The 141,084-nt window shown below is 53.9% G+C and overlaps 1 protein-coding gene and 1 long non-coding RNA gene across 6 annotated transcripts; one reads left to right on the forward strand and one right to left on the reverse strand.

Moving 5' to 3' along the window:
* Window positions 1-822: 822 nt before the first annotated feature.
* On the reverse strand, window positions 823-103,105 carry KIRREL1 (kirre like nephrin family adhesion molecule 1). 5 transcript variants are annotated; one of them, XM_070076876.1, is made up of 15 exons: window positions 102,961-103,105; window positions 21,671-21,820; window positions 19,827-19,976; window positions 14,946-15,103; window positions 12,822-12,972; window positions 11,133-11,238; window positions 10,883-11,031; window positions 10,572-10,699; window positions 9,766-9,940; window positions 9,584-9,684; window positions 7,967-8,165; window positions 6,726-6,833; window positions 6,427-6,566; window positions 5,625-5,702; window positions 823-5,418 (listed from the first exon to the last, which is right to left on the reverse strand). In XM_070076876.1, the coding sequence occupies exons 2-15, from the start codon at window positions 21,687-21,689 to the stop codon at window positions 4,942-4,944; spliced, it is 2,139 nt and encodes a 712-aa protein (XP_069932977.1). In that variant the 5' UTR covers window positions 21,690-21,820; window positions 102,961-103,105; the 3' UTR covers window positions 823-4,941. The 5 variants fall into 5 exon arrangements, with proteins under 5 accessions (XP_069932977.1, XP_008262478.2, XP_008262479.2 ...); XM_008264256.4 differs by lacking the exon at window positions 102,961-103,105 and adding an exon at window positions 101,848-102,140; XM_008264257.4 differs by lacking the exon at window positions 102,961-103,105 and adding an exon at window positions 101,848-102,035 and having other exon boundaries at window positions 9,766-9,892.
* On the forward strand, window positions 102,292-103,632 carry LOC138850394 (uncharacterized). Its single transcript, XR_011390109.1, has 2 exons — window positions 102,292-102,428; window positions 103,295-103,632. It is a non-coding gene; the product is annotated as an uncharacterized lncRNA (long non-coding RNA).
* Window positions 103,633-141,084: the final 37,452 nt, after the last annotated feature.

Raw genomic sequence — 141,084 nt, forward strand, 5'->3', positions numbered from 1 at the left:
AAAAACAATAAACCCTTGTATTTCTCCTAATGATTGACAGCCTTCCAAAACATTATCTGAAAACAATTTCAGGTGTCCTCAAACACTGCTGGGAAATGAGCTCAGCGGAATCCTTGCCAGTGCCACCCGACGGAGAGCATTTGGGATTCTCGGCAGGATGGTCTCTGTGTGGGCAGGGCTGCAACACCTGCTCTTCCCTGCTGCTTTACAACAGGTTCAAAAGCGTGCAGGTCTGACAACTTCGTTTTTAACCCAAACCAAATGAAACAAACCGGACTGTGTACCCACTCCCAATTCCTTTGGGATCCCAATCCCAAACTCAAGAGTCTCCCCTCTTTTCCTCCCCATAATCAGATTTGGCACACATGCCGATGCTATATTCCAAAAACAGGGAGCTTCTAGCTGTTTGTCCCTGGACTGCTACAACTGGCCTCAGGGTTCTGCAAGGCACAAACTGGTGAATAAAATGGTGTTTATCACACAGCCTGGAGGTGACACAGATTCCAGTTTCTGCAACCTTAACCCAAAATCTTTCCCCCAAACGTGGCCTGGTTTACTCAGAACCAGGCAGGCTTTTTTTAAAGCTGCTTATGCACCAAATAACACAAAACAGAGTAATTTTTAAAACATTTATATTTATATATATATAAAAATTAAATATATATAATATATAGTGTGTTTGAGACTAAAAATATAGTACATAATATTTAAAAAAAAGAAAAAAAAAGGCAGAATAGGAAAAGGTGTGAGGGACACACAGATACACATTGCTAAAAATCTACGATGGTTTGTCCTAACAAAAATAATATTTTTCTTCTCTCCTCTTATCGTCATGGATTCATTTATTATTGGGGTTTGGGTGCAGAAAAATTCAACTGGAGCCAGAAATAGAGGTTGTAATTCCAAAAGTGGCTGGGACAGAGAAGGCGACCACAGGGAGCTCTGGGCCTGCCTGGCGGAGCTGGAGGCAACAGCTAGCTGGCTCACAGCTGCTGACAGGCCTGTGCCGACACAGATTCGATCAGCGACTAGGGAATTCTGGGGGTAGCATCTGAAGAGTTCCAGAAGCTAACAGAAGAGCCTGGGGACCACCAACACTCGCAGAGGCCAGTGGCTGGGGACAGCAGAGAGGAAAAGGAGGGCAGGAAACAGCTGGTAGAAATGAGTGATCGTTCAATGCAGATGAAGTTATTATTATCATGACTCTGGTTTTTCAGGGCAGGCGAGTGCCAGAACTGCCCAGTATGGCCTGTGACTTCTGTGCAGCAATGATTTCTCCAGGGACAGGGCCTGGAGCTCCCTCACAGTGATGCAATAAAATGGGATTCTCCACACCCTCCCCCTCCAATCTCCCAAGTCCTCTCCACCAGCCGGGGTGGTGTCAGGACCAAGCCAATGCCTTTCACAGTCTGGCCTGCAGGAGACAGGGAGAAATACGGAAGTGGGGATTAAGGGAGGCAGAAGGGAATGGGATATTTAAATGCTAATTTTAAAGCCTCTTCACAAAAATAAATGCTTTGCCAGTGACATCCCTTGGTCTGTGCACTTGTGTTCCCATTTTCCTCCTTGCCAGGGCTTGGCAGGGCTCAGGGCTTCCCTGTTCCTTCCAGCGACTATCTCATACGGGGAACACAGAGCAGTGATGCGGCTTGGGTCACCTGCACCAGGACCAGAGAAGCCAGGGTGGCCCTGGAGCCCAGCCATGGGGACAGGAGAATGAGGCAGTGTGTCAGTCAGTTCACTCCACTGGGCTTTAACGTGGGTCTTTGAAACCCAGAGGGCTCAACATTGCCACATATGTGGGTGAAATCTACAGATTCTGAGACTGGGAGCCCAGCCCCCAGCTCCACTTCTAACCTGTCCCTTCATGGAAGGATCGGCTGTGTTCTCTCCCGGTCCTCTGGTTCAGTCACCCTGGACTGCAGGCTTCATGGTGCAATAATGAGGATGGTGGCCCTGGAGACCCGGGTAAGGGACAGCTGCTTCTATTTCCCACACACAGAAGCGGCTGCCTAAAACCTCAGCACTCGGTGAGACTCACCCAGCCCTGCCTGGGCCTGCGCCATGGATCGCTTTGCAAACCTGCCTGACCTGAGCAGGAGCAGCACAGATAACCCGATTGCCAAAGGATGACCCCGCATCAGTTCCATTCTGAGGTCTTGGGTGTGCATTTGTTGCTGTCTGGGATAAAAGGGTTCCTGATGGAAATTCACTCACAACACTTCTGACAGAATAGTGAAGCCCAGATTATTTCAACAGTTACCCAGCTCCCCACCCCAGCCTCAGCAAAATAACACAGCCAAAGCAGGAGAGCTCTGGGTCTGTGAAACCCTTCCCAGGCCACAGATCCGGGGGGCAGTGAGCGTATGGTTAAGTCAAGCCACTCAGCAAATGGCAGCTTCAGAACTGGGTTCCGGGTCTCCTGACCTCCAGGCCCTTGCTCTTCCTACTGAAACAAGAAAAGTCAAGATGACCAGGATCATCAAGGACAGACTGGGGCTCCAGCCTTAAACACAGCTCTGCAGCCAAACCACCTTCTGTGCCCTGGGAAAGAAAGCTGTTCCGTATGGCCTGGCCTCGGGTCCCGATCCAGATTCCAAACATACCAGAGTGCAAGCTGCAGACAGCACAGACTGTCTGGGCTGCAGATGCCTCCCTGTCCCCTGCCTGGCGCTTGTGACACCCAAGAGGTCCCAGCTAATCAGCTAAGGAGCTTCCTTTCTCTGCAAGTCTCCGCATTAGCTGAGTTACCTTGTGACCCTGGGTCCGTCCCCTCCATCCGCTCAACAGAAAGGACCTGATACTTAACCAGAAAGAGAGAAGTAAGAGAATCTGGCCAAACCCAAAATACAAACGAGTGTGTTTTGGAATATTCCTGTTTAAAAAGTTACCACCTTTAGGCTGTACCGGGATTACCCATGGCTTCCGGTTTTTGCGCAAACAATCAAAATTTGTATGAATTTGTCTGCACAGGGACCTGCTCTCTTAGCAGACCTTCCCAGGGCAAGCTCATGAAGGACTCTGCAGGAAGTCTGGGCTTCCAGGGGTGGAAGGCAGCTGGGAACAGCCTGAAATGCCCCCAGTAGGGCCGCTTCCACAGGGCTGCCCCAGAGGCTGGAGGCGGAGCTGCTTGCTCCCTGGGCATTATCCGCGGATCACCCGCAAGAGGATGGCTGAGAATGTCACCCCACAGGCCCATCCGTAAGGATGGTGATGGCCCGTGGCTGATGAGCATGTAACTCATTAAAGTGAACATGACTAATGAATGGTGACCACCGAGAAAGGGCAAGGAGCATTCTGGGAATTGCACCGCAGGCGCCCCCCTCCTCCCACTGGGCTGGCGGGCTGCACAGCCGGGGAGACGAAGAGACTCCAGGCGCTGCTTCCTCGGAAGCGAGGCAGGGGCAGCAGGCCAGGTTCTTTCAGAAGCCCGCGTTCTCTTTGGTCGGGTGGAATGTGTGCGGGCGCGCATGTGCAGAGGGCACGGACTGTGGGGCGCCTGCTTGCCCTTCCGCAGTGCCTTCTCCCCGTCAGCACGAGGTCCCCCCGCAGCAGGGCCATTTCCCGGCCCACTTCCTCTCCAGGCCCCCGCGCCGTGAGTCTCTCCCCTAACCCTATTAACGTCCCTGCTCCCCGCACACCTGCCCACACAGGGCCGGTCAGCCAAAGCTGGACACTCAAGGCACTGACAGTGGAAGAAGGAATCTGATTGGTCCAAGAAGACAACATAAAACACAAAGACATTAAACCAAAACCTGTCTCAAGAGAACATCTCCCATGTCCCCTGGAGGGTGGTCTCTGACCAGCTGGTGGGGTCTCAGGGAGGGCGGCAGAGCCGGAGACCCAGGGCCCCTCCCTCACCCGAGCCTCCACCTGAATGTATAAAAATGCAATCAAAGTGCTTGGAGACGGAAAGAGCAATGGAGGGAATTAGGAGCCTGGTGGAGAACAGGTGCCCCCCTTTCCTTTCCACTGGGACTTGTATTTTGGGTGGGGAAATCCCTACAGGTTTTTTTTTTTTTTTTTTTTTTTTTTTTCCCAAATGAGGTTTTCATCGTTCAGTTTTCCAAATGAGGTTGTCTTTGCAAAATACCCTATAGCACAGCACGCCACCCCACACAAGCTCAAGAGTTAAAGCCAGGAAGTGGGGCAGAGAAGAGGGCTCCCCTAGGGTTGGTGCCACAAACCGCCGTGCAAGCCACAGCCGTCCCTGGCTGGCCAATCAGGTCCTGATCCTGACCTTTCTCTCTTCATGAAGATGCAGATGGGTCTGGTTGTCCCCAGCACAGCGCGGGAAGAAAAGGGGGCAGTGTGACTGGGGGCTCCTGGATCCACAGTGGGCAGCCAGGTTATTCTGCACTTTGGCCTCAGCTGCATGAGGGCTAGACTTGAACTCAGTACCAGGGCTGTTCTGCAGACAAGAGCTAAGTAAATCCAAGGTCCCTTCTGCAGTCTCCTAAAGAGGGCAAGATGCACTCTGGGCATGAATGCAAACAGGACTGGCCGGGGCATCGTACGTTCCACCTGTCTGTGCCCAAGCCACCCACTCCCCATACTTCATGTCTTCCCCGCCGAAGCCTGACCCCCCTTTCCCACTCACAGACGACCAGAGGGGTGGGACGGAAAAGGAATGCTAAAAAGTGCCCCCTCTGCTCTCCCCAACCTTCTCCTTCCCTGTCCCCATGCTGGCGTCAGGCAAGAGCACAGTTCAGAAGAGATACGTCCTCCCGAGGAAAAGGGAAGGGCAGGCCCAGGAGGCTGGGGCATGCACGGAGCACCATCCTCGGGACGTGGTGTTTCTGGGAGACCTGCTCCCCACCTGCCACGCGGGAGGAGGAAGGCTGGTCCGAGCAGGGAGCAACGAGCAATGCCCCTGAATATCAGGGAACAGCTGTGAAGCCTCCTCTGCCCCGCAGAGACGCCCCAGCCGGGCTCGGGCCCCTACACGTGAGTCTGCATGCGCTGCTGGAATCGCTGCCCGTAGTCCGAGTGCTGGGAGGTGTAGGAGAACCGAGTGGCCGTGGCGTACTTGCCAATGGGGTCGTACGCCTCATACGGGGTCCGCTCCAAGCCGGAGGTGGGGGCCTGGGGATAGCCCAGCCGGTAGGTGGGGTACCCGGCTGCCCCAGGGAAGGGGTGGGAGTTGAACTTCTCATAGTTCTCAAAGGACAGCTGGCTGGCTGTGTCGGTGCCCGCTGGGGCAGCAGGGCCAGCGGCGGTGGGCTCAGGGCCGTAGTCAGAGGCAGGGGCCCGGCTGTAGGTGTTGAGCTGGGCATAGCCGCTGGAGTGGGAGAGACGGGACGAGGGGCGGCCATCGAAGCGGGCAGGGCCAGGGGCACGGTAGTCAGCATAGAGCACCGCCCTGGAAGATGGGCGGTCCTCGTGGGCACGCACGTTGTAGTAGCCGTTGGTGGGGTCCTGGGGGCACAAGGAGAGAGGAGGATGGAGACAGAAGTTCCCTCTCAGGGGATCAGGTCTCCCTGTGGCTGTCCAGCTGCCTCCTCTTGTTCTCCCCATGTTTCCTTCTGGTACCCACCCATGCCCCTGTTCCTTCAGTCACCCTCTGGACCCCTCCTCCCTGCCCTGTCCTCCCCTCCACCCCCAGGCCACGCACACGGCCCCACCTTCATCTCATACTCCTCCCGGGTGTCGATGGTGTCGCAGCGCAGGTCCTGCTTCAGGTCCACATCATCCTTAAAGGACTGCACAGCAGCAGGGGTGAGGGGTCAGAAGACAGGGCCTGTTGTTATCCCCCTCGCCAACCTCCTCCCCGTGCCCAGAGGCCTCCTGCTAACAGCAAGGGTCTGGGGTCAAGGGCACACTTGAGTTCTGCATCCCCCCGGCAGAGGCTCCGGGATGTGATGGAAGGGGCCAGGGACTGGGTTCTAGCGCTAAATCTGTTGCTAAAGGGCAGTGTGGCCTTGGGTCTGTCTCTGCCCTCTGTGGGTTGGTTTGTTCATCTCAGCGAAGAGGCGTTTACGTCAGGAACACAAGTCCTATCTCCGACTCTGCGATGGAAAGGATGGATGTAGGGGCTGGCTCTGGGGCAGGGTGGGCTAAGCCTCCACCTGCAGTGCCAGCATCCTGTATGGACACCAGTTTGAGTCCTGGCTGTTCTACTTCCGATCCAGCTCCCTGTTAATGCACCTGGGAAAGCAGCTGAAGACAGCCCAAGTGTTTGGGCTCCTGCACCCATGTGGGAGACCTAGAAGAAGCTCCTGGCTTTGGATCAGCCCAGCTCTGACTGTTGCAGCCATTTGGGGAGTGAACTAGCCGATGGAAGACTTTGTCTCTCCCTGGGGTGCGGTGTGCATGTGTGCATGTGTGCGTGTGTGTGTGGCAGGACCAGGGAGAAGAGAATAACAGCAGTGGTTAAGAGAGCTGGGGTGCAGCTGGTCCTAACAGCCTGAGGGAGGAGACCCTCACCGAGTAGATGGCCTTCATGACCCGGGTGGCTGTGGAGACGCTGGCCGTGTCGTCCTCCCGATCAGAATGCATCGTGAGTGGCTCTCGGTTCACCGTCTCTACCTTGATATCCAGCTTCCTCAAGGTCACGTCCTTGCGACCTGGAACAGGTGGGGGCAGCCTGGACTAGTCGCTTTCTGCTGGCCTCGGGGCTGGGGAGCTCAGCTACATTCCTACCCAACCCCACCCTGGGAGGCGCTGCCTGCTGTGTGCCCTGGGACGGGAGGGGAGGGCCGCGGCCGCGTGGGGCCCACACTCACTGCCTTTGCGGCGCCGGTAGAGGAAGAACACCAAGGCGATGAAGAAGAAGATGAGCAGGATGCCCGCGCCGATGGTGGCCCCAGCGATGATGCCTACAGGCAGCACCTCTTCCGGTGGGGGAATGAAAGGAGGAGGGGTCATGCAGAGGCTCATGGGGACACGAGCTTCGGGCTCTGCACGGCGGACGGGGCTAAGGTTTCCTGATTTTGTGAGCCGTGTTAGGTTTAAATCAAGGCTGGATTTGAGAAGAAGGGGACGGATGTGTTTGCATTTGGGTCTGTGCTTCAGCTTGATGAGAGCTGAGCTCACTGTCTCATCCCTGCAGGGGAGGCATCCACGTGACCCTGGCCTCAGACCATTCCTCTTCTTCAGCCCACCTGCCGCGAGGGGCGGTCCCTCCTTCCCGGACGGGGCCTGTGTTTCAGCTGCAAACCATCTGTGCTCCGACCCCCTTGCCCACTTCCCCATCTGCACCTGTTCAGCCAAGGCCCAGCCTTCCTTAATTCCCCGGGCTTCCCAGAGCTGAGCGGGAGCTCAGGAGTCCTGACTTCAGCCTCTGTGGGCCGGGCTCCACAGCCTGTCTTCCTCGCAGTCCTCATGGGGCCCAGAGCCTGCCTACAGTTCTTCCCCTCTGGGACCCCTCCCTGAGGAGCCCCCCATTGCTCTTCCACTCTGTCCTCCTGGTTCACCCTGCAGATCTCCAGCCATTTCCCACAAGGCTCCCCAGCTCCTATGTCAGGTGGCTAGCTCTCAAGACATAAATGAACAAACCAAAGCTATCCCTCCCTCATCAGACCCGGGAGCTTCCAAAGGTTAAAGTAATAACACCTCCGTTGGGCTTCAAGTGCCCGGGGAGAGGGGGTCACGTCTCTCCCATCAGACTAAGAATTCCTGGAGCTGCAAGGGAATGAAAATGAGCACCTATCCTGCCCTGGGCACTGGGGCACCCTCAGCAACCCGGTGAGACGGGCAGTGGTACTCCCTTGGTCCGTCTGGGTTCATTTGTTGCAAGTTCCTCCTCCACACTGGACGCTTCTTGAGTGCAGGGGCTCGGTCTTGCTCTCAGCTGCCCCCTGCAGCCCCTGGTGTGGAGCCCGGCCCACAGAGACGCTCAAGAAACGTCCATGGAGTGAGCAACCCTGCAGACCACTAAGAGTTCTTGCCCTTGGAGAACCGCCCTGTCCCCACCCCGACCACCAGGCTGCCCTGCACCCTGGCGGACACCGGCACAGCCAGTCACCTCGCTCCTCTAGCTGGATGATGGCCGTGCCAGGCCCGAAGCTGTTCCAGGCCGTGCAGTTGTAGTGTGTCTGGAAGTCGGCCTCCATGACGTTGTTGATGGTGAGTGTGGACAGCACGCCGCTGCCTGAGTTGGTCCTCTCCACCGTGTAGCGCTCCAGGGTCCCCACCTCCAGGAAGTTCTCCTTCCATGCCCAGGCCTGCGGTGGGGAGCACACAGAGGAGTTAAGGGGGCAGGTGGCAGAAGCACATGTCTAAGGCGTCACCCTCAAGGCACCCTCACTCTCCAGTGCCGTGTGGGTCTTCAGCTCGACCCAACACTCACCCTGGAAGGAGTCTGTCATATCTACCGCCTCAAACCCTCGGCACCCAGCCTCACTTGGGGGAGCAGTGGCTCCCACACGTGGCTGACGTCACACCTCCTAGGGAGATTCAAACGGGAACCGCCGGGGAAAGGCCGAGGACCGCTGTCTTTCTAATGACCCCATGTGATGTGGGTGCAGCTGGTCCAACGATCCGACGTCTGGGACCCCCTGGGTCTCCCTCCAAGTCCCTGTGGGGCCTCCCTCTCCTCTCCCTCTCTAGGCCGCCATTCCTTTATCTGTGATATGAGAGAACCAGGCGAGTACTGGACACTGCTCAAGGTTTCTTCTAGTTCATCCGCTCTGTGATTGTAACTAAACACAACCCAACTCTTAGCCGCGCCTTAACCAATGCACAGGAACCTGCTAGCTGGCTCTGAAGACTCATCCAAGGCTCTCAGGATGGCAGGGCCCAGAGAAGAGCCCCCTGGACCCACCCCTCCTCCCTGACTTCCCACTGCAGGACCCCCCACAGGGGCCCCCCTCCGAGTGTAGCCTAAGGGAGGGGAGCAGCTGAGAGCTGGCTCCTTTCCAGAGATCAATCTTCCCGCTCTGCGAGGAGAGCCCCCGGGGAGCCCAGCCGCCCGCTGCCCGGGCGGCCGTGGTAATGGAGTGTCCCTGGGCAGCCCTGGAGTTAGCCAAATGGTCATTAAATGTGATGAGGGGTTTGACGGTTAATGGTCACGGAAGGAATTAATGGCTCATGGTGTGGGGGAGAGGAGGGAGGAGGGAGGTGGTGGCGAGCGGGCTGGTAGGAAGGAGGAAGGCAGGAGGAAGGAGGGAAGAGCAGGGCAGGGTGGGGAGCGGGAACGGATGGGGGGAGCAGGCCGAGGTGGGGGGGGAGAGGAGGGATCAGGGGAAGGGTCAGGGGTAACCGAGTCAGGGAGGCGGGAGCAGAAGGAGCATTTCCAAGGGCGGCAGGGAGGAGCAGTGACAAGGAACCGAGTGCCAGGTGCCACACCTGTTGCTACAGGGACTTCTCAGCAACCCCGTCAGGCAGGGGTTACGGCCTCGGTTTTGCAAAAGAGGAAAATGAGGCTCATCACGCTAAGTCAAGTGCTCAAGGTCACACAAGGTGTGAGAGAGGAGGCGGGATCCGAGCAGGTAAAGGGACACAGGGGACGAAGGTGGAGGATTAGAAGTACAGACAAGGGATGTGGAAATCGGAGGTGTGAAGCCAGAGGAAGGGAGAGGCGGCTGGGCAGGAGTGGAGAGTCGATGGTGGGGGGGTGGGGTGGGGGGTTGCCAGCACTCACGATGCGGTCCGGGGGTGGGGTGCTCCCGATGAAACACTCCACCTTGCCGCCGTCACCCCTAACAGCGTACTGCACCGCCTCGCTGGAGATGATGGGGGGCCCTGCGAGCGAGAAGACCCAGCAGGCCAGTCAGAGCCTGCAGCGCCACCCACCCAGGCCTCAGGGCCGCTCGGGCTACTCACCATTCACGTAAAGTGGCACCTCTCGCTCAGCCACGCCGATCCGAGGCACGATGGCCCGGCAGGTGTAGGTGCCAGCGTCCGCCTGGGTCACGGACTTCAGCAGCAGCTGGTTGCTGTTACTCAGGACCTGGGCAGAGAGAGCAGCCTCGGGTGGGGAGCCAGGAGGCCTGGGCCCCTAGGTCGGTGAGGGCCCCCGCATTGGAGGCATTGGAAAGAAAGCAGGAAGGACCACACGTGAATTTCCAGAAGGGAAATGGGGTTCCCGAGTCTGTTCAGTCCCCGCCCTGCCCCTCAACAGTTTGCAAGAATGGACAGGGGTGGCGTGGAGGCCGCAGTGGGCAGGGGAAGGCTGCAGTGTTTGTACAAGGACACGGCCTCCTCCAACCTGCTCTCCCGTTTCCACTGTCTAACGAGGCAGGGCACTTTCCCCTGAAATTTCTTCGTGTAACCCCGGACCACACTGACTCCGAGGGTCTCTCTCGAGCTACAGAATCCAAGCTCCTCGAGGGGATCGCCCCAGCTGCCTGCCTGTCCTGTGCAGCGTTCATGTGCGTTTCACCCTGCAGCAGCCTCCCTGCAGCCTGCCCCTCCCACGGCCTCTGAACTGGCCTGCAGTCCTGTGACAAGGGGCGGAGCTGCCTGCAAGCACTGTCCTTGCCCTCAAAATCCCAAGATGCGAAAAAGATCCCAGGTTCTACCTGAAGAGGACGGACCGACCCCCGCCCAGCCCCTTAGCCGCCCCCACCCCGTCCCCGACACCCACTCCGCTTCCGCCCAGCACTCGGGAAGAGCAGGACGAGTCTCACCATGTTGGAGTCCTTCTTGGTCCAGGTGAGGGTGAGCGGGGGATTCCCAACCCACACACAGGTGAGGGTCACGTCGGAGCCGATGTCTGTGGTTGTAGGCTTGGGGTCCACTACGATCCGGGGAGCAACTGAGGTGGACAGAGGCAACTTGTCAGGGCCTCAAGCTCACCGGGGGTCTCTGGCAGTCAGGGTCCTCCTCCTGCTCTGTGAGCCCCTCAAGTCCACTCCTGTCTCCTCTTGCTACACAGGCCCCCCGCCACGTCCCCCCCAAGGCCCTGCTCCCTGCTCAGCCCTGCCGTCCAGCCACTCACAGTGGACGTTCACCAAGGTGCTGACGTTGGTGCTTCCCACTTTGTTGTGGACCTCACAAGACACGGGCTCCGTGAAGAAGGAATAATCGACATTCGTCTCGTAGCGACTCTCGTGGGCGTCCTCGATCAGGAAGCCCCCCTTGGCCCACCTGGGGAGGACAATGCCCAGAGGTGGGATCAGGGCTCCAAGCCACCCCCACCACCACCATCCTGGCCTCCCTGAAGCACTCCCACCCAGCCCCTTCTTCACCTGTAGCCCAGGATCTCAGGGTTGGCAGTGGCCTGGCACGTGAAGATGACACGCTCACCCTCCTGCACTGTCTGGGGCTCGATGGACAAGGTCACTGTAGGAGGATCTGCAAAGCAGGCCACAGGAAGTCAGAGTCCTCCGTCCCTCCCTTGCACACTCAGACCTCATCACTTGGGGTGATCTAGGAATCTGAGTTTGCAGATCAGCTCCAACAACTAAGCTGTCTTCCCTGCCTTTCCATGTGGAGCCTCTAGGGAGCCTCAAGGTAGGGGTGACCACCAAGGATGGTTCTGAAGTCATCAACTGATCAACCGATGTAATGACCTGCTGTGGCCACTAGGCGTCAGTGTGGGCTCGCTGCGCTCAAGGAAAGCATCTTCAATTGCCCCCCACCCCTACATTTGTTTCCCTGTGTTTTCGGAGAGTGTTGTTGAGCCCCTACACAGTAAGCACACTCCATGCTGAGTGCTCTTAGGCTGTTTAATGCTCACAGCCTCAGGAAGCAGGGACAGGTCCACAATCCCTTACTTTCTTTTTTGATTTTTAAAATTTTTAAAATTTATTTTTTATTTATTTGACAGGCAGAGTTATAGACAATGGAGAGACAGAGAGAAAAGTCTTCCTTCCATTGGTTCACCCCCAAAATGGCTGCTACGGCCGGCGCTGCACCAATCCGAAGCCAGGAGCCAGGTGCTTCCTCCTGGTCTCCCATGAGGGTGCAGGGCCCAAGCACTCGGGCCATCCTCCACTGTCTTCCTGGGCCACAGCAGAGAGCTGGACTGGAAGAGGAGCAACCGGGACTAGAACCGGCACCCAAATGGGATGCCAGCGCTGCAGGCGGAAGATTAACCTAGTGCGCCATGGCACCGGCCCCCTCATAATCCCTTACTTTCAACCCTTGGAATTGGACATGTTTCAGAATTTGGAATTTTTCAAATTTTACAAAGAAAATGCTATGCATAAGGCCACAGACACCCCCCCCGAGGTGTCTGGGGACACCCCACAGTCACACACATTAATGCATCTGCAGTGACACATACGGCCACTATGCCAAGACTATGAAGAGCCCCAGCTCAGGTCTGCCCAGCACATCACTTTAACTATTATTATTTTTAAGAGATTTATTTATTAATTTGAAAAGCAGAGTGACAGATCTTCCATCCACCGGTTCACTCCCCAAATGCCCTTAACAGCCAGGGCTGGGCCAGGCCAAAGCCAGGAGTCAGCAACTCCATCCCTGCCTCCCACCTGGGTGACAGGAACCCATGTACTTGGGCCATCACCTGCTGCCTCTGAGACACATCAGCAGGAGCTAGACTCGATCCCAAGCACTCTGAGATGGAGATGGGGATGTCGGGGTCCCTGAGGGGGCCCAATCCTCTGTGCCACAACGCCCAATTCCCAAATCGCTTTTTCTTTGGAACCATGGATCAGAGATTACAGGTCCATATTATACTTTCTCCAGGTAAGCTGAGTTGGAAACCGAGGCTGAGAGAGATTAAACCATTGCCCCAAATGACACAGTGGCTCAGAACCGGGGACCACCAGACTCCACGGCCGATGCCCCTTCTACCAGCCCTCAGCGTCCAGGGGGACGGCAGCCTTTGTCTTGGGGTCTCTGGCTTCTCACGAGGCCGCCGCGTTCCCTCCTCACCACCCCGCGCCCGCCTGCTCCTGGACCCCACTCACGGTGCACGTCGAGCTCCACAGACGTCTCCCTGCCACTTGGGATGGCCTCATTCACGCTGCGGCAGGTGAAGACGCGCCCGATGTCCAGGTCTGTGGGGTTAATGAGCAGCTGGCTGATGGTGGTCTCCCTCTTCCCATCCTTCAGCAGCTCCTGGGGCGGGACGAGGCGGACAGACAAGGTCAAGCTAAAAGCCCCCTCCCCTGCTGCCCAGGTGAGCTGACTCGGAGTGGGGCTCTGGCTACAGGAATACTGTAACCTCAAGTTCAGCTGCCTCTGCTCCCCAACCTCTGCCCTGTGTGCACCTATTTTTTTTAAAAGATTTTATTTATTTATTTATTTGACAGGTAGAGTTACAGACAGTGAGAGGGAGTGACAGAGAGAAAGGTCTTCTTTTCTCTGGTTCACTCCCCAAATGGCCGCAATGGCCAGAGCTGTGCCAATCCAAAGCTAGGAGCCAGGTGCTTCTTTCCAGTCTCCCACACGGGTGCAGGGGCCCAAGGACTTGGGCCATCTTCTACTGCTTTCCCAGGCCATAGCAGAGAGCTGGATTGGAAGATGAGCAACTGGGACTAGAACCGGTACCCATATGGGATACCTGCACCACAGGCAGAGGATTAACCTAGCGCATCTTGGCGCCGGCCCCATGCCTGACTATTTTTTAGAGCAGTTTAAAAAGTATACAGAAAAACTGAACAGAAAGTATGGAGAGTTTCCATATTTTCTCCTCTCAGGCTCACCACTCCCAGCAGTACTGGTATCTTGCATTAGATAACTTTGTTACAACTGGCAGACCAAGGCTGGTATACTGTTACTAGCTAAAGCCCAGAATTGGCCTTAGAGTTCCCTGTTTGTGTTACAGTTTTCCCTCTGGATCTGAGTCTCATTCTTGGAATTCTCTGAGTCCAGTACAAGCCCCTCCTCTTCTGCAAAGACTTTCAGGGCTGAACCAGGCCTCATCACGACTCTCCCAGCCTGAACCTGAACTGGTACCCTTTGCAACCTGTTCTGGGCACAGCTCTCAGCACATCCAGCTGTGTTTGCTGTCCTGTGTGAAGGATTCAGTGTTTATATATAGAGAAAAGATTTACTTGATTATTTGAAAGTCACAGTTACAGAGAGGGAGAGAAAGAGAGAGGTCTTCCATCCACTGGTTCACTTTCCAGATGGTTGCAACAGCCAGGGCTGAGGCAAGCCAAAGCCAGAAGCCAGGAACTTCACCCGGGTCTCCCGGTGGGTGCAGGGGCCTGAACACTTGGGCCATCGTCCACTGCTTTCCCAGGCTATTAGCAGGGAGCTGGATTGGAAGTGGAGCAGCCAGGACTCGAACCAGCACTGTGATGCTGGCATCACAGGCAGTGGCCTCACCAGCTATGCCACAAAGCCAGCTCCAGGGGGTTTCAATGTTGAATCACAATCTCCTTGAGGGCGGGGAAGGGGCTCAGAGGCTCCAACTCTCTCACTCGATGCCGTCCAACCCAAGGTCCCTGAATACAGTCCCAGGAACCTTCCGGTTGTTTCACATATTGCAAACCGCCCAGGAGAACTATGCTGTGAACCAAAGTCAGGTCTGTGGCCTCATCACAGAGACGGGTGCATCTCTTCTGGGCCTGGAACAGGACCTGGCCATGCAGTAGCCCTGTCTCCCCCGTGCCACCCTGAACCTTTACTGTCTCAAATGGGCATGAAAAGGGGGGGGGCATGCCTGCAGCAGAATCACGGGGCCTCTGTCCATCCGAGTGTCTGGCAGGACTGTGGGGGACAGCGGGCCCAAGTTTCCTCCTCTCCGTGAGCTGGAAGTAACACCTACTCTATGGGACTCTGGTGAGGATTAAGGGAGTCCCTCCCTAAGGTGCTCGTGCACAGCTAAGTAGGTTACTGTTATTACTTATTATTACTGTTATTCCTTAGTCTCTGCGTAGGGACAGAATGGTGGCGAGCCCAGGAACCAGTTCCCTGCTCTATGCCTCACGATGCCCAATGGTCTATTGGGAGGGTCGCCCCAGGCACCCTCTAAGACCCCTCCTCACGTCTGTGTCCCCCGAGCCGTGGTGGAACCCCTGTGGGAAAGAAAGGCAACTACAGGCTGGGCGGAGAGGAGCAGGGGGAGCGGGCAGAGTCCTCACCGTGCTGGCCACGGCGCCCTCCTGCTGCGTCCCGTCCCGGAACCAGATGATGGTTGCGGCAGGCTTGGCGTTGAAGGCGCGGCACGTGAGGTTGTGGGGGGTGCCTGCCTGCAGCAGAATCACAGGGCCTCCGTCAATCCGGGTGTCCTCCGGCGGGACTGCGGGGGACAGAGTGGCCAAGTCAGCCCAGGGTGTGGGCGGGGCGGTGCCACCCAGGCCTGCCTGCAGCCACTCTACTACTGCTCCCATGGTGGATTCACCCAAGGTCCTGGGCTCACACAGCTCCCCAGGCCCTCAGGTTTTCCTGTCTTAGCTTGCTCTGTTTCCTGGTACTACACTCCCAACCACTGCTCAAGCCTCCTACTGACAGATGGGGTTCTGCGCTATCTCAGTATTTGGGCTCTAGGTGGCTGCCTCCACAGGTCTCTTAACGCCCATCCCTTCCTGTCTGCCTCTCTGCTCGCGGGCAGCCAGACGGGCGGGCCTGTTACAGCAGCTCCACTGTGCCACTGCCAGCACGTCATTTGCCTACAGCTCTGCTACGACTGGGCCACTCCTTCGCTCAGACACCTTCAGTGGCTACAGCTGCCTCAGGCATGAGTTCTGAGTGTTTGTACAAGGGTCCTGGAGCTCAGTCCTGCAGTTCCTGGCCTCCTCATCCTTGCGGATGCTGGCGTTTGCACATGACGTGCCCTTCCCCATAGCTCCTGCTGAAGAGCCACCCACCTGCCCAAGACCCAGTGATGCACTAAGGCTTTCCGGGCCGTGTCCCCCCTCCCCATCATGCTGGTCCCAGCCAGTCACTCAGCACTCTTTACACTATCCCCTGGGGATCTGATGACTATCTGTCCCTGCCCCAACCAGAACTGTTCCCACTGGACCTGTCTCACTACTGATGGTCTCCAGTGCCTGCAGTGTGGCCAATGTGAGCCCTTGCTAAATGCTGACGCTACAAGCAGGTGGTGGGGGGTGTTTCACCTGCCCCACAGGTGAATCAGATGGGAAGTTTCCGGAGGGCAGGGGCTGCCTACTCTCAACCCCAGTGTTGCCTTGACAGCAAGGGTATCTGCTGAATGAATGAATGGTGATGGGTGGGATAAAGGCAGAAGGATTTTGATCACAATCTTTCTTACCCACTCAGTGTTCATCAGCCAGAAAGGAGAAAGGATTTTGTTTGCTCCTTTCTGGGAAAGACAAAAAAAAAACTCGGAGGGAGTTTTCCAGGAGGAACCCTTGAGAGTGGGTAGTGAGAGGCCCTGGGAGCCCTGGGGGCGGGCAGGGCTGTCCTGCAGTTATTGGATTAAGGGGTTGCATGCTTGGGTTTCCAGTTAAAACAAACCCCCTGCAGCCTGGCCCCGGGATCTGTTCAACCCCCGTGTGCTAAGCCATCTCCTGGATGAGGTGCACAGAGTTTACAGCCCTGGTTTCAAATCCTATTAACTTCCCGTTGGCCTGCCCAGGGATCTTGGGTGAGTCACTAAAGTCACTGAATTGCAGGGGTTGTTAGTTTTGTCTTTGTTTAGACCAGAGAACAGTGCCTCCTCACTGCACCCCCGTGAAGGTCAGGGTGAGGCACTGCCCCTGGGCTGGGAGGTGCAGGCCCTGTGCAGTGGGTGGGGTGTGTTAGCTTCCTTGCCTGGACGCGGCCAGCACCACAGCCGACCCCTGGCAGGTTAATCATCCTCTGAATCCCTTGTGCCTCCTCCTTACTCCCTGCTGTATCTGGTTCCAATGCCAGATGGGTGCAGGTTTAGGGGTGGGGGAGGGAAGTAGCGAAGGAGACAAGGAGCTGCCACCCCAGGTCCCTGGGTCAGTGGGGGGTGGGACGGACCTCTGTAAGGCCATACCTTGCTGCCACGCCCAGGAGCCAGGGCCCGGAGGAGCGGAGTGCTGAGTGTCCTTGCCCAGAGACTCCGCCCACACCCAGGTGCCCAGGTGTGTGGAGTCCCCCGGGAGGGAAGGGAAGGCGTCTCCTGCCTGCCCCTGTCATGTTCCCTTTGCTCTGTTCAGGCAGAACACGTCCATCTGTCTCCTCTGCCACCAGCCCACCTTTCTCTAGAATTTCCCCACCATCATCGCCATCTGCACCTGGGGCGAAGGACGGCAAGGCTGCTGGGGCGTCTGCTCAGCCCGCAGGGAGAACGCCCGGGCAGGCCCACAACAAGTCCACGTGCTGATGGGCAAGCTTTTACCACCTGTGCCTTAATCGTGGATGTCCACATGCCCGTGTCTGTGGCCTCAGTTTCCACGTGTATAAAGTTTCAGCGTTGACACCGGCTCCCCGAGAGGTGTTACTGCGGTGGGGAACAGGATCGCATGGACGAGAAGTCAGCTGCAAACTGTAACGTGAGAGGCAGCCATTTCCACGTCCGCCCAGCTCAGCTGAAGCGCTCGTGTCTATGATTTCATTTAATCCTCACCACCAAGTGCATCTCATTAACCCCTTCACGGTAAATATCATTAACCTCAATTTACAGATAAGGAGCCCAGGCTCGGGGAGGTGACGCCCATCGCTCGGGGACAGCAGAGTGAGTGAAAAGGCAGAGCCGGGCCAGGAACCAGGCCGGCCTGACCCTAAAGCCCAGCTCCTCTATGCTGCACCCCAGGTGTTACTGCAGTGAGTAGTGAGGGCGCTGTGCACTCCACGTCTGCGGGGACCGGAAGTCGTGGTGGGCTGCACTCACAGTTCAGCTGTATTGGAAGCTGTTCAGGCAAGAGCCAACCTGAGGAGCTGGGGGACCAGGACGGCTGGGGGTGAGGGTCGTTTGTGAGGCTGGTGGTGGGCAGGGAGGCTGATCCCAGATCCCAGGACAGCCCACTCCTCTTTCCTGCCCTGCCGGGTCTCCGGGTCCCCAGGCTGTGACCAGCCACAGCTGCAGTAGGCGGGCAGACAGGTAGGCAGGGGAGGGTGTGAGGCTGTCATGCCTTCTCCTGCCTGTGTTTGGTGCAGGCAACAGGGTGTCCCAGGGCTTAATAGAGGGAGAAGAGTGAATGCAGAGACCAGGCAGGCTAACCATCCCTGTCTCCCTTCTTACTTTTGGGGGCCTCTCCCTTTACCTCTCATGCTTTCAGAGCGCCCCGACAGGCTCTATGAAGGCCCACATCCTCAACACCGACCAGGCCCTCCCAACAGCCAGTCGGTATCCAGCCCCCCCCCATTTGTGGAGCTCTGCCTCATTGACCTGCAAACCTTTAAACAAGGCATTCCGCCATCAAGGGTTCCCAGGACATTCTCTCCTCCCCCAAGAAGCCTTTCTTGATTGAGACAGGCCACTGGCCGCCACTCTGAGGCCTCCTCCTGCAGCATCTAGGAGCCTGTTGGATTTTGTTTCTGGGTGTGTCTGTGTGCTGAGGTAGAAGGGAGAAAGGAGAGACATCTATCTGGGCCCCTTGTTAGGATGCGCGCTCTCCTGGGCACACATAAGGAAGAAAAGGGGGGGGGGGTCTCCTGGGCTCCAGTGTGTGGACTCCACACTCCAATGAGGGTGTTGACTAATTCTTGCACTCTAATCCCAATCCTGCTCCTTGCTGATTCCTGCAATTTTAGTCCTACAGAGGAGAAACAAGGCATCCACCAGCCTTGAGTCCTAGTGCTTCAGGGCCTTCACATGCATAGAAATGGGCAGCCCGGTCCCCCAGCCTCCCCTGTCCTGACACTAGACACCAGCCCACACCTCTGCACCTGGCAGTGCCGTCTACAGGGAGCAGCAGGTGGTGCCGTGCCTCCAAGAAAACCTGTGTCCAGGGGCAGGGCCCTCTCAGGGCGGTGGTGCCCACATGGCTGGGGTGCAACAGGTGCCCAGGTCCCCGGGGTCCCTGCAGCTGAAGACTCTTCCTGCTGCACTCAACCTGTCACATGCTCACAGCCTCCTCTCGGACTGCACACTTGCCGGCGTCCATGCTCGCTCAGCTCACCTCCTCCCTCCCTTCTCCCATCCACCCTGAAGGCTTCCCCCACGGCAGTGATTTCGGCCAGAAGGAGGGAAAACAGGGGCAGCAAAACAGATCAAAGGGAGGCGGGAAGACAGGGATGGAGTCGATGACAAAAGAGCAGGCAGAGGATCACGGGTAGAAGAGTTCAGCTGGAGACTTGGAAAGCACAGGAGAGGCAGAGGCACAGCGAGTGACACCGCAGAGCTGGAGGCAGCAGAAAGACCGAGGGAGCCAGGGGGCCGCCGAGCACCAGGCCTGGAGACAGGCAGAGGGGCGAGGGGCAAGGGGCGAGCTGGAGCTGGCCTCATTCCGGTGCTGCATGCTGGAGCTGTCCTCTCATTATGCAAATGGCCCCGGGGGTTACCATAGAGGGACATCTGCTCTGTCCGCCCGCCCGTGGGCTGCTGCCAGGCTCGTGACTTCCAAGAGACAGGCCCTCCCACGGCTGACCAGTCACACAGGACCCCTGCTCCATGCCCGCCCCCCCGCCGCCTGGTCTCAGCCCTCCAGGCCTGCTCCCCCTGTTTTCTGAGGGGGCCCCCAGGTGGAATCTGAGCACTGAGGGAGGCAACCCAGGGAGGAAGGGCTGGAGGCAGTGTGAGCGAGAGACAAGTAGGGAGCTGGTTCTGGAGACTGAGAAAGGGGAGCTCCCTCCCCCGCCCCAGCAAGCCTGCCGGCCAGGGAGCTAAGGAAAGGAGAGGCCGGGTCTCCATCACAGCTGTGTGCCTCCCAGTGTGAATGCCCACATCCCCTGCCCACTCTCCTCTACATGCACTTGACTTTGGAAGAAGTTAAAGGAGGAGTTGGGGAGGGGAAACCAGGGAGGTCACGGGGACAGTGGGGGCAGGATGGCGGCCAGAAACAGAGGGAGAAGCTGGGAAGTTAAAGAGGGGATCGGAGAGCCAGAGAGTCAGGGGCTTAGGGCACTGAAGGGCGTTGCGTCATTACTGAGCACGGTGAGTTTGGCCCGCCGGGAGCGCAGGGCGGCCTCCGTGGCCTGGCACTCGTAAGCAGCGTCGTCAGACAGCTCGGCGTCTGTGATCTCCAGGTTGTACTGCCCGGAGTCGGCAGAGCCCACGACCCGGTACCGCGGCCAGGCTGCGGAAACAGAAAGGGCAAAGCCCAGGGTGAGGCCCAGCCTGGGGGCCTCGGCTTGGGGACCACCCTGTGCCCTACCTCTCACCCCCAGGTATAGGCCCACACCCAGCCCGGCCAGCACTCCTCCCTCCGCCCTCTCTGGGGACAGCACGGGCAGGTGAGACCAGGGGGTCCCAGACACAGGCTCTGTGATGTCACAGCCCCCCAACTCTCCCCGCCCCGTGGCGAGCTGGGAGTGATGGAGCAGGAGGGGCGGACCGCGGGGCGAGCAGAAGCAGGGAGATGAGCAGGAGCGGACAAGATCTCCGAAGCTGTTTGCAGACAAATGTCTTTCATAATGATAGGAGAGAAAGGGGAAAAAAAAAGGCAGACAGCAGGGAGGAAGGGAGAGGGGGAGAGAGTGTGGGCGCGTGGAAATTAGGGCATCGCAGCGCAGACATGAGCTCACTGGGGGCAGCTCTGTGGGCAGAGGCAGAGAGAAGCGAGGCAGCCTGAGGTCTCGCCCCCACCCACACGGGAGGGACAAGCGAGGCAGGGTCCTGCCAGCTCCCTGCTGCAGCCCCCTTCTGGGCCCCGTGCCTCTGGCCCTCTCCCATTTGGCCTCCCTTGTCCCCCTCCCTCCTCCTCCCCCGTCCCCGCCATCAGCTCCCTCCCATTGTCTCCCTGTGTCCAGAGACTATCGATTCTTCTCACTCCATATCCATCGATCTCTCCCTCTCCTAGTTCCTCTCTCTATCATCAATACCTCCACCAGGCCCGTCTCCTTCCTTCATACAGAGGGCTCTCTGTTACCTGTGCAAACCTACGGAGCCCGTAGCAAATAGCCTGCATCCCCTCAATAGCAGGAATAAAAATATACAGCCCCCTTCCCGCCACACCTGCACCACTGCAGTGCTTCGCAGCCACGTGCTTCCCAGTTCATCATGTCTCACTGGGCCCAAGATCCACCAATGGACTCCTATACAGCCAGGCCTGGTTCCCAGGTCAGTAATCCCAGGCTCAGAGAGGCCAAGTGGCTTTCCTCAGGCCGCCCAGCTGGCAGGCGGCGGAGGCGGGGCTAGAACCCAGGTGTCCTGACTTCCTGCCCACTCTGCCGGAGGCTTTCCAAGTACTTGCTTTAGGAGGTCGGTTTGTTTTCTGTTTCTGACTGAATCGCTGGGTTTTCTTCAGTGCCAGCTCCACAGTTGATGCTCAGTAAATGCTTATTAAATGAGTGAATAAGCAAATAAGCGCTCAGGCCGATATCAGACTGAGCTTTTGGCCTCTGAGCAGGTGTCGCCCCGGCAGGGGGAGGACAGAGGCCGGAGCAGAGCCCGCGGGGCACGAGCTCTTGCAGAACATAGAAGGTGCCTGTGCCCTGTGCCCTCCCCAACGCCTGCAGGGGGCTGCCGGCTCCCAGGCCCTCCTCCTTGACCCCCGCCTGCCTGTAGGAACCCTCACAGTGTCTGTCTATCTCTCGTCTGAAGCTTTCTTCGTAAAGGTCTCTTGGTTTCCCTTCATCTCCTGGGCTCTGAGTTCTCAAGTCAGTCCACGGGGCAGGAAAGCGGTAGAGACAGCTCAGGACAGGGAGGGAAGAAGGAAGGCGGTGGGGAAACCAAGGGATGCTGAGTCCAGGAGTCCGTGCCGGGAGTGGGAGGAAGGGGACGAGCGTCCAACAGCCTGGGTGCTGGGGTGGCCGGGCAGCCCCGACTCACCTTTGAGGCCCTGGCCCATGCCCAGAGCCAGTCCGTCCTTGGTCCATTGCACGATCCCAGAGTAGTTGAGCAGCACGCAGGGCAGCACAGCCCGCTGTCCGGCCACCACGGTCTGGTCGGCTGGCTCCTGGCTGAAGCGGGTCTGGGTCCCTGGCAAAGCCAAAGCCGGCACTGGGTCAGGAGATGAGTGAGAAGAGGGGCTCCACGGAGAGGCCACCCCTCCCAGGCTCTCACCCCCAGCCTGCAAGGGGTGGGAGGGGAGACGGCCCCTGCCCCACTTCAGCCCCAACCCCTGCCCTCTAAACCTTTAGCTCGTTCCTCCCTCCACCACCCAGGGGAATGGGTTCCAGCAGCTGAAGTGCTTAGCAGTCAGGGAAAGTGGTGCAGTGTTACGTAAAGGCTTAGAGATGGGGCCAGTGCAAGCCTCTCATTTCACAAAGGAGGACACGGGGATCCACGGAGAAGACGAGGAACTTCCCAAGGGCAGGGCTCCGCTTAGGGCCTGAGCCATCCTGCCGTCTCACCCCCACACCCAGGCGTTCCTAACAGTGGCTGCTGGTGATGCTGCTCAGGACTGAAACGCACACACATGAAAGTGCCATGGCCCCTAGCTGGACACGCATCATGTGAGCCAACGAGAGGTAGCACCAGTTTGCATCTACACCAGGACGCTCCCCCATGGAGCATCCGGAAGGTGCGCAAGGGCAAAGTCCGTGGGACAGGCATGTCCAACGTCCACATGGCTAACAAGCTTCCAAGGTGGGGACAGTATCCCTAACAGAAGTGCTCTTAGTCCACGCACGTCCTGGCACGCTGGCCCTGCTCCAAGTGTTACCCCTTGTTCCCAAGTGCATGGGTGTGCATGCACCGACACACCTGCACACACGCGGCCTGCTGCACGGCGGGAGCTGAGGCCGTGTGACTTTGTTCCACTCTCCCCCATGGCTGTGAGCTACACATGGCTGCCCGGCTGGCAGCTCAGCCCGGGAGCATTTGATTAGAGAACTGCAGAGTAATTGCCTTTAATTGTGGAGCCTAAATGGAGCAGGGAATTGGATTGCGGCTTCCTCTCCCCCACCGCTCCCACCCACCCACACCAACCATCACTGGTCGGCTCCAGTGGTGGGGCAGCCTGGGCACTGTGCAGAGCTGGGGAGCTGCAGGTCTCCAGCCTGGGGAAAGGCGAGGAAGGGAGATAGGACGGGGGAGATGGTGGAGACGGGGGGCTTCCTTGCTATGCCTCCAGTGAATCACACCAAGGTAACCAGAGTCAGTTCCCCCCCAGGACTCAGGGGCTGTTCCCCCTTCTTCCCCTCCCAGCTCCTAAGCAGAGGCCACAGTCCCCAAATCTAATCATTTCCAAACCCAGCTTCCCCAAACGTCTCTGACCTGCCATCACCCGTGTGTAGGCCAACATAATTCAACCCTTCCCATCCCAAGACTTCCCTCTAACCACAGCAGAGGCTGGGTCCTGGTCGCATGCCCTCCCTTCTTTTTTTTTTTTTTTTTTTTTTTTTTTCCTTCAGCCCCACTTTTTCCTTGCTTCCCAAACCTGTCTCCTGCTCCCCTCTTCCAGAAAGTCCTCCTAGACTAATTCCTGGGCCCCTTGGGCCCCATCACTAAGCCGTGCTTTCACAGCTCTATTCACACGGTCTCCAGTCTCGAATCATCAGGGCTTACACCCATAGTTTTCTTTGCTAGGAGAGGGCAGCAGGTGGGGCAGAGGGGGCAGGGCCGCTGCTCTGTCGCTTCCCCTGGAATGAGACCCTCTCCTCCGGCTGGATCTCTCTGGACCCTGACATCCATCCACGCTGGCTGCTGCACACAAAGGGGACTGAGAAAGAGGCAGCAGGGGCCAGGAGTGGACTGATGGCCAGACAGGATACACTGGGAGGCAGGCAGCTTCTCCACCCTGGCCCAGAGTGCCGACTCAGCGCTTTGGGTCTGCAGGGGGTCAGGATTTTAGAAACCAGGACCCACTGTCATCCTCTGTGAGTGGTTCCCCAATTCTGCTGACCTGACTTCCCAAGAAGGAAAGGGTAAGGCTCACCCACATTCTGAGGGATTAGGGTGGCAGGTGCTGAGATCCTGGGGGAGGAGAGGGTCAGGTGAGCAGCCGGCATTATTAATTCAGGCATTGCCCTCATTATTATTCAAATTTATTCATATCCTTGGCGCATTTCTCTAGTGCAGCTACATGCTGCAAACCCTCCACACTCACATTTCTCCTTCCCCCGGCCCCCCGAGCCCAAGTCAAGGGCTTGAGAGTAGGGTGGCCTGCGAGCCCTGGCTCAGAGATGGAATTCCTATCCACAGCGTCCCTGCATGGAGCCTCTTGGTGAAGTCTCGAGAGTACAGTGAGCAGCTGGTTCCCCGTCCACTCGGAGTGCAAGGCCACTGACCCTGCGGCAGGATGGGGGTGGGCAGCATGGGGCGTCACAGTCTGCAGAGTGAAGAGCGCTGTGACCTTGGACTCGCTACTTCCTCCTCAGGGCCTCTGCGCGCACCTGCACCGTGACAAGTCTGGACTAGGGCCTGCAAAGATCCCTGTATGCTTAAATGTTTTTTAAAAAAAGATTTATTTATTTGAAGGACAAAGAGAGCAAGAAGAGGAGGAGAGAGAGAGAGAGAGGAGAGACCGAGATTTCCCATCTCCTGGCTCACACCCCAAAATGCCCACAATGGCCAGGGCTGGGCCAGGCCAAAGCCAGGAGCCAGGAACTCCATCGTGTTCTCCCACCTGGGTGGCAGGAACCCCAGGTGCCTCCCAGGTGCATTAGCAGGGAGCTGGATCAGAGACCCAGAGCAGCCAGGACTCCAACCAGGCACTCTGACAGGGGATATGGGTGTCCCAGGCAGTGGCTTATCCCACTGCTCCACCATGCTTGCCCCTACACTCAAGTACTAGGGGCATCAGTTTCAGAGACAAAGGTTCACACTGTGCCTCTGCAGCTTCCGGAGTGACCTTGGCCAAGTGACAGGCCCTCTAAGCTTCATTTTTCTTCTTCATACGTGGAAGGATGGGACGGGGGGAGCTGCATGCCTGAGATAGCCCCGTGTACATTCCCACTAAATGGAAGCTGGGGTCGTTATTTATACTCAGGGGTGTCTGTCTGGGGACTTTGGGGTAAAACTTTATCTAGGTGTAGGCCTGGTTGAAGTAGCTTAGTTCAGAGACAGGAGGATGGAGGCGATGTCCCTGCCGAGGGGTCTGGAGTAGCGGGGCGATGGAGGGGTCCTGGGGAAGGCAGTCTAGATCCTGGGCCTGCAAAAGCCACAGGCATTGTGTCCTGCTTCCAAATCAGCCCCCTGAAGCCAGGACAGCATCCGAGATGGAGTCCGGATGCCCGGGGCTGTGCCAACATGGCTCCCGATTAGGGAAAAGCCCCAAGTCTGCCCTCACCAATGCCCATTCTCTTTCTTTACTCTCTAAGAGCACCTGTCTCTCCTCAGGCCCTTGTGCAGGCCTTTCGCTGGGGCTAGGGGAACCATACTGCTCCCTTACCTCCTTTGGGATTCAAACAGTCACCTCCTCTGGGAAGTCTTCCATGGTTGACCTGCACTTCCTCAAAGCCCTTTGGGACTCATTTCTCACTTCTGATGTGGTAGCAATGACACCACACCAGCCTCACGGCTCCCATGCCCGGCACCAGCAGTGACTCCTTGAGGCTGGACCATGCACTCACAGCCCACAACCCACCACCTGGCACAGGTGTTCCGAATGAGTGTTGAATGACAGACCAGGAGTGAGCAAATGCTGGGGTCAACAGTCCTGCCTTGTGAAAGCCCCCCCGAGAAAGGGAGGTAGAGTTCCACCCCCCACAGACCTCAGCAGTGGGAGAGGCAGGGCAGGAGGCTGAAGGGCTTGGGAGTTCTCGGTCCCAGCAGAGGGAGCTGTGCTGGGGCAGAACTGGGTGCACTTCTGGGCTCAGGCAGGCGCTGACGCGGTGCTGGGGGGCAGAGGAGAGCTGCAAGGTGAGCAGAGAGGTGCAGGAGCGCAAGAGCTTCGGCAGAAGCAGTGCCCTGACTGCGTGACAAAGGAAAGGAGTGGGGGAGACTCTGGTGTGTCCTTGACAATCAGGAAGCCTAGCAAGTGGCACACACGTGACTGAGCAGGCACGAGCCTCCAGGGCCGGGGAACCTGGCCCCCCCAACCACTCAGCCGCATGGCAGACCTGTCCTGAGCTGGGAGTGAGACTTCAGTCCCATACCTGTGCCTGCACCCACTTCCAGGAAATAAAACCTGCACCAGACAGAAATGCAGAGGACTCGCTCCCTGCAGAGTGAGCAGCTAGGTGGGAGGGGAACCAGGAAGTGGACACAGAGCAGTGTCCCACCGCTGTATCCGCCGAGAGCTTGCCTCTGGGACCAGTCCATTCTGCATGTGTTCCTAAGTGAATTCCCACCTGCTTTGATCTAACCCCTCCTGGGCTTCAGACCCCAACAGAGATGTAGTGAACTCTTAAGCAGCTGATGAGAAGCGGACAGGAAAGAACGGGCTGTCTACACACCTGCAAGGGCGTGCACGCACGTACACACACACAGAGGGCGCTGAGAAATACAAACAAGACCGACGCTCCCAGAGAGGCAGCGGCAGAGTGAAGGAGACCAGCCAGGGGAGCAGGAAGCCAAGGGGAGATCTGGGTTAGGAAGAGCCCAGGATTGAAGAGACACAGACTGGGGCCAGCAGGGGTCCAGGAAGAGAAGCACCAGGGCAGACCAAGAGAGACAGTGCCCATGCACTAACAGAGACCCAGGCCGAGAGACTGAGAGAGACTGAGAGGGGGGGTCGCTCCAGGGTTGGCGCCCCATCCCACCAGAACAGGTTCCTAGGAGGCTGAGGCTGGTGGATGGCTGATAAGGTGAACAAAGCATGGGTGCGGGGAGCAGAGAGGCCCTGGTGGGGAGCAAGGGTGCAGCCGGGCACAGCACGGGCTCGGGCTGTGCTTCCCGCCGAAGTGCTTCGAGATGGCAGCTGGGGGAAACCCAGCACCCCGCCAGGAATCCCGCCCTCCAGTCTCCCACCGCAGTGTGTGGGCTGCAGGCTACAGCGCTCCTCACACCTCTGCTGGATTAAAAGTTACTCCCTTGTGTGTCTGTCTCCCCCACTCTCCAGGGAGCCCTTGAGAACAGAGAGATGCTTCGGTTTACTTTTCTTGTCCCTGCAACCCCAGCGACGTTCATTAGTAATAAATACCTCCAGTCACAAGATGCGACCTGGAGCCAGGAGCGAGGCCGACCCTTGGCGGGCTCTGTTTGCAACATTCTGGTCCCTCCGCGGTGGCACTCCACAGGGGAAAGAAGGCTCTGGGTGCTTAAGGCCTGGCCACCGAATGGTAGAGACACGGCCTGGACTAGGGTGGCTCAGGCACCACCACCCTGCTCCCGCCGGCACAGGTGCAGGAGTGTCCAGGGAGAGCCACTCTCTGCCCTGCGGGGAATTCTTGGTCTCTAAGTCCTGCCCTTGTGATCTCCAGTGGACAGCACAGATACACATCTTCATCCTGTTTACCCCTTGGGAGGGCAGTGCTCCCAACACCTGGGACTGGCCCTGCACGAGGGGCAGAGTGGCACTCAAAGCCTCCAGAGATGTTTCACTGACTCCCAAAACGCCAGCCGTTAAGTCACCAATGGCCACCAGTAGGGGTGGCAGAACTGTAGACGGCCCCTGGTAACAAAGTGCCAGTGACTCTGCTGAACATCCCGCTGACGGGACATCACTGTGGGCACACTGCCCGCAGTGAGGCAGGCAGGATTAGCATCCTCAGTGGGGAAGCTACAGCTCAGAGACACCAAGCATCGGCCCTTGGGTCACACAGCTGCTAAGTTAATCTGACCCAGTAAGTGCAGCCAGGGTCCAGAACACCTGGCACCCCCTAGAATACCATCTTATCAGCCTGGCTATGCTGCCTTCTCGTGGGCTCTTGCAGCTCAAACTCTGGCCATCGCTCAGGCCTGTCTTCTTGATACTATCCTTCACCTGCGGCGTGCTCTCCTCTGTCCTAGCATCCCACCTGACTTTCTCATCACCGATGTTCCTGGGGCTGCCAGCCTCTAGTTCCTCTGTGCTTTACGCACTGGGGTCAGGACGCATCTCCCACTCCCGCTGGGTCTGGGGAGCCACCACAAAGTAACCTCTGCCCCCACCGCAGGGGCCCTTGCATATGCTCACACACCCCCAGCACTCACGCACTGCACTGTCACACACAAGCACGCGCATTCTCAGAGACGCGCGCACACACACTCCTGGCACCTCTGCATTCTATCTGCATTTGCACCCGTGGGTGCCTGTCTGCTCCTGTGTCCCGGTGCAGGGACCCTGGAGGTCCTATTCCCACAGATGGCCTGGCAGGCCTGCCCGGAGCCAGAGAGGGAGTGGGGCCAAGCACAGGAGAAGCCAGGGAGCGGGTGCAGGGGAGGGGATGTGGAGGCTGGGCCCTGTCTCCCCGGATTCATCAAACGAGCAGTAATGAACCCCCTGGGCCGGAGCAGTCCCCGCGCTCTGCACTCCAGATCTCGGCTGGTTCAAAGGGAAGCCTTTGATTCGCACCGACAGCTTTCAGATGGAACTGAATCTCTCCACACTCCACGCTCCCTCCCTCTCTGCTCTCAGGACTTGGCTCTCCCACCCCCACTGGACTCTCTCCCCCCACCTCAGCCATTCCCTTCCTGATGTATGAAAAATACAACAGCCAGACAGGCGTCCTCACGTTGGATTTCAATTCTCTGGGCTGGGCCAGCAAAGAGGGAAAGAGAGAAGAGAGGGAGAGATTGGTACTTTTGATAGTGGAAGAGAGAAAGCAGAGGAGGGGGAGGAGGGCAAAGAGAGGCAGAGACTGGCAAGGGGGGAGAGAAAGAGAGAGAGAGAAAGAGAGAGAGTGCTGGGCTGGGGCTGTGCGGTGAGGCATGGAAGATGGAATTCCTAGCCTGGCCAAGGCCAGAGCAGACAGGGGCTGACCCCCACTCCAGATGTGCCTGGGAGACAAGCTTTGTGCTCACCCATCTGCTTGGGTCCAAGGAAACTACTGACTTTGCCTTTTTAAAAGCTTATTAAAATATTCTTACAATTTTGTTTATCTTTGTTTATTTGAAACGTAGACAGTCAGAAACAGAGAGAGGGATATCTTCCATCTGCTATTTCACCCCCGAAATGACCACAATGGCAGGGCCCTAGCCAGAAACTCAGTTCAGGTGGCCCATGCAGGTGGCAGGGCCCCATGTACCTCAGCCACCACCTGCTGCCTCCCAGGGTGTGCATCTGCAGGAAGCTAGGATGGGGAGAGCAGTCTGGACTTGAACCCAGGCACTCTGACATGGGATGACGGTGTCCAAAGCAGGGTCTCAAGCTCTGTGGCAAACGCCCCCGCTCCCGTTGATTGTGCCTTGTACAGAGTCCAGCCCAGACTGCTAAAATGTCACCGTGACTGTGTGCTAACTGACTTGGGCAACTGCAGACCCCTCCTCTGACCGATGAGTCCTCAGGGGGTCAGAAGCCTCCTCTGACTTAGGGGAGTGACCGTGGGTGGATGTCCAGTGATAGGAAATGACAAGCTGCACCCCCCAAAATACCATCCCTCCCCCTGCCCCCTGAAGCCCACCAAAGCCTCTGTCTCCATTTCACAGGCGATGTGAAGGAGACACACTGAATGGCTGGAGCCTCAGCGCCTCATTCAACCACCTTCTCCTCCTGCCCACTTTCCGTCCTTTGCCATCCCAGGAAGCCAGGCCACAGGCAGAGCAACCAGTCTCTCCTCCTCCACCCCTTCCTGCCTGGCCACAACCACCCCAACGCCCATCTCAAAGGCTGGGGTATGGCAGCGACAGCCAAAGGGAACTCTTTCCAAGGACCAGATGGCATTTTACAAGTGGCCACAGCCTGGCCTGCTTTCCTTACATGTGAGCAGGCCCCAGGGCCTGGCTGATGCTCACAGCAACAGGGCAAGTGGGCTCACTGGTGTGGGCTGGCGATACGAAATGACCCAAAGAGGCAGGAGCAGAGCCCTGAGAGAGGCCAGGGACGGGCCCAGCATGGCCGTGCCAAGAAGAGGCTGAAGCCCTCTGGGCCGTAAACCTGGAGCTGTGCGTGCGCCTGTTCCTGGCTCTGCCCCCAACCAGCTGTGTGACTTTGGGGAAATCATGTCCCTTCTCTGGGTTTCAGGAGGCAGTTCCGATGTTCTAAGACTCTTCCCATGCCTCCTGCTATCCCGGGGCCTCAGCCAAACCTTGACGACTCAGTCCCGTGCCAGTACCTCCTAAACTGGCAAGGGAAGCTGTGCATGTGGGGCCCGACGTGGCATTTCCTCTCCAGCAGGGGTGTAGATGGAGGGCTGTGGGTTGAGGCAGTGGCAGAGAGGACCCAGACAGGCATCCAGCACAGAAGAGAGGCTGTCCTTTCTTCTCCCCCATACAGAATTTCCTAACAGCGTTCTGTCCACTCTTTCCAGTGGGCTCAGAGTGGGCGGTCAGAGCAGAAAAGGGCTGGCCAGCCAGGGACCAGGACCAGGAAGGGACCTGCCAGCCCAGGCTGATTCACAAGGACTCTGAGCTCCAACTGAAAGAGCCTGGCAGGTGTGGCTGGAAACTCTCCCATCTGCCCCATTTGGGCCTCTAGCCCTGAGGCACCTGGGCCAGACCAGCTCTGACAACTTTATGCAAATGTGCGCTGGCAGGGGGCTCTGGAAGGTCTTCCTGGGAAGGACAATGACGTGGGGAGCCCAAGTGGGGTTGGCTGTGGCAGGTATGACAGGCGGGAGCAGGGCTAGCGGATGGTTCTGCGCAACAATCGAATTCCATCTGGCTTTGGTGGGAAGGGCAGGGGGGTGGGGGAGAAAGAAGGCAGGTGGCAGGCAAGGACTTAGCTCAGATGGGAGACAGACGCGAAGAGGAAAGAGCAAAAGACAGATACAGAGGCAAGGAGGAGAGCGACCAGAAACTAGGGCAGAGCCAGAGGAGGCTGCAAGAGATGAGGGGAGGCACCGGGAGCTGGCAAGGGAAGGCAGGGGACGGAAGGCGGAGCCTCTGCCCTCCACCCGACCCAGGCTCCACCTCCACCTTCCTCCGAGCCCCAGCAGCAAATGCCAGGGTCCCAAACACCAGGGTCCCCCGCAGCCCTAGAGTCCACAGGCAGGGGTGGTGCGGGGGGAGGGGATAAATGGGGACAGGACACTGAGAGAGCAGCAGCATTATGCAAAGATGAAACACAAACACAGAGAAGGATGGGAAGGAAGAGTGGCAGACAGAGAATAGCAAAGCAGATAAAGAGAGGTGGGTGGCCGAAGTGGGAGAGGAAAGCTCCAACCTGGTTTCGTGGCCAGGTAAGGAAGGAGCTGAGGTGACACTGTGCAATGAAAGAGACAGGAACGGGAGGAGAGGAAACTGAATTGGGAAGAGAATCTGCGGCTCACCCTTTACTTTGGAGAATCAGAGGGCCTGCAGGGGAGGGAGTGTGGGGTGTGCATGCCTCCAAATTCCTGGTGGCTTCTGGGCCTGCTCTTCCTGCGTGGACAGTGGGGACAAGCTGGGGTGAGGCGCCTCCCCCCAGACACCCTCCTTCAATAAAAGAAGGAGCAGTGAGAGGAGTTTTGGAGGAGGAGGGGAAGGTGGATAAAAAATGAGATGTGAGGGCTGGAGTTGTGGCCCAGAGGGTAAGCCTCTGCTGGTAACACCAGGCACCCACATTCAAGCACTGGTTCAAGTCCCAGCTGCTCCGCTTCTGATCCAGCTTCCTACTAATGCCCCTGGGATGGCAGAAGATGGTCCAAGTGCTTGCACTCCTGTCACCCACATGGGTGGAGCTCCTGGCTCCTGTCTTCAGCCTGGCCCAGCCCCAGCTATTGCAGGGGAGTGAACCAGCAGACAGAAGATGGATTCTCTCTCTCTCTTGTTCTGTTTTTTTTTTTTTTTGACAGGCAGAGTGGACAGTGAGAGAGAGAAACAGAGAGAAAGGTCTTCCTTTGCCATTGGTCACCCTCCAATGGCTGCCGCGGCCAGTGCGCTGCGGCCGGCGTACCGCGCTGATCCGATGGCAGGAGCCAGGTGCTTTTCCTGGTCTCCCATGGGGTGCAGGGCCCAAGCACTTGGGCCATCCTCCACTGCACTCCCGGGCCACAGCAGAGAGCTGGCCTGGAAGAGGCGCAACCGGGACAGAATCCGGCGCCCCGACCGGGACTAGAACCTGGTGTGCCGGCGGCGCAAGGCGGAGGATTAGCCTAGTGAGCCATTGTTCTGGTTTTCAAATAAATAAATAAACCTTTAAACGAGAGACAGAGGGAAAAGTAAGGAGACCATCTGGGAGGGGAACATGGGAAGGAACTCAAGGACAGAGGGGCAAGAGGGAAGACACTGGATAAGGCCAAGGGGGTGGGGCAGGGAGGATTACCAGACGAAGGTCCTGAGCTTTTAGGTCAAAGCAGAGGAGTGCAATTCTTGAGAAATGGAACGGATTTTTGAAAGGATTAGCCAAAGAAAGGGTGGAGGAGAGGAAGGAGTGGGCTGTTCCTGAGGCAGTGCAGAAGGTCCTCATCCCTTCCATGGACTAAGCTCCAGCTCCCCTCCCTGTCACAGGCATCCCTGGGGGCTCTGAGCCTCACCCTCTGAGGAGGGGCTCCACCAGTTCCCCTTATCCTATCTCCCCCCAGGGTCTAACCCCGTACCCTCTTCTCACATGAGAGCCACCCCTCTGGCCGGCCCGTGAGCTGGGACAGACCCCGCCTTCCGGGCTCCAGCACTGGGAAGTGCATGTTCCGCTCTGATGCCTCCTTCTGCCCGCTTCAGCAGTCTTAGTTACTGCTGTGAGGGAGTCAGGATGGTGCCTGGGGTGGGCGGCCAGGCTCGAGGCCCGGAGAGAGACGCAGGCGGGTCCCCAGACCCTGCCTACAAAGGCCCCCTGGCGAAACAGTCTCGATTCTGAGAAACCCAGAAGGAGCAACAGTGAGGAGGAGAGCATTCTCTCCTTTACCCTGAAGCCAGAGCCATCAGACAGAAATTCAGGTCTTCTGATACCAGAGAGAGGCTCTTGAGTTTATGTATAAATTTAATAAATTTATTCTATTTGCATATCCCTGCCCCCACCTCCTTTGAAAAGAGAGGACCAGCAGGTCCAGGTGTGGGACAATCTTCTCTTCCCAGCACCGGGGAAGCCACATCACGAGTGATGCAGGCTTTTCCAGCACTTCCGGATGGACCGGAGTCCAGCAGTCAGGTGAGCAGCGTGCACAAGGTGTTCTCTCCATCAGCACCTGGCTCTCCAGGAACGCCCTGAAGAGGGCTGACTCGGCAGACTCACAGTGACCCCCATTACAACAGGGGTGTCCACGGACCCCACTGCAGCACTTTCCGTACAAATTCCAGGCCAGACATTAATGACAGTGGATCCCAGGGGGCACAGCTTTTGCATTCATGTAAGAACTTTCCGATCGCACACAGGGATTCAAGATGAGGCTGGAAGACCCCTGGCAGCAAAGCCTCAGAGGGCTCTGGGTAGCATTTGGGATCCCTTCTGATTCCAGCGCTTTATGATTCTATCTACACACCTATGTATTTCTTGTGTTTAAGAAATGCATATTCTTTTTTGTATTTTCATCTATTTGAAAGGCACTGAGATCTTCCACCCACTGGGTTACTCCTAAGTGCCTACAATAGCCAGTGCTAGGCCAGGTCAAATCCAGGAGCTCAGAACCCTATCCTGGTGTCCCTCGTGGGTAGCCGTCACCTGCTGCCTCCCAGGATACATTAGTGGGAAGCTGGAGGAGAGCAGAGCTCCCAATCGGTGGCTTAACCCACTGTGCCTCAGAGCCCCTGTTTTCCTTTTCCTTTGTACATACACCTATCAATCCATTCTAACAAATGGATCACAGCGGACTAGAAACGTGACGGAAGGAATTCTAAACAGAGCCACCTAAAGGGGAAAGAACGGGTCAAAAACCAATCTGGGAGGGCAGTCACAGGAGAAGTCGTAAGTCAACCTTCATCCCACACAGTCACCCAGTGATGGGACTCGAACGTAGTCACACTGACCCAGACCTGCAGTTGGGTCTGTAGCTGAGCTGTGTTTTATCCTGGCTCCCTTTTCAGATGACTGGATAGTAAACTCCTGGAGGCACTATAAGGATGCTTCCCAAAGTTCAGGGAGCATGCACATGACACTTGCATGTGATTTTCCCGCAAACTTTGTCAAGTACCATCGTAGACATGCTTTTGGTTGCATCTTCCAAAATGAGTAGCTCAGCATTACCACAGCTGCTTAACAAATGCTCGCTGTCCAGGTATGTGAATGAATGATTATTGATTAAAACACCCTCTGGCCCCTTCCTGAAAAAGCCCAGGAGGAGCAACATACATTCATCCATATTTACTGAGAAGCTGGCGTGGAGGTGTAGCAGGTTAAGCTGGTTTGCCTTTTGGTTGCTCCACTTCCAATCCAGCTCCCTGCTAATGCACCTGGGAAGGCAGTGGATGATGGCCCAAGTGCTTGGGCCCCTGCCACTCATGTGGGTGATGTGGACAGAGCTCCAGGCTTCAGCCTGGCCTAGCCTTGGTTGTTGGAGCCATTTGGGGAGTGGAACATCACTCTTTCTCCCACTCTGTCACTTTTGTCTTTCAAATAAATAAATAAATCTTTAAAAAAATATTTACTGAGTGCCTACAACCCACCAAGCCCTGTCTGGACTCTGGGATGACAGCCCTGGCCCTGCCACCACTGAGCCTAAAGCCTGGTAAGATACATCCATGCATCCAGGAAAGGCTGGGTGGTGAGTGCCGTGTTGGAGTGATAAGGCCAAAGCTACCTGCAACAAAAAGAAGCACTTCTAGAGGAAGTGATGTCCACGCTGGGCTCTGGGGGGTGAGTCGGAGTTGTCCCCAGGAAGCAGAGAGAAAAGGGAGAACAGGAAAACAGAAGACCTGGACACTGGTGTACAGCTAGGAAAGTGTGGTCTTTCAGGATTCTAGAAACAGTTCAGCCCAGCTGTGTGTCTCCTGGAAGCAAGATTCTGAGCAAATCTGAGCAGTTGTCTCTCACATTCTACCAGGGAAGACAAATTAATTAACAACCAAGTAAGTACTGAATCATTCTCTCAGTGCTATGCTATGGAGGAGTGACCACACTGGTGAGATCGGGGTCTCCCGTGTGGGTGGCAGGGACATAGGTACTTGGGCTATCCTCCGCTGCTTTCTCAGCTGCATTAGCAGGAAGCTGGATAATAAGTAGAGCAGCTGGGACTGATAGAGGGGTGGAACTGACACTCCAGTATGGGATGTTGGTGTTGCAAGTGGCAGCCTAAATCACAGTGACACAACGCTGGCCTCTGTGGGCCCTTGCTGTAAGCCACACAGGTTGGATATCGGTGGCCTTGCTTGCCTACGGTAAAAAGTCAATAAATACGCATTCACGGAAGAGAATTACACTGAGCCTTGAAGACGAGAAGGATTTCAACAGCTAGAGCTGGGGGAAGGGTATTTCAGACAAAGGGAACAGCAGGAACAAGACATGGGGACATAAAAGTCCAGTGAGCAGTTGGAAGTGGCTGGGATTCAGGCACATAAAGAAGCTGGAACCAAGATCAGACATCTTTAAACACTGAACATATCCTCCCCTTTGGGGCATTCCTCAGTCTCTGCCCTCCAGAAACTTCTGGGCAGTTAAGGGAAAATGTACATAAGCCAAAAAAGAAAGAGGTACGGAGTCAGAAGCAGAGAATCTGATCCACTGCCAGGCCCGACCCAAGTTGCACGGAGCCAGGTGCTGTCAGCAGGGTAAGGCTTGGGGACAGGCTTGAGCAGAATCAGAAAGAACGTGGCCGCATGGGAGTGTATGCTCTGCAGGTGTCGGGGGGCGCACGTGTGTCCCTGTTTGTGTCCACCTGTCTGGCCAGACTTGTGTGTTACTGCACATCCACAGATAAGCATGGCCGCCAAAAGGGAGAACCGGTCAGGCTTTTCCAATTAATCTCCATTAAAAAGATTTCCCGCAAAGGCGCTTCCAGGAGCCCCAAGTTGGGGTCATCTGGATCAATCCTGCGTAAAGTAAAAGCAGCTCCGACCGGCTGCAGAATCGATCCATCTAACTTGGTTCATTCTACACGTGCAAGGGGCATGGAATGTTAATTTGCTGCAGGGAGCTGAGGGGGCCTGGAAGTAGAGGCTTCGTCATCAACAGCTGTAGGCGCAGGGGCTGAATATGGCGGCACCAGAGAGGCAGCCAGAGGGAGAACGCTGCGGCTGGGGGCCAGGGCTGGGAATTCTGGTCTTATTGGGTCTGATGCTGATCTTGCCTGTTGGCTCTGACTCTGCTTCCTTATGAGAAACAGGAATGTCCCAGGAGCAGAGGAGGCCCACAATCATCCTACTGCGCTCAGAAGCTTCCAGGAGTCGGGCAGGGGCCTTGATGATGGTGGCCACTTGGGAATCCACGTCACGGGTGCCTGGGGAGGCTTTCCCTTCAAGGCTATGCATCCTGATGACGTTTCCTGGAACCCCGAAGCCTGGGAAAGCCGGGGATGCTGCCATGTCCGGGAGGGAGGGAGAGCAACCTGCTGTTCCCTTGCCGGCCACCTTGCCATCTCCCAGAAAACCTACCGCCGTCCTGTCAGGTCCTCCGCTTCTGGGCAGCCTTGCAGGAGGAGCTGTCAAGGAGATGCTGATTTTCCTTTACCAGTCCATCCAAACCGCACACTCTATCAGGGGCCCTCAGCAGCCCCACTCCCGGACCGTTCACCAAAAGCTCTGCACCAAAAGCTGCGTGGAGAAGGGGCTGGTGGGAGCCCTGGCAAGGAGGAGGCAGACACCCAGGCAGCAGAAACCTTGAGAAAGCAGCAGCCTCTTCCTTCATACTCCTCACTGCATGTTGGGTTCGGGTTCCTCCCTTCCCTTTTGATCTCCCCATGCTGCCCGCCCCACCCCACTCCCCGCAGCAGAGGGGAATGGGGAGGAGGGTCTCTCCTTCCTCTCCCTCTGTTGTCCCTGGTCTTTGCAATAACCTAATGATTTCTCATTTAGCTGCCCATCCCTCCACGCGGACGGGCTCCCTCTGATTGCTTGTGACACCAATCTCACAACAAATTTAGCACCTCGTTTCCTGGACGAGCCGATATTCCCCCTCGATTATCTCCCGGCAAGGGGGACGGGGCGCCGTGCATTCCAACGAGCAGCCTATGCCTTCCCTGATATCAGAGTCAATCAAGCTCACAGTCCTCCCACTGATGGGTGGGGTGGTGGAGGGTGCGTCCATGGGAGCACAAGAGGGCTCCAAGAGCAAGGAAAAGGTGGAAGAGGGAGCAGGACACAGAGGAGCCTCCGGAAACCCAGCCCTCGGAATTCTCTGAAATGGGAGATGAGGATGGGAGCAGCTTGACCTTCGCTCGGACAGCTCTGGAACTTCCTTCCCAAAGCACTCCTGGAATCCTGGTATCTCATCCAGCCATCCCCTACAGTCCAGGCCTGGGGACAACCCTGGAGCCATGCCCCTTCACCTGGAATGAGATGAGGGGGGACACATGCTCCATGCCCTCCTCCCCCATTTTCCTGGACACCCTGGATCCCACTAGCTCCCAGTCTGCCCGGCTGCCAACAAGCTCAGGGATTCACGAGGGGTCTGACGAGGGAAGATGAAAAGAAACCCGCAGCCTAAGAGGCAGCGGAGGAGGCCATGGAGAGATGCGGGGGGCGGGGGAACATTCTCAGTGGAGGAGGAAGGGGCAGGCGGGAAGGAGACACAGGGGACTTCTGCGACCCGGGAAAGCGATCAAAGGAAAGAGAGCCAGGGAGGGATAAGAAGGTGTTGCTTAAAGGCAAGGGGGAATGCAGGGGGGAAGCCAGCTCCCTAGAGACTGTGAAGACAGAGGTGTGAGAGGCAGGGCCAGGTGGGGTGGAGGGGGGTGGAGGTTGGGAATGGTGCCTGTGGTCCGTCCTAGGGACCAGAGGCCTGAGAAGGAGGAGGAGGAGGGGCCGCTGGGATCAGAGGCTCCCACACCGGAGCCAAGAGAGGTGTGAGGTGAGAGAAGACCTCCCCCCACCAGGAACGCAGGCTGCAGGCTCCCCGCTGGGAGAGGAGAGGGGAAGGGGCCATCGCTAGCAGGGGTGGCAGATGGTCGCTGTCATTAAACGGATTCCAGTAAGTCCAGGAAGCCTTAGACAGCACTGACAAGCCTCGGTGAGTGGTGGGAGGGGGGAATTAAGGAGCAGAGGCTGGGAGGAAGGAACTTAACACAGAAGCCTCACCGGTTCTGGATGGCCACACGGCCCTACTTCAACCCTAGTCCGAGAGGCAACCCCTAGACCCGCCTCAACCCCAGCGCTAGTTCCAACCAAGCCTATGCTCGTAACCACTCCAACCCCAAATCCGAGGCAGAGTGGGAGCTTCTCGAGGGCAAGGCCTCTTTCCCAGAGCCTGGGTTAGCACAGGTGAGCAGCAGAGGGTCCGTGACCGAGTGAGAAGCTGAGCCAAGCCTGAAGCGCTCTCCGACAGCAAGCCCCGGTTCCAGCCGGGCCCCTCCTGCCCACCCCGACCCCTGTGCGCAGCAGCCCTCAGAGGTCCAAACCCCAGCTCAGGCTAAAGGCCACTGTCCCAGGCTTCAATTTCATCCCCCTGCCTCCAATTCCAGTTCTTCTGCCCCCACACCTCTGCCTAGACAGGGTCCTCAGAATCATCTGGGCAACAAAGGCAGGAACAAAGGACGTCAATCAACCTGAAGGCCGAGTCAAGTTGCACACGCAGGCCCCCGGATTCTCGGGCTGCCCGAGTGTCTCCAGGGCAGCCACCCAGAGCTCACCGCCCCCTGTGTCCCGCCTCCTGTCCCAGCAGCTGGATCCCAGGACCTCGGACTGAACAAGGCTTTGGGGACTGGAAGGTCAGGACAAAGGAACAAGATGCTTGGGGCAGCCATCAGGGTGAGTGAGACCTGAAGTTACACCCTGAGCAGAGAGAATTCGGACAGTGAGCAGGTGCACGACCCCGGTTCAGGAGACAGAGCCCAGACGCCATCCCACCCACAGCACAGACAGCGCAGGGTGCCGCAGGATGGGGGTGCTGTGAGGGGTGCACACCGCTCTGGAGACTTCCCCAGGTTGCTCCCTGACTGCTGCCTCTGGTCCCTGCCCCTCCCTCTTTGCATCTCCAAGGAGCAAGGCTCTCCCCTCTGTGTCTCAGGACCCTCGCTGCAGCGGCGCCTGGAGAGGAGCTGAGTATTATGTTCTTCTCTAGCTGCAGCCAAATCTGATTATCGGGACGCGTGATGGATGAGCCGGGCTTGGACCCCCAGCTCGGGGAGTGGGATGATGGAGTTCGCCTGTCACTCTTTCCCCAGGGGACGAAGCGTCGGGTCCCAGATGTCCTGCGGAATGTGCAGACCTGAGAGATGTCACCCTAACCAAGGTCCCTGGGAGACTGAAAATCCCCCCGCCGCCGGCCTCTAACCATTTTTTTCTTAGAAAGACCTTGGCGCCCAGGAGCACCTGTACTTGGTCCCCGAGGCCTGCAGAAAGCAGCCCACGAACCCAGGTGTCAGAGTTCCCAGCGCTGGGTGGGACCCACGGCCTCCGGGCAGCCGCCAGCATCTGTGGGGGCCGCTTGGCTGCCGGGGGTGGGAAACCTGCCTCTGCTCCTGGCTAGAGGCCTCCAGGCGCTTCTCAGTGACAGCCATGGGCCTTGGAAGCCTGGGGCAGGGCAGGGAGGGAGGAGGGGGAGAGACAGTACAGAATAATAATGAAGGATTTTTAATAACTCGTCAGCTACGGTGTCAGCTGAACAGCAGCAGCAGCGCAACCCGTGGGGAAAACTTGGTGAGGAATTGTCTTCCTAGGAAGTGAGGGGAATCAGAGGGGCTGAGGGCAGGCAGGAAGCGGCCGCCTCCTTCTCAGCACCAGAAAGCCCCAGGTAGCAGCCTGCGAGCAGCACCGGACAAAGGGCACACAGAGTGACACAGCCCCCGGCCTGCCCCTCCGCAAGCTTCCACTCTGGGCCAGACCCCCAGGCCACAGCGGCACTGAGGCCCAGGACGGAACGCGGCCAAGAGACCCCCCTCCAGAAAGACGCATCCCCCAGCTTGCCCCGTGAAATCAGTCAACGGCAAGGCAATTACACGCTTATCAAAGGGCTTCTTCTCTTTACCTAATAATTCACCAAGGAATTGTGCGAGGCAGCAGCGTCATCAAAGAAGGTTGGAGAAAGCCCCCTATCAACTGCTTCCACTGCCTCATTTTTCACCCAAGGACACGGAGGTCCAAAGACACTGCAGAGAACAGGTGGCGGGTTTCTAGAAACTAGAAATCCAGGGACTCACAGACCAGAACTTCCATGTGCCTTTCAGGGGTTGACCATTGTAAACAGGGTGGCCACCAGATAGTCCAGCAGCTGTCTTCTGGGGGTGGGGAGCTCACAGGAAACCCAGGGCAGGCCATCCCAGTCACTACCCAGCTTCTTTTTTCCTCAGATCATCCCAGGAGGGCTTCCTAGAAGCAGTGGCAGTGGATGTGGGAAATGGAGAGATTTCCCAAGCCTCTGAAGCGATAGTGGGAAAGGGCTCCGTGGTATGGAGAGAGAACACTAGAGGCCTGTGAAAAGCCCTGGAGAGTAATGCAAGGATGGGGTGCTTATCCTCCACATGAGAAACCACAGGGGCTATCGTGGGAGTGCTAAGAAGGAGCCCAGGTCTTAGGAGGCTCAGGGCCCTGAAGACTTAGAGCACTGCGTCCAGAGTCCTCAGCTGCATGGGTTCCCCCGGAAGCCCAGGCAGGCCGCAGAGAGCATCCCACCCCCACACACACCCCCACCCCAGTAAAGCAGAGTGGAGGTGCCAGCCCTCCGCTGCCTTTGCATTAGGCCACACAGCTGGGTGCAGGACTCACACCTCTATCTCCTCCTCTCCCAGGAGCCCCAGAGGCAGAGGCATCGCTGCATCCCAGGCCCTGGCACTTAATTAGGGTTTGATGAATGAATGAAGGCAAGCTGGGGGCTCTCTAGGAGAAGATAAAGGAAGGAGAATGCCGCTCGCTCGGAAGACGGGGATGGGGGCGGCCTGGGGAAGACCAAATGACCCCATCCCTGCTCCACAGACACTGAGGTGCCCAGGAGGAGGTGCACGTTCCAGATGACAAGTCCAGGAACGAAGCCCAGGAGTCGGCCCCACGGCCCCCAGCCCGGCTGCCGCCCCCACCCCGTGCCCAGCCAGCTGCTCGGGAAGATGTAAAGTGCTATCTAAACGTGATGCATTATTAACACTTTAGAAATCATATTTCACAGCTGCCTGGTTGGAGCTGGAAAATGAATTCTTCCTCCTGCTCTCCGGCAGGGGAATTATTGTTGGAGCCGAATGTGACAGCAGTGACGTGTGACTCAGGGGAAGAGATGGTGTTGGGGGTGGAGGCCATGGACATCCACTGTGGCCACGTCCTGGGTGCTCCTCTTCTGCCTGTGGCCTTGAATTACATGCCTGGGCCCTAACCAGGCAAGGCAGCCATCCCGACCCCTGCCTCGCCCTTTTGTGGTGATCAACACGCAGGGGCCCCTGACAATGGGCAGACAGAGCCCCCAGGCCATGGCTGAGCACCTCCCTCAGGTGCAGGACCTTGTCCTGCCCTGTGAGGAGCAACTGCAGAGGGTGGAGGACGCCCCAGTCTGATGGGAGAGGCATGGAAGATCTGTCATCACCATCACCGTGCAAGGGCTTCTTGGAAGAGGAGGGGGCAGAACCGGATGAGGAAGGAGCCCCCTGCATGGGGGCAAGGGGCCTCCAGGCAGGCCCAGAGCAGGGAAAGGGAAGAGTGTTGACAGACAGGGACTGGTTTTGCCCATGTGGGCTGGAAGGAAAGGAGTGGGCAGGATGGGGTGGGAGGAGTATGTCCCCAGCAGGACAGAGGGAGGAAGCAGGCGGTAAGCTGCATCCTGTCCCCACTGGAGAAGCACCAGCCATGGAGGGGGAGGCAGGGGGAGGGGAGGCGAGGGGAGTCCTGCCTGCGAACACCAGTGCCTGCTCGGCGGCGAGGAACCAGAAGGCCTCAGGTGGTGGATGCAGAAGAGGGAAAGCTGCCAAAGTCACGGCCGTGCCCACCCGGGACCCCAACCTCAGGTCTTCCTTGAGGGCGTCAGGCTCCTGTCCCTGTGCTCCACTGGCGGTGCAGGCGGCTTGTAATTAGGCATGGGGAACAGACGAACCAATTTTCAATTAAAACCTTATCTACAGGGTGCATAGATATAAAGGCGGGTAGGTCTGACTCTTTTCTAAGCCAGCCTTCAATATTTGCAGTGCCTATAAGGAGACACGGGGTGGGGAGGAGGGGCGAGGCGCCCAGGCAGCCCAGGCGACATATAAATTCTGCTCATAATTACACGACTTTCAACACCACAAGATGCCAATAAAGCGTTTGCAAGGCACACAAATTAACGGCACGCTGGCGTTCCCGAGACGGTGCTTGGACGGCCAGGGCACAGGGAGGGAGAGTGCTGCCCTGGCCTCAGAGGTTGAGTGAGCTGGGACTGCTGCGGCAGGGCTCTGCTCGGTTTTTCAGCAGAGATGCCCCGTGTTCAAGTCCCCCAGACCTGCCAGCACGGCTCTCTTGGATCCCCAGTTCTGCGAGAGCTGCAAAAGCAAAGGCCTTAAGCTGCACGTCTTCCAGAAGAGAGCATAGGGGGCCTGAGGGACCAAGGAGAGTGGAGCGGCTGAGCTGCGAACAGCTGTTGGTGATGACAGTGAATGTCGGGCTCTTGGGGCTCGGGAGAGCCCTCCCCCTGCTTGGATGGTCTCTTCCCGGGCTCCCATCTTCTTTAGGTGGGCCAATGATAGCCTAGGCCATCCCAGGCTTCTTTGTTCTCATCACTGAGAGGGGAAGGCAGGTGGCAGAGTGGCAAGTGCTCAGGGCTGCAGCTCAATCAGATGCCAGCGCAGGCTCTCGGGGCCCCATGGTCATCAACAGTCAAACAGCGCAAGCCGATGGCCCGAGAAAGGGGCAGCAAGAAAGTCAGAGAACCGGGTCTGAAGACGCTCAGCGAAGTGCCCCCTGCCCCAGACACCCCCACCCCCGCTGCCTACACCCACGGTTTAGGCAGGAAACTTGTGAAGATCAGGAACTTCCGCTTCCTCATCACTCTGCTGTTTCAAAATCCCCCAGCACGGGTCTCCGCAGGAGCAGATACTTATAAAATAAATACTTGTTGAATTGAGCAGAATTGAGGAAGATAGAATGGGAGGAATTCTAACAGCACCCTGGTAGGGGCCGGTTTTAGTAGACAGAGTAGCAAAAAACACATCAGCTGGAAACGGGGAGAACCAGGTTTGAACTCCAGCTCTGCCACTTACTACTAGGGAGACGGCAGGTGAGCCAGCAGCCTTCTCTGGGCCGAATGGGCTGGACAGAAGTTCTGGATGATGCCTGCCAAGGCCCAAGATGGTGTGAGTCCTTGGAGGACCGGGAGAGTCTCTAAGAAAATGTCATGTTGAGTTCCTGGCATGGGCTTGAGCTGGCCATCGGCACATTACTCAGAGCTCAGCATGCCGTTTGAGATAATGAAAAATTAAATAATAGTAATAATGATGCTTCCAGAAATATCCACAGGCAACTTGTTGGCAAGAAGTCTTGTTTATAACTTCAATGAAAGAGTTTCTGTCTTAAGCAGTTTTCCCCCAGCCCCACTCCCCGCCATGCTCTGTTCCAACGCATTCCCACCACCGTCTGCATTCCCTCTGGTCTGCGGCTCCAGCAAAAACTGGAAGAACTCTGAAACCTAAACAAGTGATTCACTTGAATATTTTTCTCTTCTAATCAGCAGACACGTACTAGGGACCTACTATGTGCCAGAGTCTATGCTGAGCACCACAGAGATAAGGGGATTAATAGGGCATAGCCTTGCCCTTGAGGTATTTATAATAAGCATCTTGAGTTCAATAGAAGGCTCGTGTCAATCATCAGCTTTGGTATTTAGGAGAAAAATGATTAATTCCAATGGTGGGGAAAGGGTGATTCTGAGCAAGGTCTGTTGTGCAAGGGGAAAACTTGAGCCTTGCGCCAGCAGATGAGAGAGTGAAGGGATTCTGGGCCCCAGGAAGGGGAAGGACAATGGCAGGAGTGTGTGTGGTGTTTCTGGGGGATAGTCTGGCATGGCTGGGATACGGCATGTGTGGAAGGGCAGGGTTGCGGGATTAAAAGTGATAATCCCCTTAAATACACTTGCAAGCTACTAGTGCACTGCAATTATAAAGAGCTGCATTTTTATTGTTCATGGGAGATAAGAAAAGACAGGGAGACTGGGATGAGATTGTGGCAGGTCTTGAATGTGATTCACTCGATATTTAATCACAGTTACCCTGCTATGTGTCAGGCATTGTCAGAGGGGAGGTTGACAGGCAGTAGAATCCCACGTGTCCTGCTCTCAAGGAGTTTACAAGTGAGTACAGACTTCTAAGCCTAACTGCAACATGGGTGTGACGACAAACGAATGGAAGGGTGGTGAAAAGGCTTCAGGGGTCGGTGTTGTGGTGCATCAGGTTAAGCCAACGCCTAACTCTGTATCGGAATGCAAGTTTGATTCCCGGCTGTTCTGCTTCCGATCCAGTTCCCTACTAATGGGGCTGGGAAGGTAGTGGGTGATGGCCCTGTAGGAGACCCAGATGGAGTTCCAGGCTCCTGACTTTGGCCTGAATCAGCCCTGGCTGTTGCAGCCATCTGGGGAGAGAACCAGTGGATGGAAGACCTCTTTCTGTCTCTTCCTCTCTCTGCTGCTATTCTGCCTTTCAAATAAATCTTTTTTTAAAGTCTTCTAAGAGGGGTATCACTTAGACTAAGCTATGACAGATGGGAGGAGTTCACCATGCAGATAAGGGGGGTGCTGGGGTGGGGTTCACCCAGGTAGAAGATAAATGTGAGCTCAGTTTCAGAGGCAAGGATGTCTGATGGACTGTGGCATCAGCAAAGGGTTCTGATTAGCTAGTTCAAGAGCAAGGGACAAGAGAGGGGGCGAGGGAGGTAGGGGGCCAGATTATGCCAGAGCGCTACACACACTGGACCAGGAGTTTGAATTTTATCCCAGTGGTTAAGAGAAGTGATGAGATGGAACGCTCTGCCAGCAGTGGGAGGGAGGGCACTGCAGGGAGCTGCTGCATTGCTCCTGGAGAGAAATTATAAGGATGTAAAACTAAGACGGAGGATAAAGAGAAATTGAATGGATATGAACTATATGAAGGGGGTAGAATCAATAGGATTAGACCGTTGAGAGGATGTGGAAGCTGAGGAGAAGAGGGATCGTTTTCAGTCTGGGAACCTGAAGGAGGAGGCCGTGGTGGTGGGGAGGCCGGGATCACTAATGGGTGCTCTGGGGGCCATCCACGGTCACCATTAGGAGTAGGGAGTTTCGCCTGAGGATGAAGGGCAGCCTTCAGGACATCACACTTGCATTCGTCCCAGGAATATGGGAGATGGGATAGAGAAGAGAGTCCCATTCACTGTGCCCCTCCAAAGCGGGGATCACCAGGACACGAGGGTGGTGATGGTTACCCTGGTACTGGTTAGTTGCGGCTGAGAGTTGGCTGTTGGTAGCACTGACTGTGAGGATTCAATAAGATATACACATAGTAAATACTTTATAATATTTTATTGATGGTATTCCTTCATTGATGCCAACTCTGTCATCTATAGGTATTTATGTATGACCATGGGCCATTAAAAATGATAGCCCATCATCTATTATTGCAGATGGTTAGGAGTTGAAAGTAGGAGCTGGGAAGTCGTCTTCCTCTTGCAGCAACAAGGACCAAGAAAGGAGAGGAAGCCCCTCTAGGCAGAGGGGACCACAGGAGTACAGGCAGAAGCAGGGCAGTGAAGGCACCAACTATGTGTGGAATGGGAGCAAACCTTGCAGCTATGTGCTGGGCTGTGCGGGTGCTCCTGGCCCTCCGATCAGAACAGCGGATTCAGTAGAGCAAAGAGGGGGCCTCCATCTGAGCAGCGGTGAGAGATGTCCTTACTCCCCAGTGAGCTCCATGCTGAAGCAGGAGAAAGGGTGGGAAGACATGAAGGAGGACTTCCTGCTTTCAAGTTTCCAAGAACCCAGGAGAGGTAAGATTTTGCAAAAGTGTAGATAGTGGGACTAAGGGAGGATCAGACGCGAGAGCAGATACCTGACTGCATTCTTCAGAATCGTGACACTGGAGAGCTGGAAAACCTCACATGAGATGATCTAATCCACTTCTCCCGTTTCAAGATGAAAACCCCAAGGCCCAGAGAGGTGATGTGAAGCTCCTGAAGCCACAGAGTCGGGACACAGCAAAGTCAGACAAAACTCTGGTCTACCTGCTTCCCTCATCAGGTGCCGTCTCCACTCCCTGTCCCCACAGAGGTCCCTTGCACACCGGGCACAGTGCAGTGCAGTGCCCAGTGGCCTCTCTCGCAGGCGACTTTTCACTTGAATGGGCAATATCCTGCTGCATTCCTGTTAGCCTCTAAGGCCCCTATCTGATTTCCCTGACCCCTTGCAGAACTCTGGGATGGACAGAATTGGATCGATCCTCCAGGTTCACCAGGAGGCTGCCGGTTGGGGGCAGCACTGCTGCCTGGGACTTCAAAGGGAAAGGAGTCCCTGCAGCCCAGCACGCAGCTCCTGGTCCAGTGCAGATCCTTCCCCGCTTGCCACATCTCACACGTGTGTGTGCACATGCACAACACGCATCACACACGCACCCATCTCCTGCAAGCCCCACCCCCAAACATCAGTTTTTGGCTTCAAACATGAAAAACTGCCGAGGTCTTGATCCTCACGTGGGCTTTTCCAGGAACTGCTCGCCATCGCTGGGGAGCAGCTCAGCCGGTGAACACCGTGGAGGCTGGCTCTTGTCGACCTCCCCAGTTCACTGGGGACCGTGGCTGCTGTGACACGGCTATTTTCAGTGTCATTTCCTTGTCTTTTCTGCCCATGGACCCTGCAAGACCCTCACTGAGACAGGAGACTCACCCGGCTCTACCTCGTAGCAGGTACCACTGAACGTCCCTCCTACACAGCCCTCTTCTCCTCCCCTGCTACCTCGGTCTTCTTTATCACTCCCTTGGACTGTTGCAATAACCCCCTAATTGGTTCCCCTGCCTCCAGCTTGCTCCCCTTAAATCCATTCTCCACGCATTTGCCAGAAGGAGCTTTCTAAAACACAAATCTAATGATACCACTGCCTTGCGTAAAACCCTTCGATGGCTCCCCATTGACTTCAGATGAAGCACAAATTAGGTTAGGTCCTGCCCAATCTAGCTGCCGTGTACTTCTTTGGCAACCTCCTCTGCTCTCTCCCAGGTGCACCTGGCCTCCTAGAAATCCCAGCCTGTCTGAGGTTCCCGCCCACACCAAGCCACATCCTACCCCAGCGCTCTGCTTCAAGTTGCTCCCCTCGGCCAGTCCTTGGCCCACCCTCATTATCCTCCAAGACATAATTCAGATTTGTCCTCTAGGAGCCCCCCAATAAAAGCTCCCTGCTGGGTCAAGGGCTCCACCTGAGCTCCCGCGATCCTTGTGTATCCTGTAGCACTGAACAATAAACTCTCTTGTGGACAGGCACCATGTATTTAACTCATCTTGTCTGGCTCAAGTAGGCCCTCAACTATCATTTACAGAATTGAACTGAACCCCAAAGTGAGTTTCCTCCTCCTTTCCCCTCTTCTCCTGCAACTACCTTACTCATTCTGCCTCCTCGCTTGTTAATCCAAGTTTTTCTTCTTCCTAAATATGACCCACATGCCCCTTCTTCCAGGAAGCCTTTCCTGATAAGCCCCTCTTCCCAATACTCTGGGTTGTTTGTGCTACATCCCTTATCATCTCCACCTCACTCTTCTCTCAGGAGTCAGCTCAAAACTCCTTCTAAATTGGGCTGCTCATCATTACTCAAACGTGTTCAGCGCTTCACACTCTGGTCAACGCCACACCACTTCCCACCTTTTCCCCTCCAGCTGTACAGGTCCCTCCTGTCCTCTGGCGGCAGCACCCTGCACGCCAGCATGTTATTTACTTTAACTGGTGCCCGACCGCAGCTGTTCAGGGCCCGCCTTGTCGGCCGCCTTGTATGTTTTATGCTATTTTTGTATGTGTGCAAAGGTGCGTGCGTCCCCTTTTCCTTCGTGGTGTTTCACTTCGCCTCCCCGTGTGTCCCAATTTGGACGCCACCTCCGAGGTCTCGTCCCACTTTGATGTTCTGTGATTCTATAGCTGTGAGTGCACGGAGGGCAGGGACCAGATCTATTTCTTCTCCCACAGCTTCAGCACACGGAAGGCTCAAAAAATCATGGGAATAAAAGCCCTTCCTGGTCTTGTTTCTCCCTGCTGTTCCCTCTTAAGGACGGCGGCCGAGCACAGTGGCTGCACACGTCCACTCAGGGGCAGCCTGGCTGACTTGCTGTGCCCGGGTTTCCTTGCTTGTAAAATGGAGGTAATATCAGTGTTGCCTCATAGCTAGTAAGCCCCAGGTAAGTTTTACTTCTATTATCATTTTTTCTCCTTCTCCCTTCCATCCTTCTTCTTCACAGTTTTATTTTATTTTATTTCCTTGAAAGGCAGAGAGGCAGACAGACAGGTAGAGCTCATCCATCTAGCGGTTCACTCCCCAAACACCTGCCACAGCTGGGGCTCGGCCAGGCAGAAGCCAGGAGCCAGGAACTCCGTCTATGTCTGCCCTCTAGGTGGTAGAGACCCGAGTAATTCAGACACCATCTGCTGCCTCCCAGGGCAGAAAGCTGGAATCAGGAGCGGACCCTGGACTCAAGCCGGGCACTCTGATATGAGCTCCGGCCACGTGGAGCTTTCCTTAATCTTTTGCTCTCAGTAGGTCTCACCAGGACCCCAGGACCCCAGGGACTGTCAGCCCAGGAAGTGCAGGGAGTACGCAGACTTGACTTCTAGAGATCTTCCTGAAGTAACAAAAAAAAAAAAAAAAAAAGATGGGAGGGTCCGGGCCGGGGGTAAGGTCCCAGGCAAAGAATAAGAAGCTGTCCGGCTCAACCACAGCGGGGCTTTTGCTGGGAACTAGTTTGCAGACGGCTCCAAGACCTCCGGGGAAGGGGCACACGGTAGGTAATCCTCACCTGGGACCCAAACCCCGGCTGCAGGGCACGAGTTCAGGGCATGAGTCAGAGCAGGGAGAGGGCAAATCCCAGCGAGGATGTCGCAGCTCTGGCAAGGGGGTGGCCCCTGGACCGGGCGCTCGTGAGCCTGGTTTAGGTGCTGGCTTTGTCACAGTCACGTGAGCACGGGTAAGGCTCACCACTCTGAGGCTCAGCTAACCAACTACAAAACAGTGACAACAGGACGACTCTGGCAGGGCCGTTGTGAGGATTAAAAGTGCCCTGTAAATGATGAAGCACCATCCATCTATCAGACATCATTTTTATGAAGGCTGTATCTACAGGGCCTAGTCATCCAGAAAATGTACCTGATAACTGAGGTTCAAGTGCCTTTTAAGCCTCATTTATTTAGGCCAAATAGGCTCTCCGTTATCAGCAGGTGGAATGTCCTCAGTCAATAATCATGCCCCCACCCCAGCCTGACCTTTTCCTGAACCCCATTCCCCACCCAAGTCTGACGTAGGGGCGACCGTCAGTGCTTTCCACAGCGCACTGCAAGCTGCTGTGTGTTGCTGCCTCCCACCACCACAAAGGGTCCCTGGCGCCTAGGCCGCTGCCACTCACACAGTAGGCATTTAACGCTGGTTTCCTGAGTGCGTAAATCCGTGCATAATAAGATGCATAATTCTTACTTAGGTTGCGCTACGATCCTCCTCTTTATAGCTTCTAACCGTTGGTCCTAGTTCTTCTCTCTGGAGTCACATAAAATGAATCTAATTCTCTTCCGAACGACAGTTCTTTAAGCGTGTAAGGAGAGTTACGGCATACCCCCAGCGCCTCCTCTTCTCAGCACCAAACATCCTTAGTTTCCCTAACCACTGTTTCCACAGGCGTCAGCACACCGATGGACTGCACTTCCTCCCCTCCTAGAAACCCCATGGCCCTCATATCCAGCCGTGCCCTCTCCCCCTCCCACTTCACAGCTGAAGGACTGAGACACAGTCCTTTTTTTCTTTTTTATTATTTTTTGACAGGCAGAGTGGACAGTGAGAGAGAGAGACAGAGAGAAAGGTCTTCCTTTGCCGTTGGTTCACCCTCCAATGGCCGCCGCAGCCGGCGCACTGTGCTGATCCGATGGCAGGAGCCAGGTGCTTCTCCTGGTCTCCCATGGGGTGTAGGGCCCAAGCACTTGGGCCATCCTCCACTGCACTCCCTGGCCACAGCAGAGAGCTGGCCTGGAAGAGGGGCAACCGGGACAGAATCCGGCGCCCCGACCGGGACTAGAACCCGGTGTGCCGGCGCCGCAAGGCAGAGGATTAGCCTAGTGAGCTGCGGTGCCGGCCTGAGACACAGTCCTACACACCCTCCTCCTCCCATTCTCTCACGAACTCACCCCAGAACCTTCTTTGCCAAGGTCTCCAGTGACCTCCAAGGCACTAAACCCACCACAGGTCCCGTGTTGCTTGCTGGGTCAGCAGTACTTGTTGCGGGAGGTCGCTGCCTCTGGAAAGACTTTACTGGCCAGTCCTGCAGGGCCCCACGCTCTCGTGCCACTCTTCCACTCCTCTGCCCGGTCCAGAGGCTCCACGGACTGTTCCCCCTCACCTTCCTGTTCCGGGGGAGGCAGCGGGGGTTTTGGGGGGAATCCCATGCTCCCAGGGCCCTGCCTTAGCCGTGTGCCCCTCCCCCACTCACTCCTCTGGTGGACTCCACCCAGGTGACTCCACACCTGCTCTCCTGCCCCAGCTGCATCCGTCAAGCTGCTTACTTAGCATCGCCACATGGGTACCTAATTGGCATCTCACACTTAACACGTCCCAAACCGAGCTGTTGACCCTCCACCCCCAAACTGGGTCTTCTTGGGGAACCAAAGCTTCATTCCTCCAGGTCTGCGAGACAGACCCTCAGCGCCATCATCGTCTCTGCTTCCCCTCTCTCCCTAGCATATCCGGCTAGCTCTAATTCCAGAGAGGGGTCACAGTGCCTGGGCTCTCTGGGTGCCACTGGTGCCCGTCTACCAGCCTGTGCTTTGGTCTACAGTATTCATGGCCTACTGGGTCTCCCTGTTCCCACCCTCTCCTCACACAGTCTTGTTCTCAACACAGCAGCCAGGGTGATTTTGTACAAATAGAAATTATACCACGTCACTCTGTTCAAAACCTACCAATGCCTCCCTAGTTCATCCAAAGCAAAAACCCAGGCCCTCAGGATTCCTCCAAGGCCCTGGGCCTGCAAGGAAAGATTTGCCTGCTCTTGGTCCCGGTTCCTGGGACAGATTCTAATCCCTGGGAATGTGTCAAGTGATAGGAATGCCTTTGTTATTCATCATAGACCCTTGAACCACACCTGGGGACGCACTACTGGGGCCACTCTGGAAGGGGCTGGCTGCTCTAATGTGATTAGAGGCCTGGGGTTTTGTGCTACCAGCCTGACCTGCTGACCTCCAGAAAGGCAGGGAGGCCAGAGACTGAATACAATCTCATGGCCCATGATTCAGGAAAAACTCTGGACACCGAGGGTCATGGGAAGCCCCGAGTGTGTAGCCAGGTGGTCAGAAGGGTGAGTGGCATCCTACACAGGGACAGTTCTTAAGGGACCGTGACCTTCACCTGTGCAGCCTGCATTAACTCTGGGTGGCTGGCAGCAGAACTGTATTGCACTATTGTAGCCCTGCATGGATTGTGCACACCTGGGGCAGCACGCATACACACACACACACACACACACACACCCTCCCTCTAACACCAGTTCCCTTGCTCACTTCCTTACATCCAACTGGCTTTTCCTCAAACACCCAGCCCATTCTCACCTCTGCATCTGCTGTCCCCTCTGCCCAGGGTGCTTTCTCCCCTTACTATGCCCACTTTCTTATCTCCTTTAGATCTTGTCTTAATTATCACCTTCTGAGCTAGCTCCTCCCTAAGCTCACCACCTGCCCCACACCCCAGAGCTGCCTCCCCCTGCTTTACCCTTCTCCCAGCACTAATGCTTACCCCATTCACCAAACGTTTCCCTACTACTGTGTGTATGGGCTCCTTCCCTTTCATGAACCTTGTAAGGTCCAGGAGATTGGGCTTGTCTTTTCCCATTCTGTCCACTGCTATACCCTCTGCACTAAGAGTGCCTGGTATTTTTAAAACATTGATTGGATAAGTGACTCTGTTATAATTTCTCGTAGTTTTACCACTGGGGGCCAGCGCTGTGGCATAGCGGGTAAAACTGCCGTCTGCAGTGCCGGCATCCCATATGGGCGCTGGTTCAAGTCCTGGCTGCTCTACTTCTGATCCAGCTCTCTGCTATGGCCTGGGAAAGCAGTGGTGGATGGCCTAAGTCCTTGGGCCCCTGCACCTGCGTGGGAGACCTGGAAGAAGCTCCAGGCTCCTGGCTTTGGATCGGCCCAGCTCCACCCGTTGTGGCCAATTGGGGAGTGAACCATCGGATGGAAGACCTCTCTCTCTCTCTCTCTCTCTATGCCTCTCCTTCTCCCTCTCTCTGTGTAACTCTGACTTCCAAATAAATAAATAAATCTTTAAAAAATAAAAAAGAAGTTTTACCACTGTCCTCTTCAGGACACTGTGTCCACTTTCCATTAAAGTGGGGGTCCAGGAAGGACAGCCGCTGTCTCTGGGCACAGCCCTCCCAGAGAGATGCACAGGACCCTCCCCTCCCCCATGGAGGGCTTCACATTAAGCCCAGCCAGGCCGTGGAGGCAGCAGGGGCTCACAGCCTGCTCCTCCATGTCTGCACTGTATGCTCCCTAGGTATTGCACTCTACAAAGATGGCTGCTCTTCTCCAAGGCAGAGGTCATACCCACCTTGCTCACTTTAAAAAAAAGTTTACTCATTTATTTGAAAGGTAGAATAACAGAGAGAGTGGGAGAGACAGAGACAGAGAGAGACAAAGAGAGATCATCCATCCACTGGTTCACTCCACAAATGCCTGCAACAGCCAGGAGCTAGGAATTCCACCCGGGTCTCCCCGTAGGTGGCATGAACCCAAGCACTTGGGCCACCATTTGCAGCTTCCAAGTGCATTAGCAGAAAGCTGGATTGGAAGCCCTGAGTAGCAGGACTTAAACCAGACACTCTGATAAGGGATCCAGGTGTCCCAAGCAGTTGCTTAACCCTCGGTACAATGCCCACCCACCTTGTTCACTTAAAAGTATTATTATAAAAAAAAATCTTGTGTGTTGGGGGACAGCATCTCAGCTTCACAAGTTTATTTATTTATTTCTTATTCACTTGAGAGATAAGAGAGTTTATCCATCTACGGGTTACTCTCCAAATGCCTGTATAGGATGGAAGGTTAAACCCACAAATTGAAAACTCAAACCAAACTCACGTTTATGGTGGAAATTCAATTATTTGAGCCATCACCACTGCCTCTAAGGGTCTGCATTAGCAGGAATACTGCCGGAGCTGGGAATCGAACCCAGGTACTCTGATCTGTACACCGATGTCTTAACCAGCAACTCCATCACTAAGCGAGAGGTCTGCCCCTGCTCTGTGTATCTAGCAAGCAGCACAGTCCCTGCATAAAGCTGGCATCCAGTTCACACCTGCTGAATGAATGAATGAAAGCTCAAGACACCAAGCCCGTCACTCTACCTGAGTAGACATTCTACTGAGTCCTCCATATTCACCATTAAGATGCATGTTATTAATCCCATTTTACAGATGGAAATGTGGAGGCTCAGAGAGATTAAGTGGCTTGCCTGGTAATGTACGGAGCCAGGCTACACCAACAGGCTTAAACACAAGGTCTTTCGGCATCGAAGACCATGCTCACAACCTCACTGATGCATGGCCTCAAAGGCGGTAGCGTCACCATGGGAAGGCACTCCTCAGAGCCTGGGTTTCTTCCCCTGTAAAACATGACTGCAGAGATTAGATGGACTAGAGCACTTATTCGTGGTAAGTGTTTTATTTACATGCTACGTACATGGTAGCTATTAGTAATAATTATGATTATACAGCAACCTAAAACTGCATTGGCCACCCTGGCATCCACATCACGGTTCTCAGCTCACCGGAAGCTGGTTAACAGTGCCCTCCCTGCCCATAGCGTCCTCACAGGGAAAGCACTGCCCAGCGTGGCACGGGCTGCCAGGAGCCCCGGCCGTAGCTGGTCCCAGTGAGAACCTGCAGGGAGGGCCCCAGGGCTGCGCTCCCAGCTCCCTGCCGTGACCTGGAGCCCCACAGAAGGCACATTTTCTGCTCTGTTTCTCCCTTTCCTTCTACTCAGGGACCCAGGCAGGCCTTGGCCTCGTCCACAATCCCTGGAGGGCACCGTATTGGGTGCCCAGGCTAGGAGAAGGTGGCGGGGAGAAGTGGTCACCGACCAGATGGCTTTAAGAAGGCGTTTCTCTGGGGAGCCCCATCTGACTCCCAAAGCTGCCCCCTGCCCTGGGCTCCCCTGAACATCAGAGCTTCCAGACACAGAGGGCTTTATCCCCTGAAAGGGAGCAGCCAGGCAGAAAGACAAAGCCCATAGCTGATCCCGGCTGGGGTAGAGGCCATAGGTTGGGGGAAGGGAGACCTGCAGAGGGGCCAAGTAGGGGCTGAGGTGAATCCGAGCAGGAATGAGGCCTGCAGTCCACACTCTCATTGCCTTCCCTTTGCTCGAATAGCAGTGAGGAGACGCAGATGCCGGGCGGGTGGGGACAGTGTCTCACGCTTGTGTCATCTTTTTTGTTTTTATTTATTTTTATTCTATTTGAAAGGCAGAGAGACACAGAGAGAGAAAGACATAAGAGATCTTTCATCTGCTGGTACACTCCCTAAGTGTTCACAGCAGCCAGGGCCAAGCCAGGCCAAAGCCAGGAAACTCCATCTGGGTCTCCCACATGGGTGGCAGGGATCCAAGTACTTGAGTCATGATCTGCTGCGTCCTAGGATGCGCACCAGCAGGAAGCTGGATCAGAAGCAGAGGAGCTGGGACTCGAACCAGGTTCCCCCACACGGGATGCAGGTCTCCTTTGCAGCATCTTAACTGCTGCACCAGACATATTTTTAAGGAGGTTTCAGCCCTCTCTTTCCCCATCTTCAGCCTCTTCCAGCGTGGTCATCGTGGTCCACTCTCTCTGCTGTCTGCCTCTGGACAGTACGTGCTGGGGGCCACACAGGATACCTAACGAGGCTTTGTGTGGCCTCGGAGAATCCACCACGGGAAGAGTACAGCCGCTGGATGGCCTGGCAACTTGCACAACCTGTCCGTGCATCCGAGTCCTCACCTACAGAGCTGGGGGGTGACTGAGCTACCCCCAGTGGTTGTGAAGATTTATGACAACGTGTGTGTGTGTGTGTGTGTGTGTGTGTGCAGAGCACGCGGGCGAGCGCCTGGCACGCAGTAACTTCAGCAATGGTCACATCCGCTGTCCTCACAGCAGACGGGATTTGCAGATTATCGAGTGCTTTCATTCCCATCTTCCCAGCTCCTCTCTCAACAGGCCCCTCACACCCGCAGAAACGGAGGCTCAGGTGAGAGAGACTGGGGTTATAGGGTACAGCCACAGATACAAACGCTGTGGGCCCACGCTGAAGACTCCTTCCAAATAGCCCAGCTGCCTCCCCACGAACAGGAAGCAGCAGGAGGGGAGAGGTCACCCTCCCTGCACCCCGAACCTGCACTCCAGGCAGGGCCTCCCCTTACCCGCATGTTAACCGGAAGCCTTGTTCAGTTATCAACTCACACACACACACACTCATCCCCCAGGGAGGGTCAGCACCACAGCTCGCAGCCGGGGCCTGGCGCTGCTCTCAGGTTTCTGAGGGGCTCTCTTCCTCTCCCTGGCCCTCCCTGACCTGAGCCCGGGGAGCACTGGTCAGAGCAGCAAGTTCTCTGAGCCCCTGCGAAGGCCCTCTGAGCTTCTGAGTTCCACTTTGTTCTTCCCCTATCCTTGCTCAGAAAGAACTTCTGAAACTGACCCACTACCCAACCTCCTCCTCTTCCCTGGCTCACAAACCCATTCCCCTCCAATCATCCAAGCCAGCCCACTGCCCACAGCTACGACCCAACACCAGCCTAGTGTTCCGCACCTCCCTCATCACCCCCTGCATAAGCCAGGGGAAGCTCACTCAGCAGCACACGCACACCAGCAGGGACGGGAGCTGAGATTCCAGCCTGTTCCAGGAGAAGACAGCCATAAGGGATCCGAGGAGAGGGGCGGGCGGAACCAAGTGATCCGTCCGGGTCAAGTTCCCAGGTAAGGAGGAGTGCGGCTCATCCAGCCTTCAAATCACTGCCACCAGTGGCTCTGCCAGCCTCCCTTCCCCTCCCCTTACAGACCCGAACTCAGGATCTTCAGAGGGACTGCTTCCTCCCTTCCTGGGCCCCTTCCTCCCTCCCTCCTGCCCCAGGGGATTGTCTCTGGGTTAAATGCTTTCTTTCCTACCACAAATACCTTCCGTAGTTGTCTGTGTGATGGACAACCCGGCAACCGTGTGATGGACGCGCGCCTGTGCAGATGAATGAGTGGCCTCGTCCACGGCCTCTTTCACTAGCTGACCCTCCCTCAGGCCTCTGGTGTAGCTCTTACCGCAGATCACTGTGTTTTCTATTCAGGCGTCTCCCCCAGGGATCCTATTGAATTCATCCTCATATCCACAATACCTGGCGCATAATAGCTGTTCAATAAACGCCTGTTGCCTGCAGTCTCTCCCCGATGCACACCCACCCTGCTGTCTCTCCCTTGTTCTACTCTTACTTCCCCATGGCCCCCCAGAGTTTTTATCCTAAAACAGAAAATCGATGCATTCACTTATGGCTTAAAAACCTCCATTACGCCCCTGCTGTGGACAACAACGTTGCGAATCCTTCGCTGGTCACCCACGGCCCTTCACAAGCAGGTTCCACCTGATCATCTCCCACTCATCCCCAGCACACACGCCAGCCCTCCTTCTCTGAATAGGCAGGGGCTTTTCCTTTCTAGGGTTGGTGTTAAGGTTTTGCCTGTTCCTACTTCCTGGAAAATTTTCCCCTAGAAAATTACTCTTTGTGTTGGCGATCAAGGCCAAAACCTCCTCCACTGTGAAGCCCCCCCTAAGTTGCCTGGGCAAAGCAAGTCATTTGCTTTATACTATCCCAGACAAATGAGAAGACCCATACTTGGAGTGCTGGCACCTAGGATCAGATTTAATTCTCCCTCACAACAATCACAGCAGACAATCGACTGTTCCACTACACCTTGGCTCAAGGAGGTCACAGAACTGGTGAAAGCTGGCGCCAGGATTTCAGCCATCGTCTGCAAGACTCTACACTTCCGGCTCTTCTCCGTGTCACTGTCTCTCACCTCTGCTTTGGGATTTGCTTGTGCTGCTTTATGGCATTTTTTTAGTCCACCTCTGTTTCTCCCACCAGATGTACAATTTGAGGTTGGTTCTTACCAAGCCCGGGAACAGGCTTATTAGAGGGGCCTTTAAAAATGTGGTTCATCAGGGCCGGCACTGTGATGCAGTGGGTTAATCCCCTGCCTGTGGCGCCAGCATCTCAAATGGGCACCGGTTTGAGTCCCAGCTGCTCCTCTTCCGATCCAACTCTCTGCTGCGGCCTGGGAAAGCAGAAGAAAATGGCCCAAGTGCTTGGGCCCCTGCACCTGCGTGGAAGACCTGGAAGAAGCTCCTGGCTCCTGGCTTCGGATCAGCCCAGCTCTGGTCATTGCAGCCATTTGGGGAGTGAACCAGTGGATGGAAGACCTTTCTCTCTGTCTCTCCCTCTCACTGTCTGTAACTCTCAAATAAATAAAGTCTTTTTAAAAAATGTGGTTCATCACACACACGAGTGAATAAACGAAGAAATGAATGAGTGTGCTGAGGGTTACATCACTCCCCAAAGACATGAGCAGTAATGAAAGCATTGTCCAGAGGGAGAACACACAAGGGAGATGCAGCCTCCCGCTCTCATTGAAAGAACCCCTTGTGCATCAACTGTCTCCTCTCTTTGGAGCTCTGCTTTATAAGCAGATCAACAGCCTGCAAGGAGATGGCCTGGTTGCCAAAAAACAGAAGGCCAAACACATCCAAACAAACCAAAAACATAACAACAACACCCAGAGGTGACAAGTGCAGCTCCCTGTAAAGAGCAAGACAGACAGGTTCTCGGCCTTCTGGGATCTCCCTCTGGGACCAACACACCAACACAGGTAGCAACACACAGGCCATGTGGAGCCAAGACCAAGAAGGAGACCATCAGCGTGGTGCACGACCAGATGCTTGCTACACCCCTGGCCCAACAGGTGATGGGAAGGCAACAACCGGGCTCAGGCAGTGAGGTCCCCTCACGACAGCAGGTGCAGGGACACCTGCAGCGACAGAGGAAGAGCCGGCTCTGCCAACTGGCGGAGGTGCAACTGAGAGGTTCTAGGCATATGCGGACGTGAGAGCACGCCAGTCCTGGCCCTGCTCAGACTCCCACAGCCCCGCTCAGCCCTCCTGCGCTCGTGTCCTCCAGCCCCTGTCTCGAGCCAATGCCGCTAATTGTTTTCTCCACCGGCCAACTGGTGGGAACGAGGGGCCGTAAAGGAAGCAAACAGCACAGGCTGTGCATCCAGCAATTTTACTGTTGGCAATTGATACAGAAAAAATAAAATGAGGACAGAGCTGCAGGGTCAGGAAGGGGAAGGATATTTCCAAATGATTTTCCCTGTTAATGCTGAGCAGTCAGGGCTCCTCTTTGTGGACGATTCCATGGCAAGCAAGACACAGGCACTGTTTGCAAAGTGCAGGCATTTATGATGCCAGACCAGGTGGGCCGGGCCTGGGCGGGGGTGGAGACAGAATGGCAGAGCTTCAGTGTGGAAGGGACAGTGGAGGTCGCCTTGTCCAACCTCCCTCTCGATCACAAGTCCCTGTCCAGCGTGCCCAGCAGGTGGCTGCGCAGGCTCTTCCTGAGCCCTCCGGGGCTGCTGGGCTGGCTGCCTCTCGAAGCAGCCCCTTCTATTTGCCGACAGCCCTGGCCGTTAGAAATCGGTTCTTTACAGTCTGTGCAATCTGCCTCTCTGTAATGTCCACAGCCATCCGCCCCACCTCAGTCCTCCGGAGCCCATCAGTGCTTGCTGACGACCTACTAGGAACCACTGGATTGTGAATTTACACAGGAGAACAGAACTAGGTCCCTTGTGGTCCTTACAGCTGGTGGGCAAGTCTACTATTTCTTTCTTGCACATGATAAAGAACTTTTCCCTGCCTCCCCAGACCCTTTGGGACCTTATTTGTGTTCAGTCTTTAGCTGTTGAGATCTCTGAGGGCCAACAACAGTTTCTCCTATTATACAACAAAAGCACCCCTTTAAAGGGAGAGAAAGTTTTAAAGCGACTAGAAGATCCCAGTCTTGTTCATGTTCCCCTCGTTTCTTAAAATGTTTGCTTACTTATTTATCTATTTTTCATCTACTTGAAAGAGAAGAGAGAGATATCTTCCACCTGCTTAGTTCACTCTCCAAATGGCCATAACAGCAAGCACTGAGCCAGGTCAAGGCCAGGGGACTGGAACTCAATTCAGATCTCCCACATGGGCGACAGGAACCCAAGCACTCAAACCATCATCTGCTGTCTCCAAGGATGCACTAGCAGGAAGCTGGATGGGAAGTGGAGCAGCGGAGACTCCAACTAGCACTCCAATCTGGGATAGGGCGTTGGAAGTCGTGGCTTAGCCTGCTGCACCACGACACCTGTGCCCACCCAGTTTTATCTGTAACGTTACAACACTTATTCCCAGCTGGTGTGTTCTTGTTTACTAACTGACCTCTACCCACTCCCACCCACTCCCACTGCCACTAATTGAGCCCCTCCGCTCCGCGACGGCAGAGTCTCCTCAGGCCCAGCACGCTGCTGGAGACGAGAACAGTGCAAGGACATTGTATGCATTTCTCAGCACATTTTTCAAGACCTTTGATGCACGGATTTCATTTTTCTTTCTTTGCCCCAAATTAAACTCATTATTTAATTCCATATTCCAAGAACTTACTGAAGCTGCTCATAGCAGGACACTCGGTCAGCATCTGTTGAGTTGAGGACTAAATGGATGGATGCACAGGACTCTGACCACACACACAAGGAGAACTCCATTCCTCGGACAGGAAGAAAGAGCTGGCTTCCCCACCCTCATCAGCCAGGCAGATGGGGGGCAGGCCCGAGGAGAGCCTCCTTAGAAGGTTTGTGGACACACAGCCAGGCCCCTACTCAACTAGAGCCACCGGCAGCTGGCACGCTGGTCCTGCCCCTTGTCCAGCTGACAGAGCCGGGGACTGTTCCCCGGTGAGGAAATAGGTGTGAGTCTCTGGGAGTTGCTCAGCCAGGCACTTCGAGCTCAGCCCAGCCTCCTGCAGAAAAGAATCTGCTCTGTGCCTTGAGATCTGGGGAGATGAGGAGACAGGACCATTCCTAGGACACTCGGGACCACAAGACCCCAGCTACCCAAGAGCCCAGGTTAACTATGTGGGTGCCTGAGGATGCTTCCTGGAGGAGGGTGGTTGCAAAATGGCCCTGGGAAGAGACAGGACTTGGTAGCTAATGATAACTAAAACAGAGGGCATTTATTGAATACATTTGTAGGCCAGGCACTCTGCTAACCACTTGTCAGACATTGATTCATTAAATGCTCACAAGCCCCTGCAAAGTCAGTACAATTAACCCCTTTCACAGACGGAGAAACAGAAGTCTAGTGGGATGAAGCCATTTGGTCCAAGTCCAATATTAGTTAGTGGCCGGAAGAAGATCTGAACCCAGGTAGCCAGGAGTCCATATCCCAGTGTGTCACTGCACAGCACTGGGGCCCCAGGGCATCCCCTAAGCTCTACCATAGGAGAGCCACAGGAGACACATGGGGTGGGGCAGAGGGGTCTCAAAGGCATAGCCAGGACTGACCCTAGCAGAAGCCCCACTGAGGATCAAGGCAGACCCGCCAGGCTCCTTGGACAGATCAAAGACACACAGCCCACCTGCACGCCTGCTTGCCTGCCCTCATCGGTCTGCTCTCCCACGGGGTCTTTATTCTCCAGAGAGCCCGTTCTCCATCCCATGTCCCCTTCTTTTGCCCCCTTCAAGCCAGAGAACAGGAAAGCTGACGGCTGTCAGGCAGCTTCAGGCCTCATCCAGGCTGACCCCTCCCACTGCAGGGTATAAGACACCAACCGCCCCAGTGGGCTGACCGAGGTTGCTATGGGCTCCAGGTTCAGCGGGGGTCTATCCCCTCCACCAAACCACCTCCCTCTCGAGGGCCCTGCCTGCTCCGACAGAACTCATGCCCCCTCCGGGAACTAGTCTCTTCTTCTTGCACATCCTGCCTACATCGGGATGGGTCCAGAAGCCCTCTCCATGTGCCTTCACCATTTCTAACAGGTGCCCCATGGACAGCCTTCCACTGCCTGAGCCTGAAACATGTCCCATCATAGCCCCATCTGTAAAAAGAGTCTGTGCATTCTCTACCCCACCACGAAAATGTCCACCAGTGCTCCTGACCGGTATACTTAGTGCTACAAGTCCAGAGCAGCATTCGCTGAATGAGTTCCCATCAGAAAATCAGTCTGGAACAATAATAAACAGGTGAGTGAATATACGGGAAAAAAATTGAAATTCCGGACTCTGATTATGTGCTCCAGGGGGCGCTGTCTGCACGAGGCTTTGCGACTCAAGCCCCTTGACTTGCAAAGTCAAGGCCCATGGTCCCTTCTTCATCAAAAAAACAAACAAGCCACAATACTTCTGGATTTTCTCCAGTATCTGTTGGTGGTGTCTGTTGGTTTAGGAGAGTCTCTTTGTGTACCCTGGATCTCTGCATTTGTTTAGAATCGAGGGCTGGCAGTAAACTCTGTGAACACCCACCCCAGGAAACCCCACTTCTCCTTGGTTCTGCATAGTTCTGCAGGGTTCTGTAGGATGCTAAAATGTCTTCTTTAGGGGACAAAGGTACTTTTCTCTCAAACTATTAGCACTACTTTAATTAAAACACAGTTTGTGGCTAAAAACACCCAGCTATACAATTATTGTTATTAGCCACAGTCTCCATGCATCTAACAGGGACACTGCCCCTCTGTTTTCAAAGACTGCTTCTTTAAAGCCCTCACAGATCATGGACTGATAAAAAGAGAGCTACAACTTCAGATCAGACGTACCTGTATTTGAATTCCAGTTCTACCTTCATTTTTTCTGGGCTTTAACAAGTCATCCCCAGAAAGTAGGGTTAGTAATTCTTATTTAACGGGGCTCCAGGAGAATTAAATTAAATGGGTCAACAGTAAGTAGAATATCTAGCAGTGTCTAGTGCACAGTAAGTACTCATTATATCTTAATTCGCTCCCCCTTGGTTTCTCTCCCTTCTCTGTATCTACCCTCCTGGTGTGTGGGACAGGATCTTGTCTCCCTGTCGATACCCCAGCCCCTCCACGGGTGGCAGAAGGAGGCCAGAAATGAGGGCAGAACTCTGCAGTTCTTGCTGTTGGGCTCCGTGAGTGCAGCTGCAACTGTACATCAGCACACGACATCTGGACCTCCCCTTTCTGTGATACTCACTGCCCGGGGCCCTGGTCCCCAGGGGACTATTCTGAACAGGTTTCTTTCTAAAAGGAAAAAGAAACTGACTGATGGTAAGTAACTGATCCCTTACAGAGGTGGCGGGGCGGGGGGGGGGGGGGGGGGGCACCTGAATAGCCACCTAGCCAGGAGGTAGTGGGGGATGGCCCCTACCAGTTCTTGCTTCCATTTGCAGACTACACAATACGGTATAGACCCAGAGTGGTAGAAGGAGGAAGAAAAACACAACAATGGCAAAAAAAAAAACCACAGAAGCAAACCAATACATGCATGCATGCACACACACACACACACACACACAATCAGTTTGAGATAGATGCTTTGTTAGATGGAAAATACAGAATACAGAGAATTTAAATGTTGGCTTTCTGTAGTGTAGCACGCCTCAACTTTTTTAATAAAACAATACTCATTTCTATCTGGTGAGATGAGAAACAAATGTGCAATTTTCAGTAGTAACTGGATAGCCCCACATTACCCAAAAATATTTCTACCCTGGCTCCCCAAAGCGTGGACCATCTACCAGGGATGAACGTAGCATCAGCAACAAAGAATCATCACTTACAGCTGATCAGCAGCTTACAACGCACAAACCACCTTCAAGTTCATTTTAGTTCTGAGCCATTAAAACTCAGCCCTCGGAAGTTGAACCTCAGAGGAGTTCAGTAACTCGCCTACCATCTCACAGCAGTGAGAGGAGATTAAGAATTTGAACCCACATCTGAGTCCTACTACGCATTCTCTTCTCGCTCAATCAGGCCAAAAGTAAAAGGCCCAGGTCACTGGCTACCGGTGGGCAGCAGCTGCCCTCAGTCTGAGGCCCTGCTGAGGGCTTGAGCATCAACCTGGATATAACACAGAATGGAAACTGGGAAAGGGGAGTGGGGGAAACTGAGGCACCTAAAGGCAAAGAGAAGGAGGGGGAAAAACCTCATCTTCTGTCTCTGAAGTGTTCGCGCCACGCTGTGTGGTCACAGGCTGAAGAAGAGCAAGGGTTCTTTGTGCAGAAGGTTCCGGGACAAGGATCAAGCACCTTCCCGATGGGGGTGGGGGACGACGAGCTACAGTGGGCTGCAAAGCGAGGCAGAGAAGGCGCTGCGGAAGGGCACCAAAAGGCCCACCATCGGGCCCAGCACTGAGAAGCGTTCCTTCAAAGCACGGCCACCACTCGTGGAAAGCCGCAGATTCCAATGGGGGGAGGCACAGTAGTGGGCAGTGGGGGTACTCACTAAAGGGAGAGGGATCCCTCATCCCAGTGCAGCGGTGAGTTATAAATAAAGTGGGGGTGGGAAGGGTGGGGCGGGTGTCGTGGTGCAGTGGGTTAAGTGCTGCTTGAGATACCCGCATCCCTCACGGAGTGCCCGGGCGGCAGCAGGCGATGGCTCAAGCACTCGGGTTCCTGCTGCCCCTGTGGATGAAGTTCTGGGCCCCTGGCTTCAGCCTGGCCCAGCCCTGGCTGTTGCAGGCATTTGGGGAATGAACCAGCTGATGGAAGATCTCTCGTTCAATCTTTCTCCCTTTGGAAGTCTGCCTCTCAAATAAATAAGTCTTTAAAACGTAAACAAGAAAGTGGGGACAACCCGTGACAGGTGTCTGGTCTTGGGTGGATTCTTACTCCTGAGAACTCCTGATCTGCAGTTACAGGAAGGGACACCCAGAGCTCACCTCTTCTCAGGGCTGCTGGAGGGTCTTCAATGGACTTCCTTTTCCACCTTGCACCCTCTGTGTCCTGTTGCTCAGGGAAATAATTCCTCAATTCTGCCTTCAGTTCCTTTCTGACTGCTACTAGACCCAGAGACAAAGGTCCAGGGCACCAGCTCCCACTTCATGCATTCCTCAGGGCACCTGCTCCATGCCATGCACGAGATGCTAAGGGATGGCGTGCCCCCCTCCCCTGCCCCGAAGTCATCTCCCTGCCCCCAGGCCTGCACATCCTGCTTTGGGCAGACAAATCACCCTTCTCCTTTCCAGTCTCCCAGACTCCCAGCCCCCATGGAGGCCACTTCCTACCCTGCTCCAGGTCTCCCTAGCAGCCCCCAGTTCCCAGCTCCTGTCAGACACCAAATGCTTAACACCTCATTTAGCTCTCTCACCCTTGTTTGCCCATTTTCAAAAGTCTTTTCAATCTTCTGTAATCTCTCCCCCAATCAACTGGAAGCCCTACAAAAGAGGAGCTCCACAGTTTTCCCTGGGTTCTTCCCTGCTCTGCCCACAGAGGATGCCTTGCAAGTACTGCCAGGCAGGGCAGGCCAGGGGCAGTCACAAGAATGGAGTCCTAGCTCTCCAGGCCTCCGCCTGGGCGTGTGTGTGTGTGTGTGTGTGTGTGTGTGTGAGTGTGCATGAGCATGCTGAAGAGAAAGAAAGGAATCAGAGGAGGCAGGAGGACAAAGGTATCTGGCATCGATGAAGCAGTGCTAGAACGGAAAGAACCTTCCCCCTTATTACTCTATATTAGAGAAGACATCCTACCATTTGTTTCCCATTACAGCCTTCAATTCCCTCCTCGTTCAGGGGACCTGAAGCACAGAGCTGGCTTGTTGATTGGTTTGAGTTTAATTCATTTGTGTAATATCCCTGTTCAGAACGATGTCTAATTAACACTTTTGTTGGGGGGAATAAAACCTCCCATAATCATTAATGAGAGGGGGAGGGGAAGGGAGGCTGTCTCAGGCAGCAGCCTGGATTCCAACGGGTTGTGTGCTGGCTGCATCTTAGAGATGTCTTAATGAGATATATCTGAATAATGGGATTGTCGCTCTCTGCACCGGGTCAAACAGATGGGGCTTAGATGTGATGATGGGGTAATCAGTGCCACATGAGTCCACACTCACACCTAATGCTGGGGTTCCTTGATTCTGGTGCCAGGTCTAGAGATGGGGTGCACGGCAGAACAAACTCACCAAACAGAACGAGCACTCTCTCACCTCCTTCAGTCAGGACTTACAAGGAAAAATAACATCATAGATGTGTTAATAATCCCCCATTGCAAAATGAATTCACAAACATCAGCTCAGGCCGGCGCCGTGGCTCACTAGGCTAATCCTCTGCCTGCGGCGCTGGCACACCGGGTTCTAGTCCCGGTTGGGGCACTGGATTCTGTCCCGGTTGCTCCTCTTCCAGTCCAGCTCTCTGCTGTGGCCCAGGAGGGCAGTGGAGGATAGCCCAAGTGCCTGGGGTCCCTGCACCTGCATGGGAGACCAGGAGGAAGCACCTGGCTCCTGGCTTCAGATCAGCGCAGTGCGCCGGCCGTGGCGGCCACTTTGGGGGTGAACCAACGGCAAAAGGAAGGCCTTTCTCTCTGTCTCTCTCTCTCACTGTCTAACTCTGCCTGTCAAAAAAAAAAAAATCAGCTCGCCACTATTCATGGGGAGAGAGCACCAACTCCACTTAACAGACAGAGGGAAGTTTGGAGGAATTGAGAGACTCATCTAAGGTCACAACACTAAGCCACACCAGGGCCAAGAACAGAACCTGGATCTTCAGACTCCAGAATTCTTCGCTTCTTGGGGAGCAGGTGCTACTGTTGAGGAGACACGGAAGGCAGGGGGGTGCTTTGGGTTTGGGGGCTTCTAGTGGGAGAGGAGTCACGTAAAATTACACCAACAGTCTGATCTGAATGGCACGTGCACATTGACCAGGTAAGGAAGCAGAAATCCCTCACTTTCCCAAGATTCTCAGAGGCGCCCACGGCCCCTTGGGTCCATCTCTGACCATGCCTTCCAGTATGAAATTAGTAGGGTTGCTAGGAGGAGGACCGGGCTCTGGTGCTATTGTTCCCATCTAGGTGACTTTCATAGCTTGTTTAACCTCACAGGGCTTCAATTTCTATCCCTGAAGAAGCAGGATCATAAACCTCGCCCTGCCTAGTACACAGGGATTCTGTGACAACCGAAATACACACAGGGAAGGAAAACAGTGGCTAGAAGACAAAGACGGGAGAGAAACTCATTTCACTGCTTGCTCTCTCTCAGTTTCTGAATTTTGTATCACGTGCATTATCACCTAAAATACGAAATTAAACATTTAACAGAAATATGTCGAGCCATCAGGTTACGGAGTGCTGGCTCTCTGCACAGCCCCTCCAGGGAGACGTAACTTTCCCAGAGGCCTATGAGGCTCAGCAGGCTCAGGTCAGCCACCCTATGGTCATGAATGAGCCTATTAGCAGGTCTAGGATGAACACTGGTGTCTGACTTCACAGCTGCTATTTGCTCCTCTCTCTCCCTCCCTCCTGCATTACAGGTACTCATGCTATCTCCTAAAAGCTCAACGTTCGGAGATAAACTTGATGCACACTAGAGAATAAATGTCACTTTCTTGTTACAGGAGGACTCAATGTTGCCCTATCATTATCTAAATATAGGACTCTCATAACTACACGCCTTATAACCAACCCAATTGTGCACTAGCAGCCCGTAGGAAAGTTATTTTTAAAAAAGTATATATATGCACACACACACACACACACACGCACACGCACACACACCCCACAGGCTTCTGGTACAAGAGGGAGAGAAAATGAGAATGGCAACTGCAAAGGCACTTCCGCGGTCTGCCACTGTGGAGACCCGCCCAGGCAGCCTGGCAAGTGCTCATTCTGCCCTTCCCCGAAAACGCACGTACCCTCGCCTTGCACAGTCTTGTAAACACTTCGCTGTCGATTCACGTTAGCTTATTGTTTTCCTTCTGCTGCCAACATGCTCTGTACAGGTTTCTCCATGTCAATGCCTCTGGCTCAGACAACAGCCCACAGAGGGCAGGGACCGGGCCACAAGAATCTCTTTATACCACATCCACACTGAGCCAGACACAATTAAGTGCTTAATCAAGGTCTGAGCAGATGACCACGAAGATAAAGGTCATTTATTCCAACTTAAAGAGAATGAGGCCTCTGGGTAGGGTAATTCTCACCAGAAGTGCTGTGCAGTGGAACAAACACTACTACCTGGAGAAAGGTCAGGATCTGCATCCTGGCTCTAGCGGGTTCTACCCAGATCCAGAGCGAAAGAATCAGCCTCTCTCAGTTATCAGTTCATCCACCTATAAAATGGAGATAACGATGCTTATCTGATGGGTCACAGTGAAAATTAAACGAAGAGACTATGAAATCCTTAAAGAGGAAAGTGCCATGTATCACCTAATGATTCAAACAGGAGAAAAGCAAACAAAAACAAACCAGCAACCGAGCAAACGCCTAAGATGCCATTGCACTGGAGGCGTATCACCAGGAAAATGCCTCCCGGGTTTTCCATCCCCAGTGGCGGGAGCCACCTTGCACCAGTCCTGGCACAACATCAACAAATGGGGTGACCAGCCGGCAGATCCTTGCCAGAGCTGGCTGCTACAACAAAAACTCCAATTTTGCACCCAGCTTTGGGAACAACTTAAGAGGAAGCAAATAGCTCAGATTCTGCCTAAATTTCATTTAAGTTGAATTAATCCATCTCTGGCCATTGGGGATGGGACACATCACACCATGACACGCTCCCCAACATGACAGCAGGTTTGTTCAAGTTAACTGAGCAACGAAGGCAAATGACCTTGAGTCAGTACCCCCAACCCCCGCCAGGCACGGGGAGGGGACTGCAGCAGGCAGACAAGAGTGCTGGGGCTGCTTCTGCAGACAGCAAAGGTCCCAGGTTGGTGGTGGGGCCAGACACGGCGTTCCCAGTGGAGACAGCGGCGTGTCCAAAGCCTGGAGGCAACAGTGAGGAGGCCCTGTATTAGGAATCTGGCAGCAGGTGAGTGAGAGGGGGTGTGGCAAAGGGGTGTGTAGAGGAGCAAGGAGAAACAGCATCCATAAAACCTGCAAGGGGTGTACTGGGAGGCAGGAGCGCTGGTCCTTCTTGAAGCGGTCTCTAAATTATCATTCCTTCCCAGGGGCTGCCCCTGCCCTATCCCTAAGCTGAAATCCTATTAATTCTCCCTGAAGGTCAAATCTTCTCCAGGCACCCTAATAAGAAGTGATTTGTCCTTGCTCTAAGCTTCCTGGCTACGCTACTCACATGGCAATTCAGCATCTACTGCTTTGCTTTGAGGTGACACAAACATACTGTGGACCTACTGTGCGCCATGTGCTTTCTCTTCACACCCTGTGTTCAGTTACATCATCGCCATCTCCAGACAGGCTCTGGAGAGTGGGGACTCCCTAAGGATGCTGTCCCCCATTTCTCACCAGCTCCTATTAGGCTAAAAAACCCTCACAAGGGGCCGGCATGGTGGTGTAGTGGGTAAAGCCGCAGCCTGCAGCGCCGGCATCACAAACGGGCACCGGTTCAAGTCCCAGCTGCTCCACTTCTGAAACAGCTCTCTGCTATGGCCTGGGAAAAAGGCAAAAGATGGCCCAAGTCCTTGGGCCCCTGCACCCACATGGGAGACCTGGAGGAGGCTCTTGGCTCCTGGCTTCAGATCAGCACAGCTCCGGCCGTTGTGACCAACTTGGGAATGAACCAGTGGATGGAAGACCTCTCTCTCTCTCTGCCTCTTCTACTCTCTCTGTGTAACTCTTGACTTTCAAGTAAATAAATAAATCTTTAAAAAAAAACCCTCACAGGACCCCGGTTGTCTTCTGCTCCCCTCTGTGCCTTTCTGGAGCCCTGACAAGCAAGTCCAAAGTGAAGGTGCATTAAGCCCAGCTCCTCCTGATGACCTAGCACGATACAAGCAAAGAGGCAGCTGGACCCAGCCAGGGGCTGGAGCTTCCCCTGCCCCTCCCTTGCCTCTGAGATTTGTGGTCAGACATCAGGAAGGGCAGAAATGATGGGCACAGGGAAAGGCCCCAAGGAAGTGCCAATGAGGAGACTGAAGTCCAGTACAGCTCCTTCCCTGTCTTCTGGCTTCCTTCTGACTTACCCAGGAGGACAGCAGTGCCACTGTGCCAAGCAAAATGGGTGTGCCCCCTCCACCCCTCCTCCCAGCTGGCAGTGTACCTCCACACCCCCACCCCAGCCGGAGTGAGGCTGGCCTCCCAGGGCAGGGGCTCGTGCGCCTCCCTGCCAGCTCAGCGCTCCAGCCTGCCCCTGCTCTGCCCCTGCCCCGCCCTCACTCCCAGCTCACTCCCCCTGCCGTTCTGCTTGGCCAGGGCATTTCTGCAGCCCTCCCGACCTCCTCCGACCCAGGAGGATGGAGGCCTAATTAGCGGAGGCTCCTCCTGGGGAGTGGGAGAGGAGAGTGGCTCATTAAAGCGGCCACGCGAGCCCCTCCTGCTCGTTGCTGGCCCTCTCTGTCTCCTCTGCTCCATTTCTCCCTCTCCATTGCTAACGCTCCGCGCCTTCCTTTTGCTTTTGGCTGGCACCCTCTCCTACCCATCTCTCCTGCCTCCCCAAGTCCCTCTGTTTGCTTCTGCAGCCCCTTTCTCTCTGGGTCCTCCCCGCTGCTGCATCCTCCTCCTCCGTCCCTGGCCTCGTAATCCCCGCTCCTTCGCCTCCGGTCTTATGCTCCATTTGCTTCCACCCCCTTTCTCCCTGCCCTCCCTCTGCTCCTACCCTCCTGCTGTCCTTGCCTCTCTCCACCACAGTGGGTCCATGGCTTCCCTTTCCTGGTGGGAGGAGAGGATGAGGGGACCCTCGGGAGAATGCTCCTGGCCTCGCTTGGCCTAAGTAAGCCGACGACGCCACTGGGAATGGTGGCAGCTGTGGACACATGCAGGGGTCTGTCTCCCACCCAGGAGGCAGGGACCAGGGCTTCCTGTAGGAGGGTGTGGCTCACACCTAAGTCACCCCAGCTGCCCTGCAGGAAGTCCCAAGGGAGGCGCCTGTGTTCTGGGTCTGGTTTCCGCACAGTTCCAGTCTTGGAGCTGCCACACCGTCCCTGTTCTAAAAATGCCGCTGGTGATGAGCGGCCTTCGATTGTGAGGTCAGGGTGGACCCTGGGGTGAGAGGGACACTGGCCACAGGGAGAACACCCACCTCCGCTTCAGGCTCTCCTCTAGCAGCTGGGTCCAGAGGCCTCCCTCCTCACCTTCCTAATCCTACCCGCCCCCAGTGCCTGCTCAAAACCCTTGTTTCCATTCCCTGCCTCCCTACAATCTTCATTTTTCAGAGATGATATGAGACACCAGAGAGGCCTTTCCCTGAACGGTCACTTAATGTTTCCTTCTCATTTTCCCCAAACTTCCTAAAATCGCATTTCTTCCAGGAAGCCTTCCTGGACTGACTCTACTTCACAGCTAGGAGAGATATAAGAGATTATTTAACTGCATCTCGAGTTAGAGTTGAGACACTGAGCGCCAGAGCAGTTGGATGATTTGCCTAGTGCACACAGAGTATTAACAGGACATCTGGGAGAAAACACCCAATTCTCTCAATTCCTTACGCTTTCCATCCCAACATCATCAGAGTGGAGGAGCTGACGGTCCTGTCTGGTGGTTGGGGATTTTTCCAGAATTATGCCTCACGTTCTCCACCCCCTAGTACCTTTCACTGTAGCCAGTGTCTTTGCTGTACTTGAGATAGGTGTTGCGGGTCGGAACTGAAAACATACTTAACTGTGAGCTCGAGGAAGGCGGAATCCGCAGCGCATCACCTCTGTTCCCTCAGCACCTAACAGTGCTTGGCTCTGAAGAAACCCTTGCGGAAGTGAAAGCCCCACCGACTGAAGGGGGCGGCCCCACCACCCACAGGAAGGCGGGGCAGGTTTTTGTGGACACAGGACAAGAGGCCAGGACGGTGCCATGAGCTCCCAGGGGCAGCACGTGCACTTTTTGCCCTTTTCCAAGGCTGAAAGGGAAAGCAAAAAACCTGCCAGGTCGGAAGCTGCATCAGTGTGGCCCAGCGTGGCTGCCATCCCACCCGTGAGTGCAGATAGCAGGAGCCACACAGGATTCCCGAAAGGACTTCCGAAGACACTTGTGGGCCTCACAGCATCCAGGGGTGGTTGCTCCTGGAGCCTCCCTGCTCCTCCTGGTAACTTAACCCAAGGTCTCTCCCTACCTGCACCCACACTCAGCATATGCACACCAGAGACTGCAGGAGGAAAATGCAGGCTGCGCACGGGCTGGGCCCACGGCCCATGAGCAGAAAGCCTACAAATGATGCTCGTCATGGGCCAAAGGAACAGCGATGCACCTGGGTGACACACGAGCCGAGCAGGGCAGGACTTGTCTGAACACTTGGACCCTCTCTATCCCTCTTCCGCTTAAGCGATTGTGCAGGCTACTCCAGAGGCTGTGGGGAGTTTAAACCTCAAGGCCTGGGATGTTGGCAAAGGACCTGGGGCAAGTTCTGGCTTCTCCGGCACTAAATGCAGTAGGGAAACTGAGGTCAAGGAATACAGGTGGTACCTAGCTGCAGCAGGAACAGCACCAGAATGGGAGTCGGGACTCAGGGCTTCTGGCCCCGGCTCAGTCAGAATCAGCTGTGGGGCACTGGGCAGGTCAACTCCCTTCAATCTCCCAGAACACAGCAGGTTTTTAACACAAGGTCCATGCCTGAATGGATGCGATTCTGAGATTCCCTTCTTCTGGGTGTTCCGAGTGCTCCCTGCAGCCTTCGGGTCCCACTGGTCTCATCTGGATAACAAAGGCTCTGTCTTCCTCCTCCTTGCTTCTTGCCTTCTCTGACAGATGTGCCTAGAAACCAGCAGGCAGCCGCTCTGACTTCACTGAGGTGACCCACTTCTGAGAGTCCACGAGCACAAGGTTTTCATAACGACCACTCAGGCCCACCCTACCCCCAACACCTGGACAGGATTCCCCCTGTGCCCTGCAATCCAGACCACACCCTGTGTGCGGCTCCAGACACAGCTCTTGCAGGAAGCCTGGCCAGACTTGCCTTGTCCACTCCACACCCGGGATTATTTCCTATCCCTGCACTGTATTTATCCACACTTGCCTAAACAGACCCTGGTAAGAATAGGCATAGTTCACCATTGAAACCTTGCCAATGAACAGCGGGAGCTAAGGGGCTACAGGCCACCACAGCTGCCATACCCACAGGAACTCCGGGGGCCTCCCAGGCCTCCCCAGGTAAGGCAGGAAGGCTGAAAACATAACTGTATACACACAGGTGTGTGCAGGCAGGAGAGGTCTTTGAAAAGGTCAGGGAAAATGTGTATGAAAAAATTCTGCAGGGATTTCAAAACTTTTTGGATCAAAAGAAGCATATCTTTTAATTCTACTTTTCCATGAACTTTTTGAAGTGTCCTCATATGTATCTTTTAAAAAGATTTATGGATTTGAAAGGCAGAGAGAGACAGAGAGATTCTCCATCATCTCGTTCATTGCCCAAATGGCCACAACGGCCAGGCACAGGCCAGGCTGAAGCCAGGAGCCTGACACTCCAACCAGGTCTCCCACTTGGGTGCAGGGGCCCAAGCTGCTGCTCTCCCGGGCACACTGGCAGGAAGCTGGATGGGAAACAGAGCAGCCAAGACTCATACCAGTGTTCACGTGGGCTGTTGGCATCCCAGGCAGTGGCTTAGCCTGTTGTCCAACAACGCAGATCCCTACAAGTATCTTTTTAAATTGTTATAGAACACAAATAATATTGAGTCAAAAATCATGTGTATGCGTGTTTCGTTTTAACCTCTATTACAGACTTACATAAAACATGACAGCTAAAGGGAGTCTCTGCTTCTCTCTAGCCCCAGTTCTCCAGGGTAGGGGTTACTGGATCCCAGAGAGGCTCAACAACCTGCCCGAAGTCACACAGCTCAGAAGCAGCAGTGTGAGGAAAGGAACTAAGAGGAGGCACAGTCTGGAACCAGAGTCTTCCCCTGACCCCAGGATACCTTCCCAGATGACCGAATGGGGCAAACCAAGCAGTCACTTTGGCCTCCTGTGGCCAGCCAGACTCTGCTCTTTCAGTGGAGAATTTGCTTTGGAGTGTGGTTCCAGACCTGTCCTTGTCACAAAAAAAGAAAGAGAGAAAAGAGAGAAAAAGGGAGAAAGGGAGAAAAGGAGAAAGGGAGAAAGGGGAGAGAGAGAGAGAGAGAAAGAGAGAGAGAAAGAGAGACAGAGAGAGAGAGAGAGAAAGAAAGAAAGAAAGAAAGAAAGAAAGAAAGAAAGAAAGAAAGAAAGAAAGAAAAGAGTCCTGATACCAAAATGGAACACACAGATCTGAAGAAGAATGGAAAGAATTTCATAATCCCATCCCCAAAAAAGAAGTTAACAACCCCAGGACACAGCATTTTTGACGGTGGATATTTGAGGTTGTGGTTGAGATACTTTCTTGAGGGCAGCCTGCTCTGGCCATTTCTCGGTTGCTGGTGAGGACACAGCCACCAGCTCCAAGTGCTCCGTGCAAATCCCAGGGGCCGAGCAACCAAGAAGATGAATTACAGAGGACGTGGCCCACTGCTTCTCCCTCCCTAGACCCAATAAATCTAACTGCCCTTTAAACCGGCCCCATCATCCATTCTGATGAAAACCCTCACATCTCAGTTACCCACACCACTGAGGAAGAGCACTGGTGTGGATAATGCAAAAGTCGTTTCTTCTGGGCGTTGGAAAGCACGATAATGAACTTTTAGCAGTACCTAATTACATTCTACCAAAGATATTATTTAAAAAGTGTTTGCATTCTCTGAGTTCATATTAAGTGATAGTGCGAGGAGCTGAGCTGGAAGAGGAACCAGACTTCAAATTAAACCTTCATCGTGGAGCCCTACCAAGTGGGTAGTCCGCATTCACGGAACTGGGATGGTCACTCAACAAGCTTTGTGTGTGTGTGTGTGTGTGTGTGTGAACACGTGCATGAACTCACTGTGTGGCAGTCACTGCTGTGTGCAGGGAGCAGAGGAGTCACAAACATGAACAAGCCCTGTTCCCCGTTCTCCAGGAGCACCTGTCTAGCACAGGAGGGACAGGTAAACAACTCAAAATGAGTAAGACAGAAGAGAATCGACGGACACACAGCCAGTTTGCTTTGGAAGCCCAAGATAAAGAACAGTTAGTTCTAGGGGGTGCAGAGGAGACGGCCTTCCCAGAGCGGCACACAAGGTGCATCTTGAAGGCAGGTCCAAATTTCAGAGGGGTGGTTGAGGGAGCAGGGAGTGGAACAGCCTGCCAACCCAGAGCTCTGGGAGGAAGGTGGGGGGTGGGCGGGGACTGGAAGCCCCTCCTCACAGCAAAAGGAAATGCGGACAACCCCAAGCCCCTTTGCAAGCCGCTCCCTGCTCGGCCATCATTTACGTCACCAAGGCAGTTTTTGCTTAGTTCTCCTCAGGCAAGTTCTTTTCCTCTGGCTATTTCTGAGAGCTGAAAAAAATTCACCCTGGGAAAAACTCCCCTCTGCATCCACAGCCATCTGTTTTTGATCTCAAACCTACTCAAACCAGGGTCGGTTTCCCTGGGATTCCCAGACCGGGGACTTTCTTGACAGGGGCGTCGTTACATTCGGGGCCTCTCTCTCAGCCAGCAGCCCCTCTAACCCCTTCGAATTTGCTTCTGTTTCAAAATTGCAAGGGAGGGGGGAAAACCGATGGAGAGGAGGCAGCTCCCTCTGCCTCCCTGCCTCTTTCCCTCGCTCTGCGGTTAGGCTCTGCAATGATCCTACAGGCCTGGAATTTGAGGAATTTCCTGCCCCGTGCTCCCTGGAAGAGCTGAGAGAGACCCAGCAATTAGGCCTGGCCTTTCCACTCCTGCCTCCCTCCACCCCAGTTAAGAGCCCTGGGTGGAAGAGCTGGGTCTGAGGGGGCCCGCCCCGGGCTCCTTGGCCAGCCGGGATGCGCCTGTGGCCGTCACGTTCAGCACAGATGCCACCCCAAACAAAGTCACCCGCACTGCCACCCCTCCCGATCACCCAGAGCCTCTGCCAAAAGGCTGCACATCCTTCCCTCTGCCTGTCCTGGAGTGTGGAAATAACAATAACACAGGACACGCACGCACGGAGCCCGTTCCTTCCTGAGTCTGTCCCTCTCAGGACAACGCCATGTGTCTGCCTTCCCTTTCTCCAACACCTAGCTGGGCCTCAGCTCCATTCCCTCCCGCTCCAGGATGGCCCTCTCTCTCTTGCTCCCTTTCTCTCTGCCCCCCACCCCCCACCCCACGTGTTGACTTTGATTTGAGCCCAGGCGGAGCCTCTGCTGCAGGCCCAGGGTTGTAGTCCTGCTCCCTGGCAGCCTGTCTGCCCCTAGGACTTCTAGAAGGCAGGGGGGAGGCTCTGGCCTTCACTTCTTTGGTTCCAGCCAGAGGCACTGGGACAGGCACGGGGAAGATGCTCCCAAGTCATCCGAAGGAACCTTGTGGAAGTTCTTAGCCGTAGCAGCTGCAACCGCAGAAGTGAATTAAGCCTGCTAATGATGTTCTGTTTGGGCTAATATTAAAAGTGGTTAGTTTTCTCTCCCAGGACATCAGTGGATGGCTGGTGCCAGGGCACAAGCAGCCTGGGCTTTGCACAGCAGCCACAGACAGTTCCGAGGCTGACCTGTCCTCCCGCGGCCAGCACAGCCCACTGGGTGCCCGTGTTCCCTCTACCCAGGTGTCCAGCTTCATGGCTGCTAGCTGTCCTACTCCTGACACCCTTCAGGGATGGCCCAGGTGACCCTTTGCTTTCCCTCTCCCTCCGGCCCAGGGTATGTCTGGATCGTGTCTGGAGAAGTTCACAGGTTGGACTTGGCTCCAGGAACCTCCAATGCGCGCCCACCTCACGCTCCAGCCTCCCTGGCCAGCACCCACCTCACTCCATCCGGCCCATGGCCCTGCTGCCAGGTGACCTCCGCCTGTCCACAGGCCTCACTGGGCTCAGCTCCCACAGGCCACCCACCCCACCTGGGGTCTCGCTCTCTCCTGGGACAGAAGGGGCCCAGGCCCAAGCCACCTTCTTTGCCGCCCGCAGTGACCCAGGGTGGGATTCAAAGAGCAGCCCCTAACCCATCCTCCCAGCACAGTCCCCCAGCCTCAGAAGCAGATCAAAGCCGTGCCACTGCCTCAGTGGGCAGGCTCACTATCTCCAGACCTCCCTAGGCTCTCCTTCTGAGGCTGAGAGTTGCCAGTCGCCAGGCCCCTCCTCCTCCCTCTTCACATTCCCTTCAAACAAAGCGTTTCTGTCAGGTTTCTGACCCTGATGAAGATTTCTGACTGGAATCTTTTTTTTTTTTTTTTTTTCTCTTCCCCCCCTCCCCCAATTCTGAAGGATCTTTTGTCTTCTAAGCGAAAGAACTGAGAGATCGCATGGGCTGCTCCCCCTCTTTTTTTTCCTTGTAAGTAACTGAGGAAGAGTTTTTTTTAAAGAGTAGAAAGAAAAAAAAAACAATATGGAGCTATGTTCTCGCTCAAACATTTCTTTTAATAGCAAAAAGGAGACAGGCCTTGAAAATGTGAAAGGCATGAAGGGCTTTGGGAGGGAAAGGGGGTAAGAGAGAAAATGAGGAAGGGCTGGGAGGACCCCAGGGACGCCAGAGAAGAGCAAGAGGAGAGACCTTGAGCAGGGGAGGCCAGTGGGGGGGTGGGGGGGGGAGAGGGAGAGGGAGGAGGGACGGAGACGCCCTTTCCTGGGCGGGGTATCCACCCAGCAGCTAGAGGTAAGAAAAGAAAAAGAGCAGGAACCCTGCCCCAGGCAGTGCAGAGAGCTGCAGGGACTTGGCACAGCCACAGGGCCTAACAGTGCCTAGCACATAGTAAATGCTCAAGAAAGCACCACCGAAGAAAACAGTGCTGTCCATGGTTTCCCGTCTTTTGCTGTTCCCTCCCCCAAGGCAATCAGGTGAACGGTTGGTCAGAAATGGACAGATGAGAAGGAAAGAAAGAGCTCGGGGCCAACCTCACCTGAGCCAGAGCAGGCGGTGTGCAGCTGAGCCGCAGAGGCCCCAGCTGCAGAGGCTGCCCTCTGGGGGGAGGGGCGGGGAGGGGGCAGCACTGTCCGCTCTCCATTACTCACACATAGGTTCTCCCTTTGGAGATTATCCGTGGAAAAATCTTAATCCCGGGCAGGCTGATTCCCTTTGCCACCCAGAACGTTTTGGTTGTCAGTCTTGGTGTGAGCAGGGAATTAGAAACTCATTTAAATAGCAGACCAAGTCAACTCTAATAAGCAAGGCAAATCTGATTATTATCATCATTATTATCATCATCATGCATTCCAAGGTTTTTTTAAAAAAAAGATTAAAAAGCTCAGGGGCTGGGTGCTATCCACAGCGAGGCTCCCGTTCTGCTGGGTCAGCTGGGTGTTAAATATGTCTTACAGACGCCTTTCATCTGGGCAGCTCTCAGAAGCCTCTGGTCCATCCGTACAGCACCTCTCCAAGGAAGATTAGAGGCAATTTGTATTATTCATTTATTTAAATAACAGCTTATGCTTTATGGCTTCCTCACCACTTGCCAGGCACTGTGCTATACGTTTTATAAATCTTAACTTCTTTAATTAGTTTACTTGCTCCACAAAAGATCTGAGGCGACATATATGGTACATTTGGTTACTGACACAAAGAATAAATTAAGAAAAGAAACCAGACACTAGGGTAGATGGTGCTGATCAGGGAAAGCAGGGAAAGAACAAGGAGAGGAGAAATCAGCCAAGGTCGGGGTAAAGCTAGAATGCTGAATGTATGCTCTAGGATCCAGAACACACCTCATCAGAGATGAACAGCAAGACACAGCTCTGAGCTTCCCAGCAGCCAGTGCAAAGAGAAAAAAAAATATTAATTTGGGACACAATGTACAGTACCCAGAGAATGAAAACTCGCTGGCGGCTCAGGAAAAGTACTGCTGGAGAATTTTCTCCCGGGGATCCTCCTAAAAGGACACTGATGCACTGAACCATGTCCTGGACAACCTCCCCACCAGGAAGACAATAAGGAGTTTCATAGGGCTGTTCCTTAGGACATTCCTCAGCGCAGGCTGCTGCTGGCACAGCGCCCGATGCCCGGCTCAGTAAAAGCAATTCTTCAAGGGGCCAAAACCATTCGGTCTCGGTTCACAACTCTCTGATGGCCTGGCTTAGTCCGAGGGCAAAACTGAGAGTATCCGCAAAAGCACCACCGGAGGTGGCGATAACAGCAGGAGGGAGAGCTGCAGATATCACATCACAGCCCTCTCTGATAGTCCCATTTCCTGGGATGCAACTGGAGGTGGGGAGGGGAAGGGAACTGTAAAGATCACTTCCCTGAGGAGCTGCGGGGTGAGGGGCCAGCCAGCTGTTGTGTCTGGGGTGGGAGGGAGGTGCCTGAGTGAGATGCATTTTGGAAAAAAAAAAAAAAAACAACACAACGACTTTGGCACTCACAAAAAATTTCTGTGGAGTATACCTAACCCTCAAAATCTCGGCTTAAGCGTTTGGCTACCTTGAGGCCTGGGAAGATTAAGTCTGCTGGAAGAGTCCTAAGGAGTATTCAAAGGAGAATTAGAGGCTGCATTAAACACAGTGAAGCAGCCCCAGCAAAGCTCCCGGACCAGAATACACCCCTCTCCCAGGAGCCCAGAGTACCCCTCGCAATGCAGACACACAGAGGCGGGCCTGGCCGGGGGCGTCCACACCCCGTCCCAGGAAGCAGATCCGCAGCCTCATTTCCCATCCTGTGGCTCAGTGACCAGAACGCTTTCTATTTATCTGACCAAAGCCCTGTTTGTCTCCCCCCACAAAGACTGTCTTCTTCTTCACAGTGAGGGGAGAGAAAACTTGTCCAGCCCTGTTCTGGGGAGCTGGGCCCAGAGCGCACAGGGCAGTCCCCCACTCCGGGAGGGCTGGGGTCCCCAGGAGCCAGGGGCTGGGAGTGGGGGAGAGGCAGAAGCAGGCTGGAATCTCAGGCCGCGTCCCCTGACAATGGGCAGGAGTGTGGAACCTGCAGCCTGTTACTTAATTATCTCTGAATGGTTTTTGTTCCTGGCTTTAAACATTTACCCCTATTGGGTTTTCACGGCTTCACAAGCTCTCTATCTCCTTTTCTTTGCCGTTGCCATGGCAACAACTCCAGGCGTACAACTGCTCTCTGATTTTAAATAAAAGTTGAGGTTTCTCTCTCCCTCCCTCCCCTGCTCCTCCTCCCTCCTTTTCCTCCCTTACTGGGGAAGAGGTTTCTCTCTCATCTCCCCTTCTCTTTTCCTTCCTCCCTGCCCTCCGCCTTACCCCACCCCCACCCCCACCCCCCCGCCTGCTCTGTTCTTTATCTTGCCTCTTTCTCTCCTTTCCACCTTCCACCTGCCTCCTCTCCAAACCCTCTCCCGTATCTTTGGGCTTCCAAGCTGGTCCTAATCCCTCGGTTGCCATGACAGCAAGAGCAGGCCCCCTAGGAAGGATGGGGCAGAGGTCGAGATAAGGGAGTTATGTGGAGAAGGTGGGGAGCTGCTCACAGTCCCCCGGGGCAGGGTCACCCTGTATTCTTCGGGGGTCGCCCCTTTCCTCTCTGGGCCTCCATGCCTCCAGCGATCATAGGGTTCCTGAGGTCATCACCTCCGACCCCCAGAAAAAGCTTCCTGATCTGTGTCATGGAAACAGGCGGAGGGGGCAGGGCAGGGAGGCCTTGGAGAGGCCCCAGACTGAAGTTTTCCAAACAGGCGGGAGGTGAGGGTGTTAGCTGGCTGGGGCGTGGGGGAAGCTAACGGGGAACCTCCAGTTGCAGTCACTGCTCTGGGGCAGTGTCTTCCTTTTTGTTTGTGACATTCAGGAACTGGACCAAAGCTGCAATTCCCAAACTGTGCTCTAGGGGGCCCTGCCCTCGAGATGTCTCAGCAGCTGCCGGGGACACCTGGGACCCAAGCCTGTGAGGGCACAGATGTGGGGGGGCCTCCCAGCAACCCTCATCCCAAACTTCAGACATTCCCTGAGGAAGTCGGCCTCCGCGCCCACCCCGCCCCCACCCGGCAGCTCCGCTGTCTGCCTCCTTCCCCATCCCCAACCTTGGGGAGACAGGTAAGTCGCGGCTCATGGGAACCCTGAATCAGTTCTGAAATGGGCTAGTGGAGGAAATACTCTCTCTTCAGCAACACAAACCTCTCTCAATTTCATGCAGCATGAGTCAAAATTAAGTATCTGGAGAAGGGGAGACATGGACAGCAATGTGGTGTTTGGGGAGAAGACCTGATTTCTGTTCTCACGTCTCCTCTGACTGGCTCAGTGGTTCTCAGCTGGGGCAGCTTTACTTTCTGGGATACACTGGGGAGGTCTGAAGACTGTTTTAGGGTCACACCTGGACAGCGGTGCCACTGGCTTCCAATGGGTGGGCACAGGGCAACCCCACAGCAAGCGGTCGGCTGTACTCACACAAGTCTCCTGCCGCTCTCAGTCTCAAGTTCTTGGTTCACAGATGAGCATCTTACACTCCATCGTTTGTCCAGCATTATCTCCTGAGCGCCTGTGTCAGGCACCGGGGTGCAGAGAAAGGCCGCACAACAAAGACTTGACAGCCACTTACATTCACATCTCCAAGCACAACGAGGGAGTGAGGGGAGAGCAGGATTTAGGAATTCCATGTTTAGTTAGGACAGCCAACTTGACCAAGGTCACATAAACTTAGGGAGATGGAACTGAACCCAGGTCTTCTGACTGCAAGTCCAAGGCTCTTCTCTTACTCCACACCATAAAATGTCAGGATTCAACGTAACGCCAAGAATTCACATACACCACATGCCTAAAGCTTCCCAGATGCCGATGCCATGCATTCTACACAGGTGATGTAACGCACCTCACCACCGGTCCGCATGGCAGATGCACCATTCTTACAAGGAGGCAAAGTGACTTGCCCAGGTCACACAGGCAGGAGGTGGCAGACCCTAGATTTGAACCTGTGCAGCTGGAACTCCAGAACTTACTCTTGCTTTGTTTGTTTTTAAAGCTTTATTTATTTATTTGAAAGGCAGAGTGACAAAGAGGGAGGGAGACACAGAGAGAAACAGACAGAAAAAGAGGTCTTCCATCTGCTGGTTCACTCCCCAGATGGCCACAACGGCCAGTGCTGGGGCCAGGCTGAAACCAGAAGCCAGGAGCTTCACTCTGGTCTACCATGTGGGTGGCAGGGGCCCAAACACTTGGGTCATCTTCTGCTGCTTTTCCTGGCCCATTTGCAAGGAGCTGGATAGGAAGTGGAGCAGCTAGGACTCGAACCCGGGCCCATACAGGATGCCAGTGTCGCAGCAGCTGCTTTACTAGCTGTGCCATAGTGCCAGCCCCCATGTCTTACTCTTTTACCAAAAGCTGAAGAGCACTTTCAGGGCCTTGGGTATCATCTAGTGATGGTGCAAGCTTCTCATTTTACAGCTGAACAAACTGAGGCCACTGGACAGCACAGGACTTGCACAAGAAGAGACAATCTAAGAGTCAAGGTCGAGATCCAGGTCCCCTTGGGGCCGGCACTGTGTCAGCGGGTAAAGCCGCAGCCTGCAATGCCGGCATCCCATATGGACGCTGGTTCGAGTCCCAGCTGCTCCACTTCTGATCCAGCTCTCTGCTATGGCCTGGGAAAGCAGTAGAAGATGGCCCAAGTGCTTGGGCCCCTGCATCCACGTGGGAGACCTGGAAGAAGCTCCTGGCTCTCGGCTTCAGATTGGCGCAGCTTGGGCCATTGTGGCCAATTGGGGAGTGAACCAGCGGTTGGAAGACCTCTCTCTCTCTCTCTCTCTCTCTCTCTCTCTCTCTCTCTCTGCAATTCTTTCAAATAAATAAATAAATCTAAAAAAAAAAAAAAAAAAGATTCAGGTCCGGGACTCCCACTCTACCCTAGAGGCTGAGGGAGGAAGGGAACAGGAGGTGGGAGATAACACTGTAAGGCCAGACCAAAGCGTGAATCAAATCTAGAGGGAAGGAGGGGGGGGGAAAGCGGGTGACCAGCTGGTGGTCAGGAGAAGGAAGAGCTGCCTCCAATTGGAGACAGGGACACAGGGGACTCCGGGGTGAGGGGGAAGGGCTCGCGAAGCAGCTCAGACAGAAGATCACTGGTGAAGTTGACGCTGGGACGCCTGCATCCCAGTATTAGAGTGGAGGCTTGAAACCTGGCTACTCTGCTTCCAATCCAGCTCCCTGCTACTGCACACGGGAGGCAGCAGATAAGTGCTTGGGGTCCTGCCGCCGGTGCAGGAGACCCGGATGGAGTTCTGGGCTCCTGGTTTCAACCCGCCCCAGCTCTGGCTGTTGCAGGCATTTGAGGAGTGAATCAGTGAATAGAAGATCACATGCATTCTCTCCCACTTCCAAGTTGATGAAAATAAATAAATGCACATTTTGAAAAAGAAGAAGGAAGAGGCTGAGCACAAGAGAGGGGACCCAGACTCAGAACCAGAGAGGCTTCTGCACATGGCTATCAGGGACCGCACATCTGGCCTGCCTGGCTGCCTCCTGCTCCTGGGCCAGGCTTTCTCAGGCTCTGCCTCCCCGTTTATCTCCTCACCCTGGCAGACAAGACTTCCTAATTTATTCCCTTACCTGAAAAATCCGCCCTTCCCGGGAAAGGGGAGAGGCTGCAATCCCCAATCCCATCTCCCCGCCTGGAGCCACCCCAGCATCCACAGGCTTTGCCCACTGCCAACCAGCCCCACCCTTGAGGAAGGGGGCAAAAGACCCCTGCCCACATCCCCCAGGCTCTCCCCCAGGGCAGTCCTGGAGGGAACCCGAAGTGCCCCCATAGAGCCCAGCACAGAGCGGCAGCCCAGGCTCAGCCCCGCTCTCGGACCCTTTAAAGGCCCCCCATCCTGCGGACCAGCAAAAGCGGCCCAGGAGGTTCTCCAAAGGCCCCAGGCCACAAGGACACAGGGAAGAGGCTGGAGTTTGTTTTTTGCTGGTTTTGTTTTGTTTTCAACAAAACATAATCCAGGGCCTTGGAGGACTTGCAGCATGGCTGGAAAAGGCCAGTGTTTTAAAGCTCTGGTAAACTGAGCTGCACATGGAGATAAAGGGGAGGGTCCGTCAGGAATGCTCCCCAGGGTCGGGGTCGGGGGTGAGAAGGGTGGGCTGTGTGGCCAAGGTGTTAGGCTGCACAGACAGTCTGAAATTCCTGGGAGCTCGGAGGACAGGGCCCTGGTTTCCATTTGTCCCTTCCCCCACAGCTCGGCTCTGGTCTGCCTCTGAGATGATTAAAACCAAAAGAATTTTAAATGTCTGGAATTCACCACTGATGCCATTTGCTTATTTTTTCTCCCTCTCCTCGCTCCCTTCTTATAATTTCTCCTCTTGGGAGAGCTGTCTGTTTGCTTCCCTCCTTTCTTCTGGCCCAGTTCGCTCAGAGATGATTCCCAGTACACACCAGTTAACTTTGCTTTCATTTTGGAAAGGAGTAGAGATGGGGGGAGTGGGGGGTTGGGTGTCTCAGGCAAAGGGGAGGGAGGAGGGAAGGGTGGAGGGGCCTTGATCTTGCTGGCTAAAGTTCCCAGAAAAAGAAAAAAGAAATAGCTTTCAGGGAGAGAAGTCTGCCAAATGTTTATGTTCCCACAAGACTCTGCGATCCCTGTTCATAGACCAAAGCTCAAGTTCAGGGCAAAGCCAGAGCATGTTTCTTCAGGGAGAAACTCTTATCAACGTGCAGACACAAGCACCCAACACCCCTGGTCGAGGCTGGACCCTTCCCAGGACGTGTGTGTGTGTGTGTGTGTGTGTGTGTGTGTGTGTAAATGGGGACAGACTCCCGCTCTCTTTCCCCAAGTCCACACCACATCTGAAAGTGCACAAACCTTTTGCGTTTACCCTAGCTCCTGAGCAAACACTGCTTCTCCTGGGGTACCCCTGCCCTGGCCCTCTGAAATCCCTACCTCCACCGTGGCCCACAGACCGAGTCAGAGAGAGCCAGGGCCTCATTTCCGAAGGGCCGAGTGCGGGGAAGCTGTGCAGGCAAAAACAATCTGGGAGATTCACTCTCTCGGTTCATGATAAGAAAAGAGGCTCACGTCCTTGAGTTAAGGCCCCTCCGTGAGAGGCACAGCAAGCCAGGGGTCTTTCCGAGCTGCTCCTGAACATAGATTTTCCTACCGCAATGCCCAGGAAGCCAGAGGCTGAGTCAGAAGCCGCAAGTCTCAGGAGACTTAAATGTTTAACCCTTGGGCATGCAGGCTGGCAGGGGCGGGGGTGGGGTGGGGGATCCCAGGCCTTCCTTCAGCAAAGGGAAGATCCACCCGGCTTGCAGCTCTGACCTGGAGGCAACCTGGGGCCGACGGCCAACTTATTTGTGGAAAGAAAACTTGCACTGGGACAGAGTGGCCGAGGCCACATGGCTTTGCTCAACAGCACACGGGGAAGCTGCACAGCGTAGGATTTCCGATCCTCCCACACTGGGCAAACAGAACAAAAGAGCCCTCCAGAGGCCAGCGTTATGGTGTAAAGGGTTAAGCCTGTGACTCCAGCATCCCATTTTGGAGCAGTGGTTCAAGTCCCAGCTGCTCTGCTTTTGATCCAGCTCCCTGATAATATGTCTGGGGAAGCAGCAGAAGATGGCCCAATTGATTGGGCCCCTGCCACCCTCATGGGGGACCTGGATGGAGTTCCTGGTTCTTGGCTTCCATCTGGCTCAGCCCTGCCTGTTAGGGTAATTTGGGGAGTAAACCAGCAGATGGAAGACCTCTTTCTCTCTCCATGTCTCCCGCTCTTTCTCTCTCACTCCACCTTTCAGATAAATAAATTTTTTTAGATGCCCTTCCCCCAGCTCCAGCACTGTAGGACTAGCTTGTTTTATGTGTTTTCTACCAGGCATAGGAGTAGCCTTCACGTACACTAGTAGTATCGGTAGTAGTCACAACAGGTATCATTTGTTAAGACCGTATCTTAACAAACAGGGTCTCTGTGCCAGGGGCTCGGCTTTACACACTTTGTCAATCTTGTCTAGATTCCCACTGACCAATGAAAGAAAACACTGAGACTCAGAGAAGCTACATGCCACGGCCTCAAGCTAGTTAGTGGCATAGAAAGTAGTAGAAAACAGGCTGGCGCTGTGGCGCAGCAGGTTAAAGCCCTGGCCTGAAGCACCAGCATCCCATATGGGCGCCGTGTTCATGACGCAGCTGCTCCACTTCCAATCCAACTCTCTGCTATGGCCTGGGAAAGCAGTGGAAGATGGTGCAAGTCCTTGGGCCCCTGCACCGGCCTGGGAGACCTGGAAAAAGCTCCTGGCTCCTGGCTTCAGATCGGTGCAGCTCCAGCCATTGCGGCCAACTGGGGAGTGAACCAGTGGATGGAAGACCTCTCTCTCTCTCTCTCTCTCTCTCTGACTCTCCTCTTTCTTTCTAACTTTGACTTTCAAATAAATAAATAAATCTTTTTAAAAAAAGTAGTAGGAAACCAATTTACTTCATCTTGAAGGCCAAGCACGTTGGACTAGGTTATGAAAGAAAATGCAACACGCACAGGGAGAAATGACTCTCTGATCCCCCAACCCCACCCACGCCCTCCTTGGGGGCCGTAGGAGCCCAGACACGAAGACCTGCTGAGGAACAGACACTGGAGCACACGCTAGAGATGTCAGTGCCAGTCCAGCTCTGTGTCTAACTCATCAGGGAAATGCTTCTATCTCTGGAGCCTCTCAAACTCATCATTTGGACAAACGTTCTTTCTGCTTCTCTCTGGGCTGGGAGGCCAAGGAAAGCCTCGAGACCCATGGTGATGGCAGAGCCCACTGGCCATCGGACCCAGCATGAACGGTCTTTATGAATGGTCTTTGGCCTTCCCTCTGCTCTTTCTTCCTGTCCTGTGCTCCGACCCCATGCAGACAGTCCATTCATGGCTAAGAACTCGGCCTTGGCAACCAACCAGATTGACAGACTGAATCTGGTACAGCGTGGGCCAATTATTGGCTCTGCCCAAGCCACAGTTGTTCTCACCTCTAAAATGGGCTTGTGGTGGGCCACCTGGCACAGCGCCCACATGGTGCAGTGCTCAGTAAATGTTAGGCCTCGCCTTGCCATTACTGAGTGATCATTCTCTGGACACCTCCACACATTCACAGTCGACAGCGTTTGTCTTGCTCTCCTGAAAACGGAACTGGCTGGTGGTTCTCCCTCACAGATGCTCGGCTCTGGCTTGCTCCACTTCCAAGCACACGGTGATCAACTGAACTTGAGGCATCTCCTGGTCCTCAGCCTTCTGGCCACTGACCTATGAACACCTCCTGCTGTATCCCAGGTAGGCCAAGGGAGCCAGAGATACACAGCTCAGGGGATAAAAGACTTGGTGCAACCAGGTAGAGCCTTCCCCAGGAATCCCTGCGCAGCCTCCTGCCCACTGGTCCTGGGTCCCATGCTCCGCTCACCTCTGCGCAAGTTCCCCACTGCTGCCGCCCCCACATCCCTGCCTGCTGCCCTGGGGTCTCACTCACGGGCTCCTCGGGCTCCTCGATGCTCCCCTACCTTCCTCCAGCATGGTTCTGCCACTCCCCCCTTCTCTCCCTCTTCCGCCCCACCCCCCTCGCTGCCGGCTGGCTTGGAGCAGGAGGTTATGAAAATGAGCTGCGTGCCCAGGAGACTGTAATTATCTGCTAAGTGTGAAAGCCAGAGTGATTAATTAAGAGATAATAAAAAGAAAAGGAGGGCGAGAGGGGGGCCTCACGGCTTTGCTTTGATGATAGAACCTGAGGTGAGCCAAGCAATTAGGGGAATCTGTATCGAGAGTTAGCTATAATCCACAAATTATCAAGCACCAAGTGCTTCAGGAGCAGGATGCGTTTGCTCCTGCCGAGCGACAGACAGACCGACAGACAGGGAAAGATGGCTGGGGGAAGAGGAGCCAGGAGCCCTGGGCTGCGGCTCTGCTGGCGGCTGACAGCCACAGAGCGGCTGTGCACGCTGTCCCGTGCCAGGCCACGGGCAGTGCTTCCAGGGCTCGGGGCCATGGCTGTCCTCTTCTCCTCCCCTTCACAAAGGGCACATTATCCGCAAACAAATGCAGGCTGCCCCACAGGCAGGCAGGCACAACACCGTCCGTCTGTCTGTCCATCCGTCCGTCTGCTCCAGGACAGGCAGTCCCCATCCCCTGCACCCCAGTCCTCCCAGGGAGCAGGAGCGGCTGCTTTCACACCAGCCCTCTCCGGAGGTGCGTGGCTGCCTGTGACTGTGAGGACTGTGTCATGCGGCCGGTGTGGATGCTGCCGGAGCCACACTTGACAAGGCGACACCACACTCTTAGCTCCCAGAGCCTCCAGCCCACACAGCCCGAGCTGTGCAGAGCTCCTGCCAGCCCCCGCCCTTCTCCTATAGGGTGGCCTCTTCCACCGTTCTCACTGGATGCCACAAGCTCACCCCTTCCCACCCGGTCCCATGGTTCCTTCTTGCCTCTTCCCCTCACCCCTTCCAGGGAGCCTTCCCTAACTGATCCTGCAGCTCCTCTCCCATGCAGCGCCCAGCAGGGTTCTGCAGATGATCCCTGTACGAGTTTATGCACTGGGGAGGCGGGCAACGCAACTCCTCTACTGTAATCTCCCACCTGATAGCAGAAACTCGGCTTCCTTCCTGAACTCAAGTTCAGAGCTAAGAGTGTGTACTAATCTAATTGGCCCAGCATCCCAGAGAAATGCCCCCACTCCTCCAGCAGATTAGGAGAGCCCCAAGACAGGCACCCCATCCTCTCCTTTCTCCACCCACACAGATATCACCTGAGACCCATCCACACAGAGCTGGGCTGAGCACATCCCTGGGTGATTCAAAGAAGAAAATATTTAAAGTGAAAACAGGTCCTGACCGTGGGGTAGACCCTCCCCTGCCACAACTCCTCCATGCCCACTTTCCTGCATATCTGGCTTCTGCAGCAGACCCCTGTGCCCTGCTCAGCCAGCCCCCTCTGGAGGGAGGAGGAGGGGCCTCAGAGATGATCTGAAGGGCACCACAGTCCCCCAGTCCTCACCCGAGCTGCTGAGAAGGGCGAACTGGACAGGTAAGGGCATAGTGACGCAGCCAGGTTTCGGTCATTTCCGTCCTCCTGGCCCTGGTTGGGGACACTGTGGGGGACAGTCTCGGTGGCTTGCTGGGAAGCAGATCTGACCCTTAAGGAAACAGCATTTTCTTTTCTTTTTTTTTTTTTTTTTTTTTTTTTTTTTTGACAGGCAGAGTGTACAGTGAGAGAGAGAGACAGAGAGAAAGGTCTTCCTTTGCCGTTGGTTCACCCTCCAATGGCCGCCGCAGCCGGCGCACCTCGCTGATCCAATGGCAGGAGCCAGGTACTTATCCTGGTCTCCCATGGGGTGCAGGGCCCAAGGACTTGGGCCATCCTCCACTGCACTCCCTGGCCACAGCAGAGAGCTGGCCTGGAAGAGGGGCAACCGGGACAGAATCCAGCGCCCTGACCGGGACTAGAACCCGGTGTGCTGGTGCCGCAAGGTGGAGGATTAGCCTAGTGAGCCGCGGCACCGGCCAAGGAAACAGCATTCTTTGGCTCACGTGGGGTCTACAAGACAGTCTCACCCATGACATCACTGAGCTTGCTTCTTACTATGAGGAGCTTTGCTTCAGAGTGCACGAAAACCTATTGGGGGAAACGTTATTTATCCAGACACAGGGAGTACCAGAGACAACCTCAGTTACGGTCCCTGATTACACAGTTCCCATGTCGCAGCTGGAAGGGTTCAGGTTAGACACAAGGAAGAGCTTCCAGCTTGCCAGGGAGTATTAGATATAAAAGTGAGTGAGCAGAGAGCTCACAAAATTCCTCTCTGCCTAGAAAAAAGGACAAACACTGATGTTTCTCAGTTAGCCCAGCCTCAAACAGGAGTCTTAGGAGCCTAAAGATGCTGGGGTTCACGGGGTCAGCGCTGTGGCGCAGTGGGTTAACGCCCTGGCCTGAAGCGCTGGCATCCCATATGGGCACCGGTTTGAGACCCGGTTACTCCACTTCTGATCCAGCTCTCTGCTGTGGCCTAGGAAAGCAGCAGAAGATGGCCCAAGTCCTTGGACCCCTGCTCCCACATGGCAGACCGGGAAGAAACTCCTGGCTCCTGGCTTCGGATCAGCACAGATCTGGCCATTGCGGCCATCTGGGGAGTGAACCACTGGATGGAAGACCTCTCTCTCTCTCTCTCTCTCTTTCTCTCTCTCTCTGCCTCTCTCCTCTCTGTGTAACTCTTTCAAATAAATATTTAAAAAAGATGCTGGGGTTCTTAAAGAATCATCAACCTGTTTTCACTTCTGACTCCAAGTTCCACCTTCCAGGAAGCCCCTTCTAACTGATCCCAGCCCTTTCCCTACTGACTCTGAAGCCCCTTGGGACTGGAGCTTCTGGTTCACCCATGTTCCCATTTGCACTTGCAGATGGTTGTGTGCATATCAGTTTTCTGGGGGATGGAGGAGACCTCCTGGGATTCCCCACATAGGAGGACCAGGCTTCCCTTCCCAGAACCAGGACAGCCTGAAGGCCAGGCCCTCTCTTCTCAGGCGTGCTGGTCTTCCTCTACAGCCTGCAGCTCTTCACACAGCAGAGAAAGGAGAAGGGAGGCAGCAGGTGTTCAGCCACCTCATGCTGGCTAAATAGCCACTAGGTCTATGCGAGTGAGTGCAGAAAGCTGACCTGCCCATGGACGTCCCCCCTGACAACAATGACCTTCCCAAATCACACAATTTGCTCAGAACCCAATTTTCAAGTTGAAGCGAAGAGACTCAAGACCCTGGCTAGAAGCTTGGTCAAAATGTTGTTCCCCGAATCTCCCACTGAGATGGATTACGGTGACACTTTTCATAAAAACCTAGGAGGAGAGGACTGACTCAGGCAACACACTGGTGGGTCACTTCTCAGCTCTGCAGCTGGTAGCATGAGTGAAGCCTTGGCTGGGAGCTTCTGGGGTGGCAGGGGCTGGGGAGGCTGGATAGGTCGGGCTTGGACCTGAAGCTGGGCACAGTGGCAAGCTCTGCACCCTCTTCCCCACAGCCTGCTTCCCTAGAACAAACATATCGGTGCTCTGGAATCAGTGATCCATCAGGGCTGTTATACAACTAAGCTGGCTGAAAAGCGAATTCAGTTAAGTGAATTCTATTCTGTCTTGATTCCCAATAGAACGTTCAAGATCGACTTCCCTGGAGGAAAGAGAGTATCCTCTAACAACGCCTCGAAGTACGGTCCTGGGACAGGCAGCACCATCATCACTGGGGAGCCTGGTACAAGCGCAGGACCCCCACCTGACCCTGGATGTTCTCACACAGAATCTGCATTTCAACAAGACCCTCAGCTGTTCTGCAGGCACGTGAGTGGAAACTTGCTGCAGAGAAGGGGTTAAAATAATGGTCTGGTGTAGAGACCTGAGAGTGCCAAGGCTCCCATTTAAATTAGGGGACCAAGGTTCAGAAAAGATAAAAGGTCACTCAATCCCCAGATCCAGGACACAAACTTAACTTTAAAATTTTTTTAAAATATTTATTTATTTTATTTGAAAGGCAGACTTAGAGAGAGAGAGAGAGAGAGAGATTGTCCATTCACTGATTCACTCCCAGGATGGCTGCAACGGTTAGAGCTGGGCCATTCGAAAGCAAGGAGCCAAGAGCTTCTTCCAGATCTTCCGCTTGGGAGGGGCCCAAGCACTTGGGTCATCCTCCACTGCTTTCCCAGGCTCCTTAGCAGGGAGCTGGATCAGAAGTGGAGTTGGGACTCAAACCCAGGCCTATACAGGATGTCAGCATCCCAGTTGGAGGCTTTACCGCCTCTGCCACAATGCTGAACCACTCCCCCTCTCATAAACCTGATTTTAAATCAAGATGCTTTCCATTGTACTGTGCTGCCTCTCCAAAGCTCCAGCTGCACAGAAGTCTGGAGAACAGAATTTAGGGATTACCCACATCACTGGCCACCTCTCGGTGCAATGAACAGAGACCGATCTCTATGCGACCCCTTAGTTTGCTTCTCTCTCCTCCTATCATCTGCCTTCCTCTGATCTGCCTTCAACCGACCATGAAGTGTGGAATGCAAGCACTGTGCAAGATTAACAATAACTATGATTTACTGAGTACCTATTGTGTTCCAGATACTGTTCCTTAATAGAGATTCTTTCATCCAATCCTTCCCACCTTAGGAGGTAGGTGTAGTCATCTGCATTTCATAGATGAGAAAACTGAGACTACAAAAGAGTGACTTGCTCACAACCACACAGGGGAAGGAGCCAACTCTCCCAGGGTCCCCCTCGTGAGAATCCCAGGGCACACCTGAGGGTCTGCAGTTGCAGAAGGCTGCACTCAGAGCGGCCACTCTCTGACATGACCTTGGTAGGAAACGCAGGGCAATGCGCACAAACTAAAGCCCTTGGACAGAGGCGTCACAGACCCCTCTCTCAATTTTCTGCATAAATGGAAAGCAGCAGTGGTGCAGATAATCCGGAAGTCATTTCAACTTGGCTTTGCAATGCATTAGGTTTTTTTTTTTTTTTTTTTTTTTTTTGCAAAGTCAGATTTTCCTTTCTAATTATATTTGGCTCAAACTGACATTGAAATGAGTTTGTATTCTCACTTCACCCGCTGCTTGGTGAGGGGAGACTTCCCAGATGTGTGCTAGGATGTCAGCCTAGCATCCAGCAACACTCACAGAGCAGCAGACCTGGGGGTGAGTGCTGGAGGTTACAGCACTAGCAACACAGCCAGCTCCAGTGTGTGTGTGTGTGTGTGTGTGTAAGGGATGGGCAAAGGGGGAAGTATGAGGCCTCTGGGAGCCCCCCCACCCCAGCCCTCAGTGACATCAGCTGGTGAATTTCCAGGGAGAGGAAGTGGGAGGAGGCTGAGACATAGAGCTGCCAGGCAACTGCTCAGGGTTTGGAATTAAAACAGAGGAGTCAGGGTGGGCACGGGGGTATAGCGGGTTAAGGCACTGCTTGCTACGCCCACATCCCATATTGAAGTCCCAGCCGCTCTGCTTACAATCCAGCTTCCTACTGATGCATCCTGGGAGACAGCAGATGATGGTTCAAGTGTTTGGGCTCTTGCCACCCACGTGGGAGACCCAAATGGAGTTGCCAGCTCCTAGATTTGGTCTGGTCCAGCCCTGGTTGTTGTGGGCATTTGGAGAGTGAACCACTTGGTGAAGATTTGTCTGTGTGTGTGTGTGTGTCACTCTGTGTTTCAAATACATAAATAAATCTTAAAATATACCCACACACTCCCCAGGAGTCCTCTGGATAATTAGGGAATAAAGATAACCAAAACTGCTCCCAGAAGCCTCCCCCTAGCAAGCCAGCCTAGCGCTGAGTTTCTGCTCCTTTGAACATGCCCTCTTCCTCTCCCGTCTCCTCTCCTCTCTCTCTGCCCCCTCCTGCCTATCTCTGCTCCTTTCCTTTTAATAACCTCCCAGTTAAGCGCATCGAATGGGAAGGAGCAGTTTAAAAGCACCTCATGCCTTGACAATGCTGGGTAATGGAGCGAGCAGGGCCCCAGGTCATTCCTGGGAGAATTCAGGAAGGAAGGGGAAAATAATAATAATGATTTAAAAAAGAAAAAAACCCTCAGCTAAGCTGATTATAAGGATAAAGTTAATTTAGAAATCAGCTCTGCTGGGTGAGAATGGGGTACGAGAGGTTGAGGATTGGGGGAAAGTGCACTTTATATAAACTGCCTTTGTTCCTGGAAATCATAATCCTTGGGAGGGAGCAGGGCTGACTCCTTTGGATTCCTCGGCTCCTTCCATCCGGAGCAGGGGGTACAATCAGGGATTGTCCAGAGCCTGGGTATCTTAAGCAGTGCTGCATTCCAGAGGCAGTGCAGGCAGCCTGAGCCTCACATCTGTGGACGTCCCCTTCCCCCCAACCCCCACCTCCCCGTCCCCTCCCGCAGCTCCCTCCTCCCTCCCTTCCCCCTCCCCCCCAGCCTGGGGACGGTTAGACTTCAGCATTTTTCACATACCTCTCTTACAACCTTCACCATATAGGACCCTGGATATGTGTTTATAGATCCTTCTCCTACTCCAGACTGGGCACCTCAAGGACAGGGCATAACGCTGCACGCTTATCTCTTTAACCGCAGGGCCATTGAAACAAAACCAAGCCCACCCCCACCCCCACTGCCTTGCTTAGGGGAACAGGGGCTCTCACCCCCCTGGTGGGACCCTCCTCAAAGGCTTCCATTTGAAAATCCAGAGCTCACTTCCTCCCAGAAGATCTAAGAATTTCTAGGCCCAGCCCCTAAACGCACTCCTGTCTGAGCCACTGAGTGGTGGAAGCCGACCAGGATTGATCCTGAAGGACCAAACCTGGGCCTGGTCCTCCGATGCAGCCAGATGTTTGCCCTGACTCTGGCAGGGTCGACACAGGTCAGGCTTTCGGGGACAGACAGCAAGGCCTGGACGCAGGCTCAGGTATCAGCCAGCTGCAGGGTGCCCTCTTCCTCATCTCCAGTGAACGCTGGCTGCCTGCAGGCACCCTCCTCTGATACCCAAGGATTCTCAGAGAAAAACTTGTCCTCATCATCCCAGTCTCCCCGACTCAAGGCACAGATCTGCGAATCCCCAAGGTGGAACTCGTATTTCTTTAAGGTTTTCTGCTCACTACTGCCTAGCCAAACCCTGATTCTCTATTTCTTTCTCTTTTTTTTAATGAAGAGGTTGCTAATTTCTACAGTGGCTCCAGCAGAGGAGGATTTTAAGAGAAGGGGAAGGTTTGGTGAAGAATGAGATGGGCACACACCTGTTGTGAACACACCTTCTGTCTGTGCCTGGCTCCCCACTTCATACAGGCAGCCGCTGGCTTGGCCTTCGGGGCCTTTGTGTGTCTGCTCCCAGTCCACAGTCCTCACCACCTCATCTCCTCCTCCCTATTCCAGATCCTCACTCCCAGCCAGCCTGCCCAAGCTGGGAAGCGTGGTGATGCTCTCCCTCTTCTTCTTTTTTTTAAGATTTATTTTATTTATTTGAAAGACAGAGTTACAGGAAGAGGTAGAGATAGAGAGATATAGGTCTTCCATCTGCTGGTTCACTCCCCAGATGGCCACAATGGCTGGAGCTGCGCCGATCCTAAGCCAGGAGCCTCTTCCGCATCTCCCACGTGGGTGCAGGGGCCCAAGGACTTGGGCCATCTTCTACTGCTTTCCCAGGCCACAGCAGAGAGCTGGATCAGAAGAGGAGCAGCTGGGACTAGAGCCGGCGCCCATACAGGATGCTGGCACTTCAGGCCAGGGCTTTAACCCGCTATGCCACAGCGCCAACCCCTCTCCCTCTTCTAGCCACATCCACATCCTGTCCATCCCTAGGCCACTTCCTCCATGGGGCCTTCCCTGGCCACTACAGCCCTGAAGCAAACGGCCCTCTCCTGAACTCTCCGGCACACTGCCAATAGGCACCAATGATCCCTACGCTGCATTACCAAGAATCTCCGCGCACGTACATCTTAGTGTCTAAAAGGGGAGGAACCACAGGCGGTCACTTCTTTTACGGCACAAACTGTCCACCAGAATGTTTTACATATCGTAATGTATATTTGCTGGCTTGAAAAAAGTATTCCTCCTCTCCATGTTTGTAGAAGAAGAAACTGAGGCTGGTCAAGATTCAATAATGTGCACCTAAACCACAAAGTGAGATCCTTAAGGACCCACACTGGCACCTGGGCACTGTGCCTGCCGGGCACAGTACAAGCATACATACAAAACATTGCTGCTGAGTCGGGGCACCAGATTCTGTCCCGGTTGCCCCTCTTCCAGTCCAGCTCTCTGCTGTGGCCCGGGAGTGCAGTGGAGGATGGTCCAAGTGCTTGGGCCCTGCACCCCATGGGAGACCAGGATAAGCACCTGGCTCCTGCCATCAGATCAGCGCGGTACACCGGCCGCGGCGGCCATTGGAGGGTGAACCAACGGCAAAGGAAGACATTTCTCTGTCTCTCTCTCTCACTGTCCACTCTGCCTGTTCAAAAAAAAAAAAAAAATTGCTGCTGAATGAAGGAACACACTCCTCACTCTTCCCACAACCTTCCAGTGAGGATCCCCTCCTCATGTCACCTCCGAAGCAAATAAGAGGCAGAGAGGAACCGCAAACGGCCCGGTCCAGGAGAATCTGACTCTTAACCCAACCAGAGGTATGAGGGCTTCCCGGGATGGTCCTGCCGGGCACTGAGACCCGCCTCCAAAGACTCAGGTTCCTGCGTCCGTTCCCTGCATCCAAGCCAGGCCTCACAGCCTTCTGGGGTCCTCTTGCATCACCATCCCAGAACCAGGCTCCCAGGGGAATGAAGCAGCAGCTTTACCTCCTGGGGAAGCAGATGGAATTTGCTAGAAAGTGCTAGAGATTTCCTCTGGATTTCAGACCCCCTGTCCTGAGGAGGTTGGCTGCTACAAGGCCCATTTGTTTCCATTCGATCCCGATTTTGTTCAATGGGCTAAAGGAGGGCAGAGAAGGATGACACCGCAGTCCCTGGAGATAACAAAGGTTAATCAAAGTTGCTGAAGAAATTAAATGTGAGGGAGGGGAAATCAGGAGCTCCCTCCATGCAGGAGAAGACTGATGGAGGGAGACAGACTGGGATGAAGAAAAGAACAATGTGCTCTTCAGTGGTGCCTGGGAGCTGGAGATGTTTTGGTTCTGGGTGCTCCAAGAACTCAGCCAATCGGGGTGGCATCATTGGAGAACTGGGGGCAGGAAGGTCTGAGAGCTGAGACTGCGGGTTGGAGAGGGGCTGGAGTCTCAGAATGAGGACCAGAGGGTTCTGACTTTCTCCACCTTGTCATGTGTGTGTGTGTGTGTATCGCATGGGAGGCAGAACATGAAAGGCACGGCGGCAAGAAGCAGCACTTTCAAAGACTGGGGAGCATGATACTCAGAAACACTGCCCTGGCCACGCCAGCTCCCTGGGGAATGGAGGCACTGTGGGGAAGGCAGGTAGCTGCCCACCAGCGTCCATGGGGTGAGCAATGCACGCGTGTACAAGAGGAAGGGCATGCGTGAACGTAAGGACAGGCTCACATTGAGGGTGCACCCCCAGGTCTGCACCCAGCAGTATGTGGCAGAGGTGGATGTGGTGGCTTTAGAAGCTTCCTTCTGGGAATGATCCCCCCGACCCCCTACCCCACCTTCTCTGTATCATCTCCACTGCTCTGTGTCCCTGTTTGTCCATCTGTGAAATGGGGATAATATCACCAATCTTCAATGGATCACTTGTTGGTATTAAATTAGTCACTAATAAACACAAAACACCGAGCACCGAGTAGGCCCCTCCCCAAAGGTAGTGGCCTTCTCCCTCACTCTGGGACAGCCTGTTCTTCCTCCGACTCCTGGGACCATCTCCCCATGCCTACGCATTTCAGGATCAAGGACGTGGCAGGCTCCTCCTCCTCCATGGCTGACCACCCACTCACACATCCCAGCCTCTTCCAGGTCGGAGCCCCCTCCAGGAGACTGCCAAATAATCAGGCCCAGAGGCCCTGGGAAGAAACCAGACAGGAACTAGCAGGTTGGGAAGGGGCACGGCTTTCGGCTTTCTCATCTCTGGACACACGGAGAGGAATTTCCCTACCCTCTGTCTGAAGCAGCTTCCAGAAATTGGGGCGATTAAGGAATGTGCCCCTCTCCCCTTCCTCCAGTCCAACTCCCACCCCTTAGCAAGATGCTCAGCGTCTCCAAGTCTGTTCCCTTATGTGTTAAACTGAGAAGTATGGACTCCCCTGCCTGGTCACAGGAAGATCTTATCTCTCTATCTGCATGTGACAGAGCAGCTGCTCTGCACCAGCTCGGGAAAGATACAAAGTTAAAAGACCCTAAAGGTAGAGAAAAGGGACTACCACCTGCTTCTTCTGGCAATATTCAGAATTGCCAGCCCAGGGGACCAAAGTGTGTATCCCACACCTAAGTTTCGCCTCACGGATGAAAGATCATCAAAGGCAGGGCGGGGAGATGGCTGTGGCCTTGGCATTCCTGGGTGGACATGCGGCTGAGCAGGGCACCAGGGGCGGAAGAGGGCCCTGGCTCCCTTCCCATCTGTTCCCAGCTGCCTCGTCTCCAAGGGAGGCGGGAGAGTCTCTGTTGCGAAGGTGCTGGCATGTGCCAGCTCTGGAGTGAGATACAAAAGGGTCTGAATCTGCAATCTAACACTCCAGGGACGGCCCTCAGCAGGTTCCTTAAACTCTCAACTTTGGTTTTCTATTTACCAAATTGACAGTAACATTAGCTTGAAAACCACAGAGCAGGAACTCAATAAATGGTCATTTTGATACTTTGGTTTGGAGCTGACCTATCATTACTTTTCATCACCCTAGGTCAGGCAACACCCCAGCACCCAAGCTAAGAAGGAGGATCTAGGGCTTAGCCCCTGGCAGGTTCAAGCAAGCTGTCCAAGACCCCCACCTCTGAGCCTGCCAGGGCCCCGGGCTGGTTTGGGAGCTGACTTGTGAGAGCCCTGTCTTAGCATTTTCCCAGACCCCCAGCCAGTCCTTCACCCCTTCCTCTGTACGACTCTGTGTCTCCCAGGAGTCAGCGCTGCATGGTACAGGGGTTGTAGCTTTCAAATCTGCAGTCCACACACCTGTAAGGCTGTGTTTAATGTCACAAACAAACACAGGTTTTGCCAAGTCCCTTTTTAAAAAGTCACTTACTAGCACCATATCATCAAAGAAAAATGACTTAACACCAAAGAATGTAGGACAGGATCTCAGAATAAAGGATTGTTTTTAAAACATGAATGACTTTAGCCTTTTGCTCCCAGCTCTCATTCTGCTATAAACCAGGAAAAATCATACACTACCTGGCCCTGCTGGCAGGTGGGATCTCTGGCCAAGAGGAAACAGGCAGGCTCTGGGATCAGCCAGTGCCTACAACTATCAAGATACCTCACGTGTCTAAACCTCACTTTCTCATCCGTGAAATGGGGATAATGATAGAGGTGATCCCAGGGCGTTGTTGCATAGATTAAATTAGCTGCTGCATATAAAGCAGTTAGCATAAGGGCTCAATAAATGATCCGTATTATCTCTAAGCTCTGAAATGCTGCCACCTCAGGCTGGTGTCTCTGCTCATTTCACACAGAGCTCTGGCTCCTTCTCATCTGAGGGCCAACCTTTTCGGCTCTGCCTTCTGAAGTCCTTTCTTCAGACTTTTGCTGGAGTCTCTGACCAGGGGAGAAACCCCGTTCTCCTCCAGGGCCTGCCCCAACAGTCTCTCCATGAGCAACGCAAACAGGATGCCTCCTAAAGCTCAGGACCAAGAATCTGAGCAGTTGGGGCTAGAAAACACAAGAGAATCTCGAAGAGGAGAGGAAAAGGCACAGACACCCGGGCTGCCTGCCCTCTAACGTCCACCATGAGTGCTCACAGCAGGTATCTGATCTGACACTTTTGTCGGTGACAGATGCTGCTCCCTGCATTTCACATGGCTATTTAATGGCCAGCCTAACCCTCTGGGTCCTTATTACTACCCCCGACTTTACCCATGAGCCAACGGAGGCACCAAGAGGGCACATCACTCGTTCAAGTTTGCACAGCTACCAAGTGGCAGAGGTGGGAGCCGCACATAAGACTGTTCCACACTGCATCCTTCCAACAGTGCACCACCCTATCAAATCAATCAATTGATCAGAGATTTAAGGGGCGCTTACCATATGCACAGCACGGTGCCAGAAACTGTAGGTTAAGAGAAATTCACATTTGGCGGCCAAGGATATAAAGAGGTCCCGGGGGACTTTCATCAGAGCATGCAGTTCTCAAGTCAACAGGGTGAAGGGGAAGGGAGAGACCGCAGGCAGGCCCTCCTCACCCCTACCCCACTGCAGAACCAGGACAACCAACACCCAGTTATGCTTGGAGCAGCAGCACAGCCCTATGTGCCCCCCCGACCAGGTACACTGGGCTCTAAGGCTGTGGCATTGAGCACTTGGTTGTGCCCCCCTTCGGGTCTAAGTGAGCAGAGGTAGAAGGTGGAGTTCCATCAAGGTCAAGACGAGGGACCCAGGAGGCTGATTTCTGCCCTGTCTCCCTGTTCGGGACAGATGTGGTTCATCTGGGGTACTGGTGAGTGAGTGTGTGTGCCCTGTGCACACTGCAACAGGAGGGGGCGCCATTCCCATCTACTCACTCAGGCAGGGCTCTCAGTGCACAGGAGGACCCTGGGCCTCTCTCCTTTACCTCTCACTCCCCTCCAAAGTGGTGGCAGGAATGTCAGGCGGAGTTCTGGGGGCGACAGGACAGCCCCTTTCCCTGCCTCCGGAGCCACCCCTCTGCAGGCAGCTCCCACCCCGAGCCGGCCTGTCATCCCACATTGCTCTGATTAGCTATAATCTTTCTTTTTCAATTTCTCCTCCCCGAGACTAGGGAGCGAGAAAATCTCCCAGAAAATGAATAAATATTTCAATTTTCGGCGCAATCAGTCTGAGGAGCCGGCGCATGATGGAAACGGGGGGAAGGATAATGGTTTTCATTTAGATAAGATACAGAAAATTATTTAGTGAAAAATGAAGATTGATGAAGCCCATTGAAATTCTTTAAAACGCGATTTTTATTTCTCCGCCTGAGCTGCAATCTCCCCTCTCCCCTCTGCTCTCTGCTCCCCTCCATTCTCTGGCCTTCCTTCACCTTCCCCCTTCTGCACCACCAGCCCTCAATCCCCTGGCAACACCTTCCCGCTCTGTTTCCTCTCTCCCTGCCCCAGTTCCTGGCCCTGAGGGGGGAAGGCTAAGGAGAAGGGGTCCCGCCAGGCACCCCTAGTGCATGCCCCAGGCTCCCCGACCCCCACGCCCTCCCTCCCTTCTCCTCCCCAGCCCCTGGCCAGCTTCCCCTGAATACCCAGTAGTAATTTCCTTTCCCTCCTGACTTCCCTCCCTTTCTGCCCTTTAGTATCCTCTCCCCCACCACAAACACTTTTGCATAGCGTCCTCAGGTCTTGCTCTCAGCCCACTGGGGAGGACAGGGAGGGGGAGGTTCAGGATTCCCTGTCCTCTTCCTCCTTCCCAAGGGGTGAGAGAGACACACACAATATACACATTTCTTTCTGACCATTCCTGTCTCCGATTCAATGCACATGTCTCTCCTGTTTGCTAACTGCAGCTTTTGTTCCTTAAAGCTCCTTCCTATCCATGTTGCTGACATGCCAGGGCTCCAGGAAAGGGGCAGACAGGAGCTGCCCCCCCTCCACATACCAATATTGACCCAGGGTCCCTCCCCCTCCCACCCGCCCCTTCCCCCACCACAGCAGCCTGACTGAACAGAGTCAAAACTTAAGTCATCTTCCCAACTTTCTGCCAAGTGCCCGGCCTGGCCTGCCAACCCCAGGGCCAGGCCTCCTTCCCCAGCACCCCCTCCCACTCTCAGCTCACACCAGACATGTGTGCCCTTCCCGTGTGTTCAGCGTGTGCAGGAGGGAAAGGCGGAAGAAGACAGGGCCCCAACAACTCAGCCCCGGGGAGGGTTCTGGCTGGGAAACGGGGTGTCCGGCACAGCAGCCCACACCACACACACACACACACACCCACAAACCTAAGAAGGAAAGTGAGCATTGAGCCATGCCTGAGGCTGCCCTCCCCAAGCCCACTGCCCTCTTCCCAGATCCACACCCCCACTCCCCAAAAAGAGACCACCTCCTCCATTTTGTAGTCTATACAGCTCCATAGGTGTCTGGCTGTACCAATGTCTGTTCAAGTTTCTTTGTTTGCTCCAGGGCTGGTATCTGTAGAAGGGCTCCTGCACGCCTCTGTGTGTGTGTGTGTGTGTGTGTGTGTGTGTGTGTGCCTGCGCGCGTGTCCTTGTAAAGGCTGCCTGCACACATGTTCCCTGTCTGAGTTTTGGCGCTCTGGGGCAGGATGTGTGTGCCAATCTGGGGAGGAATCCGTGACCCTCGGAGATGTCAGCGCCTTTGTGTCCATGTGTCTGTCTCAGTGTGGGGGATGTCTGCTGGTATGTCTGCGTCTCAGTAGGTGAGCAGTCTGTCTCCCTGTCTGTGACTGTTTTATGGTGTTTCTGTGTCAATTTCTCTGTGTCAGCTTCATGGAGGGAGGGGGTTGAAGGGGGGGGGAGTGAACCCGACAGGATTAAATCTTGCTTAGAGGCAGACCCCAGAGGTAAGAACACACTCCCACAGACCCCATTCCTGCCTGGAGTCTAGACCCTCGGTTTCCTCCCCCTCTTCCCTCCCCCAGCTCAGCCCTGCCCGGGATCCACCAATATCCTCACCTCTCTTAACCATAGCCGTGGCCTCCCAGCCTCTCCCCTGCCACTTCCAAATAAGCCCCCAGACTTCGGCACTTCCCCGACCCCAAGCGGGGTGTCCCCCCCAGTAAGTGCCCCTAACACATCCACTGGGCCTGCCGCTGTATTGGGAACTCCACTCCCCGCCCACAGCCGGCGCGGCCCACGGCTCCCACTCCCCCTCGCCCCAGGCTCGGAGGCCCCCTCCGCTCCCTGCCACCGTAGCTTTCTCTAGAGGGGGCGGCCCCGGCAGCTTGGAGCCGCGGTTCAAAAGCAGGCACCCCGACAGGCTGAACGGGAGGGAGCTAGGGAGACCGATCCTCTGAGCAGCATCTCGGGGGTAGCCCGGGGCCCCGGCTGCCCGCGCACCCCACCCCAAAATCTGAAATCCCACCCTGGCCGGGCGAAACCCTGGCGTCCGGACCCCGGCCACAGGGACTGGGGCTAAGTCGGGCTGCCGGGGGGCTCCGGGAAAGACTTTTCCGTTTTTCGCTCGGACCCCCAGCCCCGGCGGCCCCCAATTCTCCGTTCTCCCGCTCAACCAGAGCAAACAACTTGGATGAATCAACGGAAAACTCCTCCTCGCCGGCCCCGGCGACTCCGCGCCCGGACCCCGTTCCCCCCGCCTCGTGGCGTCTGGAGCCCGGCGGCTGCCCGCGGGCCGCTCCCCGGGCGGCGCCGGGGCGTCCGGGCGCCGGGGGTCGCGGAGAGAGGGGGGCGAGGTGGTGGCGTCTGGGGGCCCTTACCTTGGGAGAAAGTATCGGAGAGAGTGAGGATCCAGACGAGGAGGCTCAGCATGCTGCCCGCCCGCCGCGCGCCCGCCAGCGGCTGGGGCCCGGAGTTGGCGAGCGAGAGAGGAGCGGGCTGGGGAGGAGGGGAGCCCGCGAGCCCGCCCCCCGCCGCCGCGCCCGCCCCTGCACACGCGCCGCGCGCACACGCACACTCCCGCTCGCACAAACTCACTTCCCTTCCCGCGGTTTCCCCCTGGCAGCCTCCTCCCCCCAGCCCCTCGGACGAGTCCTCCTCTCGATCGCGCCCGCTCCCCCGAGCTCCGGCCGCCCGCGCCGCGCGCCCGCCCTCCTCCTGACGTCTGCTCTCTCCCCCCCGACGGCGCCTCCCTCCGCCGCCTCCCCTGCCCCCCAGCGCGCGCGCACACTCGCACCCCTCGCTGGCACCGAGACGCAAGGGCGGCCGAGAGAACGGAATTGAGGGCAAGGCGACGCGGATCAGGAGCGTGACATCGCGGGCTCCGGCGCAGGGGCGGCTGGACCCCTGCCCGCCCGCGCTGCCGCCCGTTTACAGACGCGGTCTCGGTCCCGGGCTGTGGGTTTGTAGCGGAGGGTCGGGGTTGGGGGGACAGGGTCTGAGGATAAGCCTCGTACGCAGAGGATGGCTGTGATGAGGAAGAGTGTGTGTGTGTGTGTGTGTGTGTGTGTGTGTCTGGTAGGCTGCCAGGGAGTTAAAGAGCATACAGATCTCAAAAAAAGAAAAAAAGAAAGAAAGACCAGAAGCTAATTCCTAGATCCCCTCAATGAAGAATTCTCCACTGGCTAGTGAATGTTGGAGGGGGGAGGGGCAGACATTCCTCTCCCGGCCTAAAAACCCCAGAACTAGAGAATCTACTTGGCCTGCCTTGAGCCCCTGCCAGAGACCAGGCTAAATGTTGGAGCCCTCAGCAGCCTGGAGAGGCACAGCTGCCTCCTTCCTTTGTTCCCCCTGGGCCTCTACCCACCCAGAAGGAGAAGCTAGCCAGCACCACGGCCCAGCTTGGAAGGCCAAGGACTGGCACGGCCTCCCTTCCAAGCCCGTGGGAAGAGCTGGCTGCCCAAAGAAGGTCTCCAAGCAGGAGTCTGAGATACCTTGGGGTGGAGACGGAGGAGCGGCTGAGGGAGGGACTTCCTGGTGGGAGTGATGAGGGGCTGCAGGAAGGGTCCGCTTTCTCTAGGGCCCAGTCTAGCAACCAGCTCCTCTCCCAAGCCCTAAGCAGAAGCCTCTGGTCCCAGCGTTGCTGGCAGTGCTTGGAGGTCTGGACCCTAGGGGATGAACTGAGGGGAAACAACACAAGAGTCACAGCAGTTGCACAACTTTACCGTAATGCCTGCTGGTCTAGAGAGGTCTCCACCTCTTTTCTCCCACATTCTGCATCTCCTGGGTCCCTAACTGCTGCCAGCGAGCATTTCTTCTTCCTTTCAGGCCCTGAGCTCAAAGCGCACGGCTCTCTGGTGCCCTCTGCTGACGTCAGGCGGCCAGGACTCGCCTTTCCTCCCCCGGATCCTGAAACATCCGCGCCAAGTAGAGGGCACAGAAACACAGGCAGGAAAACGCACAAGCTCTTACTCTGAAAGCTGATGCTCACAGTCCGGAGAAGACTTACATAGTTCAAAGCCGCATGTGCACAGGCAAGCACAGTGTAGAAACAAAGAACCGTACTTAGGCCAGAGACCCAGGAATGTAACCAGCACACGCACACACTAGCGCAGAGACATGCAAGGGCTCTTCATGTATTCCTTCATTAAACATGCAAGCCACAGATACTTCCTTAGTGTCTTCTATACTCCAGTCTCAATTCTAAGCTTTGGGGCTACAAGAACGGGTGGTGGGGGAGAAGTCCCTTCTTTTTAGTGTTCCATTCTGGAGGGGAGGGAAAGGCAGAAAAATAAAAGGGGACAGACTTTTGGCTGAGTTATTACGATGCCGCATCCCGTATCTGAGTGCCTGGGTTTGAGTGCCCTTTCTACTTGAGATCCAGCTTCCTGCTAATGCATGCCCTGGGAGGAAGCAGGTGAGGGCTCAATTATGTGGGGTCACTGCCACTCAGGTGGCAGACTCACAGTGAGTTCTGGGTCCCGACATCTGCTTAGCCCAGTTTTGTCTTTTGTGGGCATTTGGGAAGTGAACCAGTGGATTGAAGAGCTCTCTTTGTCTTTGTCTCTCTTCGCCTTTCAAATAAATATTAAAATGATGCATTTTCAAGATTTAGTGTTTATTTGAGAAGCAGAGTTACAGAGCCAGGGGGGAGAGAGAGGGAGAGAAAAAGAGAGAGAGAGATGTCTAGCATCTGTTTCATTCTGAAAATGGCCACAACAGCTAGGGCTGGTCCAGGTTGAAGCCAAGAGCCAGGAAGTCCATCTGGGTTTCCCTTGTGGATGACAGGGGTCCAAGCACTTGGGCTAGCATCCACTGTTTTCCCAGGCACATTAGCAGGAAGCAGGATCAGAAGCAGAGTAGCCAAGACTCAAACTGGCACTTTGACGTGGGATGCAGGCATCACAAGTGAGCTCCTAACCCACTGTACAACAACACCAGTCTCTGATAAGTAACTTTTTTAAATATATTTATTTATTTATTTATTTGAAAAGCAGAGGCAGAGAGAGAGAGAGAGAGATCTTCCATCTGCTGGTTCACTCCCTAAATGATCACAATGGCTGCAGCTGAAGCCAATCTGAAGCCAGGAGCCATGAGCTTGCTCTGGGTCCCCCATGCAGGTGCAGGGGGCAGGGGCCCAAGGACTTGGGCCATCTTCTTTTTTTTTTTTTTTTTTTTTGATAGGCAGAGTGGACAGTGAGAGAGACCGAGAGAAAGGTCTTCCTTTGCCATTGGTTCACCCTCCAATGGCCACTGCGGCCGGCACACCGCACTGATCCGATGGCAGGAGCCAGGTACTTATCCTGGTCTCCCATGGGGTGCAGGGCCCAAGCACTTGGGCCATCCTCCACTGCACTCCCGGGCCACAGCAGAGAGCTGGCCTGGAAGAGGGGCAACCGGGACAGAATCTGGCGCCCCGACCGGGACTAGAACCTGGTGTGCCGGCGCCGCAGGCAGAGGATTAGCCTAGTGAGTCGCGGCGCTGGTGGGCCCCATCTTCTAATGCTTTCCCAGGCCATAGCAGAGAGCTGGATCAGAAGTGGAGCAGCCAGTACTCGAACTGGTGCCCATATGGGATACCGGCACTGCAGGCAGTGGCTTTATCCACTATGCCACAGCACCAGACCATACATTTTTTTTTTTTTTTTAAAGAAAAATAGGGCCGGTGCCGCGGCTCAATAGGCTAATCCTCCACCTTGCGGTGCCGGCACACCAGGTTCTATTCCCGGTCGGGGCGCCAGATTCTGTCCCGGTTGCCCCTCTTCCAGGCCAGCTCTCTGCTGTGGCCCGGGAGTGCAGTGGAGGATGGCCCAAGTGCTTGGGCCCTGCACCCCATGGGAGACCAGGAGAAGCACCTGGCTCCTGCCTTCAGATCAGCGCGGTGCGCCGGCCGCAGCGCACTGGCCGCGGTGGCCATTGGAGGGTGAACCAACGGCAAAGGAAGACCTTTCTCTCTGTCTCTCTCTCTCACTGTCCACTCTGCCTGTCAAAAAAATAAATAAATAAAATAAATAAAAAAAGAAAAATAGACAATGCACACGATGTGGTAAATGCTACAAGACACAAATAAAGAAGAGTGGAAGGGAGAGAGCAGAACTTACTCTTAAAAGTAATCAAGGTTAGCTGCCCTACTAAAGTAACGTTTGAGCACAGACCTGAAGGAGGCTAGGGATTTGCTCAGGCATCGAGGGGAAGACTAGCAGGTACCCGGTATAGCAAAGGGAGAGGTCCTGGGATGGGGGAGATCTGTGAGACGGCCTTATCCCATTTCCCTCTGTGTGTAGGTGCATGGACGGGAGGGCCAGAGGATAGTGATTTAGGAAAATGTTAGGAAGAAAAGTCCCTAAGCAAAGAAAGAATATTCTTATCTTATTCTTACATAAGCATATTCTTAGCTTAGTGCTCCTTGCCTGTCTTTCAATTTCTGCTATGCAGGCTTCATAGCTATTCTCAGAGTGAGGAGGAATTGGGTTATCAAAGCTTTTGACTTCCCTTGGGCCTCCTATCTCACCTCCATATCCCAGCAACAGAGGAGCTGAGTGTGCCAGCTCCCTGACAGCCCACGCAGCAATCTCTCTCCTGGTCCCTTAACTTTCCTTCCCCCTCTCCCTGTAATTCCAGATCCTCACCTGCTCAGCCCATGGCAAACTCCTTCTCCAGAATGCGCTCCATGTAACTGCTCGGCATGCCAGATCCCAGATCTCAAGACCCAGCCTCTACCTGGTGTCCTCAACGCCAGCTGTGCATTAGAATCTCCTGACAGGAGGGCTATGGCCTCACCCCCAATGATGAAATGTTTCTGGGTGAAACCCAAGCGGTGTTTTTAAACATACCCCCAGGCAACTCGAATGGGCTCCGAGCTAAGCAAAGCCCAGCTGTCCAGGCATTGCCTGAACACCCCCCGGGGGTGCCCTGGCCTCTTCTCTCAATAAGCACTTCTGCTTCCTGACAATCCTGTGTGGCCTCATTTCCCTGGAGGCAACCCCAAAGGTGCTCCCCCACTTTTCTCCATTCTCATGGCTGCAGGGCTTACTCTCACTGGGTTAACAGAGTCTCCTGGAAAACAGTCACCTAACTCTCATCAAGTGGGGACTGGGAGATCTGCCTCCCCTATCAGACTTGGGGCTCCTTTGGGGCAAAGGCTGTGTATGCCACTCAGGTTGGGGCTCCCTGAGGGCAGAGAAGTAGCTGGGCAAGCTCCTCCCCTTGGAGAGGTGGCAGAATGCTCCAGAGTTAGGCAAGTTGGCACTGGATGAAGACCGAGGGGATCAAGTCCAAGTTCTGCCGCTCGCTTTCTCAGACAGCTTATGTCTTTAATCTCTGATTTTTGGTTTCTTCATCTCCAAGTGTGGATAATAACAGCACTTACCTTATGGGGTGCTTGTGAGGAGCCGGGGAGTGCTTATCTGTACTGCTGCTAGAGCAGGGCTGCACACACACTGGATACTCAGTAAATGCTACCTGTGATTATTTTCAGTTTTGCAGCTCCCCAAAGCAGGGACCTTTGGTATCTTCCTGCTGTGAATCTGTCTTCAGGAAAAGAAGAGCAAGAGAAAATGGAAGGTGGAGCGGAGAGAGCCTTGGCCAGACAGGAGCATGCAGGCGTGGAGGGGCAGGCAGTCATCCCTGAGGACGCTACTTCACCGAGAAAAAAAATGAGAGGCCCAGCCAAAGGTTATATACGGAGTTAAGAGAAATATTAATAATTTTTGGAGCACAAAAGCAAAAAGATCAAGAGGTCAGGGAGTGAGCAGGAAGGCAATTTATGACCACCAGCAGGAAAAGCCACCTTGAGAGACAGAAACAAATTCTGTGTCTCGATGAGGGCTAAGAGCAGCAGAACAGTTCTATAAATTGTCCCCTTTCTCCCCAGAGGCGGGTGGAGGATTGTCCCTGCTGCTTACCAGACATGGAGGAGAGAGAGGCCAAGATGCCGGTTCTCAGCCTGGAAAGCCGTCTCGGCCCTAGAGGAAACCCTGAGTCCCTGAGACAAGGAAGCACCTGCTGCAGTGACTGCAGCCCAGAGCGGTGAGACGCACACGGCTTCTCCAGAGTCCGCCCGGCAAAGGCAGCTCTTGGTTCCTTCACTTTTGTGTCTTGCAGCCCAGGTGGCTGCCTAAGTCCTTCCAGATGTTAGGCTTTGAACTTCCTGCTACTATCCTAGTCCCTTTTCTCTTGCTCTTCGGTGGCCAGCTTTTGAGATGTACATGAGTAAGATCAGAGGAAATGGGGGAAGAGATTCCAGTCTGTACTGTGAGGGGAAAGGGAGGGGTGGGAAGAAGAATTTAGCATCACCCAAAACATTCCAGACCACTCTGCAGTGGCCAGGGGCCACTGAACCTGGTCCAGCTACACCTAGCCTCTCTGTGAAGAGTACCTGGTCCTACAAAAGAACTGAGAAGAGAAATAGAGAAATTATCGGGCTGCAAACTGTGAGTTCTCATCTCACGTTTTCCAACTGTGCTCAATGCTTTGCGAGGGACCAGTGGTCTCAGCAGTCGAAACCCTACAGAGACCCTCCCACCTCCATGCTGAGTAATGAAGATGCCTTGTGCAGGCCTAGCTCCCTGGGGCCTGAAGATGTGAGGATGCATACCGCAGGGCATGATGGGTTCCAGTGAAGTTATTAAGTGGCCATCCTCTGCCACTACAGAAGGAGAAAGTGGGGGCTGGTACTGTGGCACAGTTACGCCACTGCCTGTAGCACCGGCATCTCATATGGGCACCGGTTCAAGTGCCAGTTGCTCCATTTATGATCCAGCTCCCTGCTAATGTGCCTGGGAAAGCAGCAGAAGATGGCCCAAGTGCTTGGGCCCCTGCATCCATGTGGGAGACCCGGGTGAAGCTCCTGGCTCCTGGCTTAGGCCAACCCAGCCCTAGCTATTATGGCCATTTGGGGAGTGAAACAGCAGATGGACGATACCTCCTCCCCCACCCCTTTCTTTTTCAACTAAATAAATAAATCTTAAGGAGGAAGAGGAGAAGGAGGAGAGGAAAGTGGACCGAGGTAGGTTTCCATGGATGGGGCTCGGATGACAGAGGATATGTGAGGGAGCGGATGCTGCTATTGAAGAAGATTGAAAGTTGAACCCCACAAGGAGCAGTCTACTGAGGAGCAGGGTCCAGAATGTCTAGGAAGAGATGGTTTCAGTTGGGTTGGTGATGCCTAGAGGCAGGTGCTTAGGAAGGCCGGGTTCAGCACAGATAGGGTCTCAGCATGTATGGACCAGGTACACCACTGCCTGTGAACAACTCCAATCCACACCGACTACCGATTTCCAGCCCTCTTCAGTGCTCCATATTCCAGCTCCAATATGGGGAGACAATTTGTGCTAAATGGACCAGTTATCTCTCATTAGGTTTAATGAGGATTTCATTGTCTGAGCTCACAGGGATTGGAAGAGGCCTGCTCCAGTGAGCATTCCAATTGAAGGGACCTGCTCAGAGAGAGATAGAAGAGGATGAGGGTTCGGACACCCTGAGCAGAGACACTAAGATGGGGAGTCAGTGTGTGGGAGGGGATGGAAGAGTGGCGGATAGACTTAATTAGGATAAAACAGAGAACAGAACATGAACTAATGACTCTAATGCCAAGCTTCGGAACTGGGTAAGGATTCAGAAAACATGAAGTCAATTCCCCTTCAAGATGGTAAAATGATCTGTCACAGGTCACAAAGCAAATTACAGTAAAGCGGGGACCAGGACGCCAGCCTCTTGCCTCTCAGGCCATCTATCTCCCTAATTCCGACTTTCTCACGTTATTACCCCAGAGTCATTCCGAATGCTTTCATCAGCAAAGGCACTCCTTACATCTAAACAGCCCTGACTATTCTGTAACTTGAAACAGCAGGAAGTCTCTTCTTCCTTTAACCTTTGGTTTTAGTTTCCTTGGAAATTAAAGTCTCTTTACTGTTAGCATTCCCCAGAGCTTCCTTGAAAACCCAAAACCATCCAGCGTTAGGTCCATTTACTGTCAGGCCTGGGTTACAAGCTGTGGTTTATGTTAACATCTAAGCTAGAAACAAGATTGAGTTGACAGCTGGGATTGTGGGCTGATGTTGTTTTGAGGACACTGAACATCCTGGTAGGTTTAAGTATGAAGCTGAATGAAATTCATATGAATGGAAACATAAGGGATTAGCTTAATTAACCATAATTATAAGGAAGGTCACTAACTTAAAACACAACTTCTAATAATGTCACTCTGACCTTTAAACTCCCCCCCAGCACTGGTGGACATTTTCCAAGGGCTTTGATTGAGATTGATTAATTAATTAATTAATGTGTTCATCCATGCAATTCATCCCCCAAACATGTATTAAACACTTGCTGTATGTCAGGCATTAGGCTAAGCACTTGGGATACAAAGAAAAATGACACATATACCCTGGTTCTCCAGAAGTTCACGGTCTAGTGGGAAAGACGGACAGATAATTACGCCAGGGTTGGGAAGTGCAGAGAGAGAAACATGCTCATATTTCTTAAGAGTGCAGAACAGGGGTTACTGAACTCAGCTTGAAAGCAGCAAGAAAAGATTCCTAGAGTTGAGTGTGGACAGTTAGGAGCTGCAGGCAAATTCTGAAAGGTGGCCTTTGATAAAGCAATTCCCCTCTCTGGGAATAGCTCCCTGCTAGCCCTAATACCCCTGTAGTGCTGTGGCACTCTTGGCCTTTAATAACGAGTCAAGGACCATTCCTGCAGAGGGCTGTTGGAGGGGTTCCACAAGGGCTTATTGGGGTGCTCAGTAAATATTCTGAGTCAAACAACTGCTTCTTGAAATTCTTGGGGCCTTTCTCCTAAGAGGAATCAGAGCCACACTCCCTCCTGAGGCCCAAGGTCAAGAGCCCATTTCCTGATTCCTACCTCCTGCATGTGATCTGGTGGGCTTTCCTGCATGTGACAGCCACACGCCAGGCCGATGCCATCCTCCCTGCTTCCACTGGCTGTTCAGCTTCTGTGCCAGAGAACGGGCCTCGCAGTGCCCGCCAGGCAGGGTCTGGCTGCTGGCTTGGGTGGCATTTCCTAAACGGACAGATGGAGAATGTTGGTTTAATGTCTCTCCACGGCTTCTAGCCTAGCCTGCAAGGCTGAGCCAGCAGCATGGGCCTGGTACCAAGATCCCTGCTTGCAGGCAATGGCAGCTCCCCTCTTTCACGAGCCCTTAGCCCTGACCATCAAATCTTCCTCTAGCTGCAGCCCCATCCCTAGTCCTCCCCACGCAGAATCGTAGTCTGGGTTTTAGAAATAGATCCAGAGAAAGCAAATCCGGAGAGGAAATGACCCCCCCCACACACACACACCAAAAACAAACCAATAAAAACAAATCCTGACTATTCTTTCAATGGCCCTCCCTCAAAAATGACACCCCAAAATATTTTTTCCAAAGATACCTCAAAAGTAACATTTTCCAAAGACAATACATACAAAAATGTTTCTCTCCCAGATGTGAGGGTTGTGGTATAGTGGGTTAATCCACTGCTCAGAATGCCTGCAACCCATATCAGAGAGCCAGTTTGAGTCCTGGTGACTCCACTTCTTTTTTTTTTAAAGATTTATTTATTTATTTATTTGAAAGTCAGAGTTAGAGAGAGAGAGAGAGAGAGAGAGAGAGAGAGAGAGGTCTTTCACCCGCTGGTTCACTCCCTAGATGACTATAATAGCTGGAACTGCACCGATCTGAAGCCAGGAGCCAGGAAGTTCTTCCAGGTCTCCCATGTGTGTGCAGGGGCCCAAGCACTTGGGCCATCTTCTATTGCTTTCCCAGGCCACAGCAGAGAGCTGGATCGGAAGTGGAGCAGCTGGAACTCGAACCGGAGTCTATATGGGATGCCGGTACTGCAGGTGGCAGCTTTACCTTCTACGCCACAGCGCCGGCTCTGTGACTCCACTTCTGAGTCAGCTCCCTGCTAATGGGAAGCAGCAGATGATGGCTCAAGTTCTTGGGTCCCTGCTACCCACATGGGAGACTTGGATGGAGTTCCTGGCTCTTGGCTTTGGTCTGATCCAGCCCTGGCTGTTGTGGCCGTTTGGGGCGTGAACCAGCAGATCAGCAGATTGAAGACACTCTCTCTCTTTCTCATTTTCAAGTAAATAAATAATTGTAAAAAATTTTTTTCAAGGATATCTGAAAAAAAAAAAAATCAGCCCTTCTCCATCCTGTTTTCAAACCAGACACCTGTGCATCTGTCCTTGATTGCCTAGTCTTCCTCCTCATTCACGACCAGTCAGTCAGTCTCCAGATCCTGCTGTTTGCTTTTTCCAAGATAGTGGTCCATTTCCTCCTATCTGCGCTGCTGCCACCCGGTGCACGCAGTGCCGTCTCCTGCTGTGGTCAGGCCCCTGCCTCCTCAGTCCCACTCTCCAAAGCTCCTTCTCAAGCTCGCATGTGACAACGTCACTCTCCTCTTAAAACTCACTGGTGACTGCCCTCCCCCTGGGGTCAGGCAGAGCATCTTTGCCTGGGATCCCAGGGCCTGCCGAGCCGCTTTGCCTCGCCTCCCAGGCTCAGAGTGCCCCCACTCCCCTTCTTCTCCCTCATACTCCAGATTCACCGGGCGTCTCCGAGTTCTTGGGACTTGTATCATCGAATTTCTCTCCTGACTGGGGCCTCTACAAACACTATTCCTTTGCCTGCAATGTTCTTTTCTTTTGCAAAGCTATAGAGAGGCAGAGGCAGAAGGAGGGAGAGAGAGAGAGAGAGAAAGTCTTCCATCCACTGGATCACTCCCCAGATGGCTGCAACTGCCGGAGCTGCGCTGATCTGTAGCCAGGAGCTTCTTCCAGGTCTCCCACACGAGTGCATGGGCCCAAGCGTCTGGGCCATCTTCCACTGCTTTCCCAGGCCATAGCAGAGAGCTGGATCAGAAGTGGAACAGCTGGGACTCAAACCCGTGTCCATATGGGATGCCGGCACTGTAGGTGGCGGCTTTACTCGCTACTCCACAGTGCCGGCCCCAATGTTCTTTTCCACTCAGGGCCTTCACCTCTCCCATTGTCCCCCTGGATTAGGTCCTCCTCATCGTTCCTCAGACCCCACCCTACAGGTCACTTCTCCACGGAAGCCTCGCTAATTCCCAAACAGCTTAGCTCACCTTGTCATTGCCCCCAAGCACCCCCTGCTTCCTCCTGTCACATTCATCACACTTGTCCTTAAGTATTCAGTACCTGCGTCCCCTGCTGGAGTGCAAGCCCTTCTCGGGTGCAGACTGGGCCAGTCCTGGTCACTGCTGTCCCCAGAGCACCTGACACGCAGTGGGCTTTAGGACCTAGACAAGAGAGGGAGATGTTCCGCATTCTGAGTTCTGCAGACGATTTCCTGGAGGAGACAGGGGGCTGGGCTCTGTTTCACAGAGTACAAAGCCAGAGGACTGGCAATTAGGTTGCAGGAGGAACTTCCCCACTAAGTAGGCATTTGATAAGCTCCAGGAAATCGCCCTTCCCAGGAGCTGGGAGATGAGCAGTAATGCTATAAAAGTTTATCTCCTGTTGTTCAGGGTGAGTGTGTGTGTGGGAGACACATACTACCTCAAATGTGCAAAAAAGAAAGGAAAAAAAAAAATCCCAGGGAACAGTGAACAAAGCTATAAATACCGCCGAGCGTCGGGTGACATCACCTGAACACAGTGAGGGGATTTATGTCCAAGCCACACGGCCCTAAAGTGTATTTATAACGGTGTAACTCACTACTACCTCTCCCTGCCCGCCTGCCCTCGCTTGTCTGCCTGTTCGGTGGTGGCCACAGTCCTTGTTATCTGATGAAGCAGGATGCTGGGCCAGGCCCCTGTTCTGGAGGATGTGGACACCCTGACAAGGGGGAGCAGTTGCTTCAAAAACCTGCAATCAAAAACCTGCCATGGTTCCCTGTTTCCCAGCGAATTCTGAACACGTAAGCTGGGCACTCCAGGCATGAAAGCCTCTGGCCTTATTTTACCTCCTAGCTCTATGGACAGCTTTGCTGCCTTCCAGTTTTGTTCACATAGGGCACACATACTGTAATATCCAGCCCACCAGTGTTCCCCAGATAGTCGCAGGTGTTTACCCCATTAATCCTCGGTTCTTGTTATACCCCCACGTAGTGGATTTTTCTACTAAAACTCCCCTTTGAAGGCCCAACTCATATACAACATTTTCTCGGGGCCAACGCTGTTGTTGCCTGCAATGCCAGCATCCCATAAGAGCACTTGTTTGAGCCCTGACTTCTCCACTTCTGATCCAGCTCCCTGCTAATGCACCTGGAAAAACAGTGGAAGATGGCCCAAGTGCTTGGGCCCCTACCATTGCTGCAAAAGACCCGGATGGAGTTCTTGGCTCTTGACTTCAGCCAGCCATGTGGGGATGAACCAGCACTGGAAGATCTCTATATGTCTTATTTTTTCTCTAATTCAGCCTTTCAAATAAACAAGTAAATCTTTCATTTTTTATCCTCTGAGCTGCTGGATGGGAAGATGTGTGCTTTGCTCTCTCTTTGCAATGCTATTGGTTCTCCATTCCCTGAGGCCACCTATTTCCTGTTATGGTCATGCACACTCATATCTTGTCTCCTTCTCAAACTTGGAAAGCCTTCTCCAAACATCTTAGTTCCTCCATCAGGGTCTTTCAGAGTCTTCCAAGTGAAAGAAGCTCAGAGAATTTTGTTAGTCCCATACCCACCCTTTCTGGGAACCCAGTCCCCTCTGACCTGTGTTAGGTACTGACTGTGCAGATATTATTCTCAATCCTCACAATGACAAGGTAGGTTGACCAGGCTTACTTCTTGTAGGGGAACTGAGGCATAGAAAGATTCAGTGCCTTGCCCACAGGGCACAGCAAGAGAATACGGCCATAGCATTGTCACCCAGTATGTCAAACTCTGCCAGGCTTCTCCCAGCCCTGCAGACGTTGGGCTGCACAGTCTGCAGCCTGATTTCTAGGGACTCTCCCAGGTTCTCATTCTCTTCTCCATGGCACTGCACACAGTCCACTGAGGGCCTTCCTTTTCCCACTGGTTTGGCTGTGGTTTGCTGAGGCTGCTCCAGCAGTGGGGCTATCAAAGTGGAGGAAGCTTCTGCAGAAGCTGCTATCAGAGAACCCCCCAGCCCTGCCAGTGTTCTGGGGACCTGCCCTCCCCTGCCTCATTTCCACAGAGAGAAGAAAGCTCAGACCCAGCCCAAGGGACTGAGAGAAACGGTCACCTGCTAGCTCCCCACTCCTCACAACCCTGGCTCCCCTCTCCTCTCCCCTCCTCCCCTCCTCACTCCTGGTGCTTCCTGAGTGATTTGTTCACCATCTTGGTTTAGAGTCTAAGAGGAGAGCAAAGCCAGGATGAGCCAAGATCCCCCTTCTTGCATACACATCAGCAAATGCCCAACTTAGGGAGCAGGTGGACCAACAGTTACCCAGGGTGGATGGGAGAAGGGTGTTTGTTCAGGGAGCCTGGCACCTGCGTCAGGGCCTCCTGCAACCTGAAGTTGGGAAGTGGGGACAGGTGGCAGGGAAACAAGCCAAAATATATAGAAAAGTTATATGTCTTTCCAATTCCTTCTGACCTAATTCACCTGCATGCAGTTTATTTTACTTTTTTTTTAATTTTATGTATCTCATAAATACAACATTAGGAACATAGTAATTCTTCCCACAGTACCACCCCACTCTCCCACCCCTCTTCCTCCTCCCTCTCCTGTTTAGTCCGAGAAAGAAAAAGAAAAAAAAAGAATGATATAAAAAAAAAAAAACTAAGAAAACTGTTCTTCAACAGTCTAGACAAGGGCTGTTCTACTGCATGTGGTTTAAAGAACTCAATGAAAAAAAATTATCAAGCTAAGTGATTTTGCTGAAATTGCCATTAAGTGACTAGCACTCTGGCATAATAGGTAAAGCTGCCACCTGCGACGCTGGCTTCCCAGATGGGTTCCTGTGCCTGTCCCAGCTGCTGCACTTCTGATCCAGCTCCCTGCTAATGGCCTGAGAAAAGCAACAGAGGATGGCCCAAGTGCTTGGGCTCCTGCACCCACGTGGCTTCAGCCTGGCACAGCCCCGGCTGTTGCAGCCATCTGGGGAGTGAACCAGCAGATGGAAGATCTCTCTCTCGCCCTTTCTCTCTGTTTCTCTCTCTCTCTCATGTAACTCTGAAATTCAAAATAAAGAAATAAATCCTTAAAAAAGTTGCCATTAAAATTATTAATTGTTCTTCTGTACTGTCGCTCATAATTGCATGCAAGTAAAAATGCTGCTGGGCATTCTGTGGGTGCTCCCCCACTTTACGGCCCTGCACAGTCCACTTGCAACCACTGGTTTGGCTGCAGAACCCAGACATACTTTCCGCATGAAGAGTGTGAACTGAAGGAAGTTGGCCCTTGGTGATAGCCTTTAACCTGCAACCCTGAGAATTCTCCTGTGGGCCTAAACTTGCCTTGGGGAATGTACCCTTCCTCCCTGCTTACCAAGGTAAGTTTTACAAGACACACAGTGGGCCTCCCAAGATGATGGTATTCATTAGCATGACCTCCATGGAGAATTCTGCTGTTTGTATGCATGGGACCCCCATGGAGAATGAGTAAGATGAATTTCTACCACATGGTGCATACTGGCCTGGACATGGTAGACAGGAAGATCTCCACCAAGGGGAAGGCTTTGGTGGACCAGAGGGAGCTTCTGCATGGGCCTGCTCTGCCCCATGGAGGACTGTGGTATATATATGGCTATGTGACCAACTCCAAGGTGAAGTTTGTCATGGTGGGGAATTCCTCCAACACAGCCCTTTGAGACAATGAAAGTCGATGTGTTCTGGAAGCTGCACAACTCCTACATGGTTGTGACACAGAATCCCTAGGGTGCTCGATAACATGGTGACGTCAGTGATGATACAGATCTGTTGAGCAAGAACTCTGCCTCCAGTTTTCTCTGAGAAGTGCTGCTTTCATAATTATGCTGTGAGGACACGTGCTTTTTTCTGTAGGGAAGAGGGTCCTTGAGGCAGGGTTGAAGAAGAGTGGACTTTGGGAAAATTCTGCCCCTCCATCAAAAAGCAAAATGTAAGAAAATACAACTTAGAATAGACCAGAGCTGAAGATGAGAGGCGATATATGGCATTGAGTTGTAAGAGTATGGGAAATATTAACTGACTGCCGACCCCTCCCTGCACTTGTGAGCAGAGGTGAGGATCCAGTTACTGACCCCTTTTGCACTTGAGGATAGAGGTGGGGGAGCCAATGCAAACATGGCGCCTACTGCATGCAATGGGTGAAGGGCCAGTGTGTCACAAATAAGGGAAAAGGGAGAAAAAAGTAAGATGAAAGAGACCAGCCCCATGGGGTAACGGATTACAACTTTGGGGCCCTTCCCCCACATGGGGCCACTTCCATTGCTTATGGCAAATAAACTCGCTTTCACTGTTGTACTCAGTTTTGGATTTTCTCTTTATTTCTATACTGAGCAACAAGTTCATGGGCCACGGGAAGCAGCTTCCTGAGACCAGGACACAATATTTGCATAGCATCCTCCAAAACGCACCGATGCAAAGATATACTTTAGGGTATAGGCCTTGTGCATGGAGCCTCTCAACTTAAGTTCCTAAGAGATGAGACAGAGAGGTATGGTGGTCATTGGAACAATGCTTTGACTAAAGGAATACATTTCTGGGCCAGCTCTGTGGCATCACTGACATCCCCTATGGGCACAGGTTTGAATTCCAGCTGTTCCACTTCCCATTTAGCTCCCTGCTAATATGACTGGAAAACAGCAGAAGATGGCCCAGGTGCTTGGGCCCCTGCACTTATGTGGGAGACCAGGAAGACGCTCGTGGCTCCTGGCTTCGAACTTGCCCAGCTCTGGCTGTTGCGGCCATTTGGAAAGTGAACCAGAGGATTGAGGAGTCTCTCTCTCTCTCTCTCTCTCTCTCTAACTATGCTTTTCAAGTAAATAATTAAGCCCTTAAAAAATACATTTCTGCTGGCGCCGCGGCTCACTAGGCTAATCCTCCGCCTTACGGCGCCAGCACACCAGGGTCTAGTCCCGGTCGGGGTGCCAGATTCTGTCCCGGTTGCCCCTCTTCCAGGCCAGCTCTCTGCTGTGGCCAGGGAGTGCAGTGGAGGATGGCCCAAGTCCTTGGGCCCTGCACCCCATGGGAGACCAGGATAAGTACCTGGCTCCTGCCATAGGATCAGTGCGGTACGCCGGCCACAGCGCGCCGGCCGCGGCGGCCATTGGAGGGTGAACCAATGGCAAAGGAAGACCTTTCTGTCTGTCTCTCTCTCTCACTGTCCACTCTGCCTGTCAAAAATAAAAATAAAAATAAATAAAAAAATACATTTCTGACAGTGTAATTACAGACATCTTTATACTGGAAAAGGAGGCATTTGAGGGGGTGTACTAGAGACCGTCTAGAGCCCCTGAAACTGCCACCAGAGGCAGATTTAGCACAAATTAACCAAGTGTACTTGCTCAGGGCCCTTTGAAAGCCCTGGGAGGCAGCCTGCCAGTAGCGCATGTGACTCTGCCTCAACGACGCAAGAGTAAGATATTGTGACCACAATTAAGTGTGTTTTCTCTTTCCATGACAATTTCTCCCTCATCACACCTCCCAGAGATGTCTGATAGTGAAAGAGCCATGGGCACTTTGAGGCTGTGGCCGAGGAGAAACTGAGTTGCAAACCTGTTTTGGTTGGACTGAAAGGGTGTGTGATGGGACCCGCAGTCACTTGCATGTGCTGGTGTTGCCAACTCTTCTGTGTGGGAATGGCTTCCAGAAACACTCCTATAAGCCACTGAGCTCACTTAAGTGGTATCATGACATGTAGCATCATGGTGATGAACATGTCTTCCAGTGCCTGGATCTGGAAGCTGCATTTGAAATGTACGGGGGCTCAAAGCCAGATCATAGAAAATTCTAATCGCCGGATGCCTAGCTTTGTGAGCAGTAGGTTTGGTTCTCACTGATGCTTTGTCAAAATGGAAATTCTTTCTTGCCAGGAATATGCGTAACAATGTCATGTGTACAATTATAAGCATAAGATACAAACATGTGCCCCATGTGCTTGTTTATGAAAGTATTAGATAGAAATGATTCTGACATTAAGAAGTAATTGTAGCATAAAACTCAGGTTGTCCCTAAAGAGGTATTGCATTAAAAGGAAGAGGCGGGGTCCAGCATTGTAGTATAGCAAGTTAAGCAACCACTTGTGACATGGGCATCCCATATGAGCACCATTTGAGTCCCACTTTTTCCACTTCCAATCCAGCACCTTGCTAATGCACCTGAGAAAGCAAGGAAAGATGGCCCAAGTGCTCTGCCAGCCACACGGGAGACCAGGATGGAGCTCTAGGTCTCCAGCCATGGCTGCCATGGCCGTTACAGCCATTTGGGGAATGAACCAGTGGGCAGAACTCTCTCTCTTTCTCTCTCTCTCTAGCTCTGGCTCTGTAACTCTCTCTTTCAAATAAATAAATACATAAATCATTTTTTAAAAAAAGAGAAGAGATGCTCATAGGCTCTTGGGTTGTTGAATAATCCAATTAATGAGGAAAATAACTCATATGACTACATGGAAAAATTTTTAAATTTCTTAGTGAGATGATAAAGAAAATACCCATAAAACTCATAATAAGTTGCTACAACTAGGACGAATGGGTTAGTGACTATTGTCCTTTATAACAAGCATTTAAGATAAGTTAGCACTACATAAGAAAACTTGAACTGTCCTTAAATCTGACAGTTCAATTATTAAAAAAAAAACCTTGTATAAGTGTTATAAATATGAATGTTTTTTCCAAGTTTGACAATTCTAAATTGTGTATGGTATTATGGATGGCAATTTGAAAGTTGAAAGATATTTTAAAAACCACTGATAATTTTAAAAAAATTTTAATCAACCATGCTAGAGGAAAACTGAATTATCTTTCTGTTGTCTCCACAAAAACATTGCAAAGTCATTATGGGGAATCAATGAGTATGCAGCCAAAAAGAGTAGAAAAAATATTATGTGTGTCAATTAATAGTTTTTTTCTAGATTTTTTACTTGCCAACATCTTAAAATTTGTAACTTACTGTGATTCCTTTTCTCATGTTTAAAATAACATCTTGGGCCGGCACTGTGGTGCAGTGGGTTAAAGCCCTGGCCTGAAGTGCCGGCATCCCATATGGGCGCTGGTTCTAGTCCCGGCTGCTCCTCTTCCTATCCAGCTCTCTGCTATGGCCCGGGAAAGCAGTAGAAGATGGCCCAAGTCCTTGGGTCCCTGCACCTGTGTGGGAGACCCAGAAGAAGCTCCTGGCTCCTGGCTTTGGATTGGCACAGCTCCGGCCATTGCGGCCATCTGGGGAGTGAACCAGCAGATGGAAGGCCTCTCTCTCTGTCTCTGCCTCTCTCTGTAACTCTTTCAAATAAATACAATAAATCTTAAAAAAAAAATATTACACCTCTACCTAATTTGGCATTTATAGCTTTGTATTCCTTTCCTTTATGCAAGACTCCCACCCCACCCTCAACTTGAGTAGGAGCAGGTGCCATAAACCCTTCTGTCCAGAGCACCAGCATTTTTTAAAACAAAGATTTATTTATTTATTTGAAGGAGCTACAAAGAGAGAGGGAGCAACAGATATGCATGGAGATCTTTCCTCTGGCTGGTTCACAAGCCAGGAGCTTCTTCTGGATCTCTCACGTGGGTATAGGGCCCCAGGGACTTGGGTCCTCCTCTGCTGCTTCCCCAGGCGCATCAGCAGGAAGCTGGATCGGAAGTGGAGCAGCCGGGATCGGACTGGAGCCCATAGGGGATGCTAGTGTCACAGGTGGAGGCTTCACTGGCTAGGCCTCAGCATGGACCCCCTAGTACTCATGGACCCCCTAGTACTGCTGTTTTTTTTTTTTTTTTCTTTTTTTCTTTTGACAGGCAGAGTGGACAGTGAGAGAGAGAGACAGAGAGAAAAGTCTTCCTTTTGCCATTGGTTCACCCTCCAATGGCCGCCGCGGCGCAGGAGCCAGGTACTTCTCCTGGTCTCCCATGGGGTGCAGGGCCCAGGTACTTGGGCCATCCTCCACTGCACTCCCGGGCCACAGCAGAGAGCTGGCCTGGAAGAGGGGCAACCGGGACAGAATCCGGCGCCCCGACTGGGACTAGAACCCAGTGTGCCGGCGCCGCAAGGCGGAGAATTAGCCTAGTGAGCCGCGGCGCCGGCCCAGTACTGCTGTTTTACTAAGGCGAGGCTGCCCAGCACAGAGCCAGCTCTCTCGCAGCCTCTGCTGTGGGCCCGCACTCCTCCAAAGGCCAGAGCCAACTCCTCCATAAGGCCTTGCACAGCCTCCAGCGTTCCCACCAGAGAGCCTAAGCGCTGGAGGGGAGGTGAGCAGCCCCAGTTACTCCCAGCAAGGCGCGTTTCTGCTCCCTTCCCCTTGTCCTGCGGAGCAGGGCTCAGAGGGCTTGGGTAACTCGCAGGAAGACACATGGCAGGTGCGGGGCGGAAGCCGGAGGAGCCCTCCAGGGCTCAGGGTTTTGCCTCCCACACCCCAGACGACGCAGGGCAGGTGTGACCCAACGACAGCCAGCAGCGGGGACGAGATGCCTTGGGAACGCCAGCGTCTCCAAGGGCAGCGGTGGTGCCTCGGCCTCCCCCACTTCATTAACTGAAAAATAAACTGGAGCCACAAAGGGCTGGGGGAAGGGGCGGGCGCGGGCCCAGCTGCCGCGGGGCCGTGGGGCCAGGGGCGGGCGGGCGGGGGGGGGGGGGGGGAGGGGCGGAGGAGGGGCGAAGCCGAGCAAATCCTTGGCGCCCGGTGTCTAGACTGCTGCTCCCTCCCCAGCCTCGGGGAATCCCCCCCCGCCCCCCCCCCATGACTTGTCGCAGGGGAGCCCGGGAGCCAGAGACCCTTCCCGTAGGGATGGAAGGAATTCCTCCCCTCAGCTGCCGGGGGCACCATGGGCTGTCAGATGGCGGGGAGGGGCGGGCGGCGCTCTGCGCAGTGCCCTCCCCAGAGCCAAACCTTCTGATCCCCCGCGGGGAACAGAGGGACATTGAGAACATGCCTTTCCCTCTGTCCTCCAAGCTCACGTCTTTCCTGGCCAATAGTCTCCACTGCTTCTGGTCTCTTTCAGTCTGCCAGGCCTGCCGTATGAAATACCACGGACTGCACATCTTAGTAGAAATGCTATTTTCTCTTGGTACTGGAGACTGGGAATTGGGCATCAAGGTGTGGACAGCGATGGCTCCCTCTCTCCTTGACTCATAGACGATGCCTTCTTGCTGTGTGCCCACACAATCTTCCCTCTGTGTGTGTCACTTTTTTTTTTTTTAAGATTAATTGACTTATTTGGAAGTCAGAGTTATAGGGAGAGAGGGTGAGACACACGGAGAGCTTCCACTTGCTGGTTCAATCCCTAAGTGGCCACAGTGTTCTGGGCTGGGTTAAATAGAAGCCAGGAGCCTGGAACTCCATCTGGGGGTCCCATGTGGGAGGCAAGGGGCCAAGCACTTAAACCATCTTCCACTGCTTTCCCAGGTGCCTTAGCAGGGAGCTGGATTGAAGGGGGGGGGGGGTGGGGCAGCTGGGACTCGAACTGGTGTTCACATGAGATGTTTGTGTTGTGAGCAGTGTTTCAATCCGCTGTGCACAAACGCTGGCTCCTGTGCTTGTCTCTTCTGACAAGGACACCGGTCTCTGATGAGGCCCTGCCTGATGACCTCATTTAACTTAATTGCCTCTTTCCAGGCCCTATCCACAAACACAGCCTGTTCTGAGGTCTTCAGCATGAATGTTGCAGGACCCAGTTCAGTCCCTAACACTTTGCATGTCTGCCTCCAGTCACAGGATTTACCCTAGACTAGACACTGTGCCACCTGCAAACACAGCCTACCATGTCCCTCACCCTTCCCCCACATGCTCAAGCTTTCTCAGAAGTACCTGGCCACACAGGCCCAAACAGCCTAGCAATTAGAACCCCCACACAGGGCTGTCAACCTCTGGGTCTCACTTTATTCCTACAGGAGCGGGCTCGGTTTCTTTCTGTTCTGTCTTCCTGGGATGTCTTCATGCAAACACAAGTCCATACATGTGTGTATCTCCTTCCTTCCTTCCTTCCTTCCTTCCTTCCTTCCTTCCTTCCTTCCTTCCTTCCTTCCTTCCCTCCCCCCCCCCCGATTTGTTTATTTGATAGGCAGAGAGAGAAGAAGAGAGAGACAGAGAGTGAGAGAGAGATATCTTCCATCTGCTAATTCATTCCTGAGTGGCTGCAATGACTGGAGCTGGGCCAGGCCAAAGCCAAGAGCCTGAAACTCCATCCAGATCTCCCATGTAGGTGGCAGGGGCCCAAGTACTTGGGCCATCTTCTGCTGCTTTCCCAGGCGCATTAGCAGGGAGCTGCTCTTTTCACCTATTAATATATCCAGGGGCTTTGCCTGTAGTAATACAGATGGCTTCACCTTGTTCCTTAACAATTGCATAGTATTTCCTTACCTGGAGGTAACACGACTTATTTAACCAATTCCTAAAAGATCAACACTTGGGATGTTCCCAATGACTATCCTCTTGAGAGGAGAGCCTTGAAAACCTTCTTCAGCCAAGGTTTCCTAACACCTGGGAATAGCAGGTACTGGAAGGCAGGAGGGATCCAGAGGTGGCAGGCTTTGGGGGGTGTTGGGGGAGATAGGGCTATTCAGGTCTGTGGAGTCTTCTATGTGAAAAATATCCTACAGAAGCTGAGACCAGACACATCTCTTTGATCCTGCTTTGTTGGTTCAAGTTCCCTGGATTGGCAATAGGTTGAGGAAAGTGGCTAAGATTAGAGGTAAACCTGATAGGCCACCCTCCCCCCACCATTGATCTATTGCTGCATAACAAAATATCACAAGTAGCAGCTTAAAACAACATGCGTTTATTTGCTCTCAAATTTCTAGGCCAGAAATCTGGGCAGAATAAAAGACAAGGAAGCTGGAATACAGTATTGGAGTAGGGGGAAGTAGGCAATAAGTAGCTCAGTGAGTCCACAGGCTGTGGTGTAGGGGACAAGGGGGAAGTGGGGCCGGGGAGTGAGAAAGGCTGTGGTGTGGACTCTGTACATGGGTTTTCTGTCCAGAGTGTCACCAGTGTGTCATCTGGGCACATGCTTATCTGGAGCTCAGAGTTGTCCTCCCAGCTTATCAGGGTCATTGGCAGAATTCAGTTCCTCGTGGTAGTAGGACTGAGGCTTTAGGCTCCTAGAAGCCAACCCATCCCATATGCGGGTCTGAGCACAGGTAGTTCTTTCTTCAAGGCCAGTGGGAGAGTATTTCAGCTGCTGTGCATCTGTTCCTTCAGAGTGAGGATCTGTGTCCTTCTCTTAAGGGCTCTTATCCAATTGAGCAAGCCCACTCAGGACAATCTCCATTTTGATGAACTCAAAATCAACTGGACCAAAATCAATTGGGCCCTAATTATATCTGCAAAATCCCTTCCCCAAGTTTGTGTCTGATCTGCCCCCATCACCGTTGAATAGACCCCACCCATGACCAGCCAAACCTCTCCTCTGGAACCCCTTCCCCAAACAGACCAGATACTCAGACCCCATCCTTTTCCTCCCTGGACTTAATGTCTGAGACTACCACTGCCTGGTCAGGACCCACAGTACATCACCTCCTACAGGAGGGTGTGGGTAGGGCATTCTCAGCCTCCAGGCCACCCAGAGACTCCAACCCAAGTGGTCAGAATCCCTTCAGCAAATGTCTCTGGACTTGCTTCACATCTGAAGTGTGTGTGTATGTATGTGTGTGTGTGTGTGTGTGTACCTGTACAGTTTTGTCTGCTCACTTGCACACAGTGCCAGGCTCGGTGTTTGTACTCAGTGAATATACTTAAATGAAGACAATGGCCCTTGAAAAACCCTATCTATATGTGTTCTCCAGGTCTAATGAACGAAATGATATAACCTTTATTCTGCCTTCATGTCCTACCCCAGGACCTAGAACATTGCAAGGCAAAAAATCATATATTCAATACATACTTGTGGAGTTTAAATGGCCAATGAGGAGCAAAAGGGCAGGCATGGCCACACATAGATTCAGGAAGGGAGGAGGAGCTGTGCCAGTGAGGATGGGCCGGGAGACCTGGAGCCCCCCACCATCAGTACCCCAGCCTGAGCAAACTTGGCAGCGAGCTGAGTCTAAGTAGCACTTTCCAGCTAAGGGCTCTGTGGGGAGGTGTAATGTGTCTCTATTTAAAATTAATTTTTCAGAATTGGAAGCCCCACTCTGAAAGGCACTGCTCCCTCGGTGGCTCCTGGCAGGATTGGAAAGCCATAACTTTGGAGAGAAACACAATAAACCAGAAATTTCCTCCCAGGTGATCAAGAAACTGCCTCGTCCCTTCAGAAGAGAGCATTTTCCAGAACTTTACTCATCAAATTGCTGGTTTTGAAGTCATTTCTTCTGTTTGTAAGTGAACCACATTCCAGGCAACTGTCAGTATTCCTCTCTGACAGATAGGCAGAGGCGATGTGCATGTACAAGAGAACACAAAAGTAATTTCTCTTTGGCTTGAGGCTGTGTTTCTGTATTTACATGTGAATGGAGTAGCATCTGATGCTTTGAAAATATGCAGGGCTTGCTGCCAGTGAGGAAACACCACTGTGGAGTGGACTTCCGAGGGCTCGCTCAGCCCAACACATGCTTATGAGATGTGTATTGAGTGCCTACTATGTGCTGAGTATTGCTTTAGGCTTGGGAGAAACAATAGTGATAACAAGCAGGCCAAAAAAAAAAAAAAAAAAATCCCTGCCTCCGTGGAGAGGAAATAGACAATATGATAAATAAGAAAGGTATGTAGTATCTTAAAAAATCATGAATCCTAAGGAGATGAAATAGGAAGGGAGAGGCCGGCGCTGAGGTTCACTAGGCTAATCCTCTGCCTGTGGCACCAACACACTGGGTTCTAGTCCCGGTCGGGGTGCCAGATTCTGTCCCAGTTGCTTCTCTTCCAGTCCAGCTCTCTGCTATGGCCCGGGAGTGCAGTGGAGGATGGCCCAAGTCCTTGGGCCCTGCACCTGCATGAGAGACCAGGAGAAGCACCTGGCTCTTGGCTTTGGATCAGCACAGTGTGCTGGCCGCAGTGCGCCAGCCACAGCGGCCATTGGGGGATGAACCAACGGCAAAAAGGAAGACCTTTCTCTCTCTATCTTTCTCTCTCACTGTCTACTCTGCCTGTCAAAAAAAAAAAAAAAAAATAGGAAGGGAGAATAGGAAATGTTGGGAGGAGGAGGGGTTTACCAGGGAAGCAGTCACTGAAAAGGCGACATTGGGTAAAGACCTGTAGGAGGGGAGGGAGTTGGAGAGGCAGAAATCTGGGGGGGTGGGGGAGGCGTTCCAGAGAGGACAGGCAGGTGCCAGGCTGAGGGCTGTGAATGGGACAGAGGGAAGACAAGGGAGAGCAGAGTGTGACTTGCACCAGAAGGGGAGGAGAATTACAAAAGTTCAGAAAAGTAGGGGTCAGAAGGGCCCCTTGGGCCTTAGAGATCACCGACAAGACCCTGGCCTTTTAATATCAATAAAATAAGCCCCCAGCAGAGAATGACAGGGATTTGGTGAGATGTTTCAACAGGGACTTTTTTTTTTTTTTTTTTTTTGGACAGGTGGAGTTAGACAGTGAGAGAGAGAGAGAGAAAGATCTTCCTTCTGTTGGTTCACCCTCCAAATGGCCGCTACGGCCGTAGCTGTGCCGATCTGAAGCCAGGAGCTAGGTGCTTCCTCCTGGTCTCCCATGCGGGTGCAGGGCCCAAGGACCTGGGCCATCCTCCACTGCCTTCCTGAGCCACAGCAGAGAGCTGGACTGGAAGAGGGCAACATGGACAGAATCTGGCGCCCCAACCGGGACTAGAACCTGGTGTGCCGGCGCCGCAGGAGGAGGATTAGCCTAGTGAGCCACGGTGTTGGCCCAACAGGGACATTTTGATTGCCGTGTTAAGAAGACACTGCATTTGGTACAGTGGTTGAGACGCTCACATCCTGTACGGCAGTGCCTGGTTTCAGTCCTGGATACGCTGCTTTCAACACAGCTTCTTGCTCAAGAGTGCTGTGGGAGGCAGCAGATGATGGTTCAAGTACCCGGGGCCCTATCATTCATGAGGGACGCCTGGATGGAGTCTTGGCCTCCTGACCTTGGTCCTGTCCAGCCCTGGCTATTGTGGACATTTGGGGAGGGATCCGGTGTATGGAAGATCTCTGTCTCTCTCTGCCTCCCAAATAAAATGAAAATGAACTAATAAAAATTGAGAAGAAGGTACTTCAGAGGGAAACAGGTAGAAGCAGAGAAGTGAGATGCTGAGAGAGCTGTGAGGATGGTGAGGAGGGGCTGGATTCTGGGTTTATTCTGAAGATAGCATGGACCAGGTTTATGGCCCGAGATGCTGGCAGGATGAAGGCACGGTGTATGATTCCGAAGGAGCCTGTCTTGGGAGGTGGGAGTGGAGGGCGTGAGGGACCATCGGGGGCTTGGATGTGGATGTGTTAAGTCTGAGGTGTCTGTTAGACAGCCAAGTGGAGATAGGCAGTGAATAGTTGGATAACAGAATCTGGAATTCAGGAAAGAATATTCTGGGCAGGAGATATAAATTTGGGAGTCATTAGCATATAGATGGTATTTAAAGCCACGAGACTGGATGAGATCACTTAAGATGTGAGTGAATGTAAGAGAAGAGGTCCAAGGATTGAAATTGGGGGCGTTCAATGTTTAGAGGTCAGGGAGAGGACAACGGCCCAGCAAAGGAGACTTTGAAGGAGAGCAGAGACTGAACCAGGGGACTGTGGTGTCCTGGAAACCAAGGGTCAAGAGGATGGCAGGGGGACAGAGTGGTCAGAGCTGTGGGCAGTCAGGGGGAGAACAGAAATGAGGGGTCACCTGTGACCTTGACATAAGCCTTGGTGGAGGGGTGGAGAATAAGACCTGGCTTTCCTGAGCTCAGGAAAGAATGTGGGGTGGACATTCAGAGCAGTGAGTATAGACCACTGTCTGAAAAGTTCTGGTGTAACCGGTAACGCCACTGCCTGTGATGCCAGCATCCCATTAGGCACTGGTTCAAGTTCTTGCCACTCCACTTCATACCCAGCATCAGGCTGATGGCCTGGGAAAAGCAACCGAAGGTGGTCTAGGTGCTTGGGCCCCTGCACCCATATGAGAGACCTCGATGAAGCTCCTGGCTCCTGGCTTCAGCCTGGACCAACCCCGGCTGTTGCAGCCATCTGGGGGAGTGAACCAGCAGATGGAAGATCTCTCTCTCTGTCTCTCCCTCTCTCTGTAACTCTGACTTTCAAATAAATAAATCTTTTTTTTTTTTAAAGAGTTATGCTGTCAAGAGAGGAGAGAAATAGGAGGTGGCTGCAGGGAAGAGTAGGATCAAGTCTTTTTTTTTTTTTCCTTTATGATTAGAGAAACAAGGATGAATAAGAAATCTGCCCTTAAGCTGACTTAGGTGTGGGAGTCAGACAGACACACAGACATTAGTGATAGGTCCATTCTAGAAAAAAAAAAATGAAAAAGTCCTCATTTAATTTAGAGGGGGAAAACAAAAACTTCGAAGAGATAAGTCGTAAACTAGGTATTGAAAGAGAAGTGATTTTTATCCAGGGGAACAAGAAGACAAAGGAATTTCAGACAGAAAGAAGGCGGCAAATCAAATCATGGGAGCCTGAAGCAGCTTGCTGTGTGCAAACATCAGAAGCCTCTCCCTTCTGGGACTGATCTTCAGACTCTGCAAGATCTGTGACCCTGGGCGAATGACTAACCCACTCTGAATCCGTTTCCTCAGCTGGAAGTGAGGCTATAGCAGTGTCCGCTTCATACGGTTGTCATGCAGCTGAAACAGATCAATACATGTGAAGTGCTTGTGGCTGTGCCTGGCACATAGTAGATGCTTAACCAATGCCAGCTCTTCTAATCACTGGGAACAGACAGTGAAGTAGGAATTGATGGGATGACTGAAGACATAATTAGCCAGACATAGGGGGGACTTGGATGCCTTACTGAGGATTTTGACTTCATTCTGGGTACAAGGGAAGCCACTGCAAGATTTTAGACTGGGGAGCCTGATAGAGTTGGTGTTTGAAGAGGCTCTCTGTGGCCACCTAGTGGACGATAGTTGTAGGGGACAGGACTGGAGGCGGGATTCAGAAGACCCGGTTGTGTGTTATGGCTCAACACTTATCACAGGGAGAGTGGATTCCTTCTTTGAACTTCATTTTGCTTATCTGCGAAGCAGGGATTGTAAAATACACCCAAAGGGCTGCTGTGAGGTATCGATTAAATATTATAATGAAATTTACCAACTCAGTGCAGTGCATGACACTTAGTAAATGTAAACAAACCTTTGTGTGGAGGCTGCGTTGCGACATAATGGGTTAAGCCATTGCCTGCGACTCTGGCATCCCTCCTGGGTGCTGGTTCAAGGTCCAGCTGCCCCACTTCTGATCCAGCTCCCTGCTGCTGTGCCTGGGAAAGCAGCAGAGGATGGCCCAAGTACTTGAGGCCATGCCAAACACAGGGGAGACCCAGATGAAGCTCCTGGCTCCTGGCTTCAGGCTGGCCCAACTGTAGCCATTGCAGCCATCTGGGGAGTGAACCAGTGGATGGGAGATCTCTCTCTCTCTCTTTCTCTCTCTTTCTCTCTCTTTCTCTCTCTTTCTTTCTCTTTCCCTCTCTATCTCTGTCTGTAACTCTGCCTTTCAAATAAAATAAATAAATCCTTTTTATAAAAACATTTATTTTGAAATCAATATATGAAATATTGCAAAAAAAAAAAAAAACCTCTCAGTTTCCCCACTTTTATGTCCTGTCCCACCAGGCCAGCTCTCCCTCGCTCTTGGCAGCAGCCTGGTCCTGGCACCCATGCCAGTTCACTGTTGCTCTCTCTTGTGCTGTTCTCACACCGCAGCTGTCCAGTGCAGTCAGAACCCCAGCCTCCCCCTAACACGGGGTAGGGAAGCTTTTTTGTTTCTGCCAGGGGCCATCTGGATATTCATAACATCATTCATGGGGCAAACAAAATCATCAACTTAAAAACTAGCCTGTTGTAGATTTATCGAATTTCGAGTCTCGCCTGCTGTTGCCTTGGCAGAGCCAGACCACAGGATGCCCGTGGGCTGGGTGTTCCCCACCCCTGCCCCAGAGCACATCTCCAAGGCCAGGCCCGTATTCATGAGGCTGCAGAGTGGCTAAGGGAGGCGTCTGATGTCATCAACCTTCCCCTTCATCCGGTTGTCATCAGAGCGCTGTTGTTTTTCTGCCAACCCTCACCACATCCAACACTTTTTGCTTCACATTATCACTTTGCAGTGCCTCTGTCTTATCTCCCCTGATGTTCTGTGTGTTTCCAGAAGGCACAAAATGCCCCGTGAGGATGTCTGCCCAGCACAGCCACTCACTCACGGTAGGGACTTGCTGTGGAATGAACAGAATGAGGAGTTGACTAATGCTCATGCCGTGCTGAAAGCCTGCCAAGCTGTGAAGAAGTGTGAGTTGCTACGATTAGGAAAGATGGGAAATCATGTCTTCTTTATCCGAGTGGAGCGTGAAGCCTCCCAGCCGCCTCGGGCGTGCTCGGGCAAAGCAGGCGCGGCTGTAACCTGCGGGCCCATGGTCCTACCCTTGCTTGTCTAAGCAACAGTCAGCTCATTAAGCCTCACAGTCCCCTGTGCCAGCGGATGAGGGAGACAGGGAGCTGCAGTGGTCAGCCACAGTTCAGGGCCCTCCTCCCAGCGGTGCACGCTTGCCCCCAGGAGTCAGCCCGAACACAGACAACAAGCCGGCTGACACGATCGCCTTCCTCCTGCTCCTTGGCCCACGCTTCGTGCAGACGTGACAGCCCAGGAGCAGATGTCTCTCTCTCTCTCTCTCTGGCATCTGGAAGCACAGAGGAAGCCCAGGCTACAGCTGAAGGACTGTCCCCCACCCTTCCTCCCCAGCTTGGAAACCCAGGCTGTGAGTCATGTAGGACCAGCTAGGGCCATGGGCCAGGCTGGCTGCAGGGCGTCCGTTCAGAAGGGGAAGTCAAGGGATTCTCTAGCCCAGCTCTTGGGCCTTCATATGAGATCATCACTAGGGCTTCGCTGTGAGATCAGTAATAAGGCCTGCAGTGGGTGAGTACAAGGCCAGCACTTTGTGTGCACAGAGGAGGGAGCATATTCCAGCTCAGGCCTGCGGCACGGCCCGCCACCGACGCCTGTTTCTGGCTGCAGTGCTGGTGGTGGTGATGGTGAGAGGAAGTTGGGAAGGAAGTTCACTTCCTAGCGAGTAACTGGTAAAGGTGAGCATGCCCGTGCATGTGTGTTTGACACATTCGTTAATATTCTGCCCCAGTGTCCACTTCTACAAGGACACTACAACTCCCAGCATCCACTTCTACAAGGACATTACAACTCCAGTGATCATGACGCACGTAAGAACAACAACCAAGTGCCAGGCATGACACCCTGTGCATTACATGGATTGTCTCATTGCATCCTCTAAAAATCAGAAGTTACTTTTGTTACGCCTGCTTCATAGCTGATGAAATGGGAGATAAAGACTTTTAGGAACCTGACCACAGATGCACAGCTACTGTCTTAGCTTGGGCTGCTGAGCGTGAAAACCAAGCTCCACGGACTTGTTGGTGTGAATAGCAGACACTGCGTCCTCAGAGTTCTGGCGCCTGGATGTTCAGAATCAGGATGTTGGGCTCTGGTGAGGGCTGTTTTCCTGGCTGGCCGGTGACCGCCCTCGGGCTGCGTCCTCACACAGTGGAGACAGAGACATCAACTCTTTCACGTGTGTTCCTGGGGCCGGTGTTGTGGTACAGCAGACTGAGCCCATAGCAGAGAGCCAGTTCAAGTCCCAGCTGCTCTGCTTCCAATCCAGCTTCCTGCTAATGTGCCAGGGAAGGCAGCCTAAGGTGGCCTAAGGACCTGGGCCCTTGCCACCCAAGTGAGAGACCAAGATGGGGAGCTAAGGCTCTAGTCTCACTTAAGAAAGTCCCATCTTTCTGGCCTAATCATCTTCCCAAGCCCCCAGTTCGCAGCCACCATGGTGGGGATGATGGCGCCAACATCTGAGTTTCAGGGGACAGAGATATGCAGTCCATAGGAGCTAGTCAGATCACAGAGCCAAAACTAACGCGCATGTGGGGAGCCCTTGGGACTGTTCACATAAACCTGTCCTCTTTCCTCTCCCTCTCTTTCCAGATTAACATTGTGTTTCAGCTGAACTCAAGCACAACTACGAGACTTGCTCAGGCCAATGAAGTGGAAGTGGAGGAGTTCTTTCTCAGAAGTTCCAGGAGCCAGGGTGTGTGCTGCTGCCTCTCCCATTTCTCCAGCTCATGTAGATGTTCTCCCAGTGGCTCACGTGGCACTCTGGTGTGGCCCTGGCTACGCTGCAGGTGCGCTGTTGTCTCCTTTACCAGTCAGAGCCCAATGGGGCCACATTCTGTGTCGCTGGCTTCTGAGCTTCCAACACAGAGTTGGGGACACTAGGGGTGCAACGAGCATGCTCACTTGAATGAATTGTCTGTAGCAAAGGTCCCCAAAGTGCTACTCTGCAGGACCAACTCCAAGTGACCAAGAAGGTCGGCTCACATCAGACCCTGCATTCTTGTGGGGTGAACACAGGCGAATACCGTGTTTCCAGTAACCTTATCCCTGGGCCTCTGCCAGGTGGTCTGGCACCTGAGGCGTCTGCTCAGCTGGCTAGCAGGGTTTGTCTCACCCTGCACAGACCTCAGCAGTAAATCAGCAGGTCCGAGGAATTTACCCCAGAGAACCATCCAGCAGTGGCATGAATGAGTAATTTACAAAGCCCATTAAGGCAGTGCAGAATTACTTATTTATGGGAACTTTTTGACAGATCTGCGGCTTAATCATTTATCCCTGTGAACATTTAGCCAGGGTCATTGGTAAATAATTCACTTATTACACACTCTGGAGTGGTTTATGGTACTGTGACTTATGATCTCACATGAGTACGCAGCCAGGGGATTGGAATGTGAAGGCCAGGGAAGGGAGGGGAGGCTGAGGCCTCCGGATGCCCGAGGCGGGTGTCCAGCTCCAGCAAGAAGGGCCTCCACTTTCGGGAGGATTGATGGCATCGTATAAGAGGACTTTTGTACCTGGTCTAACCTGTGACAGTGAGGGGAGGAAGCAGATGTTCAAAGACTGATCTGAAAATGGTAGGTCTTGAAGTGGGCGTTTGATGCTGCTTGAGAGGCTCCCATCCCATTCTGCAGTGTCTGGGTTTGCTCATCCCATAGTGCAGTGCCTGGCTCCCCTCCTGATTCCAGTTTCCTGCTAATGTGAACCTTGGGAGACAGCGGGTGATGGCTCAAGTACTTGGGGCCCTGCAACCCACCCAGTAGATGGCTCCTAGCTCCTGGCTTGGCAATTGCAGCATTTTTGGAGTGAACTAGTAGATGAGACCTCTCTGTCTCTCTCTTTCCACCTTTAAAATGAATATAATAACTTAGAAAATAATGCTAGGTCTGAGTTCAGGCGGAGTGAAGACAAACTCCAGGTTTGCTGGCTCTGCAGGCTGGTGGAGAGTCTGACATTTAAGACCCTCTAAGAACAGTTCCCAGTTTCTTCCCGGCCTTACCATTCCTTACTTATCTAGCACCAGTCACTGAGACCCCCGACTTGGCATGTCCAGCCCTCTCCCCAAGCATCTGCTGCCTGCATTCCTCCTGCCTTCTTCACCCTTCTCTTCTCTTGTCTGTCTGCTCCTTAATAGTGAACTTTCAGCACAAAGCCCACCTCCTGTACAAAGCCCTCCTGCACTGCCCTCGCTTCCATGCTGGTCCCTCTGTTCAGCTCTCAAGAGCTTCCAGAGTTCCAGGCACACATTCACCATGTGGCACACGCCAACAATTAAGCATGAGGCACACATCAATACTTAGTCTCCCCAGCAAGGCGAGGTGTTCCCCCCGGCGAGGGCAAGGGCTTCCCTGAACACAGCCCCACTCTTGACAGCCCAGAGCCTGTCCCACAGTGAGGCAAGTAAATGCAGGCTGCTGTTGAAATGATGGTGACAACGATGCTAATGGTAATGAAGACAGCTGTCAGGCCGACTCCTCTCTCCCATGTCTTCCCAGATCTCAAAGACAGTGAATGCCTGGGTCATGTCTTGAAGGTTCTTTGAGGTTCTAATGGATACTCTAAGCAGATAGAAGAACTTACGTGGGGCTGGAGGAGGAGTGATTTGGGGCAGGTTCACTACAGAGGACTAGGGCATTCACGAGCGAGAGCCAAGCTGGGCTCTCTCATTGCAGATTCTCTCCAAGCCACGGCTATCCCACCCATAACCTTCCAGGAAGACCCTGTGGATTCCAAATGTGCTTCCCAGAGTCCAGGCCTTAGGGGGATTAGCTTGGCTTTCTGAGGTTGAGACCAGCTAAATAAGGTCTTCTTAGTGTCAACACCGGCTGTTGCCCATTGACTTAAGCCAGATGTTTTTGCCTGTTTTCAGCTCTCCAGTGGGAAAAGATGAGATAGCGTGCCATCTCCTATCTTTGGCCTAATGCTTCTTGCTTATCAGGAAGTTCTTTCCCAAATCTAGCTTCAGGTGGTCAAGCTGAGGGCCTAGGATATTCAGCAGTTTGTTCCCTATGGAGGGAAAGTATGGGTCTGCCTGAGATGAGTTGGGAGATGAGAAAGGATGAAGGCAGCATTGGCCCAAACACAGGGCTCTCTTTCCTCTAAGAAACTCCTCTAGGCCTTAGGAGACTTTATTAAAAGACATTTTTTAAATAGAAATTTGCTAGATTTTTATTTATTTAAGATTTTATTTATTTATTTGAAAGTCAGAGTTACATAGAGAGAGAAGAAGAAAAGGCAGAGAGAGAGAGAGAGAGAGAGAGAGAGAGGTCTTCCATCTGCTGGTTCACTCCCCAGATGGCTGCAACATCCAGAGCTGTGCTGATCTGAAGCCAGGAGCCAGGAGCGTCTTCCGGGTCTGCCATGTGGGAGCAGGGGCCCAAGGACTAGGGCCATCTTCTACTGCTTTCCCAGGCCATAGCAGAGAGCTAGATTGGAAGTGGAGCAGCTGGGACTCAAACTGGCATCCATATGGGATGCCGGTACTGCACGCAGCGGCTTTATCCATTACGCCACAGTGCAGGGCCCTGGTTTGCTCAAATTTTTAAAAAAGATTTGTTTAATTAGCTATTTGAAAGGCAGAGTGACAGAGAAAGAGGGAGAGAAGTGGAGAGAGAGGGAAAGAGAGAAATATCTTCTATCCATTGGTTCACTCCCCAAAAGGCCCCAATAGCTAGGTCGAATCCAGCCAGAAGCCAAGAGCCTGGAGCTGCCTCTGAGTCTCCCACATAAGTAGCAGGGGCCCAAGCACTTGGGCCATCTTCTGCTGCTTTCCCAGGTGCATTGCAGGAAGCTGAATCAGAAGCGGAGCAGCCAGACTCAAACCACCACCTGGAAAAGGCGTACAGGTATGGCAAGACCCTGGTAGGTCTCTAGTCACTGACTGCAGTGGCGGGAGTCCTGTGACTTGTTACCATTTCATACATCTCTATGTGTTCCTATACCAAGCATGTCAAGTAGGTATCCTTGTGTGCTTCCATTATGGGCTGAATTGTGTCTGCCCTAAATCTCTGAGTTGAAGTATTAACCCCCAGTGAGACTATACTTGGAGATAAGATTTAAAAAAATAAATACTTGTGCTGTTAATTTGAAAGACAGAGCAATAGGGAGAGACGGAAAGACCTTCCATCTGCTGGTTCACTCCACAAGTGGGGATGGTGGGGGCTGTTAACCCTATCCAAGTTTTCCCCATGGATGGCAGGGGCTTAAGCACTGAGACCACCTTCCACTGCCTTCTCAGGTGCATCAGCAGGGAGTTGGATTGGAAGTGGAGCAGCTGGACTGGAACCAGTGATGCTGGTGTTGAAGTCTGCGGTTTAATATGCTGTACCGGAAGTCTCTTTAAGTAGACAATCATGGTTACGTGAGGTCATAAGGCTCTCATCCATTAGGACCTGCCGGGATCTGCCTTGTGGCCTAGACGGGTAACCACCTCCTGTGACGTCATGCCACTTTGAGTCCTGGCTGCTTCACTTCAGATCCGAAGATCACCCAAATAGTAGGTGACAGGGTTTGACAGTAGGACTCCATGCAGCAGGATGTACAGGAGGGCGCCGACTCCTTCCTGGGAAGGACCTCTGGAGCCTGGGCCCTGCTTCTCCCAGTCCCTCTGCCGACCCTCCTTCCAGGGGTCCTGCCCGCGCCTGCCCTCTGCGGACTCCACACCCCTAACACCCTCCCCACGACTCCGCCCCAGCGCTCAGCGCGCATCGGGTTCGTGGTGCCGTGCTGCCATCTGCTGGCAGAGGGATTGCTTGTTCACTACTCTCTGGCTTTTCACTTCATCTTAATGCCAGCAGGCAGGCCACTAATGGGATAGGCCCCTGGCCGATAAATGAGGAAAGAAGAAAATAGACACAGAGAACGGTCCTCTTGAGTTTGTGGAGAAAACTGCTTACGACAGGACAAAGATGTTTGATTCCCCAGAGGTGCGGGCACCAGAGTCTGAGCAGTGGGCATGGCACCCCAGGGGGCTCAGACGCGGAGCAGTCGCCCTGCCGTCCTCCCTGGGTGTCCTGTGGGCAGCAGCTTCTGGAAAGCCCGCAGGGAAGAGGCGGGTCAGGAATAAGGTGCCGCCCCGCACTCCGGGGAATGAGGAGGGTCTTGTGGGCTGGGCTCTGTCAGGCATCGCTCTGTAGGGACCTGTGTGGTCAACACCTCCTCGGCACTAGACACTGCGCAGTCGGAGGCTCAGGGAGGTCCGTCTCTCCACAGCTTAGTGTGGGTGTAACACGTAGGACTTCCGGGGCGTGGCTGATGCTCTCCAGTGACTCACCTGCCAGAGGGCGCGGAGATGACACTTAAGGTTGGGCGCTGGCCAGCTTTCTCCTCCCAACAGGAACTGTGGCCTTCGGGTCTTTCCGGGAGGTCACCGGGTGTCTGGCTTGTCTGGCTAAGAGGCTCGCAGCACAGGACGGATGCCGCCTTCTGCCCTCCCTGGTCGCCGGTGCACAGGGGAGAGAAGCAGACTGGCCCCTGGGAGCCTGGAGAAGCGGAGGGGAGGAGGAACTGCCGGGGAGAGGAGAGCGAAGGAGAGGGCAGCTCACAGAAGAAGGGAAAAGCAAGCATCCGGAGCTGAGACAAAGGCCTCGGAGCCCGGGTCTGCAGTTTCCGGGCTGTGTGTCTTCAGGGGACGTTTTTTCAACCAGCAGGTGTGCGATGTGCAGTTGTGCCTACCTCGCAGGACTATTTTGAAGGTGAAATGAGACCCCTGGGCTTAGCATTCAGCTCACAGGCAACCCCGAGAAGTGTTTGTTAAACACGAAACCCCGAGAAGCAGAGGGCTGGTTGCTGGGCCCCTCCTCTCCTATTGTGACGACTGGCGTGCAGTAACGTGTTCTGGTGGCCGCTCGTCCGCACCCCCCGCAACACTCTTGACGGAAGGCTCTGTGTGCACCTGCCCCTCCCCCCCCCTTTTCTGGAAGCCACGCGGGGGTCTTGCTCCCGACAGCGTTGCTCTTGGCAGCTGCGCTTGGCTTTATTCCTCTCGCTGCACCAGCATCGCAGGAGCAGAGCTGTGAGCGCCAGAGGGAAGCAGGCACTAATTAAGAGTCACAGGTTTTCAACTGGAAGGTGGTAATTTTGGTAATTTTGTTTCCTGGGAGAGAAGACGCACTTCTGAGGATCTGCAGCAGGACTGAGGAGCTTGGAGTGTGAGTCAGGAATCTGGGCTATGGCCCGGGCATGGTCTCTACCTGTGTTATCTTGAGCCAGGCTCGCTCTTTCTTCAGTCTTGCAGTTTTCAACCATGCATTGAGGCTGTCTCTAAGTGGGATGGCCAACATTTTTTTTTTTTAAGATTTATTTATTTATTTGAAAGTCAGAGTTAGACAGAGAGAGGAGAGATATTGAGATCTTCCATCTGCTGGTTCACACTCCAGTTGGCTGCAACTGCCGGAGCTGTGCCTATCCAAAGTCAGGAGCCAGGAGCCAGGAGTTTCTTCCAGGTCTCCTATGTGGGTGCAGGGGCCCAAGGACTTGAGCCATCTTCTACTGCTTTCCCAGGCCATAGCAGAGAGCTGGATTGGAAGAGGAGCAGCCAGGACTCAAACCAAGCCCATACAGGATGCCAGCACTGCAGGCTGTGGCTTTACCCGCTACACCACAGTGCCGGCCCCAGCCAACATTTCTTGTTTGCTGGAGACAAAAGGAGTTCCTGGAATGTGGAACCAGGGACATCATGGGCAAACAGGGACAAGTTGGTCACCCTGTCAGTTAGCCTTTTCTTCTCTAATACTCCATCTTTCAATCCCTGGCCTACCCAATTGTTCCTCTTGGGAGTGCTTTCAGTTGCAAGAAATAGACTACTCAACTAATGTTGGCTCTGGACAAAAGAGGATTTCTGTCTAGGAACAGGTGTCCCAGGAACAGGCAGACCCTGTGCTGATCCGTTGTCTCAGCAGCAGCAGCAAGGACCTGGGCTCCACTGTCATCTTCAGCATCTTGGCTTTTATCCACGCGACTGACACCTGAGGTCACAGCACAGGTGCTGCAACTCCAGGAGTTAAGCCAAGCACCTCTGTTCCTTGTGTCAGGAAAGCAAAAAGATTTCCCAGAAACTCCCCAGCAGAGGTCTCTTCTGATTATGCTGTCCAGAACTCAGTCATGTGTCCAGTTCTCACTGCCATACAAGCTTTCTAACCTCCATAAATGGGGGGCAGCAAGGGAGAACCTGCAGGGGCCAGCATTGTGGCATGATGGGTTAAGGTCCTCCTGTGATGCTGGCATCCCCTATGCATGCTGGTTCGAGTCCTGGGTGCTCCACTTCCAATCCAGCTCCTTGCTAATGCACCTAGGAAGGTTGCAGAAGACGGTCCAAGTCCGAGGCTCCCTGACACCCATGTGGGAAACCCTGATGGAGTTCTAGGCTCCCAGCTTTGGCCCAGCCCAGCCCAGCCCAGGCCATTGCAGCTATTTGGCAAGAGGACCTGCAGATGGAAGATATCTGTCTTTCCTTCTCTCTCTGTAACTCTGCCTTGCAAATAAATATTTTTTTTTAAAAAAGAGGCAGGGGGAGAACCCACCATGATTGCATATCTTACTTTGTGTTGCCTTTCTGAGAACAAGGGTGGCAAACGAATTAGTAACTTTTGATAAAGAGAAAGAAAAGCATCATGAAAAAATTTAGGCCTTCCTGTTGGAGGTCAGATAGGGGTGAGTGTAGCAGGAAGACCCTGGACACCATGCAGCTCGGAGCCCTGAGATCTGGAGCGCTGAAGAAAGAGAGGTGTGGGAAGACCTGGAAGAGAGCAGTGTGTATGCCTGGAGTTGCTGTCCTCCAAACTCGAAGATGCATCTAGGGCAAACCCCCAGCTGTTCAGCCACTCATGTCTGGGCTCTGACTACGCATTGATTCCCCTGGAGCTCCAGGAACCCTGTCAGTGATGTCATCTGGAACCCCCGGTACCCAGACTTGTGCATGGCACAGGTGTTGCCAAGTCCTGTGAACCCCTCCTCCCAGGGGCTCACTTACTTCCTGGCCCCACTGCAGTGGCCATGTAGGTTCTTTTCATTCCTGAACAGCTGTGGAATCTCAAGAAAAGAAGACTTCATCTTCTTCACAACCAGGATAGCCAGAGACTGAACTGTTTCCTTTTTTAAAAATTTTCTTATTTACTTTCATTTTATTTGAGAGAAAGAATTTTACATCTACTGGTTCACTCCCTAAATGCCTGCAGCAGCTTGGGCTGAGCCAGTCTGAAGCCAGGAGCCTGGAATTGAATCTGCGCCTCCCACATGGGTGGCAGGGACCCCAATACTTAAGCCATCACAGGCTGCTTCCCAGGGTGTGCATTAGCAGGAAGCTGGATCTGGAGGAGCCGGGACTTGAACCAGGTCCTCTGAAATGGGATGTGGATGTCCCAAGCAGTGACTTAACCACTGTGCAAAATGCCTGGCACTGCAATATTTCATTTTTAAGCTGGGAAAGACATTTGTCCTTGTCCAAAACTTAAGGACAAAGCAGCAGGGTTCAGAGATGACCAGCTATGGGTTTCACAATGTCAGAGCTGAGATTCCAACCCAACTTGGTCTGACCCTAGAGGCCTTACTTTCCTATAGTCTGACTTTTAAATGATTTTTCTAGACTTGGTACCTATCTAACATCCTATAGGCACTCAATATATGCTAACTTCTTTCGCTAAATCCTTTCCATCTCCTGGTTTCTGAAGTACTCAACTTTTTACATGAAAATCTCTATCCCAACACTTTCCAGAATAGCGCTTAGCACAAAGTCATACATCTTTCTGCCATGACTGTTACATAGAGGTGACTCTTATTTCCCACACTTTCTAGATGTTTGCACTGATAGAGAAAATGGATCTGTCTACACAGTATATGTGTCTGTTACCCTTAGAGATTATTTGACATAGTTCTCTGTTTTTGTAAGTGAGAGACCTCAGAGAGATGAAATGATATGTCTAAAGCTCAAATAGTTTAGTTGGAAAGCACTTCTCTATCCTACCGCACAAAGCAGGTGTAGCCAGATCAATTGTTCCCACCCTGGAGGGAGACAGGAAGGGGGCCACCAGACCTGGATGCTTTCCGGTCAGACTGTGGCATCTACTGGTGAATACTGGCTCACCGGCGGAGGGCTTCGCCTCACTCTCAAAGCGTGAAGAAACCCAACTTTCCTCGGAAGGAAAATATGAGGTTGAATCTCTGGTTAGGTCCCAGATTCATCTGCTAGAAAGCGAAGGTAATCAAAGTGCTTCCTGCGCCGTTGCTGTGAGGAGTCAATGAGGGGCTCCATGCGTTGACGGTAGTGCAGGCCCTGTGATGGTTACTACCCGTTCTGATTGTGGTGTGCTTAAGTAGAGTGTTACACGGTATGACTTAGGCACGTGTTCCTTCTCTTTGCTCTGGGAGGGGCCCTGCAGCTGCAGAAGCTTGCTGGTGTCTGAGGTTGGGCTTGGCCCCGCTCCTCTGTCTCTCCTCATGCACCATTCTGCCCGTTTCTCTCCTCCCAGCGCTTCCAACGCTTTCCATTTGGCCCAGATGAGTAGCTTGCTGGTGTTGGGAGGGGCTGGGCTGCCGAAATGTCCTGACACTCTGCTGTTTAAGCGATGACCCCTCATTTCTGCTGGGCAGAGGCTGGCTTGTCAGCAGCTGGTAGTTAACAGAGCCTGGAGCTGAGCTGCCTATCACGTGGTGCTTTTCTGTTGTGCTGGACCTAGCTGAAGCTGGAAAACCAGTTTTTATTTCTGATCTTTGGTTATTTGAAAGGCAGAGAAACAACGACAGAGAGATCTGCCGTCAGCTGGTTCATTCCCTAAATGTCCGCAGTGGCCAAGGCTGGGTCAAGTGAAAGCTAGGAATGGAAATTTAGTTCAAGTCTCTCATGTGGTTGGCGGGGACCTAACTCCTTGGATCCACACCTGCTGCCTCCCAGGATGCACAGTAGCAAGAAGCTGGGGTTGGAGCAGAGCTTGGATTTGAACCCAGGCACTCTGATATGGGTTGCAGATGTCACAAGCAGCATCCCAACCCCTGAGCCAGACGCTCAAAGGGAACAGCTCTCTTCATTTATCCCTGCCAGTTACAGAGATATCCACTCCGATTACTTTCTTCTGTGTCT

Source organism: Oryctolagus cuniculus, chromosome 7 (assembly GCF_964237555.1).
Source record: "Oryctolagus cuniculus chromosome 7, mOryCun1.1, whole genome shotgun sequence".
Lineage (NCBI taxonomy): Eukaryota > Metazoa > Chordata > Mammalia > Lagomorpha > Leporidae > Oryctolagus > Oryctolagus cuniculus.

What these genes read in the sequence shown, in the direction of transcription:
- KIRREL1 (XM_008264256.4), bottom strand. Translation starts at nt 101,899, where the DNA reads ATGCTGAGCCTCCTCGTCTGGATCCTCACTCTCTCCGATACTTTCTCC. An exon ending in CATGGGCCAGGGCCTCAAAG is followed by an intron (nt 19,977 to 21,670) that starts GTGAGTCGGGGC and finishes CTGTTTCCGCAG; the next exon opens with CCTGGCCGCGGTACCGGGTC. An exon ending in TCATGAAGGCCATCTACTCG is followed by an intron (nt 5,703 to 6,426) that starts GTGAGGGTCTCC and finishes GCTGCTGTGCAG; the next exon opens with TCCTTTAAGGATGATGTGGA.